The 111,314-nt window shown below is 42.0% G+C and overlaps 4 protein-coding genes across 8 annotated transcripts; 3 read left to right on the top strand and 1 right to left on the bottom strand.

The window, feature by feature from the left end:
* Positions 1-12,446: 12,446 nt before the first annotated feature.
* On the top strand, positions 12,447-31,030 carry ttc21b (tetratricopeptide repeat domain 21B). The gene is made up of 29 exons (XM_021579091.3): positions 12,447-13,204; positions 13,786-13,915; positions 14,543-14,653; positions 14,740-14,909; positions 15,208-15,330; positions 15,764-15,921; positions 16,628-16,712; positions 16,998-17,096; positions 17,360-17,552; positions 20,310-20,407; positions 20,898-21,098; positions 21,385-21,514; positions 21,629-21,786; positions 21,884-22,108; positions 22,347-22,585; positions 23,091-23,163; positions 23,437-23,547; positions 27,106-27,244; positions 27,388-27,494; positions 27,676-27,864; positions 28,173-28,283; positions 28,378-28,459; positions 28,637-28,787; positions 28,870-29,031; positions 29,509-29,704; positions 30,066-30,290; positions 30,372-30,492; positions 30,591-30,658; positions 30,785-31,030. The coding sequence occupies exons 1-29, from the start codon at positions 13,172-13,174 to the stop codon at positions 30,860-30,862; spliced, it is 3,966 nt and encodes a 1,321-aa protein (XP_021434766.3). The 5' UTR covers positions 12,447-13,171; the 3' UTR covers positions 30,863-31,030.
* Positions 31,031-32,310: 1,280 nt separating this feature from the next.
* On the top strand, positions 32,311-45,542 carry galnt3 (UDP-N-acetyl-alpha-D-galactosamine:polypeptide N-acetylgalactosaminyltransferase 3 (GalNAc-T3)). 2 transcript variants are annotated; one of them, XM_036958861.2, is made up of 11 exons: positions 32,311-33,354; positions 34,747-35,325; positions 38,154-38,326; positions 38,931-39,080; positions 39,439-39,673; positions 39,847-39,964; positions 40,133-40,333; positions 41,713-41,844; positions 42,057-42,158; positions 42,274-42,426; positions 42,642-45,542. In XM_036958861.2, exons 2-11 carry the CDS (start codon positions 34,826-34,828, stop codon positions 42,753-42,755), a joined length of 1,878 nt encoding a protein of 625 aa, XP_036814756.2. In that variant the 5' UTR covers positions 32,311-33,354; positions 34,747-34,825; the 3' UTR covers positions 42,756-45,542. The 2 variants fall into 2 exon arrangements, with proteins under 2 accessions (XP_036814756.2, XP_036814755.2); XM_036958860.2 differs by lacking the exon at positions 32,311-33,354 and adding an exon at positions 34,245-34,414.
* On the bottom strand, positions 45,540-109,764 carry LOC110502054 (cysteine and serine rich nuclear protein 3). Of its 4 annotated transcripts, XM_036958857.2 has the most exons (7): positions 109,679-109,764; positions 109,486-109,555; positions 108,934-108,975; positions 52,438-52,611; positions 49,466-49,725; positions 48,920-49,216; positions 45,540-48,700 (listed from the first exon to the last, which is right to left on the bottom strand). In XM_036958857.2, the coding sequence occupies exons 4-7, from the start codon at positions 52,580-52,582 to the stop codon at positions 47,552-47,554; spliced, it is 1,851 nt and encodes a 616-aa protein (XP_036814752.1). In that variant the 5' UTR covers positions 52,583-52,611; positions 108,934-108,975; positions 109,486-109,555; positions 109,679-109,764; the 3' UTR covers positions 45,540-47,551. The 4 variants fall into 4 exon arrangements, with proteins under 4 accessions (XP_036814752.1, XP_090071748.1, XP_036814753.1 ...); XM_090215622.1 differs by having other exon boundaries at positions 109,486-109,752; XM_036958858.2 differs by lacking the exons at positions 108,934-108,975; positions 109,486-109,555; positions 109,679-109,764 and adding an exon at positions 56,983-57,147.
* LOC110501489 (UDP-glucuronosyltransferase) lies at positions 76,150-92,351 on the top strand. The gene is made up of 5 exons (XM_021579090.3): positions 76,150-77,157; positions 84,748-84,879; positions 85,586-85,673; positions 85,841-86,060; positions 86,350-92,351. The coding sequence occupies exons 1-5, from the start codon at positions 76,231-76,233 to the stop codon at positions 86,633-86,635; spliced, it is 1,653 nt and encodes a 550-aa protein (XP_021434765.3). The 5' UTR covers positions 76,150-76,230; the 3' UTR covers positions 86,636-92,351.
* Positions 109,765-111,314: the final 1,550 nt, after the last annotated feature.

The raw sequence follows: 111,314 nt of genomic DNA, 5'->3' as shown, positions 1-111,314 counted from the left end.
ATAAACCATGTGCCATGGAATCGGTACATTGCACAGCTGTCAATTGTTTGGTCCTTAAATGAAACGGGTATACTTTTTTTGTTTATCACAATTTTCTTTAACCAATTTTGGCCAACAGACAAGATTCTTACATTTCCCCCTTCCTTCTTCCATTTTTGCGGCAATGCTGCGGTTAGTTGGTTGTAATTTTGGGTGGAGTAGACATTTCCATATATTTCTGTTAGCTGCATGTGTGATGTAACTCCACCAGTCCAATTTATGAGATCATTTACAAAGATTATACCTTCTTCTATTATTGTTGAAAAAAAAATGTGTTTTTTTAATCATTTGGTATATTTGAGTTTAACCAGAATATTTGTTGTATTATTTGTTCTGTCTTTTCTGGTGGATTAAACTGAAATTGCAACCAACTTTCTATGGCTTGTTATAAAAATAGCGATATTTTGGAGATTATTTCATTTTCAAATACCTGAAAGTGAGCGATTGTAATCTGAATAAAGGGGAAAAGGCCATTCTTGAACATGGGGTGAGGCATTCTTACTGATCTTCTAGAGAACCAGTTCGTATGTAAGTATAACTTTTGAATGACTGACTTTAGTGAGACGTCTTGTGCTTTAATATTTTATAATTTCTGCCCTCCAAATTTATATTCATAAAATAAATAGGCCCGTATAATTTTATGTAGCTCACCGTTCCAAATCAAATTGAAAATGTTTTGCTAATACAATTTTAAAAAACAGGTCGCTTGGTGTAGGCAAGACCATAAGTAAATAGGTCAACTGGGATATGACTAAAGAGTTAATCAGGGTGATTTTTCCAGAAATAGACAGATGTTTAACTTTCCATCGTAGAAAAATCGTATCTATTTTTTGCTAACTTTCAATTACAATGTATTGTAGTGAGATCATTTCTTTCTTTCAGGATATGAATACAGAGTATGTCCACATCCCCTTCAGACCATTTTATTGGTTAACTACACGCTAATGTAGTACACTTATCATCATTTGGTTGTAATCAAGAGATCCTCTATTAGGCTGTGGAGGGATCCAAATTATGGATTTAAAAGAAAGCATGAATCATCAGCATACAATGACACCTTTGTTTTTCAGCCCTGGATCTCTAACCCCTTGATATTATTGTTGGATCTGATTTATTTTAATAGCTAACATTTCAATGGCCATAATAAATAGATATGCCGATAGTGGACAACCTTGTTTTACTCCTCTCAACAGTTTAATACTTTCAGAGAAGTACCATTATTTACTATTTTGCACCTGTGGTTACTGTACATAACTTTAATCCATTTTATAAGAGATTCTCCAAAATGTAAATATTCAAGGCATTTATATATAAATTCCAGTCGTACTTTATCAAAAGCCTTTTCAAAGTCAGCTATGCATACAAGGCCTAGTTTCCCAGATTTTTCTTAGTGTTCTATTGTTTCCAGTACTTGTCATAAATGATCTCCAATGTATCGTACATGTAAAAAACCTGTCTGATTAGGATGAATAATATCCGACAATACCTTTTTAAGTCTATGCACTATGCATTTTTCTAGAATTTTTGCATCACAACACGGAAGTGTAAGGGGCCTCCAATTTTTTTAATGGATCGGATCTTTATACTGTATATTCCACTTGGATCCTGTTTAAGTAATAATTAAATCAAACCTTCTTGTTGAGTGTCTGATAATCTACCATTTTTGTAGGCGTGGTTAAAACATGCTTGCATCAAGAAGTTCTTCCTCTGTATTTTGGAATTCACATGTCTTTCTGTACAGCTATTAATTTGACATTATTCATAGAAAAAAATCCATACAGTTATCTTCGGTTAGTGGAGATGGAGGAGACTGAAACAAAAACATGTGCTTAAAGTACTTTGCTTCCTCTTTCAAAATATTGTTTGGTGAATCATGGTTGACTCCATCATTTGTCATAAATTTCATTTAACAATTTTTGGTAGCATTTCTATGTTGAAGATTAAAAAATAATCTAATCAAATCAAATCAAATGTTATTTGTCACAGACACATGGTTAGCAGATGTTAATGTGAGTGTAGCGAAATGCTTGTGCTTCTAGTTCCGACAATGCAGTAATAAACAACGAGTAATCTAGCTAACAATTCCAAAACTACTACTTTATACACACAAGTGTAAAGGGATAAAGAATATGTACATAAAGATATATGAATGAGTGATGGTACAGAGCGGCATAGGCAAGATGCAGTAGATGGCATCGAGTACAGTATATATATATATGAGATGAGTATGTAAACAAAGTGGCATAGTTTAAAGTGGCTAGTGATACATGTATTACATAAAGATGCAGTAGATGATATAGAGTACAGTATATACGTATACATATGAGATAAATAATGTAGGGTATGTAAACATTATATTAAGTAGCATTGTCTAAAGTGGCTAGTGATATATTTTACATAAATTCCCATCAATTCCCATTATTAAAGTGGCTGGAGTTGAGTCAGTGTGTTGGCAGCAGCCACTCAATGTTAGTGGTGGCTGTTTAACAGTCTGATGGCCTTGAGATAGAAGCTGTTTTTCAGTCTCTCTGTCCCAGCTTTGATGCACCTGTACTGACCTCGCCTTCTGGATGATAGCGGGGTGAACAGGCAGTGGCTCGGGTGGTTGTTGTCCTTGATGATTTTTATAGCCTTGCTGTGACATCGGGTGGTGTAGGTGTCCTGGAGGGCAGGTAGTTTGCCCCCGGTGATGCGTTGTGCAGACCTCACTACCCTCTGGAGAGCCTTACGGTTGTGGGCGGAGCAGTTGCCGTACCAGGCGGTGATACAGCCCGACAGGATGCTCTCGATTGTGCATCTGTAGAAGTTTGTGAGTGCTTTTGGTGACAAGCCAAATTTCTTCAGCCTCCTGAGGTTGAAGAGGCGCTGCTGCGCCTTCTTCACAATGCTGTCTGTGTGGGTGGACCAATTCAGTTTGTCTGTGATGTGTACGCCAAGGAACTTAAAACTTACTACCCTCTCCACTACTGTTCCATCGATGTGGATAGGGGGGTGTTCCCTCTGCTGTTTCCTGAAGTCCACAATCATCTCCTTAGTTTTGTTGACGTTGAGTGTGAGGTTGTTTTCCTGACACCACACTCCGAGGGCCCTCACCTCCTCCCTGTTGGCCATCTCGTCATTGTTGGTAATCAAGCCTACCACTGTAGTGTCGTCCGCAAACTTGATGATTGAGTTGGAGGCGTGCGTGGCCACGCAGTCGTGGGTGAACAGGGAGTACAGGAGAGGGCTCAGAACGCACCCTTGTGGGGCCCCAGTGTTGAGGATCAGCGGGGTGGAGATGTTGTTACCTACCCTCACCACCTGGGGGCGGCCCGTCAGGAAGTCCAGTACCCAGTTGCACAGGGCGGGGTCGAGACCCAGGGTCTCGAGCTTGATGACGAGTTTGGAGGGTACTATGGTGTTAAATGCTGAGCTGTAGTCAATGAACAGCATTCTCACATAGGTATTCCTCTTGTCCAGATGGGTTAGGGCAGTTGAAATTGCATCGTCTGTGGACCTATTTGGGCGGTAAGCAAATTGGAGTGGGTCTAGGGTGTCAGGTATGGTGGAGTTGATATGGTCCTTGACTAGTCTCTCAAAGCACTTCATGATGACGGAAGTGAGTGCTACGGGGCGGTAGTCGTTTAGCTCAGTTACCTTAGCTTTCTTGGGAACAGGAACAATGGTGGCCATCTTGAAGCATGTGGGAACAGCAGACTGGGATAGTGATTGATTGAATATGTCCGTAAACACACCAGCCAGCTGGTCTGCGCATGCTCTGAGGGTGCGGCTGGGGATGCCGTCTGGGCCTGCAGCCTTGCGAGGGTTAACATGTTTAAATGTTTTACTCACCTCGGCTGCAGTGAAGGAGAGTCTGCATGTGTCAGTGGCACTGTATTGTCCTCAAAGCGGGCAAAAAAGTTATTTAGTCTGCCTGGGAGCAAGGCATCCTGGTCCGTGACTGGGCTGGTTTTCTTTTTGTAATCCGTGATTGACTGTAGACCCTGCCACATACCTCTTGTGTCTGAGCCGTTGAATTGCGATTCTACTTTGTCTCTATACTGACGCTTAGCTTGTTTGATTGCCTTGCGGAGGGAATAGCTACACTGTTTGTATTCGGTCATGTTTCCAGTCACCTTGCCCTGATTAGAAGCAGTGGTTCGGGCTTTCAGTTTCACGTGAATGCTGCCATCAATCCACGGTTTCTGGTTTGGGAATGTTTTAATCGTTGCTATGGGAACGACATCTTCAACGCACGTTCTAATGAACTCGCTCACCGAATCAGCGTATTCGTCAATGTTGTTGTTTGACGCAATACGAAACATATCCCAGTCCACGTGATGGAAGCAGTCTTGGAGCGTGGAATCAGATTGGTCAGACCAGCGTTGAACAGACCTCAGCGTGGGAGCTTCTTGTTTTAGCTTCTGTCTGTAGGCAGTGTGATGGATTCCTACCCAACTTCCATTCAGTTCACTTTATTTTTTATAATATATTACACTTGATCTTTGTTGAACAAATTCCTCCATTTCATTTAGTTTTTCCTTTAACTTATTCTGTGCCACTATGTGATCAAAGACTTTGCATATTGGATTATTTGAGAGGTTTGGCCATTATGAATTGAAACTCAATTATAACGTCTAAGTTTAAGAAGGTTATCGAGGAGGTCTAAGGGAACAAAAGAAAGAAACAAATATGAGGGAAGTATTGTGTACATTACAATTGGATACACAAACTGCTGTTTGTCAGGATGAAATAATCTGGTTTCTGAGTGGTTCAGCAATGGCTGCTGTTGGAGGCCATTAACATCTTGAGTGGGTGGAACATTTGATGAATAATTAATCATAGCCCAAACACTGCATGGCATTTACCTGGGGCTACTCTTGTGCTGCTCTCTATAGAGCACATTGAACAGAAGGAGGACAATGGCACTGTGCTGATTATTACTATCAATCCTTTTCACATTGAAGTGGTGATTATAACCATACACCACGCCCAATCCAAGTGATTGTGCTGTGTTGTATTTCTCTGTCCGGCCTTATCATGAAAGCAAAATTACACTTACAGTTGAAGTCGGAAGTTTACATACACCTTAGCCAAATACATTTAAACTCTGTTTTTCACAATTCCTGACATTTAATCATTGTAAAAAGTCCCTGTCTTAGGTCAGTTAGGATCACCACTTTATTTTAAGAATGTGAAAGGTCAGAAAAAAAGTAGAGAGAATGACTTATTTCAGCTTTTATTTATTTTAGCACATTCACAGTGTGTCAGAAGTGTACATACACTCAATTAGTATTTGGTAGCATTGCCTTTAAATTGTTTAACTGTTTAACTGTTCCGCCTGCGGCTATGGAACCCTGACCTGTTCACCGGACATGCTACCTGTCCCAGACTAGCTGTTTTCAACTCTCTAGAGACAGCAGGAGCGGTAGAGATACTCTCAATGATCGGCTATGAAAAGCCAACTGACATTTTCTCCTGAGGTGCTGACCTGTTGCACCCTCGACAACTACTGTGATTATTATTATTTGACCATGCTGGTCATTTATGAACATTTGAACATCTTGGCCATGTTCTGTTATAATCTCCACCCGGCAAAGCCAGAAGAGGACTGGCCACCCCTCATAGCCTGGTTCCTCTCTAGGTTTCTTCCTAGGTTTTGGCCTTTCTAGGGAGTTTTTCCTAGCCACTGTGCTTCTACACCTGCATTGCTTGCTGTTTGGGATTTTAGGTTGGGTTTCTGTATAGCACTTTGAGATATCAGCTGATGTACAAAGGGCTATATAAATAAAATTGATATGATTTGATTTAACTTGGGTCAAACGTTTTGGGTAGCCTTCCACAATCTTCCCACAATAAGTTGGGTGAATTTTGGTCCATTCCTCCTGGCAGAGCTGGTGTAACCGAGTCAGGTTTATAGGCCTCCTTGCTCGCACACGCTTTTTCAGTTCTGTCCACAAATGTTCTATAGGATTGAGGTCAGGGCTTTGGCCACTCCAATACCTTGACTTTGTTGTCCTTAAGCCATTTTGCCACAACTTTGGAAGTTTGCTTGGGGTCATTGTCCATTTGGAAGACCCATTTGCGACCAAGCTTTAACTTCCTCACTGATGTCTTGAGATGTTGCTTCAATATATCCACATAATTTTACTTCATCATGATGCCATCTATTTTGTGAAGTGCACCAGTCCCTCCTGCAAAAAGTACAATATTTGTCCCCATGTGCAGTTGCAAACCGTAGTCTGGCATTTTTATGGAGGTTTTGGAGCAGTGGCTTCTTCCTTGCTGAGCGGCCTTTCCGGTTATGTCGATATAGGTCTCGTTTTACTGTGGATATAGATAATTTTGTACCTATTTCCTCCAGCATCTTCACAAGGTCCTTTGCTGTTGTTCTGGGATTGATTTGCACTTTTCGCACTTAAGTACGTTCATCATTAGGAGACAGAAAGCGTCTCCTTCCTGAGCGTGTGACGGCTGCGTGGTCCCATGGTGTTTATACTAGCATACTATTGTTTGTACAGATGAACGTGGTACCTTCAGGTGTTTGGAAATTGCTCCCAAGGATGAACCAGACTTGTGGAGGTTCACAAAAAAAAATTCTGAGGTTGTGGCTGAATTCTTTTGATTTTCCTTATGATGTCAAGCAAAGAGGCACTGAGTTTGAAGGTAGGCCTTGAAAACATCCACAGGTACACCTCCAATTGACTCAAATGATGTCAATTAGCCCATCAGAAGCTTCTAAAGCCATGACATCATTTTCTGGAATTTTCCAAGCTGTTTAAAGGCACAGTCAACTTAGTGCATGTAAACATCTGACCCACTGGAATTGTGATACAGTGAATTATAAGTGAAATAATCTGTCTGAAAACAATTGTTGGAAAAATGACTTGTGTTATGCACAAAGTAGATGTCCTAATCGACTTGCCAAAACTATATTGTTAACAACAAATTTGGTGGTTGAAAAACGATTTTTAATAACTCCAACCTAAGTGTATGTAAACTTCCGACTTCAACTGTATATTTCAACTGTATATATCCGGTGGCATTCTGTTGTTTAATGTTATTGATGACCTCCAGCTGACCCCTAGGTCAACACAAAATCTACTGTAGCTACACTATATATACAAAATATATGTTAACACCCCTTCAAATTAGTGGATTCGGCTATTTCCTGCCACACCTGTTACCGACAGGTGAATAAAATCCAGCACACAGCCATGCAATCTCCATAGACAACCATTGGCAGTAGTATGGCATTACTGAAGAGCTCAGTACATTTCAACGCAGCACCGTCATAGTACAACAAGACAGCTCGTCAAATGTCTGCCCTGCTAGTGCTGCCCCCATCAACTATAAGTGCTGATATAGTGGAAATTTCAAGGAGAAACAACGGCTCAGCCACGAAGTGGTAGTGTAGGCCACACAAGCTCACAGAAAGGGACCTCCGAGTGCTGAAGCGCTTAGCTAGTAAACATCATCAGTCCTCCGAACTCACTACCGAGTTCCAAACTGCCTTTGGAAGCAATGTCAGCACAATAACTGTACATCGGGAGCTTCATGAAATGGGTTTCCATGGCCGAGCAGGCCACACACACAAGCCTAAGATCACAATGCGCAATGCCAAGCGTCGGCTGGAGTGGTGTAAAGCTCACTGCCATTGGACACAAAGCGAGGTCCATACACAAATGGTTTGTCAAGATCGGTGTGGAAGAACTTGACTGGCCTGCACAGAGCCCTGACCTCAACCCCATCGGACACCTTTGTGATGAATTGGAATGCCGACTGCGAGCCAAGCCTAATCGCCCCATATCTGTGCCCGCCCTCACTAACGCTCTTGTGGCTGCAGCAACATTCCAACATCTAGTGGAAAGCCTTCCCAGAAGAGTGGAGGATGTTATAGCAGCAAATGAGGGACCAACTCCATATTAATGCCCATGATTTTGGAATGAGATGTTCGACGAGCCGGTGTCCACATACTTTTGGTCATGTAGTATATGTCGTCACTGTAGTGGACAGGACGATGAATTTATGAATTATTGAAATTAAAATGCATTGCTGTGACCTATACGGTATGTCCTTAATTAAAACCGCATTATCCACCATCAATGGAAGAGTTAGTGTGTTACTAAATCTGTTCCGGGATTAAAAATGGCAGATGGATACAGTGCCATGTCTGTAGGAACTCTTATTGGAGAGTCATTTAAATTAGGAGTGATGCTGCTGATTCTCCTCACCTGTTGTCTAGCAACTTGACATCACAGCTCCTCTGTGTCTCACTGTTCCTTATTGCTCAACCTTTACTGCCTGCCTCCCAGAATTCTGGGAATTCTCTGTACAAACAGGAGTCCGCCTGCACTGGCTGTCCTCCCTTCCCCCACTCTTTCCCTTCCGTAACATGGCCACGTGAAAATGTCTATTTATCTGGAGGGCAAACACACCTACGGAGTTTGCTCTGATCCTGACCATATGATGGGAAAATACAACTGTGGAAAGGAGAAACAGATGTCCCAAATGGGGCCCGCTCTATAAGAACAGATTTTTGCTTTTTAGATGGACTAGTGTTCTTGACAGGAAAGGGATTCCCATTAGCGATAGATAGTAAGGGCCCCACCTCCCCCAGTACACACACACACACATTGACACATTGACAGGCATTGACACTTGAGCTCATTGCAATTATTTCAGCCAGGTTAGCTGGGATACCCAGAGTAATGAGCCAGGAGGGATGATGCCTAATGTATTTACTCTCAATAAACATGGTTAGTAATTTGATATTTTGCGTTCAGGAAAATGCCAGTCCAGTTTATGCTGCTAAAGATTACCATCATTCATTAATTCCCCCCCCCCCATAACTCAATCACTAACAATCCAAATCGACTCACTGTAAAGTCATGTTAATGAATAGGATCGTACAGTAAACTATACTGTACATGCATTTGAAGTATTCAATTATTTATGAAATGGACAAAATTCAAGTGTAAATCAGCCAAAAGAGCTGTGTGTGTTATTGGCTGGGACATTAAGTAGCCTATTAAAGAGAGAAACCAAAATGGAAGTGGCCAGTAACATACTGCATGTAGCAGGATATCCCACAGGCACACATTGATCAGTCTCTCCTAACAGGCTCTCTGATGTGTTCTTGTTAAATGCTATTCCTCCTTATCCTTGCAGTGCTATTCCTTCAACCTGCAACACTACAGTTCCACAATAACATCTACACAAACTGCGTTGATGTGTGTTTATAAGGGTGTTTCTATCACTACGTGAAAAAAAGTAATACCTCACTTCACATGCACTGGTTCATTAATGTAGCCTTTCTGATCAATGATTGTTTCGCAGCAGTCTTGTTAGATCACAACACGGCGCGTGGTACACCCGTTAAAGGGAACCAGCTATACAGCTCATAACCAGTTATCACAGTTGCCCATGCTCAGAGCTCGATAGCAACCTGATTTACTCTTCCATTGATGTGTGCTGCAGAGAGTAATGATTATGTGCCAGTGCTTGTGTTAGATAGTATCTGACATGGCATGGAAAGGTTTCCCTTGGGACAGCTGTTCTGTGCCCATGAACACTGGGCATTGGATGCTCCTACTATTGAGTCAGTGCCCAGACATCAAAGGGTTATGATTTCACAATCAATCTTTCTGTTGTGTAACATGGAACCTCCAATTAAAGCTGACTGGATGTGAACATATTTCCATCGTACATGAGACGGACTGGTATGTGGGAGTTTGGCATCACTGATAAGTAGGCAATACAGTAACTGAACTTGCATTTAACCTAGCCCACTTTATGCTTATAATTGGTATCTGACCTGAAGGTTCCCAAGACAGGAACCTCATAGCGCTCCTCTTTGACATTATGCAATATCATCCGGTTTTCTTTCTATGTATCTGGATATTTGATTGGGCTACCCCCTGGTGACGCTTTGCTGCTGGAAATGTGCAGATGATCAATACACACACACAGATTCGACCTCTGTGCATAGGAGCCATTGCCAAATCAGAGCTATCTGGACTCATTTCTATATATTCAAAGGAACATAACCTTGTTTTTCTTACATGCCTTTGCATTTCCCCAATGAAGCTACTTGTATTTAACCCTCTGTTTCCCATCATGTTTTGTGTGTAATTGTTTTCATGTTAGGTGGTGTTAGTTTACGCGCTCTACTTTTATGTTTTTGAGCGAGTTTGATTCATGTAGTGCTCTCGTTTTTTGGATCTATAATTAAAGTGTGCCTGTTTATTATAATCTGCTCTCCTACACTTGACTTCACCTCCAATACACCATCCTGACAATCTATTTAAATTGCAGGTTGTAATACAACAAAATAGGAAAAATGCCAAGGGGGATGAATACTTTTGCAAGGCACTGTAACTCATTGAGTAAAAGGAGTTTCATAAGGAGGCTCATAAGAATGTTGGCAGATAAACAACCAAAATGGTTTTACAGACGCTGGATGAGAAAGCTTTTGTTGCCTCTGACTCAGAATCTGAGGTATCCAATTCAGATTACACAGACTATGTGCCTGTGGGTCAAGTTGGAGTTGTGGATGCACCTGGTAGTCCAGCTGTCCTAGATGATTCTACAGACGGGAAAGAGTCCTCCTCTGAGGAGAGTGAAAACCAGTCAAAAGGGGGTCTTACTGCAGCGTTCCTCCAGATGTAACGCTTGTCATTCCATCCAAAGAGTTCAATATTGGTTTCATCAGACCAGAGACTCTTGTTTCTCATGGTCTGAGAGTCCTTTAGGTGCCTTTTGGCAAACTCCAAGCGGGCTGTCATGTGCATTTTAGTGAGGAGTAGCTTCCGCCTGGCCACTCTACCATAAAGGCCTTTGTTGGAGTGCTGCAGAGATGGTTGTCCTTCTGGAAGGTTCTTCCATCTCCACAGTAGAACTGAGGCAATGGAAAAATGTGGGGTGATGAAAGAGAGCCATGCCACCACCACTCAGAGCAGCCGGAAGAGGAAGAGGTGCCAGCTCTGCCCACACACAAAGGATAGAAAAGTTAGCTGCTGGTGTTCTCAGTGCAACACACCCGTCTGCAAAGAGCACAAAAACATACATGCTTGTGGTTTGTAACAAATGCATGGACCGAGACAGCATGAGTAAGCATCACACACCCGCACACTTTTTTCCTTTTAGTGTTCATGTTTTCTAAATTCACAATTGTTAGTGTTGTCGTTTATATTGATGATGAATGTTTTGAAATATTACAAAAGAGATGAATGGGATTCTACTGTTTTTATTTGTCGGCTTTAGACTTTAGACTTGATGGAAGTTATAGGCCTACTGCTGCATTGGCCTATACACTATCTGAGTTCTATGCTCTCATTAGCCACCAATGGATCACAGTTTATACAGCAGAGACAAGTGCACTCGCCATAGTTGAATTTGAACTTTTAGAGTTTGCATTTTACTTCAGATTTTTTTTTAATTAAACATGTGACAATGATTTGAGAAACGAAAACGTAATTATTCACATGAAACTGTTCTACGAAAATGTGCATATATAAATATCCATAATTGGCACGCAGATCGGGCGTGTGCACACATAGGAGGTCCAGTGAAAAAACAGGCCCGCCTACAAAAATCAAATGCACGTCCAACTGATTAGTTCTGGCGCCGGGTCTGACCTCCACATCCGGCTTCTTCGCCTGTGGGATCGTCTGGGGAGGTGGGGTTGCTGAGGAGTATTTCTGTCTGTAATAAAACCCTTTTGTGGGGGAAAACTCATTCTGATTGGCTGGGCCTGACTCTCCAGTGGGTGGGCCTATGCCCTCCCAGGCTCACCCATGGTTGCACCCCTGCCCAGTCATGTGAAATCCATAGATTAGGGCCTTATTAATTTATTTAATTGACCGATTTCCCTATATGAACTGTAACTCAGTCAAATATTTGAGATTGTTGCATGTTGCGTTTATATTTTCTCTTGCCTACTTTTGAAAAAGGTCCAAAGTAATCGAGGAAAGGCAGCAAGGAGAGAGAATGTGTACGAAAATGTATGAATTGAGACCCTCATTCGCCTCTCACGTGTCATCGGGCAAATTACATTTACAGAGGGGATCACCAAAAACATGTTTAAAGGGTTAAAAACAAGTGAAGTTAGTTGTGCAAGACATTCTATAAATAAAACATATAAGTAGCATGTTGTTTTTAAACGTGTGCATGGTTTTCAAAACGCTTTCAAGACCAGGCTGGGGTCTGGGGTTTGAGAAGTCAATGAGAGAAAGGACAATTCTTCCTTAGTTGTTAATTTTCTCTAAATCTATAGGCACAACCTAGATTTGAGGCAATGTCTTTACTAGTAGAACATGTTATTACCCCAACCTCACGTTTTTCATTTTCGTCAAAAACAACTTTATATCGAAGAAGTGCCTTTGAGTTGACGAACTGCACATGCGCATTCGGTTCGAGAGACCGTCATACCGGATGACGTATTTCTACGTACCAGTTTAGCTAATCAACGTCGCCATGACATCACCTACGAGTGTGATCGGGGATTTATTTTGGACAAGCAGCTTTAGTCTATCTTCATACTGTACTGTCTTTAATGAAACTGTGGAAGGACCGTCTTCCGTTTGCCAACGAACGAAATTACACTACTCGACCACTGGTCGTCACTAGTTACCACAGCCACAAAGTCAAAGACCCCGCCTATTTCTACAATTTATCTTCTTCAAATTGTTGTTTTCATGAATTGTTATAGACATTTTTACTTTGTGGTAACTAGTGTAAACCTCGACCATTTAGAATCGGTTTAAGGGTCACAGATTGAAGATGGGAACCTAGGTCACTTTTATCCAAACGAGAAAACACCACAAAGTAGCTACAAGCCTCTTCTCACAGCCTTTGTGCCAAAGAGCCACAAGCGCGGCATGCGGGTGGGGTCAGTATTTTACGTTCAGCGTGCTTGGTGCGCCACCTTGTGAAACATTATTGTTAAACCAATGATTTTCAACTTCATCTACAATTTAAAAATGGCGGCGGTGGTTGTCAAGTAAACGAAAGACGCTTACTGGTGTTTGTAAGATGGCAAAAAATGTAGCTATAATCGGTTTCTATCTTGCCTTTTAAGAGTACATGTGACCGCAGTATTCAGTTAAACATTTAAGGTCTATCTCATTGCTGCAGTTTGAGGTGAAACATTATGGCAGAAGTGGAGGACGAAGAGTCGATGCTGGTAAGTGTTGTCGTGTTGCACTGTAGCCAATTTCTATTTGTACTGAGACATGTTCACCTCAATGTATACAATAAAGCAACACATCACCGTGTAGCCTGTTTAGCTTGTTTAGAATGTCAAGCTGCAGTGGTTCTTTCAAAGTTCTGAAATGAAAAACGCACAGTTAACCTTATCCGCCAGGCAGGATGTTTATGATGACATGCAAGTGACATTTATCATAAAAACGTGTAAGGTATTTATTTATCCTCGCAGAATAAGGGGCAAAACATTCAGGATTAAGCTCCTAGGTTATTCAGGTTATGAATGGTCTTCATCAGCATATTGGTTACATTGTTGAGTAAACACACGACTTCATATCAGTAACACAGGCCAACTTGGACATGGAGGATATTACGGACAAGTATTGTCATGCTGACCGTTTGCATTCCATAAGAGTTTTTATTTTTTTATCAGCACAATGTTGGTTTACAGCCTACTTTGATTTACTCAGGTATTTTCTGAAATGTTTTTGTGGTTTTGATCTCTGCCATAAATTAAGCTATTTTCTATCACAGCTCTACATTTCATGTTTTTGTTCCCAGGCCTTGATCAACTACTATTGCCACGAGAAGTATTTCAATCATGTATTAAATGCTGCAGCTGTGGCACAGAGGAAATTCAGCAATGATCCAATCTTCAGCTTTTTCCATGCCTACGGCACCCTGATGCAAGGTCAATGAGTACTCCATTGCTTAGTTTGAAACAATGAAACAAAGCAGCTACAGGGAGGTCCACAATTATTTGTTGTTTTGGCTGTATGTTCCAGCACTCTGGATTTGAAATGATACAACTATGAGGTTAAATTGCAGACTGTCAGCTTTAGTTATAGGGTATTTTCATCCATATCAGGTTCACTTTTTAGAAATTGCAGCATTTTTTGTACATAGACCCCCCGTGTCATTTTGGAGTATTGTTATTGTAAATAACAATATTGACTTCCAGTCATTGTGCTAACGCTAGTTAGCATTGTCTCACAAAACTACCTCAAACTTGCTTCATACAGGACACAGAGACATAAACATGGTATCCATGAATTCATCTGACATCATTGCCAAAATACCGAAGTATCCCTTTAACCTCATAGTCATTGTATCATTTAAAATCCAAAGTGCTGGAGTACAGAGCCAAATCAACAAAAAGTCTGTCACTGTCCAAATACTTTTGGACCTGTATATCTGTTTCATGTAATATCAATCACAGTGTGTTTTTACATATTTTTTTTTTTATAACTGCCTTAATTTTGTCAGCAGCTAATATGGATCCATAATAAATACAAATGATTTTCATGTTTCGTTTTAGATCAAATTCAGGAAGCCATCCATGAGTTTGAGACAATAAAAGACAGAAGAGATATGTCCCTCTGTACATTCATGGCTCTTGTTTTTGCTGAAAAGAAAAGGCCAAACCCAGGTAAACTCATATTTGTCTTGATCCATGGTTACTTCTCTGTGTATTTTTCTGTAGCTGAATCTATACACTTTTTATGTTGACTTCAGATCGAGATGTCATTCAGGAACTGGATGCCAAGGTGAAAGAGGACCGTAAAAGTGCAACACCTAAGGGTCTCTACTACGCTGGGATGTTCCTCTGGCTTCTGGGACGAAATGACAAAGCAAGGGAATACATAGAGAGGATGATCAAAGTCTCTAATAATGGTTCCCGAGAAGTGAGTTTGGTTATATGTGTTTCTCTCAAATATATATATTTTTTTGAAAATGCATTTGCAAAAACTTACAAAGTCTGCAAGTGTCACTGTATACATACCTCAAACAGTTAAATGGATGAAATTATGCCCACTCTAGGGCACTATAGGGTTGCCTAGGGACGGCCTTTGTCAGCGCTAGGCTATTTGAGAATTTGTTTTAGGAGCATTTTGAGTGGAATTACTTGAAAACCAGGTAGAGGTCTACTCTGATTTATATTTGTCTACCCTTCTAACATTTGGATTAATGTCTGTTGTTCAGGGGATTATCCTAAAAGGCTGGATAGATCTGACCTCTGGTAAGGATGCATATGCCAAGAAGGCTGGGAAATACTTTGACGAAGGCCTGAAAGAGAAAGCAGATGTTTTTGCTCTGATGGGAAAGGTAAGAAGGCACACAACCCTTGCCATGAATAGATTACTTCACTTGCAATGAGAAGAGATGTTAAGATATTGGAGACATTGTTGAGGTCTTTGTCACGTCTCATATTTCATGTGGCACCTAGTTATTGTGCCTGAATGATAATCCCCCATTGTGCTGGATTCTCTATATCCCACAACCTCACTAGGATGTCAGTCTATTATTCACTAACACAATCTGTTCCTCAATTTGTACCATATCTTGAATATTGAATGGACTGTTTTGAAATACCAAAGCTCTATGTTGCCTTATCTGTGGTAATACAGTGAGACCAATTGTTAGCTTGCTATCTTTTGCTCTTTGTGTAGAGTAATTAGCTTTTGAAACCGATGTACAACAATGCATTTTACTTTCCCTCAACATGTCCATACATTGTGTGATATTTTATCGGTTTCAGGCACATTACTATGAGTATCGGCATAATTATTCTGGAGCATTGGAGACAGTCAACCAAGTGATTGTTAGTTTCCCTGGGTTCCTTCCTGCCTTTATCAAGAAGATGAAGCTTCTATTGACCCTGCAGGACTGGGAGCAAACTGTAGATGCAGCACAGAGGTATAGTATCTCATATTAGAGGTGATTTTGCTCTAGAATTTCAGTTTTCTTGTTACTTAAGCTAATGACACTGGAAATAACAGCTGGCTTTAATCTTAGTTTGTAAAGAATTGTTTGGATCAAATAAATACTTTCATTGATGGATTTGGTCAATCAATAGCAGCCATATAAAGAACGAGCCAGCCAGCCTTTGCAAGTGGCCCGTATTGAAGTGCAAATTAAAATGGAGCGTGATGCCTGGAACCAGTGGCATAATGACTGAGCCATTGTTCCTGACTGCTCGCCCGCTGGACCCTAGCCAGAGCCAGGGAATATGAAAAGGCTTTTGAGCTGAAGCGCTAGAGCCACACGTTTCCCAGGATGCACTTCTCCAGGTTCTATGAACTGCAGGAAGGAGGATCACTCAGGTGGAGCCTGTTTCTAAGGGGACTAAGCCCAAGGCCAGAGCCACTGGTTTAGCCCTGCTGAGTCATAGCTCTTTGAACAGGAATGGACACATGCAGTGCACAGTCCGGCTCTCTTTTTTTTTTCTCATTGTCTAAGTGGGTGTTCTTCCTTAGATTGTATTTTCTCTCCCTTTCCTCCAGCCTTGTCAGGCATATAAGCCATCATGGGAAGAAACTAATACAATACTCTGACAACACCACATTTTCATTAGCATCAAACAGTGCTGATCATTAAAGAGATGTTTCATGTCCTATTCTAGGCTCTTGCAGAAGGATAAAAACAACCTAGAAGCCCTGAGAATGCTCGCTCTTCACTCCTTATGCAGAGAGGGGGACATCACAGAGGTAATTTCCAAACATTAATAGTTAAAAGGATGGTTCGGGATTTTGGCAATGAAGCCCTTTATATATTTCCCTAGAGTCAGATGAACTCGCGGATACCATTTTTTATATCTCTGCTTCCAGTATGAAGGAAGTTGGAGGTAGTTTTGCGAGCCACTGCTAACTAGAGTTGCCGCAAAGACATAGCATGCACTTCAACCTGTTGCCACACAACTACGTGTGAATGGTACATAATGATTTCCATGATGTGTACGTGGTCAAGTGGGATACCCTTTTTACTTTTGGCAGTCATTAAACATGCTCTCAAGTCTCGTCAGCAACTTGGACGTCCAAGAGCCTCACAGCCCAGACCTTTTCTACAGGATGTCCTTGGCTTTCACACGGGTGGTAAGACTAATTTGATTTATTAGTCGAGCATATTGCATCTTCAGGATGCCCAGCCCACATGGGCTTATAAGACACTGTATTCAGTGTTTAATGCTTTTCGATAAGAAATGTTTTTACATGGAAACTAGTGTGACTAGGTTTCACCTCTGAAGAGATCGAGAACCCTTTCACTTCACCTTGTGACATTACAGTCCCTGAACCAGGACAATTGCATGTCTGACATGAGGTATACACAAAGACTTAACTCTGTTGTCATTTGCTAGTGTGGAAGAAATGAGAAAGTGATTCAGCAGACTCACATCATGGTGGACAGAGCCTTCTCCCAAGCCCAAGGGGATTCTGATCTGGCCACAGAGCTGGGCTATCAGTTGGTTCTGCAGGGAAGAATCAAAGAGGCTATGAAGTGGTACAAGACTGCCATGACTCTGGATGAAACAAGTGTCTCAGCTTTGACAGGTGAGACGGGTTTCCCTGATTGTTTAGACATATGCCGTAGATCTCAAACTTTTTAGCTGTAATGTAGCTATGCATGTAATTCTGTACCTACAGTTGAAGTCTGAAGTTTACGTACACTTATGTTGGAGTCATTACTACTCGTTTTTCAACCACTCCACAAATGTCTTGTTAACAAACTATAGTTTTGGCAAGTCGGTTAGGACATCTACTTTGTGCATGACACAAGTAATTTTTTACAACTGTTTACAGACAGATTATTTCACTTATAATTCACTGTATCACAATTCCAGTGGGTCAGAAGTCAGAAGTTTACATACACTAAGTTGACTGTGCCTTTAAACAGCATGGAAAATTCCAGAAAATGGTGTCATGGCTTTAGAAGCTTCTGATAGGCTAATTTACAAGTCTGGTTCATCCTTGGGAGCAATTTCCAGACGCCTGAAGGTACCACGTTCATCTGTACAAACAATAGTACGCAAGTATAAACAGCATGGGACCACACAGGGGCGGCAGGGTAGCCTAGCGGTTAGTGTTGGACTAGTAACCGGAAGGTTGCAAGTTCAAATCCCCGAGCTGACAAGGTACAAATCTGTCGTTCTGCCCCTGAACAGGCAGTTAACCCACTGTTCCTAGGCCGTCATTGAAAATAAGAATTTGTTCTTAACTGACTTGCCTAGTTAAATAAAGGTAACATTAAATTAAAATTAAAACACAGCCGTCATACCGCTCAGGTACGCGTTCTGTCTACTAGAGATAAACTTACTTTGGTGTGAAAAATGCAAATGTATTTTATTTTATTTGACCTTTTTTTAACCTCGTAGTGATCCCTTAACGCGCCAATCCCTTTAGCGGGATCGATTTGACAACATCCAGTGAATTTGCAGAGCGCCAAATTCAAACTTCAGAAATATCAATATTAAACATTCACGAAAATATAAGTGTAATACATCAAAATAAAGCTTACCTTCTTGTTAATCCAGCCGATGTGTCAGATTTCAAAAAGCTTTTACGGCGAAAGCAGACCATGCGATTATCTGAGGACACAAAAGTCAGAAATAACGATATAATAAATGCCTTACCTTTTGAAGATCTTCTTTTTGCAATCCCAAATCTCTCAGTGACACAATGAATGGCCGTTTTGTTTGATAAATTCCTTCTTTATATCCCCAAAATGTCAATTTATTTGGCGCGTTTGATTCAGAAATATACCAGTTACAACTCGCCCAATATGACTACAAAGTATCTAATAAGTTACCTGTAAACTTGGTCCAAACATTTCAAACAACGTTCCTAATCCAACCTTGGGTATGCTAAAATGTAAATAATCGATCAAATTTAAGACGGGATAATCTGTTTCCAATACCAAAGAAAAATAACACGGAGCGCGCTCCTGTTCACGTGCACAGAAATAGTAGGGGCCATCAGTGACACATGGAATGAATAGCACTACTTCTTCATTTCTCAAAAGAAAAACATCGACCAATTTCTAAAGAAGCCATAGGAACTGCAACCAGGTTCCTAATAATAAGGGTATCTATTTACCTTTATTTAACTAGGCAAGTCAGTTAAGAAAAAAATCTTATTTTCAATGACAGCCTAGGAACAGCGGGTAAACTGCCTTGTTCAGGTGCAGAATGACAGATTTTCACCTTGTCAGCTCAGGGACTCGATCTTTGGTTACTAGAACAACAGCAAAGCACCTTGTGAAGATGCTGGAGGAAACGGGTACAAAAGTATCAATATCCACAGTAAAACGAGTCCTATATCGACCTAACCTGAAAGACCGCTATAAAATGCCAGACTACGGTTTGCAACTGCACATGGGGACAAAGATTGTACTTTTTGGAAAACTATCCTCTGGTCTGATGAAACAAAAATGGAACTTAATGACCATCATTATGTTTGAAGGAAAAATGGGGAGGCTTGCAAGCCGAAAAAACACCATCCCAACCGTGAAGCACAGGTTGTGGGGGTGCTTTGCTGCAGGAGGGACTGGTGCACTTCACAAAATAGATGGTGTCATGAGGTAGGAAAATTCTGTGGATATTTTGAAGTAACATCTCAAGACATCAGTCAGGAAGTTAAAGTTTGGTAGCAAATGGGTCTTCCAAATGGACAATGATCCCAAGCATACTTCCAAAGTTGTGGCAAAATGGCTTAAGGACAACAAAGTCAAGGTATTGGAGTGGCCATCACAAAGCCCTGACCTCAATCCTATAGAACATTTGTGGACAGAACTGAAAAAGTATGTGTGAGCAAGGAGGCCTATAAACCTGACCCAGTTACACCAGCTCTGTCAGGAGGAATGGGCCAAAATTCACCCAACTTATTGTGGGAAGCTTGTGGAAGGCTACCCAAAACGTTTGACCCAAGTTAAACAATTTCAAGGCAATGAAATTGCAATGCTACCAAATACTAATTGAGTGTATGTGAACTTCTGACCCACTGGGAATGTGATGAAAGAAATAAAAGCTTAAATAAATCAACTATTATTCTGACATTTCACATTCTTAAAATAAAGTGGTGATCCTAACTGACCTAAGACAGGGAATTTTTACTAGGTTTAAATGTCAGGAATTGTGAAAAACTAGTTTAAATGTATTTGTCTAAGGTGTATGTAAACTTCCGACATCAACTCTATGTAGAATTTGGTAACGTTTATTCTTCGTTATAATATTATAAACCAGCTATAAACAAATAATTAAGTTGTAAATCCTTTAGATGTAGATTGTAAAAACATCTGATCTGTATTTTCAGGTATTATCAGGTGCCAGCTGATCGAGGGAAACTTGGAGGATGCAGAGCAACAGCTGGAGTTTCTCACAGAGATCCAACAGTCTATTGGGAAATCAGGGGTAAGGCTGATAGAGAGATATTGCTCTGTTCAATCCAGTTCGATGGCCTTGCCAAAGTAATTCTATTTCTAATTCTACTTTTGACATTAATATCTAGTGTTTGGTCATCTAGTGAAGCTTTGTAGCCTTTTGGACAGCTTTTTGTTTAGGTAATGGTAGTTATTTTGAAATGTGTGGGCTTTCCTGTGTTTGCTAAGCCCTTAACAGTGACATCAGCTTGGATAAGTAACCACTGTCCTGTGTGTCTTAAGTATTATAGGGGGGACTCTGGGTACATTCCAAATGGCACCTTATTCCCTTTCTAGTGCACTATAAAGGCCCATAGCGCTCTGGTCAAAAGTAGTGCACTATATAGGTAATAGGGTGCCATTTGGCACGCTCTGCTGTACCTTGGTCCTATAAACCATGTTGTGTTAGAGCTGCCCTACTGAGCTGAATACTGTTGTGTGAACCTGTTGACACCCTTGGCTTGCTCTTTCCTCTCTGTCAGGAGCTGCTGTACCTGCGCGCCATGCTGGCTGTGAAGAAACGCAGGTCACAGGATGAGGTCACCAACCTGCTGAATGATGCTGTGGACACTCACTTCTCCACACTGCAGGGCCTGCCGCTGGGGGTGGACTACTTTGAGAAGCTCAACCCTGACTTCCTGCTGGAGATCGTCAAGGAGTACATAGCACTCTGTCCTGCTAAGGTAAGTCTGGAGAGAGATGTCTATGGATACATTTGTTCAATACATATTTTAAGGTTTTATTATAGGGGACTATAAGATAAGGAGAGGAGAGAAGAGGAGAGGGCTTTGCATATCTACAGACGCATTTATAGAGATTACTGTCAGTAATTTTTGACACCACATTTACTGGGTTTAACAAACGATACAAAGACGTTGTCACAGGTTGTAAATAGATTTGTAGCCCCCATCGTGTCATTCATTGTGGTCTTGATCATAGAGATAACCATCGGTATCACGTGTGTGTTAGCCTCCAGCCCAGGGCCAGCCTCCTGCCCCTCAGCTCCAACACTGTGCCTCTGTGTTGGACACTGTGGTCAAGATAGTACCTGGACTCCTACAAGGTGTCTTCCTATTGGCCAAAGTTAGGTTTCAGTCTGGTGAGTTTCAACTGAATTGCATGTGACACAATTCTGCTCTGTTTTCATGCCAAGTTGTTCTCAACATGGATGACAACAATTAATGGGTTTGATGGCAATGCTGATGTCCTTTAGGTGACATTGACTCTGCTCAGAGCAGCCTCCAACACTGCCTGGACCAGTGTCCCTCCCATGCTGAGGCCCACCTGCTCATGGCACAGATCCACCTCTTACAAGGCAACTACAAGCTCTCCTCCCAGTCTCTGGAGCTTTGCCTCAGTCACAACTTTGCGGTAAGAACAGCATTACAGATGAACGTGGTATTAGATCAAACAGAACTGTTATGGGAACATCCATCCTCTAATAGCTCTGTGTGCTGCTCCCTGCCAGGTCCGAGAGCACCCTGTGTATCACCTTATAAAGGCCCAGGCCCAGAAGAAGATGGGAGAGCTCCAAGAGGCCATCCAGACTCTGCAGATGGCCATGATCCTGCCGGGGGTCCGCAGGGCTGGTGCCTCAGCCAAATCCAAGAACAAGAAGGTGGAGCTGAGCTCTGCTGACTGTGTGTCCGTGTTCCTTGAACTCGCCGAGGCCCTCTGGCTCAACGGAGAACAGGTAAGGGACCATGGAGAGAACAAGCTTAGCAACAGAGAGTATTATTCAATATATCTTGAGTTATGCCCACCTTTCTAGGAACTGTGTACTTTCCAGGTACTCATGAAATGCAGATCCTCCATATTTTATTGTACTTACATTCCCGGTAGTGTTTGTCCATTCTCTTCTGTCTCAGTCATGTCGTTGCCCAGTGTTGAACAGTAAAGTCTGATTCATGAACGTGGGTTTGACGTTTCAGCACGAAGCCGCCAAAGTGATGCAAGACGCCATCAACGAGTTCTCGGGTACTCCTGAGGAGCTGCGTGTCACCATCGCCAATGCTGACCTGGCTCTGCTGCGTGGCGACACCGAGCTTGCCCTGAGCATGCTCAGAAACATCACCCCTGAGCAGCCCTACTATATCCAGGCCAAGGAGAAGATGGCCGACATATATCTGACTCACAGGAAAGAGAAGCGCCTTTATGCCAGTTGTTACAGGTGAGGAACAACACGGCATTATAAAAAAGGCTATAGTCTGACAGTTAGGCACACAAACTGTTCACTAATGGTGTTTGACATGTAGCTTAGGGTAACAAATAGTTTGTTATTTCTTGAAACCACGTCTCTTATTCAGTGTACTAACCACATCCCCCATTGCTGTGTCAGCCCACCCACCCATGCCATAGCAGCAGTCAGTCCATAACAGTATGCAGGCCACAAGTTCACAGCAAATCAAGTGTAAATGTTAAACTTTATCCACTCATGCAGCAAGGCTGTAATATGCAAAGCTGCCTGCAGTGTCTAAAAGTGAGCCGAAGGCCCATCATCTCATCTCTGATACTATACTTGTGTTGACAGAATTTTCCACACAGAGACACCGCTGGGAAGCCATTAAGGATGAGTGAACCTCAGAGCAGAGCAGACCCATGTCTGTATAATGTGATTGAATCTTATTCTAGACATTTTTGATATTCTATCTGATATTTTTCCTGTCTTTCCTCAGAGAATTAGTAGAGAAGCTGCCGAGTCCTCATACATATCTTTTACTTGGGGATGCTTATGTGAATATCCAAGAGGTGGGTATGAAATTGAATATCGATTAATCTCGTTGTTGCCCAAAACGAGGCAATGCAAGGCTTGCAGGGTTTTGGGGTCTTTTACAGTAGTGTGTTCATAGGAAGTAGTATTATGCAGTGTTTTATTAATTCATGCATATATTTATAAAGAGTAAACATCTGTGCATTGTGCTTATATCTTCCTTCATGACTCCCTCACTGTGGAATGTTGAATCATCACAGTTAATGTTCGGTACAGCTAAATGTCACTAAGTCAAGTCCGTTTATCCGCAGCCAGAGAAGGCCATTGAGATCTACGAACAGGCTCTGAAGAAAAACCCCAAAGATGGAGCTCTGGCCAGCAAGATTGGGAAAGCTCTTGTCAAGACTCACAATTACGTCAAGGTCTGTATACTAACTGGGGAGCTACACTGAGGCGTTGGGAAAACAGTAGCTACTACACTGGATGTGTACATTTTTGCCGCGCAAGCACGTCAAATTATTACAAATAAAACCAGAGCGTAATTTTACGCAATCGTCTCACAGCTGCGCTCCTTATGACCAGGTTTCTTGGAAATAAATTGGAGTGTCTTACATGCTGACCACACTGCCCGTATTGTGTGCGTTGCAAAATAAATGTACACATACATGTTCTTCAATCATTGGACTCACACTGCTCGCATGTATCTGCGTAGCCAGGCGCTAAAATAGAACTTGGTTCTATTTGTGATGCTTGATCAATGCAAGTCCCGCCTCTCCCATCTCCTCATTTGTTTTTAGGAGCATATTCCCACGTTAGTGATTGAAAGATGAACTGAGATCCACACTCCAGTCCAGTTGGTGGTGGTAATGCATCTCAAAGTTGGTTGCCAAACGCCATATAAAGTCCAAAGAAGAAGAAGAAGCCTGAAGGAGGAGAGATTACTAGAAACGTTCTTCTTACTAGAATCATTCCTCCGGCGCCGACAGAGATGGCCGCTTCGCGTTCCTAGGAAACTATGCAGTGTTTAGTTTTTTTTACGGGGTATTTCTTACATTGGTAACCCAGGTAATCTTAGGTTTCATTACATACCGTCGGGAGGAACTACTGAAATATACGAGCAATGCCAACTGACCATCATTACGACCAGGAATACGACTTTCCCGAAGCGGATCCTGTGTTTTGCCCACCACCCAGGACAATGGATCGGAACCCAGCCGGCGAACCAAAACAACGTCGCCGTAAAAGGGGCAAACGAAGCGGTCTTCTGGTCAGGCTCCGGAGACGGGCATATCGCGCACCACTCCCGAGCATACTACTCGCCAATGTCCAGTCTCTTGACAACAAGGTTGATGAAATCCGAGCAAGGGTTGCCTTCCAGAGAGACATCAGAGACTGTAATGTTCTTTGCTTCACGGAAACATGGCTCACTCGAGACACGCTATCGGAGTCGGTACAGCCAGCTGCTTTCTTCACACATAGCGCCGACAGAAACCAGCATCTTTCTGGTAAGAAGAGGGGCGGGGGGGTATGCCTTATGATTAACGAGACATGGTGTGATCATAACAACATACAGGAACTCAAGTCCTTCTGTTCACCTGACTTAGAATTCCTCACAATCAAATGTCGACCACATTATCTACCAAGAGAATTCTCTTCGATTATAATCACAGCCGTATATATTCCCCCCCAAGCAGACACATCGATGGCCCTGAACGAACTTTATTTGACTCTATGTAAACTGGAAACCACATATCCTGAGGCTGCATTCATTGTAGCTGGGGATTTTAACAAGGCTAATCTAAAAACAAGAAATTCTATCAGCATATCGATTGTGCAACCAGGGCTGGTAAAAACATTGGATCATTGTTATTCTAACTTCCGCGATGCATATAAGGCCCTCCCCCGCCCTCTTTTCAGAAAAGCTGACCACGACTCCATTTTGTTGCTCCCAGCCTATAGACAGAGACTAAAACAGGAAGCTCCCGCGCTCAGGTCTGTTCAACGCTGGTCCGACCAATCTGATTCCACGCTTCAACACTGCTTCAATCACGTGGATTAGGATATGTTCCGCATTACGTCCAACAACAACATTGACAAATACGCTGATTCGGTGAGCGAGTTTATTAGCAAGTGCATTGGCGATGTCGTACCCACAACAACTATTAAAACATTCCCAAACCAGAAACCGTGGATTGATGGCTGAAACTGAAAGCGCGAAACTGAAAGCGCGAACCACTGCTTTTAACCAGGGCAAGGTGACTGGAAACATGGCCGAAAACAAACAGTGTAGCTATTCCTGGGTCTCGACCCCGCCCTGTGCAACTGGGTACTGGACTTCCTGACGGGCCGCCCCCAGGTGGTGAGGGTAGGTAACAACATCTCCACCCCACTGATCCTCAACACTGGGGCCCCACAAGGGTGCGTTCTGAGCCCACTCCTGTACTCCTTGTTCACCCATGACTGCGTGGCCATGCACGCCTCCAACTCAATCATCAAGTTTGCGGACGACACTACAGTGGTAGGCTTGATTACCAACAATGACGAGATGGCCAACAGGGAGGAGGTGAGGGCCCTCGGAGTGTGTTGTCAGGAAAATAACCTCACACTCAACGTCAACAAAACAAAGGAGATGATCGTGGACTTCAGGAAACAGCAGAGGGCTCCCTCCCCTATCCACATCGACGGGACAGTAGTGGAGAGGGTAGAAAGTTAAGTTCCTCGGCGTACACATCACGGACAAACTCAATTGGTCCACCCACACAGACCGCGTGGTAAAGAAGGCGCAGCAGCACCTCTTCAACCTCAGGAGGCTGAAGAAATTTGGCTTGTCACCAAAAGCACTCACAAACTTTTACAGATGCACAATCGAGAGCATCCTGTCGGGCTGTATCACCGCCTGGTATGGCAACTGCTCAACCGTAAGGCTCCAGAAGGTAGTGAGGTCTGCACAACGCATCACCGGGGGCAAACTGCTTGCCCTCCAGGACACCTACACCACCCGATGTCACAGGAAGGCCATAAAGGTCATCAAGGACAACAACCACCCGAGCCACTGCCTGTTCACCCCGTTATCATCCAGAAGGCGAGGTCAGTACAGGTGCATCAAAGCAGGGACCGAGAGACTGAAAAACAGCTTCTATCTCAAGGCCATCAGACTGTTAAACAGCCACCACTAACATTGAGTGGCTGCTGCCAACATACTGACTCAACTCCAGCCACTTTAATAATGGACAATTTATGTAAAAAATGTATCACTAGCCACTTTAAACAATGCCACTTAATATAATGTTGACATACCCTACATTACTCATCTCATATGTATATACTGTACTCGATACCATCTACTGCATCTTGCCTATGCCGTTCTGTACCATCACTCATTCATATATCTTTATGTACATATTCTTTATCCCTTTACACTTGTGTGTGTATAAGGTAGTTGTTGTGGAATTGTTAGGTTAGATTACTCGTTGGTTATTACTGCATTGTCGGAACTAGAAGCACAAGCATTTCGCTACACTCGCATTAACATATGCTAACCATGTGTATGTGAGAAATAAAATTTGATTTGATTTGAGTTTACCATTTTTTTTCAGTGGATTAATTGTCAGAGTAGAGGATCTTGTGCATTTCAGGTAAAATAACAACGCAATGTTTATATCCCAGGACAAATTGGCTAGCAACAGCAAGCTAGATAGCTAAATTTCCATAAATGTTTAATGCATTTCGACCTGTCCCCAAATTAATATACTTGGTTCCGAGTTCATTTCTATATTTCAACCTACGTGTTCTGATCACGTCTGGTGTGGTTGGAACAAAATCTACATGAGCGCGATGGCGCACGCACTCGAGCGGTTTGGTCATCATGTTAGGCTTTGCAAAAGTTACGTGTCCAGTGTAGCAGGCCTGTAAGAAAAAAACCATTCAAATATCAATCTATAGTCGTCAATAGCTGTATGATTCACCGCTGTTATTCACAGGCAATCAATTACTATGAAGCTGCTCTGAAGACTGAGCAGCAGAACTTCCTGCGATATGACCTGGCTGAACTGCTAATGAAGATGAGACAGTACGAGAGGTGCGAGAAAGTTTTACAAGAGGCTCTCGCCCATGACCCAGGTAAGCTGGACATCATTGCTACAATTTTGAACATTTTGTATGTTAAAGTTTTGTTGCTGGTCATAAATAACAATGATAATACATAGTTGCTTATGTAGCGCTTTTCCGACTTCTCACTTGTTGCCTTGTGTTGTTTTGTCTAGTAAATGAGCTGCCGTTGCTAACCGATGATTGTCGCTATCTGGTCCTGTTGGCCAAGATCCAAGGCAAGGTTGACAAAAACGAGGATGCTTTACTTTCCTTGCAGCGAGTAAGTATTCTGATATTGTAAAAGCCATTATGCTAAGCAATGAGAGAAACTAAAATAACTGAAATATATTATTATGATAATTTCTAAGATTGAAAATCTGTCTCCTCTAAAATACATGCATAATTCACAACATTGCTATTTCTTAGCTATGCTCTGAACTCAGACTTGTGTTTTCTTTTAGGCCCGGGATGTGCAGGCCAAGGTGTTGAAGCGTGTGCAGTTGGAGCAGCCAGACGCTGTCTCCATGCAGAAGCAGCTCGCTGCAGAGATCTGTGGCGAGATCGCTAAACACTACACGAGTCTTAGAGGCTATGAGAGAGCAGTGAAATTCTACAAAGAAGCTCTTGTCTATTGTGAGAGTGATGGCAAGGTCGGTGCAGCTGAATCAAGCCTTCAGTGTGTGCTCCCTGCAGCTGTATTTGTGAATCCCCAGCATCCCTTTCTTTCTATGCAGTTTTTGTATTTGCTAATTTGCATATTACAGTAGTTTATCATGTTTATAATCACTAAATGTTTATAATTGCATTCAAATATATTTTTATGAATGTGTAAATGTATGTTTAATGCCAGCAAGGCATACTGCAACATTTGCGCATAGGAAATGGTATTATAATTATGATGTTAGAAGGTAATTGGTTAACAAAGTTGAATTCAATTGAATGCTTTCATTGTTACCAGGTGATGCTGGAGCTGGCGCGGTTGTACCTCACTTTAGATGATGTGGATGGCTGCCAACAGCAATGCAGTGTCCTTCTGAAGAGTGACCAGGTCAATGAAGATGCAACACTGGTTAGTTCTATTTATATGCCATTTCTGTCAAGTCCCAAAGGAAAATCCTATTGTAAAACTTGATTGTTTTCCGAACTTCTCTGTTTCCTCGTAGATGATGGCTGACCTGATGTTCAGGAAGCAGGACTATGAGCAAGCCGTTTTCCACTTTCAGCAGCTACTGGAGCGCAAACCAGGTGTGACAGGGCTCTGTTTCTCTTAGGTCTGAATACACAACTTCCCCCCTGAAATAGAATTTCAATGGAGATTTGTAAAGCTTGAAAAGGAAGCGTAAGAACCTCAATGTAAATATACACTGCTGATTTGACCTCCCCTGGAAGGGAAGTAATGTCTTTCCCATATGTTCCTGCCAGACAACTACCCAACGCTGTCACGTCTAATCGACCTGCTGAGGAGAGCTGGGAAGTTAGAGGAAGTTCCCAGGTTTCTGGAGATGGCTGAAAAACATTCCTCCAGGGCAAAGTTTGACCCTGGGTTTAACTACTGCAAAGGACTTTATCTGTGGTAAGTGCATTAGTCAAAAGTATCTTTAGCTAGATTTATTATGGTGTCTTTTTTAAATAATTAAGTTGTATTTCGTGCCCAGGTACACAGGTGAACCCAATGATGGGTTGCGACACTTCAACAAGGCACGGAAAGACAACGACTGGGGTCAGAATGCTGTGTACAACATGATTGAGATCTGTCTTAACCCAGACAATGACACCATGGGAGGAGAAGTCTTTGAGAACCTAGATGGTGACATGGGGTGTGTTACATGTGCAGTAATTTGTCATTTTTATTATGATCCCCATTAGCTAACGCCGTAACGCTAGCTAGTCTTCCTGGGGTCCAACACCAATTAACAAGACATTACAAATAACCATAAAATCAAAACTTCACAAACATTCAACAAGTAGACAATACAGACAAAATATATGACAGGAAACACATTTAACATTCAGTTGACGCATTCTATTTCCTGTCCAGTCATATGGTCTATCGCATTTCACCTTTCTTGGAGGTGGATTTACTTTTTGCCTGAGAAACATGGAGTTCCATTCAGCTATGTATTTCAATGAGGGGGGGTGCGCAACTCAATATTAGGAAGGTGTTCTTAATGTGTTGTACACTCAGTGTATATCTCAGCTAAAACACAAATCCTTATGTCCATGTTATACTTGCTCATTTATCTGGCTGTCATTGATGTAAATGCACTCCCTTTTCCATTTTCATCTATGCTCAGGAACTCTACTGAGAAGCAGGAGTCAGAGCAGCTCGCCGTGAGAACAGCAGAGAAGCTCCTGAAGGAGTTAAAGCCCCAGACAGCCGGTGGACACGTCCAACTACGGATCCTAGAGAACTACTGCTTTCTGGCCACCAAGCAGAAAGCCAACGTCGAGAAAGCCCTGAATGTTTTCACAGAGATTGCAAATAATGAGGTAAGTCAACTCCAGATGGTGTACATAAGTGTGCACACACACCCACACCCTTAGCAAATCTAACATCACTACGCGGGTGCATTATCTTAAGCTTTCTCTTTGCTTTACACTTTCTTGATGCTGACTTTGGAGGTTTCCTTAACAGCTTGTTTATTGAGTAACTTACTATGTCTTTAACATAGTAAGATAACTTGTGTAAGATAATATCCTGTTACGCAAATTGAATCCTCCTTGCTGACAAGGAAACCTTTGTTTGCATTTTTGGATACTCTTGTCTACTTCACAGTAATAGAGGGAAATGTTAGACCTGATTCGCTGTAAAACGACACCTAACTAACCAAGGCTCTCTGTTTTAACTTAGAAGGACCATGTGCCTGCACTGCTAGCCATGGCGACAGCCTACATGATTCTCAAACAAACCCCTCGAGCCAGGAACCAGCTCAAACGCGTAGCTAAGATGAACTGGAGCATTGTTGACGCTGACGAGTTTGAGAAGAGCTGGCTGCTCCTGGCCGACATCTACATCCAGTCAGGGAAATATGACATGGCCGGGGACCTCTTGAAGAGGTGCCTTCGTCATAATAAGGTCAATGCATACCCTTGATCAAAAATGTATCCGGAATGAGTTTGAGTCACTCACGGTAACAGTCATTGTTAATTTTCACAGTCATGTTGTAAAGCTTATGAATACATGGGCTACATTATGGAGAAGGAGCAGGCATTCCGAGATGCAGCGCTGAACTATGAAATGGCTTGGAAATATGGCAATCAAACGAACCCCACTATAGGTATGTTTAAGGACATCTTGTACATGCTGCCATTCGTTTTTTTTTTTTATCATGTAAATATACAACAGTCTATGAATAGTAGTATGTTTTTGTCCCAGGATACAAGCTTGCATTCAACTACCTGAAAGCAAAGAGGCATGTTGATGCCATAGATGTCTGTCATAAGGTAAGTTGAAATCATAGCTTCACATGTTATCTATGTTGAAATAAGTGTGTAAAAATTAGATTTTTGTTTACGTGTTGTCATTGAATAACATCATATGCATAAACTAAATATTCATGTTTTGTTTAGGTTTTGGATGCTCACCCCAATTATCCAAAGATGAGGAAGGACATCTTGGACAAAGCTCGGGCAGCTTTGCGGTCTTAACATAAATGTTTTAGCGAGAGAGTGCAGTGTGGGTGTATTATTGCTCAATCTTTTTTGATGTGTTTTGTTAACAAGCATTATTACTTGGGTAAGTATTTGGATGTAATTATAAATGGAATTTTGGAGGGATGAGAGAGTGCTTTTTATAAACGTGATTACAATACAAAACACATTGTTGTAGAGTTATTGTGTTTTTCTTACAATATAATGAAAACAGTGACTCTGTTTCAACACTCTAAAGAAAGACGTATTGCTTTGCAATAAATGTCAGAGTTCAATTTTAATCTTAAATAAATCTTAATTGTACACCTTATTAACATGTCATTATATAGGAGAGCAGACATGGTGGTGTCCCAAATGTTCCTGGTCTATAGTAGTTCACTACATAGGGAATAGGGTGCCATTTGGGACACACAGGGTCAATGATTTCCAGGTGAAGAATGAATATGAACATCCAACTCAGTGCCACATAGACTCTATCTAGATATGATATCATCCACACCGTTTTTATTTATATATACATAAATGGTTGTTACTTTTTAATGAAGGGAAATGCCACTGGGAGTTGCCAACTTGACAGCACCCTCCCATAAGGAGGTTGAAGCTACTATTAAATGTTGACATCAAGTCACACACCCAAAAGTCTTGTACTAGTCCACAATTTGCCATTCAAATGTATTTCTTCCCAAAAGTATTTGCACTGTTGTATATTAAGTTTAGGTTATAAAGACGGCAAGTAGCCTACATTATGCATACATAGGTTTTTAGAAATGTTTGCAAATGTATTGAAAATAAAAACAGATATCTTATTTACATATATATATATTCAGCCCCTTTGCTATGAGACTCGAAATTGAGCTTGGCTGCATCTTGTTTCCATTGGTCATCCTTGAGATGTTTCTATAACTTGATTGGAGTCCACCTGTGGTAAATTAAATTGATGGGACATGATTTGGAAAGTCACACCTGTCTATATAAGGTCCCACAGTTGACAGTGCATGTCAGAGCAAAAACCAATCCATGAGGTCGAAGGAATTGTCCATAGAGCTCAGAGACAGGATTGTGTCGAGGCACAGATCTGGGGAAGGGTACAAAAACATTTCTGCAGCATTGAAGGTCCCCAAGAAAACAGTGGCCTCCATCATTCTTAAATGTAAGAAGTTTGGAATCACCAAGACTCTTCCTAGAGCTGGCTGCCCGGCCAAACTGAGCAATCGGGGGAGAAGAACCTTCGTCGGGAATTGACCAAGAACCTGATAGTCACTCTGACAAAGCTCCAGAGTTCCTCTGTGGAGATGGGAGAACCTTCCAGAAGGACAACCATCTCTGGAGCGCTCCAACAATCAGGCCTTTATGGTAGAGTGGCCAGACAGAAGCCACTCCCCAGTAAAAGGCACATGACAGCCAGCTTGGAGTTTGCCAAAAGGCACCTAAAGCACTCTCAGACCATGAGAAACAAGATTCTCTGGTCTGATGAAACCAAGATTGAACACTTTGGCCTAACTGCCAAGCGTCCCGTCTGGAGAAAAACTAGCACAATCCCTACGGTGAAGCATGGTGGTGGCAGCATCATGCTGTGTGGATGTATTTCAACAGCAGGGACTGGGAGACTAGTCAGGATCAAGGGTAAGATGAATGGAGCAAAGTACAGAGAGATCCTTGATGAAAACCTGCTCAGGATCTCAGACTGGGACAACGGTTCACCTTCCAACAGACAACGACCCTAAGCACACAGCCAAGACAACGCAGGAGTGGCTTAGGGACAAGACTCTGAATGTCCTTGAGTGGCCCAGCCAGAGCCCGGACTTGAACTGGATTGAATGTCTCTGGAAGGACCTGAAAATAGCTGTGCAGCGACGCTCCACATCCAACCTGACAGAGCTTGAGAGGATTTGTAGAGAAGAATGGGAGAAGTGTCATACCCAAGATGACTGGTCTGAATACATATTGAAATTTGATATTTCCGTTTTTTATTTTTAATACAATTGCAAAAACAATCTAAACCTGTTTTTGCTTTGACATCGGGCACTGTGTGTAGATTGATGAGGGGGAAAACATATATTTGATCAATTTTAGAATATGGCTGTAACATAAAAAATGTGGAAAATATCAAAGGGTATGAATAATTTCCGAATGCACTGAGACTCGCCTATTATTCGCATAAGCTATTCGCCTATATCAAATATAATATATAATAGAGACGGACTACTACTGCATATGAAAAAGTCACTTCCACAACTCGGGGAGCTTGTGATCTGTAGGCTAAGTACCAAGAAGGACAGGAGAACAGTCACTGTGAATTGTGTCCCTCGTTGAACCTACTTGACAAGACTCCTACTGCGCACCGGAGTATTCCTCCTCCGAATGTCTACGGTGTCCACGTCTTATCTTTACCACCTTAAGCATCGAACACTTTACGGATACCATCTGCCAGGGGTGACTTGGCAAACAGGAATATGTTGGGATATGTCTCAGAGGGTCCAACATGTTCGGTGAGTGGCAGATGTTCAGTCATTCCTTTCCTTAAGCTTTGAGATAAAAAATAAAATAAAAAAATAAATGCAAGGTTGGACTTTGATTCTAGTGTAAACCGTAACATTAAACGGATTTGCCTGTCGTGTAATGCTCTTTACCATCTGTGGAGTTCTATAGCTTCCTTGGGCTAGCCTACTGTATGATACTTTGTAACAGATGCGCTTGAGCGCCTTTGCTTGAATATTTGGCAATTCTGATAAACAGTTCGAGTTTGAATTGTATTATGCTTACTATAATGCAACACTTGTACACAATCTAACATAGCTCATGCTATCTGTTAAACAAACCAAAAAAATGTCCTAACTTATTTCTGCAGTGTAGGCTACAGGCTAACCCGTATTCTGTAAGCGACCCATTATTCTTCTAGCCTGATTGGATGCAGAGAGGTATAGGACACGTTCATCCGATATGTGTAACCCAGCAACAGTCTCAATGAATGACTTGCTGAACAAATCCATGATTTTAAGAATTGATACCATTATAAGTTCAGACATGTCCCGCGGTGTAGACTATTTCCAATAGTGCATGAGACAAAGTTACTCTGCAAGATGACACTTTTTTTTAAATGGATTTAACCAAACTGGGCACAGCGAGTTATAGCTTTGTAGCTGAAGTAAATCAAAGTGACGTTTGCAACTGACACAAATAGACTCATACTTCATGCGCCAAATGACAAAATCATCATTTTTAAGCCACTGTTTTGCAGTGTTTCACTAATGTAACAAATGGTATGACTTTATGGCTTTGACAAAGAGGGATCCGCTCTACGCACGCGTGCCAAATATAAGGGTTCCACCCTCTACCTGAAAGGAGCGCACCTGGATCCAACGAGACGGAAGTAGTTTGCAAAGATTGAGAAACGCTGCACAACTGTATTTTTTTTTGGGCAACAATTACTCTGGAATTCCACGTTATTTCGAAGATGATTTTTATTTAGCTATATGCTCGACAAAACTTGATGGACTTTTAAATCAATCATTTGGAGTCCATTTCCCATCCTTTTTATGTAACGTCCCGGTAAGTCATATCCTTTTCCCGAAAAGAGTGGGAAAATGCAGGACTATGACGAGATCATTTTTATAGTAGCCTGGCCATTCCTGTCGTTTAGTAGACTGCTGTATAGTAGCACGTTTTCCAACTATTTTGTTGGACAGTAGGTTGTGGAGAAAAACAATCGCAAGTCTTGTTACATTCCTGCTTGTGTATGGTCATACTCCAAAGTGGCATAGCACTTCAGCTTCTCAGCTTTGAAGAAATACGTGTTTTCTGTTCATGTGAGACTGAGTTTTGTGATCCTGCTTTTTACCTCTGTTAATTTGACACATTTGTCACCTTTCTTTCTTTTTAAGGTTACCTCCTCTGGTGGCGCAACTGACTGGTAGGTGAAGTACTGTCTCAAAGCTATCTACCCCACACATCTCCAGAAGAATGAGTGGTCTCCGCAGAGTTCTCAGAAGGCGATTACACCCTTTAAAACTGGTGATAGTGGCCCTTATTTTTGTCACATTTCTCTTCCTAATACAACGTGAGGTAGTAAGCCAAAGTCCCTCCCTAGAAGAGCCCTGGCTGAAGGAGATGGCTGTCAAACGGGATGCCATGCTGGGCATGGTGATGGGTGCTGTCAATAACTTTAGGGACACCATGCCAAAAATGCAGATCAAAGCCCCAGTGCGTCAGCATGACAATGCAGGGGACTTCTCCTGTTTGCCAGGGACCTACACGGCTGCTGAGTTGAGGCCAGCCCTGGAGCGTCCACCTCAGGACCCCAACAGCCCCGGGGCCTCTGGGAAGCCCTTTCACACAGATAAACTGAGCCCTGCTGAACAGAAGGAGAAGGACCGGGGAGAGGAGAAACACTGTTTTAACCTCTACGCCAGTGACCGCATTTCTCTCAGCCGTGACCTGGGTCCTGATACCAGACCACCAGAGTATGTTGTCTCTCCATAATTGACTGGCTGTATTTGTGCTCTTATCACAGTTGTTTCCATATCCATGCTCTAAATTCTGTGGTGGAAAAAGTACCCAATTGTCATACTTGAGTTCAAGTAAAGATATCTTAATAGAAAATGACTCAAGTCACCAAGTAAAATACTATTTGACTAAAAGTATCTGGATATATGTATGCATGTACAGTTGAAGTCGGAAGTTTACATACACCTTAGCCAAATACATTTAAACTGTTTTTCACAATTCCAGAGATTTTAATTTAGTAAAAATGCCCTGTTTTAGGTCAGTTAGGATCACCACTTTATTTTAAGAATGTGAGATGTCAGAATAATAGGAGAGAGAATGATTTATTTATTTCATCACATTCCCAGTGGATCAGAAGTTTACATACACTCGATTAGTATTTGGTAACATTGCCTTGAAATTGTTTTACTTGGGTCAAATGTTTTGGATAGCCTTCCACAAGCTTCCCACAATAAGTTGGGTGAATTTTGGCCCATTCCTCCTGACAGAGCTGGTGTAACTGAGTCAGGTTTGTAGGCCCCCTTGCTTGTACATGCTTTTTCATTTCTGTCCACAAATGTTCTATAGGATTAAGGTCAGGGCTTTGTGATGGCCACTCCAATACCTTGACTTTGTTGTCCTTAAGCCATTTTGCCACAACTTTGGCAGTATGCTTGGGATCATTGTCCATTTGGAAGACCCATTTGTGACCAAGCTTTAACTTCCTGACTGATGTCTTGATGTTGCTTCAATATATCCACATCATTTTCCTACCTCATGATACAATCGATTTTGTGAAGCGCACCAGTCCCCCCTGCAGCAGGGACAGTCCCTCCCACAACATGATGCTGCCACTCTCATGCTTCACGGTTGGAATGGTGTTCTTCGGCTTGCAAGCATCCCCCTTTTTCCTCCAAACATAACGATGGTCATTATGGCCAAACAGTTCTATTTTTGTTTCATCAGACCAGAGGACATTTCTCCAAAAAGTACGATCTTTGTCCCAATGTGCAGTTGCAAACCGTAGTCTCTTTTTTTGGAGCAGTGGCTTATTCCTTGGTGAGCGGCCTTTCTGGTTATGTCGATATAGGACTCATTTTACTTTGGATATAGATAATTTTGTACCTGTTTCCTCCAGCATCTTCACAAGGTGCTTTGCTGCTGTTCTGGGGTTGATTTGCACTTTTCACACCAAAGTACGTTCATCTCTAGGAGACAGAACGTGTCTCCTTCCTGAGCGGTATGATTGCTGCGTGGTCCCATGGTGTTTATACTGGCGTACTATTGTTTGTACAGATGAAAGTGGTACCTTCAGGCGTTTGGAAATTACTCCCAAGGATGAACCAGACATGTGGAGGTCTACAAAATTTTTTTCCGAGGACTTAGCTGATTTCTTTTGATTTTCCCATGTCAAGCAAAGAGGCACTGATTTTGAAGGTAGGCCTTAATACATCCACAGGTACACCTCCATTTGACTCAAATTATGTCAATTAGCCTATCAGAAGCTTCTAAAGCCATGACATAATTTTCTGGAATTTTCCAAGCTGGTTAAAGGCACAGTCAACTTAGTGTATGTGAACTTCTGACCCACAGGAATTGTGATACAGTGAATTATATATTATAAGAATTACAGTTGTCTGTAAACAATTATTGGAAAATGACTTGTCATGCACAAAGTGGTTGAAAAACGATTTTTAATTACTCCAACTTCAGCTGTATGTATGTGAGAGAATCCATCAAATCACTTATATTAAGCAAACCAGATGACACAATTAAAATATATATATAATAATTATAGACAGATTTGCACACTGGCAATTTACAAACACAGCATTTATGTTTAGTGAGTCCACCAGATCAGAGGCAGTAGGGCGGACAAAGCGTTATATTTATAGGTGGGTGAATTGGACCATAATTCTGTCCTGCCTGAGCATTAGAAATGTAAGTACTTTTTGGTGTCAGGGAAAAACGTATAGGAGTGAAAAGTGCATAGTTCTGTCAGGAATGCTGTCAAAAATATAAATGAATATAAATAGTGAAGTACAGATCAAAGTATTTTTACTTAAGTACTTTACACCACTGTCTAAAATGTATTGTCTCAGTGCCATATGCTTCGGCTACGTAGCCATGTAAAAATGTAGAGTCAATCTTGGGGTTGGCGGCCCTGTTTTATGATGGAATTCTGTCATTATAGGGTATATCTTGTAAAACATCCAATGCAAACATCTAAAGTGGGGTTTCTCCTCATCACAAAACAGCACCATCTGGTGGTGTTCAATAGAACAGCTTCTCTATTGAGGAATTCAGTATGCTTTTATGTCTTGTCTCAGTGGCTCAATATGAAACCAAAGTCACATACTGAATGACCACAGAAGGAAGGAGATGACCATAATGTGTCTACAACAGAAATTACAATTTTTACTCCAAGTCTTTGATATTTTCTTTGAGTTATTGAGGAAAATTTCACTTTAACCACAGGCTGAGTTTCTCTGTCTGAAACATTGTTTCAGCATGTGTGCCCAGTAAATGTGTCTGGGTCAAGAAACAGCTTCGTTTTGTTTGGCTAATTAAACAAGTCTGTCCATGTTCCTATTTTTAATGGGGTAATTTACACAGATTCAGACTGTCTGATGCGGTTGGCATTTCAAAGGGAGTCTCACATCCCAATGAAACAACTGAAACAGACACCCCTTTAGGGGAAGACTTCAGATGTTTCAACCACAGTCCTGCACTGAAAGGCCTCTCAGAGACCCAAAAATACCTTTTAATAAAAAATGTAAAAAAATGTTTTAATGCTCTTTTGCAGATGTATCGAGCAAACGTTCAAGCGCTGTCCCCCTTTGCTGACCACCAGCGTGATCATTGTGTTTCACAATGAAGGCTGGACTACTCTGCTGAGGACGGTGTACAGCGTCCTCCACACCTCCCCTGCCATCTTCCTCAAGGAGATCATCCTGGTGGACGATGCCAGTGTGGACGGTAAGGAACTAACTGGCCAGCCAGGCAGACGGCAGGACCACCTTGTTTTCACTTGGAATTGATTTCAGTCGGCCTGCTGGGCGGCCCGCTGGTGTGCCATGAAATGTGCAGGCTGGAGCCCCAGCTTCTTGTGAAGGGGGTTATAGCAGGAAGCAGCACTGCTAGTGAATACTTTCCTAAGAGAGGCTAGCTAGTCCGTGGCGGTATGGAGAAATGTCTGTTTTCTCTTGTAAACAGGCCCTAGGCTGAGGGGGAAACGAGTCTGTGGGTAAAAAGACGAGGGAGCAGGGAATGCACCCCAACTGAGTGACACTCAAAGCCCTCTGTCGTTTGTTGGGAATAGCCTGCTATTAGACATCTGTACTAAAGCTATTTCCCTGGCCCAATAGGATAAGGCTAGGAACTGATCAGGCAAACTTGGAAGCTAGCCATGGTGTGTTTCTCTCTCCCTCTGTATGTAGTGCAAGCTTCCATATTGGGGGGGGGGGCAAGTTCAGGTACAGGCCAATTCTCCCAGAAAGTGTTACAAGGTCAATTACTGTATCTTGACTAACCGTTCTAGATCTGCATGGTCCAATGCTGTGGGCTCATTTCCTTTTCACAGACGCCTTGAAAGAGGAGTTGGATGAATATTTGAAGCGGCTGCACATCGTGCATGTGGTGCGGCAGCGGGAGAGAAAGGGCCTGATCACCGCTCGGCTACTGGGAGCCTCGGTGGCCACCGGAGACATCCTCACCTTCCTCGACGCTCACTGTTAGTACATGCACACCCACACCCCAGCACAGACATCAAACAACTGAGTCATCAGGCTGGAACAACCAGAACAGCTCTGCCTTTTTAGACACCTACACCCCAGAATACTAGCACTATGCAGATGCTGTTTTGGGCACGGCAGGAAAACCACACAACATTATGAGTATTCGAATGTACATTTTTTGGGGCAGCCTGCTTTGGGTTGGACAGGGAAAAGTATCAAATCGGTGTTAATTAAATTGAGCTGTTTATACAACAGTCTTCTATGTTCTGTGCCGATGTAGTATTTAAGCATTTTAAAATGCTATGTTATTTAGTGGTTCTATTTTAATGCTGGTGGTGAATGCGTATCCAACAGGTGAATGCTTCAGTGGCTGGCTTGAGCCTCTACTGGCCAGGATAGCAGAGAACTACACTGCAGTAGTGAGTCCTGACATCACTACCATTGACCTCAACACTTTTGAGTTTATGAAGCCCTCGCCGTACGGGCAGAACCACAACCGTGGTAACTTCGACTGGGGCCTGTCCTTCGGCTGGGAGAGTCTACCGGACCACGAGAAACAACGGAGGAAGGATGAGACCTATCCTATTAAGTGAGAAGAACTATGTGAATGATTGAATGCCTATTTTTCAGGAGGAAATACTGACATGACAAACACCTCCTGTCTATCTACCTTGATAACTGGTTGTGAATGGTCTATTTTTCAACTGTGTGTATACAAACTTATCCGGACCTTCTATTCAGTGGATATCTTTTACCCCACAGGACACCGACTTTTGCTGGGGGACTCTTCTCTATCTCCAAGGACTACTTCTATCTCATCGGAAGCTATGATGAACAAATGGAAATCTGGGGCGGCGAGAATATTGAAATGTCTTTCAGAGTATGAGCTGATTCACTTGGCTTTCTAGTTAGAAAACACCTTGTGTTAGTGTCATCGCTGCTACATTTTTTTCATTCTCTATATCTTTGTATTGTGCAGTAGAACCGAACCAACCGGTTACCAAGTATGACTAACAGTGTTGGGTGTGTTGCCTCTGTCTGTCTGTAGGTGTGGCAGTGTGGCGGTCAGCTAGAAATCATCCCTTGCTCCATCGTGGGTCACGTGTTCCGCACCAAGAGCCCCCACACCTTCCCCAAGGGCACCCAGGTGATTGCACGCAACCAGGTGCGGCTGGCCGAGGTCTGGATGGATGACTACAAGGAAATCTTCTACCGGCGCAACCAGCAAGCCGCCCAGTTGGCCAAAGACGTATGTGGTATTTCTGAGTGACATTGTCATATTGTTGTACGTTTTAAACCCAGCTAGGCAGGTTGATATCCTGAGAAATGGGACATGAGTTCAAAAACAGTTAATCTATTCCCTAAAGTTATGTTTCAGCAGTTTGCTCTGGGATGTTTGCCCTGCACTATGTCCCACATGGACATATGAATGTTCTCATTCTGACTGCAGACCTCTTGTTATCCCCCTCGTAGGATAAGTTTGGGCAGCCACAGGCTGATGTGATTAAAAATTAAAAATAAAACGTATGCGATTAGTGTTTTGGAAATAAAGTCTTCATAAATTCTTAAAGAAAATGTTAATCTCGTAGCTTTGGTGTCATGTTCCCCAGAGAGACTCGTTATAGAGGCAGGGACTCCCTCTCTCTCTCTCTCCCCAGAGTGACTCATTTTAGAGCACTGACCCCTAAACAAAGATAATCTTTTGGTTATGTATCGTCTGAACACAGTTGAATGTACAAACCCATTCCCCTGAGGTCCCTGGTGTGCACCGTAGAACTGTGTCACTATGTGACGTGAAATAAATAGAAATGAATAGTATCCTTCTAAAAAAAAACTTCTGCTGGCCTCCAGGCTATTAGGTGTTTTAGAGTTAACAGGCAGGAAGGGGAGCCTTTGGAGGCAACAGAGTCTGTTAATGACGGGGATTCGTAGTGCTGCTGTATCAGGTTTTCTCATCTCCACGCCATAAACAGTCCCCCCTCAGGCCATGTGTAGTTGCGTACCTCGGAGTGAAGCAGGCCAAGAGGCCCTCTCCTGCTGCCTTCAAACACCCCCCCCCCCCTGTGTCTCTAACCGCTTCAAGGAGCACAGCTACAGTCGTTATCGTCGCACACGGTGGCTTACAGCATCCGAGTCATTATCTCTCTTGAATGCTCTGAAGATACTAAAGATCTGCCCGGAGAAGCTCTCTGTTCCTTGGAATACTCTGCGTTTGTGCTGGCAATAGGCAAATCAATGGCTGAGCAATGTCTGCATGCGTTCGTTTGAACCGTTGATGGCATGAATGAATTTAAATGAAGCAAAGAGAGGGAAAAGTCTGTCATTTCTCGACTAGAGGGTTCATCATTTGCTATGGTATTTCTGTATGTGTACCGGATAATTTTTGTGCGTGCCAATTACTTGAAACGAGATCGGGCAGCCTGAAACTCTGCCATACCTGGTGCTGTCTTCAAGCAGTCACCCATCAACCATGGAGCTCCAGCACTAGACCGACTGTGGGGAAGTGGAAATTGACTTTTTTCCTCCCAGTCCAAAGCCTGGGCAGTGTGAGTAATGAGGAAAGTCTCCCCCCCCCCCCACCACCCCCCATCCCTCTTTAATGGCTGCTGCCTGGAATTGTTTCCACAGAGGGCCTTCGGAGACGTCGGGCGTCGTGTGGACCTCCGGGAGCGGCTGCAGTGCAAGAGCTTCTCCTGGTATTTGAAAAATGTGTATCCAGAGGTCTTCATGCCTGATCTCAACCCGCTCCACTTTGGCTCGGTAAGTCCCCCCTCTCCCAGACTCTTTCCAGACCACAGAGAGCTTTCTGGCAATAGTGGGTTTCCACTTAGCATCTCCAGAGGGCTCCGAGGAGAGCTCCAGGGTAGGCCAGGGGAGAGAGAGTAGCTCCACACTACCTAAGGTTGGGAGGTGGCTGGGCTTGTTTGAACAGCTTGTGTGTCTGACTGAAATCCCTTTCCTTGTGCTTCCAGGTGAAAAATGTAGGTAAAGACTCATGTCTGGATGCAGGGGAGAACAACGAGGGAGGGAAACCGCTGATCTTGTATCCATGCCACGGCCTCGGAGGAAACCAGGTCAGAGGGAAGGGAATGAAGGGACTGGGTTCAGTCATGAAGGAAATGCTAAGTACTTTCTCGGTCACTTTCAAAATCATAATGATTACTTCTGGTGTTTTTTGTGATCCCTCAGTATTTTGAGTACTCGACCCATCATGAGATCCGGCACAACATTCAGAAGGAGTTGTGTTTGCATGGGACGGATGGAGCCGTGAAGCTGGAAGACTGCCAGTATAAAGGCCGCAATACGTTTGTAGGAGCAGAACAGAAGTGGGAGTTAAGGGAGGTGAGACCAAATACCCACATTTCTATCCTAATGGGCTCAGTCAACATTTCTACTTGAAAGCCTTTTTTTTAAACTTTTTTTATTTTTTAACTGTCAATTATTATGAAATTGTTGGGCATTTGCCTTGTTCTCTTGCATCATCTTCACCATAGAAGTGGATGTCGGTGATTTCCTACTGAGTTTGTTGGTGACTAATCTGTTTCTCCTCTCTGTAGAACCAGTTATTCTACATCCCAGGATGGAACCTGTGTCTGAGTGCTCGTCATGAGCACCCCTCGTTGGTGGCCTGTAACCCCTCAGACAGATACCAGCTGTGGCTCTACGTCTGACTACAGGACACACATGGTGGACGATGTGTGCCTTGGTATCCTAGGACCATTAGAACAAGTAGCAATTGGCGTACATTTTTGTTACGTTTTATTATCGAAGTTGAATTTGTATTTATTTTTATACGTAGAAGAACTGCTGCTGGAAAGTTTGCGATTTTTGAGGAGAACGTGACCTCGGGAAGGAAGCGTTCAAACTGATACTAAAGACTGTTTGTTTTACTCCTTTAAAAAAAAAAAAAACATGATTTGGGTAAAGGAATTGTTTTTCTTGTCTTACACGCCAAATGCTCTCTGTAGATTGACGGAGGTAGCTAGGACTGTGGAAAGACTTTGGATGGATACTGAATGAAGAGAGATTTCTTTGAAGAATACGTCTTTTTTTTTATATAGTGTGTACTTCGGCGGGAAATCAACATTACATTTTATGTAATTACCAAGGTTTGTTCTTTATTGCCCACACTGAATAATTTATTAATATAAATGTGAAAACCAACAACAATGGACTGTCAAATAATGCAGTAGTGCACTTGCCTCTTGCACAAACTGAATAACTTCGATGTTATACACCAAAGACTAATCAAGTTTTTTTTTTTTTTTTTTCTATTAAAGACATGCTCCAGAACAATCTAATGAGGAGAATTACTGTCTTACCTCAATTAGCCACAAATCCATTTACTGAAAGCGGTGCAGTGCCATTTTCCTTACATTTTCCCTCACGTGGGCCAGCCCCCTAGCAATTCGAGTTCCAGCCAATGCGTGGGAAATTACGTGGGGAAGGGCCTCCCGGGTGGCGCAGTGGTTAAGGGCGCTGTACTGCAGCGCCAGCTGTGCCATCAGAGTCCCTGGGTTCGCGCCCAGGCTCTGTCGTAACCGGCCGCGACCGGGAGGTCCGTGGGGCGACGCACAATTGGCCTAGCGTCGCCCGGGTTAGGGAGGGCTTGGTCGGTAGGGGTGTCCTTGTCTCATCGCGCACCAGCGGCTCCTGTGGCGGGCTGGGCGCAGTGTGCGCTAGCCAAGGTGGCACAGTGCACGGTGTTTCCTCCGGCGTTGGTGCGGCTGGCTTCCGGGTTGGATGCGTGCTGTGTTAAGAAGCAGTGCGGCTTGGTTTGGGTTGTGTTGGGTCGCATGACTTTCAACCTTCGTCTCTCCCGAGCCCGTACGGGAGTTGTAGCGATGAGACAAGATAGTAGCTACTACAACAATTGGATACCACGAAATTGGGGAGAAAAAGGTGTAACATTTTTTAAATATATATATATATATATATATATATATATATATATAATTTAAAAAAAAGAAATTACGTGATGTATGCAATTTTCGGGGATCATTTTTGGCTTGTAAGCTCTACTTTCAGAACTACTGGCTAAGAAGTATACGGGGAAAATCTATTTTAAGTGTATTATAGGTTAGTCATCATCTACCACTACTGCCTATTTTTATTATGCCTATTTTTATTATGCGAACTAGTCTATCAGATGTGACAGGAAAGCACTAGATATGCATCCTCCATTACCACTACTAGAGGGTCTGATTCCCCTCTCCTCCAGCTGGTTTTCCTCACAAGCAGATTGAGAATGATGTCTATAAGTTGCCCATACAGTGCCTCTCACTTTATGAACAGCTAATTCTGATAAAATATGAAGTCTCCAAAGTGGCATTTTAACCAAGGGTTTGAGTCATGTAGTTTTATTTGGCACCTCTAATTCATAATCGTCCGCTATTTGCAAGATAAATCATTTTCTTTTGCTTTTCCATATTGCTTGGCTGGGGAGTTCAAAGGTGTTTTAATCATGTATACGGTTATCCTTTTTCTGAGACTTTATCACCATAAATCTGGTTGATTTTCAAGTTTAACTGCAATGAAATAGTATTTTTTTTCCTTTATTTTCTTTGAAATCTCTCTTTACAGGAATCGCTAGATTGATTGGGCCCTGCCTACTTTTTATCAAAAATGTAATAAAGTTTTAGATGTCAGGGTTTTAGGGAATAATTTAAGGTTGACACATCTTAACATGCATAGTTCTTTGGAATGTATTTTTCTATATTTGACAACACATTTTGTAAAATAATTTTCTTGAATTAAATGAATGTACATGTTTTTGTATCATGGGGATTGGAAAATGTATGTAGTCTTAAATGGGATCTGTAGAAAGGGGGAAAATGCTAACTTGGTTTACAACATGGAATGTATGATTGTATTTTTTTGAGTCAAGTCTCAGAGCTCCCAGTATCACACAAACGTCAGTGTTTCGATGCAAGGGTGTGGGCTAGTTTATACGAATCGATGGGAGAATGCTGACTGACAATGGAATGTTAGAATTTAGTTGACTATTGAATATGTCTGGGACTGAGAAACAGATGGGTCTATTGCAGTCTGTCAATAAATTAGAACCGTGTGCCTTTTATGTTTGGATCCTTGAGGTTTTCCATTTTAGTAAAAGGAACTCTGTGTGAGTACAATGACTGAATACGGCAGGGGTGTTGAACTCGTTCCATGGAGGGCCTAGTGTCTGTTTTCTTTTCAATTAAGCCCGTGATGGTGAGGTGAGATCATTAGTAATTAGTGACCTTCATTCATCAATCAAGTACAAGGGTGTGAAACCTGTGGATGCCAGGCCCTTTCACACCTATGCTGTATGGCATGAGTACCATTCTTCGCCATTTCTTATGTTCAACGGGAGAGGGCGCTGTGCACAAAGGAATTCATCCTTGACCCATCCTTACTGGGTTGTTGGTGTACCCTTTTTCTAAATAAAAGTTGTTCAAGCTAAACACAAAGAAAAACAACACATGGTTTCATTTTATTTAAAGGTCATGTATTGTTAAAGCAAAAACGCAACAAAAAAATTGCATAACATTTTGGCTTTATCTAACGTTAAGAAACCAAAACACATTGAAACATTTATACCATTCCATACAAAAAGTATTCTGTTTCACATTATAGTAAGCGATATAAGGAAATCAGGCACATGGAGCTGTACGACTCACAACCGTCATGAAACGAGCAACATTTTAGACAGAAACATGTTTTTATCCAATACAGACAGTTCAGTAAAGCACAATAAATACACATTTCAATATATCATTCATAATAAATACTGAAAATCATAAACACAGCAGAATTACTCAATTGGATGCAATGTTGCTGTATCTTGCCTTCCCTTAAATGCTTTGGCACTGATACTGTACAGTCCATACAGTAGCACTGATTGGATGACAGCTGGATACACTTTGTTTGCCAATGAGGTGAGGTAACATTATATTGTGTTTCAGTCAGGTGCAGAATCACAAATCAAGTAGTGTTGGTTGAATAGAGACACGGTGCAGACTTAGACAGGGATACATGCAGGGCTGCCCACTCCTTTTATGGAGAGGGAATGTTGGTATTTCATTGTAAAGGCTGTCCCTAACGTTTCAATACAGTTGTAGCAATACAAATCTGGAGCATTCCGTTCAATGGCCTTTTCTCCCAGGCTGATCAGTCATTCTCTAACTTGGCGCTGATATGAATCATAGGCTTGCTTGATTGTCCGACCTCAAATGCCTGAATGTGGCTCTCAAGAGTATGACATGGCTTTCATTCAAACTTTCATTAAAACCTTCGAAATGCACTCTTATTATTGCTCTTCACACTTCAATAATTGTGTCACACGATAACGTTCTCGTCTGTACAACCAATCTCTTCAGGTATTTACTGTCAATTGTCAAAAGAGAATGGAACTTTTGTGTAAATATGTACTTGAAATCATTTCCCTGTCCAACTCCGCAATACCTATGTTGTCCCCAGTTTGTGTTTTTTATTATGACATATTTCTTTTTAAATTAAGCCCCATAAAATATGATTTACTGATCATATTATTGTCCTGTTGTTCCTATATATTTGATAGCTGTATGTGGTCTTTGAGAGCTGTCAAAGTACTACATTCGTAGTCTAAACACTTGAATGTTTCCAATGAAATGATGCTCTTGGCATTATAATTCAAAATAAATACATACAAGTGGTAGTCTGTTTCAAGCTTTTCCAGACCATATAAAAGCGTGGATTTACAAGTGACAACACAATAATAAGGTTTGTACAGTACATTGAGACATATTTTATCAACCCAAATTGACCATGGTCAATTTCTCATAAATTCCATTGAAAGACCCAAAAGAACATGCATTTATAGTTATCAAAACATAAGTATACACATACTTCAGAACCAATAAATAAACTGTGACAATATTTTTTTTGCACATTTGACACAGACATAGAAAAGTCCCACTCACAATATAATGCTTAAAACTTTACCTTTAAAATTACGAGATACAATGCACAGGCTTATAGCGTTCAGTTTTTGTTGACGGATTCCATCTTGCACTTTAGAATACTAGAAATCAGCGGGTTCATTAGAAATGTTTCTCATCATGGAACCTGTAGCTAAGTAATGTCTCGCGAATTACTTGGAAAGTTTAGTTCCCATTAAAGGCCATAAAGATCTTCAACACTTGGTCAGCCTTCCCACGGGCCAAAAACTGGTTGAATCAATGTTGTTTCCATGTCATTTCAACCCAAAAATCTATGCGATGACATTGAATCAATGTCGAAAACTGATTGGATTTGCAAAAAATAATCAATGTAAGGGCATTTAGTCTTTTCTTTCACCTAGCTTTTAACCTAAATCCAGTGACACGGTAACATTTGTTGTTGATTTCACGTTGAATTCACGTTAGTTGACATTGAACTGTGCCCAGTGGGTCGTTCATTAAGAAAAGACACAACATGAAGTCTACAGACAGGTAAGCTAGGCCAACTAAACTGGTGCGCCCTGGGGGAGATTCTCTGCTAATGCAGGTGTCTTTGTACTGTCTGCTAGAGAAGGCCCTTCAGACAAATCATTAGCACTAGACACTTCCTTTGGCTGCTCTGCTACAAAACACTTCCCAGTACTACCGTAGCCTTCCTGGGAGCTCTTATTGTTCAGGTAGTTGTTGTGGAACTCCATCTGGCTAATGCCCCCAGGCTGCTCAGGGAATGTTCCTTTAGATTGGACCATGTTGTTTTCCAGGTCAGTTGTGCAGCAGCCCATGGCAGTTGTTGCTGCTCTGCCGTTGGTCAGGGTAAAGTGTTGATTGGTGTACTGTTCCTCAGCCTGGTGGGGGTAGTCTGTGTACTGCTCTGCCTTGTCGGCGGCCATGTTGAATGGTCCTTGTGGCATGGCCCCGTTGCTAGTGCTAACTGGGTGTGGGAATGATAAGGCCTCTCCGTAAGTTTCACTGGGTTGGCTGGCCGTCCCGTTGGCAGAGGCAACAGCACTGGGGTTCTCCTGCTGATAATACTCGGCTTGGGAGCTGAGTAAATAAGAGTTTCCATTAATGTGCTTTTCAATGTGGTTGTCCTGTGGCAAGGTACCATCAGAGTAACACAACACAGAGGACAGGGGAACTACCTCTGTGTGGGACACAGGCGGCGTGCTCACACCATCCTCAAAGTCCTCCAACTTCTCCTCCTCATCCTCCTCCTCTTCCTCAGAGTCACTGTTAGCCAAGCTCTGAGTGCTGGAGTCAGACAGTCCGCTGCATAAACTGCTGTTGTCCTCTTCGTCCTCCTCATCCTCCTCATTCTCCTCATCGTCCTCATCCTCATCATCTAGAGGCTCTTCCATGTTGTCAGCTGTCTGGAGGTGCATGATGGCAGACTGTTGAAGTGTTGGGTCTGTCAGAGAGTACTCCAGACTATGTTGGGTCTGGACCAGCGGGTTGCCGTGGCTGTGGCCGTTGCTTTCGCCATGGTAACCATTGGCAGGGGAGGCCTGCTGCTGCTCGCGGCTTTTCTCCAGCTCTAGCTTCATGATGGTGTGCAGGAAGTGGGTCCGTACACGGATGGGGTTAAATTCCACCCGGCCGGCCGCGTTGCTACACCCCTCCTTGGTACAGCCACAGGGAAAAGACATGCGGTCCACCTGTAGATTGGACCACATTGGGTTATATGACCATATATTCTGCAGTTTGCACGTAATAGACAAATTAGTGTAATCCTTTTGGCAATATCAGATAAGCAACTGTAATTATATAATGCTTTTTCAATAATGCAGTGCTTTCATCTACAGCGTCGAAAATATTTGATCACTTAACGATTCATCAGTGTCAGTATGTCTGGGTCAGACTACCCAGAGATTTACCTGACATTTGATTCCTGCTACGCTGCACGCACATGTCTCTGGGTCACAGAACACTCTGCAGTCGCAGCCACAGTCCTCCCTGGACAGCCGGATGGCCCGCAGCTCGTGCTTCTCCTCCACGTCAATCTTCTTCACCCCCGAGGTCCGCAGCAGAGCCCGGCGCTTCTTCGTGGTGAGGGGCTGGAGGAAGAAGTACTCGTCCACCTCCGTGTTTTCCAGATCAATGTCATCGTCAGAGATGTCCTCAGCCGTGAGCGTGTTGGCCTCCTCCGACTCCACTGTACCGTTCTTAGTCAGCTGAAAACCAATGAGAGGGATTCAAATTCAGTCCGGTTTGAAGAGTAAGCAACCAGCCCGAAACAAATGCCATGCTGCAGCTCAAAAGAGGATACAGAGTTAGCCGTTGAAAACACGTTCTGGATTTCTACGAGGATATGCTATGTCACAACTGTGCATGGAGTACCGTCTGTTTATCACGATGCATTATGTCATCTCCCTGTGTGCAGTACATTTCATTAGCTCAGTAGCTTCCTTTTCCTTCAATACCTTGAGTTTAATGGAGTTGATCTTCTCCTCCTTCAGATGATCTCGGAGCATGTCTCTGTGGATCCTCTCCTGCTCCAGGGCAAACTCTCCCAGGGAGAACTGCCTGACACAGCTGTGTCTGTTGGACATGCCCAGCGTACTGCCTCCCTGACTGGGCACACTGGTGAAACCCTGGCGCCGGCTGAAGTAGTACACCGTCACGTTCTCAAAGTGCACCCTCCTCGTCCTCACACGCTTCTCTCGCTTCAGTATGGAGTCAGCTAGAGGACCAAATGACAACAGAAGAAGTGGATGGTGAAAGGAACGTTAAAAAGCAGCGATAGCTGGCCTACTCATACATGAATAACAGGGGGAAGCAGGGTTATTTGTTCATACATGAATGAAAGATGAACCAGTTCCACGTGGTGGAACCACCAGTATGACAAAAAGCTAAATTTAACCATCATTACAGCATACAAGAACAAGGACACTGTTTCAAGGAAATGCACCTATTTAAAACTGCATAATGTACATAGGAAAGTGTTGTATGTTTTTGCTGTCTGTGATGCGCTCTCAATGGTGTAGATGTGTAGCCAAACCTTTCTATTCTGTGCTTACTTACTATTTGCATGATTTGAAAACCTACTTTTATTTGACTTTTCATGACCCTAGAACCTCAGGAGTCATTTTGCTAGCTCTCAGAAAACAATAAAAAGCCTTAACTCAACCCAGTTTAGTAAAGCAGTGTTTCATCATCCCAACGCTGCCATTTGGCATGTCGATCCTACTTGTGGCTTTTTAAGGGCAGTTCTATGAGAGGGAGGGAGGGAGGGAGGGAGGGAGGGAGGGAGGGAGGGAGGGAGGGAGGGAGGGAGGGAGGGAGGGGGAAAAAAAGGAAAGCAAAGACTGAGAGCATAAATAATCCCCCTTCCAGGCCTGGATGTAGAGTCACTTTCCCAGCGGTCACTTGAGGTCAGACAAACAGGACAAATGGGGACCATCTGGTTGGTATAGCTCTCCACTCTGTGCCATAAGGACAATGTCTTCATTAACAGCATGACAATACCAGTCTGGGCTTCACGATTGGAATTTTTATTTGTTGTCTTGAAAAAAGGTTTATAAGTTGTTGTTTCGGGTCTCCACATGGTTTTCAAGCTTGCACCCTGAAGAAGGCACAGTGATGTCGAAACGTTGGTGTTTTTTTTACCCAATAAATTACTGGGAGGTTATACATACGGAGTGTGTGGCTGTCTTTGTTTCTAAAGCTTGCAATACCTAACATAGTTGTATATTTCTCTGTATTTCTTCCGTTTTCTTGTCCATTTCCGATTAGGGTTGCCTCAACCATTTCTAAAAATGTATCTTTGAGAATACATAGTAGCCCTTTTCAAAGACCTCACAATTCCAAGGCTGCTTCACTAAAAGCAATCACACCAGGAGAGGAGCTGGGTTATTTCTTCAACACTAACGTGACCCAAGACAGGTTTGTTCTGTATTCCCCAGGAGACAATGCTACTGTACATCTCAGGAGCAAGCCTGATAAATTGTGGCACCTCTTTAGTGGGGAGGAGCTGGGGGAGCCATGTGTTGTGCTGCATAGTGCAGACTAGAGCTGAGAGTAGCGTCCTCCTGGTCCTCCTATGCATCTGTCACCAAACACAACATAGATCTGTCCCCTGAGGAATCATCCACCAAATTTTCCAAATTTTCCTACGAATAACATCGTATCTGCTCATAGAAAGATACAGGTAATCTAATACACAGTTATTTTTATCAGTGGCGCCATCAGTGGTGCCTGCCAAACTGGCTGTAGCCTTTCCAATAAGTAGCTGTGGAGCGGAGAACAGGTTCACTCGACTGAGAGCTTCTTAGAGAGGCTGACACACCAACAGCCACACCAATAGCTGCAATTACTGAGATCTTCAGTAAGGCCATTCTACTGCCAATTCCTGTCTATGGAGATTGCATGGATATGTGATTGATTTTATACACATGTCAGCAACGGGTGTGGCTGAAATAGCCAAATCCACTAACTTTAAGGGGTGTCCACATACTTTTGTATATATAGTGCACGGTGTGTACCCTGAAAATATATAGATATGGAGCCACCCCAGATTTGGCCCATGGGGGGCATGGCAGCCACTATAAAAAAAATCAATAGGCCCATATATTGCCCATATTGGTGGCCATCTTAGGTCCTACCGTTATGTCAGATTAGCTCAGTCACCAATTTCTCAGCCTCTGAGCATCACAGAAGCACACACTTTGAATTAATAAATGACAAACGTTCATAAGAAGTGGCTATGAAAGAAATTGATCAAAATCTGTTCATAGCATGGTAAACATACAAAAACGTATGTTTTCAAACATCAAATTTGACTACACATGTGAGATTTTTTTAACCTAAATTATTTTTGACAAATTAAACCATTTACTTGTATTACAAAAACCTAATAAAATCTAAATTGTTACTGCTTGACAGAGAGTGTCTCTTTGCAATCATTACCAGTTTGGGGTCAAAATGCCCCCCCCCCCCCCCCCCCACGTAAAAATACGTGGCCGATTTCAGGGTTAAAGCACACAGATTGATCCAGCTTTTTTTCTTTCCTCTTCAACTGTGTTATCGGAATTATATTCCTACTGGCCATGGGTTGGTTTAGGCTTCAGAACTCAGAATATCAGTCATCACAAGTTATTATTGACAGTAGGTTTCCTAACACACTCAACATCCATTACAAAAGCAACATTATGCTGGATTAGTAACATCTGAATGACAAATGCTTAATTAAAAAACGAACGTCTCTTTCACTAATGTACAATATGAACAATGAATGTAGCTATTTGTTTGTTCTTTCGACACTGTGTCAGTGTTGAGCATATCAATGAGTGTTTTGTAGTGTTTTGACTGTTTCGTTGACTGTAGTGGGAGAGAGCAGTGTTTGTGTATGTGCATGTGTGTGTGTGCTTGTGTGTGTGGGAGCCAGGTGACTCACGGGTGAAGGTACCCGAGGCCGAGGGGTTGACACTGTCGCTGCTGTCCCCGCTCTCGCTGCAGGAGACCTCGTAATCAGACTCCCGCAACGAGGAGCACGGCGAGGAGGACACCTCCTCAAACCTTCTCTTAAGTATTCCGCTCATGGCCTTCCTCTCCGTCTCCGCCACTGCACCTGCAACAATCAACAGGGATAAAAGGTAACACAGGATTTAATGCCCAGCTTAGGCCCCGCCAGTCTGGGCAGTACTCCTCAACACAGTCAATGAGCAATGAGTCACAGAACACAACACCCCCAGCTGCTGCAACACCCCCAGCTGCTGCCCAGCTCCCCCCCCCCCCCCGGAGCAAAGGCTGCAGATTGCATGATACGTCTACCTCAGGAAGTTCATTCTGCTGTCTTTGATTGAGTGACCACAGAAAAAGGACATCGGACTGAGATTGTTTCTTCTGCCCTGTCCTCGTGATGGTATTCATAAAAACACTGCCTGACTGTTGTTCAACTCAATAAAAAATGTATCACAAAAGAACAACATGGGGTGAAAATGAAATGAGACGTTAATGCCCAAAGCAGGCTTTTAGTATCCGGCCACAGCACCATATGAAAAATTAAAAACATTATGTGACTGTACTTAATTGCTGTTGCACCTCAGAAACACAATGAATGCGTCCAACCGGCTACTGATGGAAATTACTGATCTACTACTGATCAAAATGTATTAATTACATTTTAGGGGAAATTTAAAAAGCCTGACTACAGCTTTACTTATTCTGGGATATGCAGTGAATTTAAATATGCCTGTAAAAACTGTCTGAATGTGTGTGGGCGTGTGCGTGCGCACGTGAATGTGTGTGGGTGTGTGCGCATAAGATGCATGCATGTAAAAATCAAACAGGGATTTGTGAAATGGTTAACGTTGTACATTCAGTGCTCCTCCTTAGAGAGGTTCCAATCTGAGGCATGATTTGTAGTATTTAGGGGGACATTTTGAGTGACATGGTTATACTTTCTATAAAAGAAAGTGGACATTTTCCAGTGGACCGGGAGGAGCACCCAGAGGGCTGTAAAGTGCCATTGGCTGAATAAAGGAACCTGAGTGTTTAGCTAGCTTTCAGTGTCACAGAGACCGAAGAAGGACCCTGGTTGCGTCCGAAATGGCCCCCTATTCCCTATATAGTAGGGATCTTCTTAAAAGTAGTGCACTAGATAGGGAATAGGGTGCCATTAGGAATAGGGCGCCATTCGGGATACAGCCCCTTTCTGAGTCCCTCATCTTCCCCGATGCCACTGCACAGCAGACGACTACAAGAGAGGCCAGCGGAGAGCAGCCAACAGTGACAGCCATTAAACTCTGACTGATGGTGCAATTAAACCAATCAAAACAAGAGCAGGCTCATCAGTCAACTACACAGATACTGAGTGCCAAATTAGGCTACTGACTTTAAGAAGTCTTACTTTTGTAACTGTCAAACACTGTTTTTCTGGAACTTGCTATACCTTCCCCCCACAAATCATGTTACATCACTTGGTCTTCAACCAGTCATTGTCTGCATCAGTAATCTAGTAGCAATTATTTTGATATGAATAATGTCATTTTAGACATCAATAAATCTATGCGTTATTACACAAACGATAGTAATTGCATTTTGTAGAGACCGTTATCATGCAGATAGATAGCAGAGCTAGGGAAGAATGACTGGCATCTTCTCTCTCCGACTCCTCTTTGTTTTCAACACGGAAATAAGGAAACAAGACTTCAGAAGGACAAGACATTGAGGTAATGTGTGAACGTTTGTTCACTCAAAAAACTTTGCTCAATTTGAGCTGAATGTATAAAAACTTGTTGAGTCGAATTACAAATTCATGTTTGCCTTTGGAAGGCAACACTGCTGTTGGTTCAGTTATATGACCAAATGTTGACCAAATACGCAATCATATTGCAGCTGGTTGCCTTACAATTGTAGTTGAATCAACAAACTCAGATCGAAGTGAGCTTGGTTGACAAGTCAAATTACAAATGTATGTTTGCTCAAAACCACTGAAAGCCATACCCATCATTATCATATTTCCCAGCATGCTCTATTGCAGGTTGATTTTCAGAATTGTTTGTTTCAATATCTGTGTTTAGTTGATTAATATCTTATGCTACACTAACATAAATTAAATACATTTTTCTAAACTAATCCAATCTGTTAGTAGTTGGACGTTTTGCACCCGTTACTGAGATGGCCTTACCAGTTTATGTGACTTAGGTCGTCTCAATAATCAACCTTCCCTACCCTGGCAGTCATACTCAAGTTCAAATTGCTAGATATCCTCACTCTGTCAGGATTCCAATAGGAATTACGCATCACTTTGCAAGCCAGCATAATGGCACTTGCAGTCTTGATATGGCCTGTTAACCAGGAGTTTCAACTAGGCCCTCAAAGAAAGGCCTTATGATGTATGTAATACTGAAAGGTAGAATAAATTCTCAAGTTAAATTGTCTGTTCATTGCTCACTCAACCTATAATTCAAAGTTGAGTGAACATGCAATTTTACTTAAGAATGTATGTTTGTTCATCTATATGCCAAAATGTTAAGCAAACTCACAATCCTATTGCAGATGGCTGCCGTAAAATTGTACGTTAAATCAACTTTTACATTTTATTTTTACCATGTGTGGTAGTTACTATGACATAGGTCTGCTTGCACCTGGAGGAGATCCAACATCGACCACAGTACCTTGCACTGTGGAATGTCCAATGTGAGGCGCCCGCTGCATGTACAGTAGGCAACTCATACTGTTGACGCCAATCATTCTGTTCCATTGTCACTTTAATGGATCACAACAAACTCTACATACTTTGATCCAAAACCTATCAGCATTTCCATTCATGAAATATTGAATCAGTCCAGAATGGCCACTTGACCTTATCATTTAGCATCAAAGGGTGCACAGATACTGCAACTTATCAAAGACTGCCTGAATGCCAAGATAATTGAAAAACTTGAAAGACTTTCATTCACCTTTTTGGGTCATTCGGTGTGAAAATGAAACACCATAAATGTCAAGGACATTGAGCAGTTTCCTGTAACCTACTGAGCCTTTCTATGTAGACTATAATCAATGGAGGAAACGTAAAAAGGTATAAGAGGGTTAATACCTCTTTTTCTACCGGTGTCCAACTGGGAAGTTGGACAATGCTCTATGTAATTCAGGAGAAATACAAAATAGTATGGACATTTGAGTTCCATTTCACAAATGGTAGGGCCCGGCCCATACAATGTAAGTACATTTTGTCATTATTTTCAGTAGTTCCCCATTGTTGAAAAACCATTCGTATTCTTAGCCCTCAGCGGATGCTGCACTATTCTTTGATAGCCAAAGTGGTTTCCATGGAAATGCTGATATACTGGCACAAATAGTGATTTCACAGTGATACTCCTCCAGCCCTATGTCTGTGAAACATAAATGTCACTGCAACTCTACATCTGAAAACGAATGAATACAATATAGACTAAGGAGGATAATCATTTTTGAGGAAACCACACAAATTAAGAATATTACAAGACAAATATCCTATTACCAACTTCACACAGAACCACAAGCACACAAATAGAATGTTCTGTATGAACAAGGATCACGATGTCTTATCTCACACTGTAGCTATCCCAAAATAGATCCACCCGGACAGGGTATTGTAACACAGTGGCTAATGTAAGCAGACTCCACTTCTAACAGCACAAGCCATAGAACAGAGCTCGTTCCTCCTCTACATCATGCAGATCTTTCTTTGTCTCCTCCAATGTTGTGTTCTACCTAATCAAGGCTGGGAATACACCACGGTGCATGAGAAAATGCTGGGAGCAATAATGCAGCAAAAGCCTGCTTGCAAAGCCCCTCCCTGTGCTGGCTTCACTGAGCGCACACACATGCACTGTACAAACCAACTGTGTTCCTTTAGGAACTGTGTCCACAGCCCGCGGTGGCACGCTCACATTCTGAATCCAACGGACAATTTCCCCATTCATAAGGTTCGCAAATCACCATCAACAGAGGTGACACACAAGACTCACACTGCAGGTCTGCTATATGGAGTCCCAGTGAAAGCTCTCGTCCCCAAGTTATACTAACAAGCCCACAGCATCTGTAGCAAGTCATGGCACATCAGGTCCTGCAAACGAATACATAAGGGTGCACTTTGTGCCAACTCGGGTAGAAACGACTGACCTGTGTCCACTGGCGTGTTTTCCAACTCCTTTGACCCCCTTCTCACAGTGAGACTTGGGAGCAAAATGAAGCACTCAAAAAGAGGTGACACAGGATAAATGAAGGGCTCCCATTTTGCTTCAGTCCACTGACTTGCTGCGACCCTGCCACTCTGAGGGCTTGAGTGCCGGCTGAGAGGGAGAGATAGGGAGAGGCACAGAGAGACCTGTACATTTCCCAGCCCTGACTGCCACTGCCGGTACCATATGTTTATTGTTAAATGAAGACAGGCACTCTCTCTTTAACTCTCCCTATCCCTTCCTCTCTACCTCCCCCTCTCTGTCTTACTCACCCTAGCCACACAAAGACTCATTAGCTTCTGCCGGCTGAAAGGCTGGATCCTGACTGGAGTGGAGGGAGGGCGCCTGTGAGATCACATGGGTGGGATGTCTGCGAGAGAGTCAGGCGTGCCTGTGCTCCTGCTGTCTGCAGATATTTTTTTTTTACCAGCATGAGCCTGGGAGGGAGGGAAAGACACGGGGGAGAGGAGGGGGGGGTAAGAGAGATGCAGAGGGGGAGGGTATGGTGAAGGGGAGGGGAAGAGAGGTAGAGCGAGAGAGTGAGCGAGAGAATAAAGAGAGAGAGAGGGGCAGGGAGCGGAAGAAAAACATTTGATTCCAGGCTCAATAACCCAGTAAGATTAATGGGCACAATGCTTAATAAAACCACAGGAGGAACCATTGCAGGGCTCACAACACTGAGATTGTAAGTAAAATCTCCAGAAAGTGACAAATCCAGCAAAAGAGCCTTATTTGTGCTAATTCCAAAGGTCTTTGAATCATTGAAAATGTATGTATACCTCAGACAAATGGGAATTAGCCTACCCAATACAAGCTAATTATGCCACAAGTTTACTGGCCCCAAAACCAACTAAATATCCAAACCATCACAGTAATAATATAAGGATCTCACATCACAGTGAATACTACAGTATATCACACAGAGAGAGGAGCCCATCTACCTGTGTAATAGTTGTCCCCAGTGAAGTGATTATAGTAGAAGCACCTCCTATCCAAGGAAGTCCTATTTAGTGTGGCTGCGGCTTGTGGAGTCAGAGGGATGATACCATTCTTACACGCAATTGGTGAATGATTCAACATTAGAAGCACTGCACTTCCTCCTACAGCTTTGGCTTAATCTACTGCTTTATAGTCAGACAGGAAGTAAAATCAACACTGGAGCAGTGCTGTTAGGAGCTACAAGCACTATGGCTGATTACAGACAAAAAGGCAAACATACAGAGACAGAGTTACACCAAATGTCAATAAATGTACTTCAATACACACACAAACATTCTATTTACTCCTCTGCCCACAAAATGTGTATTCCAAGATGAAGACATGTAACACTTTGTGCGAGGGCCTAATACACAGTGCACAATGTAAATCCCCAGTGCCTCTGGCGAATGCCTATGTTTAGTGGGTGGTTACAGTGTGAGAAGCATGTTTTTTTACAGTGACATGTTATGTGTTACGGGATTACATTGTTTTATTGATAAACCATTAAAACAAAGCTGTCATCCCTCTCAGGCAGGGGCAATCTGCTGCGTGTGAGTGTCCTCACTGAACATACTGAACTTTCCCTTGACAGCAGCCTGGTCTCATAGACTAGAAAATGTAAATCCGGGACACTCAAATTGGTATGACATGTTTACTACAATTGTTGTGGTTACATAAGACGGAAGGTTAGCTAAAAAAAACTCTAAAATTCTAAGCCGTTGAGGTATATACATTTTTTTCAAGTAAAAAATATACAACATTTGGCCTTTTCTACTATAGCGCATAGAAACACATTGAATAACACATTCATTCAAAATAGGTAAACGTTGTGAAGTGTCTGTCCTATATCTAGGAGATATTAGAAAGCTTTAGAAAGTTTTTCTGGAGACATATTGAAACAACGTATTTTTGTTGGCACAAAACTAACACCATACCTCCATTTTTTTGTATGGATTACCTTCCGATGAGTGCTGTGACACTCGTAGAGCAAAACAGAGAACACCATCGTGAGTCTCCCCTTTCCACAGTTGGGTAATATTCGTTTGTAGGCCAAACCATTCACTTTCGGGATGTCTCAAGGGTCTGACAAATATCGCTGTAGCTCGGCCACCTTCCACTGCAGATGCGGAAGGCCGCCATAGGTGGATGCAGTGGATTGAGACTCGGCCCATGCAAAACAGATCTAGCTTAAACAGATTGATTTTGATGGCAATTTTTTCATTATATTACTTAGATTGTCGCACGTGTGTGGCCCAGCACTGGGTTGTGTATCGGAGGACGCATGACTTTCAACCTTCGTCTCTCCCGAGCCCGTACGGGAGTTGTAGCGATGAGACAAGATAGTAGCTACTAAACAATTGGATACCATGAAATTGGGGAGAAAAAGGGGTAAAATTCAACAAACATAAATAAATATATATACATATATATATATATATATATATATATACAGTGCCTTGCGAAAGTATTCGGCCCCCTTGAACTTTGCAACCTTTTGCCACATTTCAGGCTTCAAACATAAAGATATAAAACTGTATTTTTTTGTGAAGAATCAACAACAAGTGGGACACAATCATGAAGTGGAACGACATTTATTGGATATTTCAAACTTTTTTAACAAATCAAAAACTGAAAAATTGGGCGTGCAAAATTATTCAGCCCCTTTACTTTCAGTGCAGCAAACTCTCTCCAGAAGTTCAGTGAGGATCTCTGAATGATCCAATGTTGACCTAAATGACTAATGATGATAAATACAATCCACCTGTGTGTAATCAAGTCTCCGCATAAATGCACCTGCACTGTGATAGTCTCAGAGGTCCGTCAAAAGCGCAGAGAGCATCATGAAGAACAAGGAACACACCAGGCAGGACCGAGATACTGTTGTGAAGAAGTTTAAAGCTGGATTTGGATACAAAAAGATTTTCCAAGCTTTAAACATCCCAAGGAGCACTGTGCAAACGATAATATTGAAATGGAAGGAGTATCAGACCACTGCAAATCTACCAAGACCTGGCCGTCCCTCTAAACTTTCAGCTCATACAAGGAGAAGACTGATCAGAGATGCAGCCAAGAGGCCCATGATCACTCTGGATGAACTGCAGAGATCTACAGCTGAGGTGGGAGACTCTGTCCATAGGACAACAATCAGTCTTATATTGCACAAATCTGGCCTTTATGGAAGAGTGGCAAGAAGAAAGCCATTTCTTAAAGATATCCATAAAAAGTGTCGTTTAAAGTTTGCCACAAGCCACCTGGGAGACACACCAAACATGTGGAAGAAGGTGCTCTGGTCAGATGAAACCAAAATTGAACTTTTTGGCAACAATGCAAAACGTTATGTTTGGCGTAAAAGCAACACAGCTGAACACACCATCCCCACTGTCAAACATGGTGGTGGCAGCATCATGGTTTGGGCCTGCTTTTCTTCAGCAGGGACAGGGAAGATGGTTAAAATTGATGGGAAGATGGATGGAGCCAAATACAGGACCATTCTGGAAGAAAACCTGATGGAGTCTGCAAAAGACCTGAGACTGGGACGGAGATTTGTCTTCCAACAAGACAATGATCCAAAACATAAAGCAAAATCTACAATGGAATGGTTCAAAAATAAACATATCCAGGTGTTAGAATGGCCAAGTCAAAGTCCAGACCTGAATCCAATCGAGAATCTGTGGAAAGAACTGAAAACTGCTGTTCACAAATGCTCTCCATCCAACCTCACTGAGCTCAAGCTGTTTTGCAAGGAGGAATGGGAAAAAATTGATGTGCAAAACTGATAGAGACATACCCCAAGCGACTTACAGTTGTAATCGCAGCAAAAGGTGGCGCTACAAAGTATGAACTTAAGGGGGCTGAATAATTTTGCACGCCCAATTTTTCAGTTTTTGATTTGTTAAAAAAGTTTGAAATATCCAATAAATTTTGTTCCACTTCATGATTGTGTCCCACTTGTTGTTGATTCTTCACAAAAAATACAGTTTTATATCTTTATGTTTGAAGCCTGAAATGTGGCAAAAGGTCGCAAAGTTCAAGGGGGCCGAATACTTTCGCAAGGCACTGTATATTTAACCTCTTTATTATGGCAAGCCTAAATAAGTTCAGGAGTAAGAAGGTACTTAACAAGTCACATAATAGATTGCATGGACTCACTCTGTGTGCAATAATAGTCTTTAACATGATTTTTGAATGACTTCCTCATCTCTGTACCCCACACATACAATGATCTGTTAGGTCCGTCAGTCAAGCAGTGACTTTAAAATAGGGATTCAACCACAATGACCAGATAGGTATTCTAAAGACGCGCAAAAAAAGACACCTATTGGTAGATATAAAAAGCAGGCATTGAATATCCATTTGATCATGGGGAAGTTATTAATTACACTTTGGATGGTGGATCAATACACCCAGTCACTACAAAGATACAGGTGTCTTTCCTAACTCAGTTGCCGGAGAGGAAGGAAACCGCTCAGGGATTTCACCATGAGGCCAATGGTGACTTTAAAATAGTTACAGAGTTGAATGGCTGTGATAGGAGAAAACTGATGACGGATCAACAACATTGTAGTTATTCCACAATACTAACCTAACTGACAGAGTGAAAAGAAGGAAGATGGTACAGAATAAAAATATTACAAAACATGCAACAAGGCAATAAATTACTGCAAAAGATGTGGCAAAGCAATTCGCGTTTTTTCCTGAATACAATGTGTTATGTTTGGGGTTATCCAATACAACACATTAGAGTACCAATCTCCATATTTTCTAGCATTGTGGTGGCTGCATCATGTTATGGGTATGCTTGTAATTGTTAAGAACTGGGAAGTTTTTCAGGATAAAAAGGAAGCGGAATGGAGCTAAGCACAGGCAGAATCTTAGAGGAAAACTTGGTTCAGTGTGCTTTTCACCAGACACTGGGATATTAAATAATCTTTCAGCAGGACGATAACCTAAAACCCAAGGCCAAATCTACACTGGAGTTGCTTACCAAGAAGATAGTGAATGTTCCTGAGTGGCCGAGTTACAGTTTTGACTTAAATCTACTTGAAAATCTATGGCAAGACCTGGAAATGGTTGTCTAGCAAAAATCAGCAACCAATTTGACAGAGCTTGAAGATTTTTTTTAAAGAATAATGGGCAACTTTTGCACAATCCAGGTGAGAAAAGCTCTAAGAGACTTAACCAGAAAGACTCACAGCTAAAATCCCTGTCAAAAGTGCTTCTGCAAAATATTGAGGGGTGTGAATAATTATGGAAATGAGATGTTTCTGTCATTTATTTTCAATATGTTTTCACTATGTCATTACGGGGTATTGTGTGTTGATGGGTGAGAAAACGTTTTTGTAATCAATTTTGAATTCAGGCTGTAACACAACAAAATGTGGATTAAGTCAAGGGGTATGGATACTTTCTGAAGGCACTGTAAATGTGCATAAAATAACTCACCAACAATAATTATTGAAGCATTGAAGTTAAAGACACCAAACCAACATTCAAATGTTCAGGCTATCCTACGTTCAAGTTTTTTTTCAGACTAAAACGATAGACATTTGCATAATATAAAACTCACTAAAAGTAACCTTTGAATTGTTCAAGCTAGATACACCAGCACCAACTTTGATATGTTCAGGCTGTCCTAACTTTTCATCTACCTACTTTTTCAACTATAAACAGTCACCACCAATACCACAGCAAAAACTACCACTGCTATAACGTATTTCAAAACCATACATTCTTTAAAACATGCTAGCCAACACACCACATTTTCTTCAGGAAATGTACTTTCCAGTGATCACTGTTAGCCTGAAGAGTGAATTTATTAGATACAACAACAGCTAGCTATCAATAGGTCAACATTCAATAGCCTAAAACTTTTGAATCATTACATCATCATTCAACTAAAATCAAACTTCATTTACACCGAACGTTTTACAAAAGTAGGTTGCGCATCGATCTGAAACCCACAGCTTGAATGAGAGTTGCTTTGCTTTCCTAAAGGTGTTGTCCACATGATCCTCGCTTTTATTCCTATTTTATGACAGAAGATCACTTTGGTCTTGTCATTCTTGTTTTCATTTTCACACACAACAACTGTAGTTTAGACATTTTTGTGATCTAACTGACTCACAATCCAAAGTAATATGGTTGATATAGTAGGCTATCAAAGTAATCGGACGAATTATTTTACTACATTTAAACTTTGACCACTAACACAGAAATACTTTTAAAGAGTTAAAGGAAGTCCCACCAATTGCACATCTAGTTGTTATTATTCTTCACAACGCTACTCCTCTTACAACATTTAAGATAGAGATGCCATTCAAACTTTTAAAGAGGTGACTGGTCTGGAAGAGTGTGCTTTTATACATTTTAAACTATTTAACTTGCTGTCCTTTTATTTGTCCTCCATCCACGTTCATGGCCTGGCCTGCTAGCTGTATGAATCGCCGTGCCTCCAGCTCGCCTAGCTACTCACTGGACTCTATGATCCCTCGGCTACACATGCCTCTCCCTAATGTCAACATGCCTTGTCTATTGCTGTTTTGGTTAGTAATTTTTGCCTTATTGCACTGTAGAGCCTCCAGCCCTGCTCAATATGCCTTAGCTAGCCCTTATGTTCCACCCCCCACACATGCGGTGACCTCACCTGGCTTAAATGGTGCCTCTAGAGACAACACATCTCATCGTCACTCAATGCCTAGGCTTACCTACACTGTACTCACATCCTACCATACCCTTGTCTGTACATTATGCCTTGAATCTATTCTTCCTCGCCCAGAAACCTGCTCCTTTTACACTCTGTTCCGAACGCACTAGACGACCAGTTCTTTTAGCCTTTAACCAAACTCTTATCCTACTCCTCATTTGTTCCTCTGGTGATGTAGAGGTTAACAAGGCCCTGCAGCCCCAGCATCACCCCCATTCCCCAGGCGCTCTCATTTGTTGACTTCTGTAACTGGAAAAGCATTGGTTTCATGCATGTTAACATTAGAAGCCTCCTGCCTAAGTTTGTTTTATTCACTGCTTTACCACACTCCGCCAACCCGGATGTCCTAGCCGTGTCTGAATCCTGGCTTAGGAAGGCCATCAAAAATCCAGAAATGTCCATCCCTAACTATAACATTTTCCAAAAGGATAGAACTGCCAAATGTGGCGGAGTTGCAATCTACTGCAGAGATAGCCTGCAGAGTTCTGTCATACTATCTAGGTCTGTGCCCAAACAATTCGAGCTTCTACTTTTAAATATCCACCTTTCCAGAAACAAGTTTCTCAACGTTGCCACTTGCTATAGACCACCCTCTGCCCCCAGCTGTGCCCTGGACACCATATGTGAATTGATTGCCCCCCATCTATCTTCAGAGCTTGTGCTGCTAGGTGACCTAAACTGGGACATGCTTAACACCCCAGCTGTCCTACAATCTAAGCTTGATGCCCTCAATCTCACGCAAATTATCAATGAACCCACCAGGTACAACCCCAAATCCGTAAACACGGGAACCCTCATAGATATCATCCTAACCAACCTGCCCTCCAAATACACCTCTGCTGTTTTCAACCAGAATCTCAGCGATCACTGCCTGATTTCCTGCATCCATAATGGGTCAAACAACCACCCCTCATCACTGTCAAACGCTTCCTAAAATACTTCAGCGAGCAGGCCTTTCTAATCGACCTGGCACGGGTATCCTGGAAGGATATTGAACTCATCCCATCAGTAGAGGATGCCTGGTTATTCTTTAAATGTGCCTTCCTCACCATTTTAAATAAGCATGTCCCTATCAAAAATTTTTAAAACCAGGAACAGATATAGCCCGTAGTTCTCTCCAGACCTGACTGCCCTTGACCAGCACAAAAACATACTGTGGCGTTCTGCATTGGCATCGAATAGCCCCCGTGATATGCAACTTTTCAGGGAAGTTAGGAACCAATATACACAGGCAGTTAGGAAAGCTAAGGCTAGCCTTTTCAAGCAGAAATTTGCATCCTGTAGCACAAACTCCAAACAGTTCTGGGACACTGTAAAGTCCATGGAGAATAAGAGCACCTCCTCCCAGCTGCACTCTGCACTGAGGCTAGGAAACACTGTCACCACTGATAAATTCACAATAATTGAGAATTTCAATAAGCATTTTTCTACTGCTGGCCATGCTTTCCACCTGGCTACCCCTACCCCAGTCAACAGCCCTGCACCCCCCACAGCAACTCAAACAAATTCAACTCAAACACAAATTCAGATAGCTGATGTTCTGAAAGAGCTGCAAAATCTGGACCCCTACAAATCAGCCGGGCTAGACAATCTGGACCCTCTTTCTAAAATTATCTGCCAAAATTGTTGTAACCCCCCCGATTCCCAAAGATTGGCTAGCTGCCACGGTCATCCCCCTCTTCAAAGGGGGAGACACTCTAGACCAAAACTGTTACACATCTATATCTATCCTACCCTGCCTTTCTATGGTCTTCGAAAGCCAAATTAACAAACAGATTACCGACCATGTCGAATCCCACAGTACCTTCTCTGCTATGCAATCTGGTTTCAGAGCTGGTCATGGGTGCACCTCAGCCACGCTCAAGGTGCTAAACGATATCATAACCGCCATCGATAAGAGACATTACCGTGCAGCTGTATTCATCGACCTGGCCAAGGCTTTCGACTCTGTCAATCATTACATTCTTATTGGCAGACTCAGCCTTGGCTTCTCAAATGATTGCCTCGCCTGGTTCACCAACTACTTCTCAGACAGAGTTCAGTGTGTCAAATCGGAGGGCCTGTTGTCCAGACCTCTAGCAGTCTCTATGGGGGTTCCACAGGGTTGAATTCTCGGGCCAACTCTCTTCTCTGTATACATCAATGATGTCGCTCTTGCTGCTGGTGATTCTCTGATCCACTTTTAAGCAGACACCATTCTGTATACTTCTGCCCCTTCTTTGGACACTGTGTTAACTAACCTCCAGACGAGCTTCAATGCCACACAACTCTCCTTCCCTGGCCTCCATCTGCTCTTAAATGCAAGTAAAACTAAATGCATGCTCTTCAAACAGTCGCTGGACGGTTCTGACCTAGAATATGTGGATGTATCTACAAATACCTAGGTGTCTGATTAGACTGTAAACTCTCCTTCCAGACTCACATTAAGCATAATTTCGCAACAAAGCCTCCTTCACTCATGCCGCCAAACTTACCCTCGTAAACCTGACTATTCTACCAATCCTTGACTTCGGCAATGTCATTTACAAAATAGCCCCCAAATCTCTACTCATCAAACTGGATGTAGTCTATCACCAAAGCCCCATATACTACCCACCACTGCAACCTGTATGCCCTTGTTAGCTGGCCCTCACTACATATCCGTTGCCAAACCCACTGGCTCCAGGTCATCTATAAGTCTTACCTAGGTAAAGCCCCGCATTACCTCAGCTCACTGGTCACCATAGCAACACTCACCCGTAGCACGGGCTCCAGCAGGTATATTGCACGGGTCATTGCCAAAGCCAACACTTATTTGGCCGCCTTTCCTTCCAGTTCTCTGCTGCCAATGACTGGAACGAATTGCAACAATCTCTGTAACTGGAGACTCATATCTCCCTCTCTAACTTTAAGCATCAGTTGTCTGAGCAGCTTACCGATCACTGTACCTGTACACAGCCAATCAGTAAATAGCACACCCTCATCCCCATATTATTACTACCCTCTTGCTCTTTTGCACCCCAGTATCTCTACTTGCACATCATCATCTGCACATCTATCTCTCCAGTATTAATGCTAAATTGTAATTATTTTCACCTCTAGGACCTATTTATTGCCTACCTCCCTACTCTTCTACATTTGCACACACTGTATATAGATTTTTCTATTTTTATTTTCTTTTGTGTTATTGACTGTACGTTTGTTTATGTGTAACTCTGTGTTGTTGTTTGTGTTGCACTGCTTTGCTTTATCTTGGACAGGTCGCAATTGTAAATGAGAACTTGTTCTCAACTGGCCTACCTGGTTAAATAAAGGTGAATAAAAAATAAAAAAAATCTTAAAAAGGGATTTCTTCAGCATTCATCACACCCAACATTTTATTCTATTAACTGTAAACAATGTAACTTTTTACACAAATCAGTTACTTTGACCACTTTCCCAACTTCAAATACTATAACTATAACTATACACATTTGCGTAAATTAGCATAAAACATCACACCAACAGTAAGTCTTGAACCGTTTAACCTTTTACTGCAGTGGGCTAAATCAGGGTCACACAGTGTTTCTTGGTAGTCTTAAACAAATCTACTTGGAAACAAAAGTATACACCTCACACATGGTCATGAGTTTTTAAAAATAAGACATCCGTACCATGTTAAATATAGAGTTGAAATGTATTCAATTTTGAGTTTGCATCCCAATATTACATTTTATAAACATCACAGAAGACTGAAATATAACAAAAACGTTTGACATTAAAACACTGGATTTTCTGCATTTGAAAAAAAGTATATGTTTATTAATTATGAAAAATATTACTAACGTTCCACCCATGAGGCCACTAGAGGAGGCCACTAGAGGACGCTTCGGGCATTCGACTGAATGAAATCGGATTTCTTCCACATTCTAAAGCTTCCATTGTTGAAAACTCCCATGACTACCAACATTCTACTCACTGTAAACATTCTAACTTTAGACACAAATCAGCCACTTTGACCACTTTCCCAACAACTTAAACAAACACTTAGAGGGTATGACATCTTGGTCTACTTCCATGGAGTGATTTAAATCTTTTTTATTAAGATGTTGCATTGAATTCAATATTTTTGCATTTGTAATGCACAAATTGAATAACTGAATTCTGAAATTGAATTTCTATCTAAATAATGAAATGAATGTTGAATTTAGTTGTAAAATGTCATTTCTATTTAATTAAATATTCAAATGAAATATTTCCGCATTAAGTTTCAATATGGTAGATATTGCATTCTTGGTCTGTGTATGAAGTTTGATCATCATTTCAAGTTGAGAAAAGTTTTAAATATTAAATTTCTCTAAGGTTCTCTCAGGTTCCGTTTTCAAATTCAGTTCTCTAAATTCTGATTCAAACCAACATCCTGGTACTTTGCTAGCTATTATGACCCCATGCCTGAAAGGTGAGACTATGGAGCATTTACATGCCTTGTGTTTCCCTTTACGATACTCACAAGCCGCACAGGACATATTACAAGGGAGTGTGACAAACAGACACAATTTGACCCCCATAATAATATTGTTGAATATCTCTGTGTAGCAGAGCCTGGGGAGAGGCCACTACCACTAGACCAGAGCTAGGAGGGGTTTCAGGGTACATAGGCTCAGTGAGGCAGAGTTCAAACGTAGGTTTTTATTATTTGTACTAATTTGTACTAACTAGGCTGAGTGAGTTTGCTGAACTCTGGACGTTGTATACGTTTATTAATTACAGATGTCACAGCCTTCATAACCCTAGAAGCGCAAAACAGGGCCAAAGTTTGCTGTACTTTGAGATTGTATATGGTAATGTATTACAGATGTTACAGCATTAAAGATCACAGTGCAGTTGACACATGTGCGCGGTTGTATAAGCGGGTTAACAGACTTATACAACCGCACCAGGCCCATCCCTCAGTTTTTTTTTTTTTTACCAAAACAGAGGTGGGGTGTTGCTTTGTTATCGTTTCAATTAGGGACAACGTTTTTTGTTACTGAGGTTATAGTCTAAGTTCCTTTTTCTTGAGCATTTCTGGTTTTAAGTTACGTAATAAAGAATCTATGTTTGAACGGTTTACTCTGCCTCACTGAGCCTTTGTACCCTGAAACCCCTCCTAGCTCAGGTCCATGGCAGTGGCCTCTCCCCAGGCTCTCCTACACAGGGATATTTAACTACAGTGAGCTCCAAAAGTATTGTTTAAGCTCTGTACTCCAGCACTTTGGATTTGAAATGATACAATGACTATGAGGTTATCGTGCAAACTGTCAGATTTAATTTGAGGTTATTTTCATCCATTCATTTTGAACCGTTTCGAAACTACAACACTTTTTGTACATAGTCCACCCAATGTTAAGGGTGAGACACAGAGTAGGTGAACGGATGATCTCCTCATGTGTAGTTCCTACCATGAACCATGGAGGAGGAGGTGTGAGGGTGCTTTGATGGTGACACTGTCTGTGATTTATTTAGAATTCAAGGCACACTTAACCAGCATGGCTACCACAGCATTCTGCAGCGTACGCCATCCCATCTGGTTTGCATTTAGTGGGACTGTCAATTGTTTTTCAACAGGACAATGACCCAACACACCTCCAGGCTGTGTAAGGGCTATTTGACCAAGAAGGAGAGTGATGGAGTGCTGCATCAGATGACCTGGCCTCCACAATCACCCCAGTCCTCAACCCAATTGAGATGGTTTTAGGATGAGTTGGACCACAGAGTGAAGGAAAAGCAGCCAACAAGTGCTCAGAATATGTGGGAACTCCTTCAAGACTGTTGGAAAAGCATTCCATGTGAAGCTGGTTGAGAGAATCCCAAGAGTGTGCAAAGCTGTCATCAGGGAAAAGGGTGGCTACTTGGAAGAATCTCAAATAGAAAATATATTTTGATTTGTTTAACACTTTTTTGGTTACTACATGTTCCATATGTGTTATTAACTTCATTTTGAGGTCTTCACTATTATTCTACAAGGTAGAAAATAGTACAAATAAAGAAAAACCCTGGAATGAGTAGGTGTGTACAAACTTTTTACTGGCACTGTATATTGAATTTAAATATAATTTTAAAACAGAATGCAATATTCATTCAATTCCGTTTCAAATCATTAAATATAAGTTAAATTTATGAAAGTAATTATTCAATTTGTGCATTACAATTTCCAAAACATTGAATTCAAATATAGTTTCTGTGGACACTTAAATCACTTCATATTCTTCTATGCCATTTAAATATGAAATTTGAACAGAAACTGAGTGTACAAAACATTATGAACACCTGCTCTTTCCATGACATAGACTGACGAGGTGAATCCAGGTGAAAGACATTATCCCTTATTGATGTTACTCGTTAAATCCACTTCAAATCAGTGTAAATGAAGGGGAGAAGACAGGTTTAAAGCCTTGAGACAATTGAGACATGGATTGTGTATGTGCACCATTCAGAGGTTTAAAGGGCAAGACAACATACCTTTGAACAAGGTATGGTAGTAGGTGCCTGGTGCACCTGTTTGAGTGTGTCAAGAACTGAAACGCTGCTGGGTTTTTCACACTCAACAGTTTCCTCTTTGTATCAAGAATGGTCCACCACCCAAAGGACATCCAGACAAGTTGTTCCTAATGTTTTGTACACTCAGTGTATATTATCTCAGAAAGAAAACATCACGTGTAAGTTTAACCATTTATTAGAAAAGATGCATGGTTTGATGTTAGGGCAGCTGCTCGTTCAGGATAGTTCAGGGCCCAGGCGAAGCCTCACTTTAACTACATCCAGCTGATTAACTAGGTGTGCGACAGAATGCACCGTTGAAGAGCTCTCAATAGACCAGCGAAGGTCATTCTACCATACATGACTGAGTACTAGGCCGATGTGTACGTATTAAATATGTGTAGCATGAGCTAACGCAGCCGTATGACTATTTCACATATGACGCACCACCGGGTACCCTCGATGAGGCAAGATGAGCTGTCATCTTGGATCATGAGGATATTCTACATGTGAACACAGCCAACCACCTGCAATATAGATGCACCGCCAGGTGGCCTTGCTGAGCAATATGAGCTGTGCGTGAGAGTTTTCTAAGTACGAGCCCAAACAACCACCTGCAAAATAGGCGCAGTGCTGGGTGCCAGCCACCCACCTGAGCTAACAGTGTTATATACTGTATCAGATGCGATGCAGAACAAAAGCAACCTAGTTACTGGACCATATGGATGACGCAATCATGATCATAATAGTAATTAGTGCCGGAACTCATGTAGGCTCCACGCTCTCAGAGTGAAACATCGTAGGCAGTAGAAGATTATGGCCCATAATCTTGAGGGTCAAGCCGTGATCGATGAGAAGCAACACCGATGCAGGAGTGTGCAGCCCATAGCTCAGAGCTGACACATAGCGCTGACGAAGGAACCAGAGCAGTGAGGAGTTCCAGGATCTTGTCATTGGTTGCCAGCATCGGTGTTGAACAAGGTAGCATAACATGAAAGAGAGGACAAAGCAACGTTAGTTATTTTTATGACCACCTTGTGTTCCATCGTCAATTCTTCATTGCTGAGTATAAAATTACTTTCAATATGTAAGTGTCCATAAAACAATACAATTTGATATAGCATGCAAGATTAAAGGGATGGAACATTTAGTGCAATTCAGACTGAAGATCCCATATAAGCCATCAAACAGACCGCTTCTAGCAAAGGTTAATGTAAACCCAACACCAATGAACTCAAACTTATGCTACTGAGAGAGGAGAGATACTCCTTATATGCATGCCGGTTGCTTTCCGTAGGAAACAGATGGATTCCTGAGCGAACTACTCGGCTAAGGTTCCTGACAAGGGCGTTTGCAGTAGCCGTGTTACTGTCACACCGGCAGTCATGAGTCAAGACCGCAGTAAAAATCCTTGTGACCGTTGAGTCGCGGTAATCTCCTTTTATGCACACTGGACATGCTTTAGTAGTACCCAACTTACTAACGACCATCAGGTTCTAATGGCCTGGTACTCAGGGCCCTATTGTTTCTTTAACCACTCTGACATCAATGCAAATGCAATCAAAAATCACATTTAAAAAAGTGTCATCAAAATAAACTCACCTGTTGTATTCGCCGCATGTGACAAATAAACTTTGATTTGATTTATTTGTATGAACATAAGATTCAACAACTGAGACATAAACTGAACAAGTTCCACAGACATGTGACTAACATAAATGGAATAATGTGTCCCTGAACAAAGGGGGGTTCAAAAGTAACAGTCAGTATCTGGTGTGGCCACCAGCTGCATTAAGTACTCCTCATGGACTGCACCAGCTTTGCCAGTTCTTGCTGTGAGATGTTACCCCACTCTTCCACCAAGGCACCTGCGAGTTCTCGGACATTTCTGGGGGGAATGGGCCTAGCCCTCACTCTCAGATCCAACAGGTCCCAGACGTGCTCAACGGGATTAAGATCTGGGCTGTTCGCTGGCCATGGCTGACTTTCCCGTCTTGCAGGAAATCAGGCACAGAACGAGCAGTATGGCTGGTGGCATTGTCATGCTGGAGGGTCATGTCAGGATGAGCCTGCAGGAAGGGAGGAGGATGTAACACACAGCGTTGAGATTGCCTGCATTGACAACAAGCTCAGTCCAATGATGCTGTGACACACAGCCCCAGACCATGACGGACCCTCCACCTCCAAATCAATCTCGCTCTAGAGTACAGGCCTCAGTGTAACACTTATTCCTTCGACGATAAACGCAAATCCGACCATCACCTCTGGTGAGACAAAACTTTGACTCATCAGTGAAGAGCACTTTTTGCCAGTACTGTCTGGTCCAGCGACGGTGGATTTGTGCCCATAGGCAACGTTGTTGCTGGTGATGTCTGGTGAGGACCTGCCTTACAACAGGCCTACAAGCCCTTTCTGATGTAACTCGGGCAGTTGTTGTTGCCATCCTGTACCTGTCCCGCAGGTGTGATGTTCGGATGTACCGATCCTGTGCAGGTGTTGTTACATGTGGTCTGCCACTGTGAGGACGATCAGCTGTCCGTCCTGTCTCCCTGTAGCGCTGTCTTAGGCGTCTCACAGTACAGACATTGCAATTTATTGCCCTGGCCACATCTGCAGTCCTCAGGCCTCCTTGCAGCATGCCTAAGGCACATTCACGCAAATAAGCAGAGACCCTGGGCATCTTTCTTTTTGTGTGTTTCAGAGTCAGTAGAAAGGCCTCTTTAGTGTGCTACGTTTTAATAACTGTGACCTTATTTTAAAAATAAAATATTTAACCTTTATTTAACCAGGTAGGCCAGTTGAGAACAAGTTCTCACTTACAACTCCGACCTGGCCAAGATAAAACAAAGCAGGGAACACATGGGATAAACAAAAGTACAGTCAATAACACAATAGAAAAATCTATATACAGTGTGTGCAAATCGAGTAAGGAGGTAAGGCAATAAATAGGCCATAGTAGCGAAGTAATGACAATTTAGCAAATTAACACTGGAGTGATAGATGTGCAGATGATGATGTACAAGAAGAAATGTGTGCAAAAAAGTAAATAAAAACAATACGGGGATGAGGAAGGTAGTAGGATGGGCTATTTAAAGATGGGCTATGTACAGCTGCAGCGATTGGTAAGCTGCTCAGAGAGCTGATGCTTAAAGTTAGTGAGGGAGATAAGTCTCCAACTTCAGCAATTTTTACAATTCGTTCCAGTCATTGGCAGCAGAGAACTGGAAGGATAGGCGGCCAAAGTAGGTGTTGGCTCTGGGGATGACCAGTGAGATATACTTGCTGGAGCGCGTGCTACGGGTGGGCGTTGTTATAATTGCCTATCGTCTGTAAGCTGTTAGTGTCTTAACGACTGTTCCACAGGTGCCTGTTAATTAATTGTTTTTGGTTGAACAAGCATGGGAAACCGTGTTTAAACCCTTTACAATGAAGATCTGTAAGGCCACACAGAGGGCTAGAGATAATTACAGACACCTGTGATATGTCTTGTGATAGATCCTTGAACGATACCAAAATTCTGGTAGTTTACTGGTAAACTTCTAAAGTTTTCAGTAATATACCCTCCCTTTGCAACCCTAGTTACGCCTAATATGGCAATTCATATTTTTGTTAACTTACATCTCAAAGCCATGCATTCAAGAAGCCTTTACCTGGTGTACACATATTTCTCTGTCCTTGATTGAAGCCCTCAATCTGTATTTTTTTTTTACCTTGTAACTGATTAGCTACAAGTATAACGCAATGAAATATCTCATTCTTACAAAAAATGTATGTATAGGCTAAAAAAACTTTTTCGTCCCTTCCTCTGACACGCCTGGTAGAGAGATCCTGGATGGCAGGGAGCTCAACCCTAGTGGTGTACTGGGCTGTACGCACTACCCTCTGTAGCGCCTTGCGATCGGATGCCAAACAGTTGCCTTACCTACGCCTCCTGAAGGGGAAGGAGGCATTGTCGTGCCGTCTTCACGACTGTGTTGATGTGTGTGCACCATGATAGTTCCATAGTGATGTGGACAATGAGGAACTTGAATCTCTCAACCTGTTCGATAACAGTCCCGTCGATATGGATGGGGCATGTTCGGCACTCCGTTTCCTGTAGTCCACGATCAGCTCCTTTTCCTTGCTGACGTTGAGGGAAAGGTTGTTGTCCTGGCACCACACTGTCAGGTCTCTGAACTCCTCCCTATAGGGTGTCTTATTGTCATCAGTGGTCAGGCCTACCACCGTTGTGTCGTCTGCAAACTTAATGATGGTGTTGGAGTTGTGCACGGTGACGCAGTCCTGGGTGAATGGGGAGTACAGGAGGGGCCTTCGTGTTGAGAGTCAGCATGGCAGGTGTGTTGTTGCCTCACCACCTGGAGACAACCCATTATGAAGTACAAGATCCAGTTGCAGAGGGAGGTGTTTAATCCCAGGGTCCTTAGTTTAGTGATTAGTTTGGAGGGCACAATGATGTTCAATGATGAGCTTAAGTCAATGAACAGCATTCTCACGTAGGTGTAACTTTTGTCCAGGTGGTAAAGGGCAATGTGGAGGGCAATAGAAATTGTCATCTGTGGATCTGTTGAGAAGGTATGCGAATTGGAGTGTGTACAGGGTGTCTAGGATGATGGTGTTGATGTGAGCTATGGCCAGCCTTTGAAAGCATTTCATAGCTACATGTGTGATTGCTACGGGGAAATAATAATTTAAACAGGTTACCTTGGCATTTATGGGCACAGGGACTGTTTCTGCTTGAAACTTATTACAGACTGGGTCAGAAAGAGGTTGAAAATGTCAGTGAAGACACTTGCCAGCTGGTCAGCGCATGGTCTGAGTACCCGTCCTGGAAATCCAGGCCCTGCGGCCTTGTGAATGTTAACCTGTTTAAAGGTCTTACTCACATCAGCTACAGCCATCAGAAACAGTTGGTGCCCTCATGCATAGTTCAGTGTTGCTAGCCTCGAAGCGGACAAAGACGATATTTAGCTCTGACGAGGTCCAGCGTGTGTGGAGATTTGCGCACGACTGAGAGCCTAAGTTTGCCTGTCAGTGTTTTTTGGTGGGAGAAGAAAGGGGAGGAGCTGAAGGTAATGGTCAAGATTCCTCACAAAATATGAGAATACTTTGAGCTTTAGTGTATAACTCAAAGGTTAGAAAACCACCATGACTCCTCCCAGAGCAGGGTTAATAGTGTAACTATGACTTGCATGTTGCATGCTCTGTATCAAATCAAATTTTATTGGTCACATACACATGGTTAGCAGATGTTAATGCGAGTGTAGCGACATGCTTCTGCTTCTAGTTCTGACAGATTACTTGTTAGATATTACTGCACTAACAAATTTACAATGACTACCTTATACACACAAATGTAAAAGGGACGAATAAGAATATGTACATATAAATATATGGATGAGCGATGGCCGTGCGGCATAGGCAAGATGCAGTAGATGGTATAGAATACAGTATATACATATGAGATGAGTAATGTAGGATATGTAAACATTATTAAAGTGGCATTATTTAATGTGACTAGTGATAACTTTATTAAATCCATTTATTAAAGTGGCCAGAGATTTGAGTCTGTATGTTGGCAGCAGCCTCTATGTTAGTGATGGCTGTTAAACAGTCTGATGGCCTTGCGATAGAAGCTGTTTTTCAGTCTCCCGGGCCCAGCTTTGTTGCACCTGTACTGACATCCTTCTGGATGATAGCAGGGTGAACAGGCAGTGGCTCGGGTGATTGTTGTCCTTGATGATCTTTTTAGCCTTCCTGTGATATCGGGTTACCTTTCGTGTTACTTTTTTTTTTCCAATGTCATGCTGATCAATGGGAAGTTAATAAATAACTGACAACATTTTTGTAGAACTAAGAAAACCAACAATTCAACGTAGAACAACATGAGTACTATTGGAAAGAAGCTTTTTTTTCTCTTCCTTTTAAATTAGCAATGCTTAGTTGTTAGTAGTAAATCCAACTATTCATCAATATCACTGTAATACTTTTGCATTATAATTCACTAGCCAGTAGCCAGCTAATCTCAGCACCCAGAACCAACTCAGCTACTCTATACTGTATGTTAAGGCTGTCACATTGAGATTACTAGCGAGCTAATCCTCTCCATCTCTCAATTGCCCTAAGGAATCATTAACCTGAACCATTCAGCCTGCAGTTAGACTTTAGTCCACAGGAAGGACTGACTAGGGTTATATAACAGCCTGCTTGCACATGCAGACCCAGACCTAGCAGGGAGACACATACTCCCCACAGTTTAGTCTGAGGTCTAGCCACCTCTCAGTAGCACTCAGTGCCAGACCTCGGGGAGGTAGTGTCCTTCTCACAACACAGCTTGTGTAACTGAAAAGAGAGGCAGAGAGGCATGGGCTGGGGGAAAAGTGTTCCTGTGGTTAAGCAGGGGCAGGGGCTGAGGCTGGGGCCAGGGCTGGGGCTGACGCCGGGGCATAGGCTGGGACTGCTGGTTCTGCTGTGCAGCCTAGCCTTGTGTCCAGGGCCCATCCAGGGGGAAAAGGTCCTGGTGATGCCTGTAGAAGGGAGCCACTGGCTGAGTATGAAGCTTCTGGTGAAGGAGCTTGCGGCCAGGGGCCATGAGATGGTGGTGCTGGTCCCTGAGACATCCATCCTCATCAAGAGCTCTGACTACCACAGGACTGAGATCTTTAGGGTCCCCTTCAACAAGGCACAGCTGGACAAGAACATCGACAAATTGAAGGACGACATGTTCCGCAAGACCCCGAAGGTAACAGACATATTTATGAACGTGCAGGGCCTGATTGACTTCACCGACATGCAGGTGAAAGGCTGTGAGGGTCTTCTGTATGACAAGCCCCTGATGCAGCGACTGAGAGGAGAAGGGTTCAAGATGATGCTGACCGACCCCTTCCTACCCTGTGGATCCATCATCGCTGAGTCCTTCAACATTCCAGCGGTGTACTTCTTGAAGGGGATCCCCTGTGGGATGGAGGATAGGGCTGCCCAGTGCCCCAATCCCCCATCCTACGTACCACGCTTCTTCTCCGGCAACACTGACCACATGGACTTCCTAGGGAGAGTTAAGAACATGCTCATGTACGGTGTGGAGAGCTACCTGTGTACGGTAATGTTTGCTAGCTTTGACGAGCTGACCAGTAGGTACCTGGAGAAGGACATGACGTACAGGGAACTGTTGGGTCATGGGGCGATCTGGCTGCTGAGGTATGACTACTCCTTTGAGTATCCCAAACCCACGATGCCCAACATGGTCCACATTGGAGGCATCAACTGTGGTAAAAGAGACCCACTTCCAGAGGTAAATCTCTTATAAATACTTCAACTGTGCAAAAAATTCAACTGTGCAGAGCTGTGCACCCTATATCTTATATGGATCCAGGTCCAGAAACATTTACGGTACATGTGTCAAACTAATTCCACAGATGGCCAAGTGTCTGCGGGTTTTCGCTCCACCCTTGTACTTGATTGATGAATTGAGGTCACAAATTAGTAAGGAACTCCCCTCACCTGGTTGTCTTGGTCTTACTTGAAAGGAAAAACCAAGAGCCCGCAGACACTCGGCCCTCCGTGGAATTAGTTTGACACCCCTGCCTTAATGGATAGATTCACTGCAGCGGCAGTTGTACCACACCAGACATTCCTCTAGGAAAAATGTTTAAATTTAATTTCAAGTTATCAAATTCTTCTCTTACTTTCTAATTTGGGACCACATCTCTTTTCAAGATCGTTATGTTTTGACAGACTGAGATTACTTTCTCCTCTGAAGCCCAAATGTTGTAAAACAGTCAGAAATATTCTGTTGGGTGTTTAAAAGGGACAGTCAATCAGACTGTTGGGTGTTGTCCCACAACCCAGATGTTGTGTTTACCTGCCTGTCAGACACTCAGCTAGCGGCCAGCTGTAACCTGATCTCTGTTTCCTCCATAGGGACTGACTGGACACAGCTCTCTGTTTATCTACCGACTAGCTTCTCCTCACGTTTATACAGCCCACATTCCACTAGCTGGGACTCGCGAAGCAAACATCCCCATTCAAAATCTTGTCATACTTCTTCTTATTTTGAACGTTACTCCTCCTACACCGTTTAAGCTAGAAATATAATTAAAACTTGAAAACATGCAGATCGGTCTTTTACACTATCAAAATATATTCTACGGATCTAACGATACAGCTGTTTTAGTAACTGCATTAACACATTTTACCCCATTTTCCTCCCAAAACAACTGACCCCTTCCCCAACAAGCCGGACAAAATATCTACTACCAATTCAAAGTTACAGCTGTTTATCGGAGTTTAGAGGGACAAAAAAGTATCTAGCTAACAGCTTCCTCATGTCTCATCATTGAGCAGCCTAAACAGACCCGTTGCTATGGACACTCACATATGCAGAGGAGCACATGGGGAAGCTTCGGCAAAAATTATGACAACCACAACTACTGACCACAACCACACAACTAGTCAACACACAACTACTGACCACAACAGCACAACTACAGACCATACTCACAATCACACAACTACTCACCACAACTAATGGCCACAACCTCTGACCACAATTACTGACCACAACCACACCACTGACACAACTAATGAACCACAACCACAAAACTACTGACCACTACTACTGAACACAACTATTGACCACAACTAATGAACCACACAACTACTTACCTAAACTGCTGACCAAAACTACTGACCACTACTTACCACAACCACACAACTACTGACCATTTCCATAGTGTAGGGTCTAAAGAATCTGCAACACAACCACTGACCACACAACTACTGACCACAACTACTGCTCTGGTCTCCACTAACTCTGGTCCAGCTCTGTTCCTGGGCATTGCTACCTAGCTCTGGTTCGCATATAATACCTACCAGTAATAATTGTAACTCTTGAACCGTTCAAGCTAGAGACACCAAACCGACTTTCACATGTCCAGGCTAGCCTATCCTATCAACCAATCAATCAATCAATACAGATTTTCATCTACCTACATCTTAAACTATAACCAATCACCATCATTACAACTGCAGAAACGACCACTACTATAATGTATTTCAAAAGCATACATGCTAGCAAATACACCACATTTTCTTCAGGAAATGTACTTTTCAGTAATCATTGTTAGCCTAAAGAGGTCATCTTTTAGTTAGAACAACAGCTAGCTATCAGTAGGTCTGCATACAAACCTATTCTGCGTAGTTCTTCAACAACCATAAAATACTTTTAAAGAGCTGTCATCACTAGATCCACCATCCTCTCTCTCTTCCCAAATTGTAGCCTAAAACGTTCTAATCATCACATCATCTTTCAACTAAAATCAAACTTAATTTACACTGAATGTTTTACAAAAGAAAATTGTGCACCTATTTATCTGAAATCCAGAGCTTGAATGAGAGTTGCTATGCTATGCTATGCGAAGAGTGTTGTCCACATGATCCTCCCTTTTATTCCCATTTTATGACAGAAGATCACTTTGTCTTGTCTTTCTTCTTTTAGTTTTCACACGCAATAACTGTAGTTTAGACATTTTTTGCGATCTAAGTGCCCCACAATCCAAAGTAATATGGTTGATATAGTAGGCTATCAAAGTAAATCAGACCAATTATTTTACTACATTCAACCGTGACTATATGTAAGTGCTTTGCTTTAAATAGTAAAGTTACACTTTTCAAAGTTCTACCACTATCACAAAAATAATTTTAAAGAGTTAAAGCAAGTCCCATCAATTGCACTTCATGTACAATTACCATCAAGTTTGCCTTGCAATCTGTCAAACCTGGTGTAACCTAGAGTTCAAGTTACTTTCCTGTCAATTGTAAGTATTGTGGGTACTGATAAAAGACGCCAGAGTGCTATGGAAGTCATGCCAAACACAAGTAATCCTGACAATGTTTTAAGGAATATAAAAAGCAATGCACCAATAGAAATTCTCCATAATCGCACCCATTACTTTTCAAAAGTTTCCTAACCACGACCTTCAGCTTGGGTAAGGAAAAAGGACAAGGCAGATAGATGTGCAGGGAAAGTTAAGGTGTGGTTTATCATATTTTGTAGAAAGAGAAGTATTGCTCAAAATTAACATTGGGGGAATGTCCCGCTCTGTACTACCCTCCATTCTAAAGCTTCTCTAAAGACGGTGTTCAGTCAGCCCTCTGAGCCCTGGTCAAAAATAAGGCACTATATAGGTAATAGGGTGCTTATTTACTCCTGGGCTGTGGCCACTATAATCTAACAGAAGAACTGAGGGGCCCTATTGTGTTCTAGTTCCAACCCTACAAACCTCAGGAAGGGAAACTACTCTGCAGGGTTTGTTTTGTGGGGTTAGGGTTGTAGTTAGGGTTAGCTGTGATTGTTATAGGATTTATTATGCCTTTGTCTTCTATGAATACAGGGTGTGTTATCAGAGAATGGGCTCCTTTCACAACTTCACCTTCCCTCCTTCAGTCAATATTTTGCTAACCAGACCAAAGACTGTTCTAACACTCAAGTATTGATCAACATTAATGTTGGGGGAACGTCCCTCTCTGAACTACCCTCCAATCTGTTTCTTCTCTAAAGACTGTGTTCAGCTAGTGAAACCTGAGCCAGGAACAGCATTGATGTGCCTCAAATGGTACCATACTTCCCATACAGTGAACTACGTTTGACCAGAGCCCTCTGGGCCCTGGTCAAAAATAATGCACTACATAGGTAATAGGGTGCCATTTGGGACATAGCACAGTTCTTTCCCCCTGGACTGTGGCCACTATAATCTAACAGAAGAACTGAGTAGCCCTATTGTGTTCTAGTTCCAACTAGTTGGACAAGTGTCCAAAAAGTTGGACACATTCTGAAATGGACCAGAGGCTTTCCCAACCTGGACCCGATGTACATAAATAAAATAAAAAAATATAGAGACCCGTTCCCAACAGACCCGAGGACAGCTAGACCCATTCCATATAGACAGATCCAGACACGTTCCAATCCCGGTGAGGGAAGCAGCAGAAATGTCATTTTTTATTATAAGGACCTGCTAAAGCGCGATAGGCTCAGTGTTGCCAACTTAGCGATTTTGTCGATATTTAGCGAGGTTTTAGACCCCTCCAGTGACTTTTATTGGTAAAAGATTCTGGCGACAAATTCAACTACTTACAGGCTGCCTTTGGGGAGTTTGACACCGAGGGTTTCTATGGTTTTGATAGCGTTTAGCTACTTTTTCCATTCAATTCATCCGTAAAAACGGAGTGGGAGGAGCTGAGAAGTTCAAGAGGCGGTGGTGTGCAGCGGGAGAGGGGACCAAAACACTGTCGGGGACCGCAGATGTGTTGTCGCGACAATGGCAAAACATCATCTAGCGACTTCTAGCGACAAAATCAAGGAGCCAATAGCATATCTCACTGAAAAATAGTTGGCAACACTGGAGGGATGGAGAGAGAGGTACCGCTTGAGCAGGCAGGAGAGGGGCAGTTCTGTGAATGAGTGACACATGAAGAAAAGAGGGAGAGACAGCACCAACCACCAACTAAGCCGACTCGCACTATAGTAGACTAAGAGACCCTTTGTGCTTGAACCAAAAATATGGTCGGAGGCTCCATATGGATGGTGTGATGCAATGCGGAGCCTTCGGAGGCACGCAGAGGGCAAATTGAGCTCCGTACTGCATTGCCTTACGCCTCTCAAATGTTGTAATAATGCGGAGGGCTCCGTGTAGCTCCGCATTGACATGATTGGTTGACGGTAGGTGAGGGCGGGAGATCCTGTATAAACAAAAACTCACTTCCTTGACAACTTCCTTGACAACAGCTCTGCCCTGCTCTGCAAAGTGCAAGAAATATAAATACCATATCACCTCGATCACACCTATAGCACGTCGTTGCACAAAATGGTACGCAGCATCATCTGGATACGTGTGCAACAAAAGTTCAACATGCAGACGTCAGTTTGACCACGCAGTGCCTTTAACATGCTGACCAAACTGGATCCGCGCATGCGTCTGCATGCAACATCGTGCGCATGTTGATTTTATGTATCCCCACCAGAAATGTTCATGTCACGCAGGTTACAATACCAACACCAATTGTGAACCAACTATATTAATTTTTGGAAAAGATCGAAACACACATGAAACATTCATGGACATTTGTAACCCGTTTCAGGAAACTAGACGTATGTCGTAGGTCACTACCTCACAGGAGAGCCGTTTGAACTTAAACTTTTTTTAATCAAAAAGTTTTTGGGGGCAGAAATGACTTCTTGAATACGTTTTTGGGGGGCAGAAATGCCTTCTCCAACTTTCATGTGCCTTAATAACAAACTTGTATGCCATCTGTAAATACAAATAAAATTGTTAATTAACAAGCCTAGTTGGTTAAGCCACAGAAAAAGGCAGCAACCGTCCCACTACCCATGATTGTCTGAGATAATAAGTGGGCTGGACATGCCGAGAGATGAGTTTGGATTGGTCAGCCATATAGCACGCTTCTGTCTATTTGAGCTGGTCAGCTTGTGTAGAGAATCCTGTCTAACGATGCATTTTTTTATGTATCGCGTAGTAAAATTTAACAAAAGACTTGACTATGCAAGTATCCATTTCAATAGAATGTCACTGCAACAACTGTTTCATAGCACTCTCGTCTGAGTGTGCCAGAGCGCAGAATAATTGATGAATTTACAAACGCTCAACACTGGTTGAATATGGCCGGTGTTGGCAAAAAAGCGCAATTAAATTGTTGCCAGGGGCACACTTATAGTCAGTCACCAACTCTTTGGATAACATGAAAACAGCCTAACCAGCTCTGCTACGGCGAGTAAAATGGAGTTTGGGTGGGGGTTAAAGCTTAAGATGATTCTTAAAGTTATGGCATTGCACACAGTCAGTGTAACCCAGAGTGACTAGACAGAACAACAGGACAAGCAAGCTGTACAAACAAAACAGAAATGACACAGGACATCTTATTTGATGAAAGGGGTTGCAGTCTGCCGTGAAGCGTTCATCCATGTATACGGACGGGTAAGAGTCTAGCTACAGTTTCAGATATTATACGTTTCTAATTTGGTCAGAAAGTTGTTTTCATTGAAAGTTAAAGCTTACAGTTAGCAAGCTAGCTGACATTAGATGGACAGCTCTCTAGCTAGCATTAAGTTTATGATCTGTGTGTAGTAATGTTATCTCAGAATGCCATTTCGCATTGCTAGTTAGAGCCTAATGTTAGCTAGCTAACTAGCTAACATTGAACCTGTTTGGTTAACTTTAGCTAGCTATGACAATTGGTTTGTATTGTTAGTACTCTATGGATTGGGATATGTTGGTATATTTTTTTAGCTAGCTTTGGGTTGTTGGGTTGTTGACATGTCTGAACAAAATACCAAGTTAAAGTTTACTGTTAGCTAGATAGCTGACATTAGATTGCTGGATTGATAGCTAACATTATGTTTATGATCTATGTGTAGTAATGTTATCTGGGAATGTCATCTTCATAAGATGATTACATGACCAATCAAGTTAGCCAGGTGTGTCTGGCAGTGATTACGGCTATCTATTGTATAATAATGCCAAAATATTTGTATCTGGAATTTGTCTTTCAGCATCAGTAGAACAAGCCTGACTCTCCTTCACCAAATAATGTACTTTTTACTCCATACATTTTCCCTTACACCCAAAAGTTGTCTTTACATTTTGACAGGAAAATTGTCCAATTCACACACTTATCAAGAGAACATCCCTGGTCATCCCTACTGCATCTGATCTGGCAGACTCACTAAACACAAATGCTTCATTTGAAAATTATGTCTGGGTTGTTGAAGTGTGGCCCTGGCTATCCGTCAATAAAAATAAAAAATAATAATAATTGTGCCGTCTGGTTTACTTAATATGAGGAATTTGAAATTATTTATACTTTTACTTTTGATACTTAAGTACATTTTAGCAATTTTATTTACTTTTGATACTTAAGTATTTTTTTAAACAAACACCTTTAGATGTTTACTCAAGTAGTATTTTATTGGGTGAGTAGTAGTACTTTTACTTGAGTCATTTTCTATTAAGGTATCTTTACTTTTACTCAAGTATGACAATGTAGTACTTTTTACACCACTTTATGTGACTGTAGGTTATAGCATTTATTTCACATGACCTATCAATTTAGACAAATGTGTCTGCGTAAGCGACATCTAATATTTATTAAATATTTTTATCTGGACACTTTCTGTTTATCTGGAATTTTTCCTTATTGTAGGCTATTACTTTTACCACTTTTAGTCTTAATCTTTACTACACTACTCACTGTTAGGCACATGACCTCACATGTGAATCCTTAAAGAGATGGGTGGGGCTGGCTTAAGCGGGTGTGAACAATGATAAATGGGTGAAGACAAAGGAGAGCTCTCCAGTAGATAGCAAAACATTCAAAACGCCATTTTCTCAAAAGTGAGTTCACAAGTTGATCAACTTTCAAAGCAGAATTACTTTCCCATTGTTCCTCAAAAACGGAGTGCATGATATACCATTTTTAAGCTATGAGTCTCTACTTTTATCCAATGTAAAAAAAAATTATACACAATTTCAAATTTTGCTACATAAGACCGATTTTGAGCCGGTCAGTCACATTTAGCTAGCTTGTTGCGAACTCATTTGGAAATAAACATTGGGTTGTTTACCTGAAATGCATATGGTTCTTTTGACTTATGACCAACAGCAACAAACTACACGTACCACACTCCACTCCCGTGAAAAGCAAGAGCAGCAGCATAAATTATCAAATTTCTCTCTCTTTACTTGCAATACTTGATATGTGGTTGAATGCATTGACTGTAAGTCACTCTGGATAAGAGCGTCTGCTAGATGACGAAAATGTAAATGAACAATTTTCTTGTTAACTAACCCTTCCCACCGTGCCTCAACAGGATCTGCAGGAGTTTGTGGATGAGTCAGGAGAGGATGGCTTCGTGGTCTTCAGCCTAGGCTCTATGGTCTCTCAGATGCCGGAGGAGAAAGCCAAGCAGTTTTTTGATGCCTTCAGCAGGATCCCTCAGAGGGTAAGGACACCTCGAATATGTCCAAAATGGCAAAAAGTAACCCTTTCTGACCAACACAATCTTTACAGTCTCTGTAAATATCAATATATTTTCTAAATCTTAAAGATATAATTTCTCACTCACAGTGGCGATATCAGTGTTTGAAGAAGCACAGTACTATGCATGTTAAGCATGTAGGCCTAATCTCCAATCCACTATTACATGCTGACCAAATCGCTCGCGCCTGTGCCATTACACGCATGTTGATTTTGTACATCCACACCAGACATGATCAAGACACGCAGGTTGAAATATCAAAACTCTGAACCAACTATATTAATTTGGGGACACGTCGAAAAGCATTAAACATTTATGGCAATTTAGCTACCTAGCTTGCTGTTGCTAGCTAATTTGTCCTGGAATATAAACATTGGGTTGTTATTTTACCTGTTAGTCTAAACTAAAAACAAGTCCTTTAATTACATGGAGTTTCAATGGCATTTGCATATTCTCCATTCTTCATATACTATGTCAAGTATCATGGCAAGCTGCAGTTCTATGTTGTTCAGTTTGTGTGGAAATATACACTGGAGCTATGCCTTAAAACAATCCAGACACATTTATATCCCACTACAAACTGGTGTGCCTTTACCACTATATCCAGAACTGGCAGATGATTCTATATGACTTGATTAGGAAGGTAAGCTGTTGTCCTCTGTGTTTTCAGGTGGTGTGGAGGTACACAGGAGTAGTGCCTAAAAACGCTACAGCCAACGTCAGATTGATGAAGTGGCTTCCTCAGAATGAGCTGCTGGGTTAGTTTAATCTCTCAGTTATAATGAAAACCACCTGGGTTACAGAAGTTACAGATGGGTACTCTTCTGAGTAAACACAACATGTTACTTTGTTAACATTGTGAAAGAGAAGCAATAGCTTATTCTTCTTCATGGTTTCATACTCTGTTATATGTTCCATGTTCTAGGCCACCCCAGGGTCAAGGCCTTTATAACCCACGGAGGAACCCACGGTACCTATGAGGGGATCTGTAATGGCGTTCCCATGGTGATGCTGCCGTTGTTCGCTGAACAGGGTGACAACGTACACCGCATGGCAGTGAGGGGCGTCGGGGAGGTGCTCAACTTGTTTGATATCACCTCAGAAAAACTGGTGGAGGCTCTCAACAAGGTCATCAACGACAAGAGGTCAGACATCATGTCATATAATACTAGGAGATACTATGAACTCAAGTAGCAGTGCAAACAGTACAGAGACCAAATCCTAACTTGAGATCTACACGCACGTATTGAGTTTCAGTGCAAATATAATTTTGTCAGCTATGCATGATTTACATGAAAGTCTGAGTTCCTCATTATAATTCAGCCCAAGGTGAATATTGCACTGTGTAGTGTGACACAGTGGTTCCTATATTAGCAGTCATGCGTTGTCTATGAGGAGATTGTAAATCCTGTTGTATTTGTCCTTTCTCCCCAGTTACAAGGAGAAGATGATGAAGCTGTCAGCGGTGCATAAGGACCGTCCCATCGAGCCCCTGGACCTGGCCGTGTTCTGGTCAGAGTTTGTGATGCGTCACGGCGGAGCGGAACACCTGAGACCCGCCGCTCACGACCTCAACTGGATCCAGTACCACAGTCTGGACGTGTTCATCCTGCTACTCACTATAGTTCTCATTGTTGTCATCGTCACCGTTAAATGCTGCATAGTCTGCTTCCGCAAGTGCTGTGGAACGAAGAGGTCTATGAAGAAGAAGAATGCATAGCCGTGGGAAGTAGGGGTGCTGAAGGTGCTGCAGCACCCCCTGGTGGTGGGATGGTAAAATTGTAAGAATAAGATAAAACAATTGTATAAAAAAAAAAATCTGTTGCCTTATTGATATAAATGATCATGGGATTGGGGTAGGGGAGAGAGAAAAAAAACATGGGATATTTATATATGGGCCCCATTCTGCATGGAGAGCTCTCAGCTCCGTTTTGTAAACGGTAAGCTCATGATATGCTCTTATCTACTCAATTGTGGAGGTTTGGAGTTGGACACACGCTCTGCTGTACGATAGACAGTTTAGTTTGAGTTGAGTCGGGTCTCTCCTTCTCCCCTATCCCACAGTAGGCGCGTGAGTTTCTAGTTTGGGGAAGCATATTTTCACCATGAAAATGCACCTTTTGGTAAAGCATTCCATGGAACTATCTATCATCGCATTTGTGGACTTATGTAAGATATTCCTAATGTGATGAGTAGATTGGATAGTCAATTTAGGTTAATAATATAACTCAAATCGCTATAAAAAAAAGACTGCAGTATTCAATGCATGAGTGTGTAGTGGCAAAGAGAAGGTCTAGGCTATATCAGATACATTTCTTCTCCTTTCTTTCCGTGTTTATAGACACGTCATGCTATTCTAATACACCTTATATGACTGGAGACATTAGCAGAATATTTTTTTTAATACGACAAAAATCATAGGGTAGTATAGGCCTATAGGCTACTACTGACAGTTATAACAGATCAATACCAACGACCTTGTCTACAACCATCCCATCTAGGCCTATGAAAAGGGGAGACACACATTTTACAATATGATGTCCATCTAACCTGGAGGAGGAAATTATTGTCCAAGAACAACATTTCAAGTGGCACAGCCCAATGATAAAGAGTGGATAGGCAACACTACAGTCCCTGGTTCAAATCCAGGCTGAATCAGATCCGCCCGTGATTGGGAGTCCCATAGGGAGGTGCACAATTGGCCCAGTGTCTTCTGGGTTTGGCCATCATTGTAAAGGAGAATTTGTTCTTAACGGACTTGCCTAGTTAAATAAATATGGACGATACTCTACGCTGGTGCCAATAAGATGGCTACAGATGCACAGACCTTTGACTCCCTTCATCTCCCCACACATCTTCATCTTGTGTTTAGCTGATAATAGTGGAACCCAGTAGGCTCGTCTGCTGCAATTCGTGGCAAGGATCAACAAGTTGTGTGTTCCGAGATGGTGTTCTGCACACCACTGTTGAACTGCACCGTTATTTGTCTGTTTGTGGCTCTGCCCCCCTATTAGCTTGCATGATTCCATTCTCCTTCGACCTATCAACTGGATGTTTTCTGTTTGTCGCACCATTCTAGGTAAACTCTAGACACTGTCGAGCGTGAAAAGCCCCGGAGATCAGCAATTTCTGAGATACTAGATCTGGCACACCTGGCACCGACAATCATACCACGCTCAAAGTCCATTAAGTCACTGGTTTTGCCCATTCTAACATTCAATCGATTAGTAACAGTATGCCCTGATGCCTGTCTGCCTGCTTTATGTAGCAAGCCATGGCCACATGACTCACTGTCTGTAGGAGCGATCCATTTCCGTGAATGGTGTACCTAACAAACTGGCCAGTGACTGTATATTCCTCATAATCAAATCAAATCCAATTTTATTTGTCACATTCCCTGAATACAACAACCTTACCATGAAATGCACACTTACAAGTCCTTAACCAACAATGCAGTTCAAGAAAGAGAAAATATTTACTCAATAAACTAAAGTAAAAATAGTCAAATAAAAATAAAAAGTAACACAATAAAAATAACAATAAAGAGGGTATATACAGGGGGTACCGGTAGCAAGTCAATGTGCAGGGGTACAGGTTAGTTATTTTGTACATGTAGGTAGGGGTAAAGTGACTATGCATAGATAATAAACAGCGAGGAGCAGCAGTGTAAAAAAAAGGGAGGGGGACATGTCAATGTAAATAGTCCGGGTGGCCATTTAATTAATTGTTCAGCAGTCTTATGGCTTGGAGGTAGAAGCTGTTAAGGACTTGGCACTCAGGTACCACTTGCCGTGCGGTGGCAGAGAGAACAGTCTATGATTTGGGTGACTGGAGACCTTGACAATTTTTGGGCTTTCCTCTGACACCGCCTAGTATATAGGTTCTGGACGGCAGGAAGCCTGGCCCCAGTGATGTACTGGGCCGTACGCACTACCCTCTGTAGTACCTTACGGTCAGCTGCCGAGCAGTTGCCATACTAGGCGGTGATGCAACCGGTCAGGATGTTCTCAATGGTGCAGCTGTGGAACGTTTTGAGGATCTGGGGACCCATGCCAAATCTTTTCAGTCTCCAGAGGGGGAAGATTAGTTGTGGTGCCATCTTCACGACCGTCTTGGTGTGTTTGGACCATGATAGTTTGTCGGTGATGTGGACACCACGAAACTTGAAACTCTCGACCCGCTTCACTACAGCCCGTCAATGTTAATGGGGGCCTGTTCGGCAAATTTAGCTCTATTAAATAAAAATGCAAATCAGAAGCTGGAGAGAAGGCATTTTGTTACACACAATTCCATTGCACCACTGCTATTGACCTATATTTTGTCTGACTTGCAAAGTGGCTTTATGATTTCTGTGAAGCAATTTTGTGACAGCAGGCATGAACATAAACATACAAAATGTTGTGAATCAATCAATCTTAAAACAGTATGTGTGGCCAAGCTGGGCAGTTGTATTGAGGTCATGTGATAATGAAGTGTCCAACCCAGAATGCTCAGTGAAGACATGACACTAGGAAATAGGGAAGAAACATTTTGAAATAGATATCCCAAAGCTAACATATTTACTGTATCTTCTGCATTGGTGAAGAACTAGTTCTGCCTGCCAAGAGTCCTATTGTTTATCATAAACATTATAAACACAGGTTCAAATAGGCATCTTAATCTGAGAGAAGAAGACATTGTGTGGATTGTCTGAGCTGTGACTGAGACAACATCTGAACGAAGACTGAGAGAAGCATCATTGGCAGAAGTCCTTATTTCAGACGGTACCCCAACACTTAATCTATTGATATGCACAGTCTCGGTAGATCCCTTGACAGGGGCAGCAGTGACGCTGGTGCATAAGAGACATTGGGGCAGGGTATTCCTGATTATTGTGAAGCTAGAAAGGGGGGAAAGCTGGGTAGACTTCAGACACCACGGCCTGCGTCCCAAATGTCACCCTATTTCCTACATAGTGCACTACTTTTTACAGGGCCCATAGGGAATAGGGTGCCATTTGGGATATAGCCCTGTCTCTCTCTCTCTCTCTCTGAAGCCTGAGGACCTCACCAGCCTTAGCCAACATTCAATACACCTAGATTGTTACAACATTAGCACATTATTATTTTTTTAATTCTTCAAGCTCTGTCACGTTGGTTGTTGATCATTGCTAGACAGCCATGTTCAAGTCTTGCCATAGATTTTCAAGGTGAATTAAGTCAAAACTGTAACCCGGACCCATACAAATCAGTAGGGCTAGACAATCTGGACCCTCTCTTTCTAAAATGATCTGCCGCCATTATTGCAACCCCTATTACTAGTCAGTTCAACCTTTCTTTTGTATCGTCCGAGATTCCTAAAGATTGGAAAGCTGACGCGGTCATCCCCCTCTTCAAAGGGGGTGACACTCTAGACCCAAACTGTTACAGACCTATATCCATCCTGTCCTGCCTTTCTAAAGTCTTTGAAAGCCAAGTTAACAAACAGATCACTGACCATTTTGAATCCCACAGCACCTCAGCCACGCTCAAGGTACTAAACGATATCATAACCGCCATCGATAAGAAACAGCACTGTGCAGCCGTCTTCATCAACCTGGCCAAGGCTTTCGACTCTGTCAATCATCGCATTCTTATCGGCAGACTCAATTGCCTTGGTTTCTCAAATGACGGCCTCGCCTGGTTCACCAACTACTTCTCAGATAGAGTTCAGTGTGTCAAATCGGAGGGCTTGCTGTCCGGACCTCTGGCAGTCTCTATGGGGGTGCCACAGGGTTCAATTCTTGGGCCGACTCTTTTCTCTGTATATATCAATGATGTCGTTCTTGCTGCGGCTGATTCCTTGTTCCACCTCTACGCAGACGACACCATTCTGTATACATCTGGCCCTTCTTTGGAGACTGTGTTAACTAACCTCCAAATGAGCTTCAATGCCATACAACACTCCTTCCATGGCCTTCAACCGATCGCTGCCAGCACCCACCCACCATTACTACTCTGGACGATTCTGACCTAGAATATGTGGACAACTACAAATACCTAGGTGGCTAGACTGTAAAGTCTCCTTCCAGACGCATCTCCAATCCAAAATTAAATCTAGAATCGGCTTCCTATTTCACAACAAAGCCTCCTTCACTCACGCTGCCAAACATACCCTCGTAAAACTGACTATCCTACCAGTCCTCGACTTCGGCGATGTCATCTACAAAATATCCTCCAACACTCTACTCAGCAAACTGGATGCAGTCTATCACAGTGCCATCCATTTTTGTCACCAAAGCCCCATATACCACCCACCACTGCGACCTGTATGCTCTAGTCGGCTGGCCCTCTCTACATATCCGTCGCCAGACCCGCTGACTCCAGGTCATCTATATGTCTTTGCTAGGTAAAGCTCCGCCTTATCTCAGCTCACTGGTAACAACACCTACCCGTAGCACTCACTCCAGCAGGTATATCTCACTGGTCATCCGCAAAGCTAACACCTCCTTTGGCCGCCTGTCCTTCCAGTTCTCTGCTGCCAATGACTGGAACGAATTGCAAAAATCGCTGAATTTGGAGACTTATATCTCCCTCATTTAAGCATCAACTATCTGAGCAGCTCACCGATTGCTGCAGCACCCATCTGCACCCATCTGTAAATAGCCCATCCAACTACCTACCTAATCCCCATATTGTTTTTATTGACTTTTTTTTGCTCTTTTGCACACCAGTATTTTTTTTTTTTTTTTTTTTACCCCTTTTTCTCCCCAATTTCGTGGTATCCAATTGTTGTAGTAGCTACTATCTTGGAAACACCGTGCACCTGGCCACCTTGGTTAGCGTACACTGCGCCCAGCCCGCCACAGGAGTCGCTGGTGCGCGATGAGACAAGGACACCCCTACCGACCAAGCCCTCCCTAACCCGGGCGACGCTAAGCCAATTGTGCGTCGCCCCACGGACCTCCCGGTTGCGGCCGGTTACGACAGAGCCTGGGCGCGAACCCAGGTACTCTGATGGCACAGCTGGCGCTGCAGTACAGGGCCCTTAACGACTGCGCCACCCGGCAGGCCGCACACCAGTATTTCTACTTGCAGATCATCAAATGCACATCTATCACTCCAGTGTTAATTAGCTAAATTGTAATTACTTTGCTACTATGGCCTATTCATTGCCTTAACTCTGTTATCTTACCTCATTTGCACTCACTGTATATACACTTTTTGTTTTATTTCTTTCTACTGTATTAATGACTGTATGTTTTGTTTATTCCATGTGTAACTAGGGGCGGCAGGGTAGCCTAGTGGTTAGAGCGTTGGACTAGTAACCGGAAGGTTCAAAACCCCGAGCTGACAAGGAACAAATCTTTCGTTCTGCCCCTGAACAGGCAGTTAACCCACTGTTCCTAGGCCATCATTGAAAATAAGATTTTGTTCTTGACTGACATGCCTAGTTGAATAAAGGTAAAATAAAATAAACTCTGTGTTGTACGTGTCTAATTGCTATGCTTTATCTTGGCCAGGTCGCAGTTGCAAATGAGAACTTGTTCTCAACTAGCCTACCGGTTTAAATAAAGGTGAAATAAAATACATTTAAAAAAATTGTATTGTGGTTGAGTAACTACAATGTTGTTGATCCATCCTCAGTTTTCTCCAATCACAGCCAATAAACTCTGTAACGGTTTTAAAATCCCCATTGGCCTCATGGTGAAATCCCTGAGTGCTTTCCTTCCTCTCCGGCAACTGAGTTAGGAACGACGCCTGTATATTTGTAGTGACTGGGTGTATTGATATAATTAATAACTGCACCATGCTCAAGAGGACTAGGTCTGCTTTTTTGAATCTTTACCCATTTACCAATAGGTGCCCTTCTTTGCGAAGCATTGGAAAACCTCCTTGGTCTTTGTGGTTGAATCTGTGTTTGAAATTCACTGCTTGACTGAGGGACCTTACAGATAATTGTATTTGTGGGGTCCAGAGATGAGGTCGTCATTCAAATATCATTTTAAACACTATTATTGCACACAGAGTAAGTTCATGCAACTTATTATGTGACTTGTTAAGCAAATGTTTATTCCTGAACGTATGTAGGCTTGCCATTACAAAGGAGTTGAATAGTTCTTGACTCAAGACATTTCAGCTTTAAATTTTGTATTCATTTGTAAACATTTCTAAAAACATAATTCCACTTTGACATTATGGGGTATTGTATATACAGTTGAAGTCGGAAGTTTCCACACACTTAGCTTGGAGTCGTTAAAACTCATTTTTTAACCACTTCACAAATGTCTTGTTAACAAACTATATTTTTGGCAAGTCGGTTAAAACATCTACTTTGTGCATGACAAGTACTTTTTCCAACAATTTACAGACAGATTATTTCACTTATAATTCACTCTATCACAATTCCAGTGGGTCAGAAGTTTACATTACACTAAGTTGAATGTGCCTTTAAACAGCTTGGAAAATTCCAGAAAATGATGTCATGGCTTTAGAAGCTAATGTTAGACTAATTGACATAATTTGAGTCAATTAGAGGTGTACCTGTGGATGTATTTCAAGGCCTACCTTCAAACTCAGTGCCTCTTTGCTTGATATCATGGGAATACCATAAGAAATCAGCCAAGACCTCAGAAAAACAATTGTAGACCTCCACAGGTCTGGTTCCACCATGGGACCACGCAGCCGTCATACCGCTCAGGAAGCAGATGCGTTCTGTCTTTTAGAGATGAACGCACTTTGGTGCGAAAAGTGCAAGTCAATCCGAGAACAACAGCAAAGGACCCTGTGAAGATGCTGGAGGAAACAGGTACAAAAGTATCTATATCCACAGTAAAACGAGTCCTATATCGACATAACTTGAAAGGCCGCCCAGCAAGTAAGAAGCCACTGCTCCAATACTGCCATAAAAAAGCCAGACTACGGTTTGCAACTGCACATAGGGACAAAGATAATACTTTTTGGAGAAATGTCCTCTGGTCTGATGAAACAAAAATATTACTTTTTGGCCATAATGACCATCGTTATGTTTGGAGGAAAAAGGGGGAAGCTTGCAAACTCAAGAACACCATCACAACCGTGAAGCACAGGGGTGGCAGCATCATGTTGTGGGGGTGCTTTGCTGCAGGAGGGACTGGTGCACTTCACAAAACAGATGGCATCATGAGGAATAAAAATTATGTGGATATATTGAAGAAACATATCAAGACATCAGTCAAGAAGTTAAAGCTTGGTTGCAAATGGGTCTTCCAAATGGACAGTGACCCCAAGCATACTTCCAAAGTTGGGACAACAAAGTCAAGGTATTGGAGTGGCCATCACAAAACCCTGACCTCAATCCTATAGAACATTTGTGAGCAGAACTGAAAATGTGTGTGTGAGCAAGGAGGCCTACCAACCTGACTCAGTTACACCAGCTCAGTCAGGAGGAATGGGCCATAATTCACCAAACCTATTGTGGGAAGCTTGTGGAGGGCCACCCGAAACATTTGACCTAAGTTAAACAATTTAAAGGCAATGCTACCAAATACTAATTGAGTGTTTGTAAACTTCTGACCCACTGGGAATGTGATGAAATAAATAAAAGCTAAAAAAATAATTCTCTATTATTATTATTCTTACATTTCACATTCTTAAAATAAAGTGGTGATCCTAACTGACCTAAGACAATTTTTATTTGGATTAAATGTCAGGAATTGTGAAAAACTGAGTTTAAATGTATTTGGCTAAGGTGTATGTAAACTTCCGACTTCAAATGTATACAAGTAACACATCATCTCAATCCATTTTAAATGCAGGCTGTAACACAACAAAATGTGGGAAAAAGTTTATACTGTTTTCTAGTCAAGGCTCATCTTATATAACTACTGCTGTACACACCTTTTCTATACATATACTGTCCATAATGTCTATACACACCATCATATACATATATATTTATATTCCTGGACTCTGACATTGCTCGTTCTAATATTTCAAAATGTATATTGTTTTATTTGGGGATTTGCATGTATTGTTTGTGTTGTTAGGTATCACTGCACTGCTGGAGCTAGGAACATAAGCATTATTTATTTCTTTTTGATTTCATTTAAAGATCCTCTGCCATATTAGAAGTCTGAGGTTAGGCTTAACCTCATAAATCACTGGTGTCAGACGCAGCCATAACCAGCAACCTTGAGAGGCAGGCCGGGTCTCAGCTGGGCTCCCTGAGGAGGAGCTGAGGCCTGGATGATTATATATCTACAGATGATGTTGACGGAGGATTCCTGCAACAGAGCATGTGGCGGAGAGAACATAAACACAACGCTGATGTATTCCACATTCGATGGTACTGTTTAGAGGGTGGCGAGCCTCCTAAATTATACATGAAAAGGCCGCAGAGGAATTTGTTTGGTGAATGTCTCTCTCTCCTTCTCTCTCCAATTCTCCATCTCTTCTATTCTCTCTCTCTCTCGCTGTCAGTTAATCACGTGTTCAGGAATAACAGAATGCTCAATGTAATTTGCATCCCTGTGTCCCAAGGGGAAACTTGGTCAAGCCCACATCCCCCACAAAATAATTCAATGTAGGCTACAGGATGGTTTCAATCAAAGTGGTATGAATAGAAAAAAAACTTTCCCCACATCTGAAAATAAATCAGTGATTATATGGAGAACCATCAAAATGTGCAGCAGAATGATGTTTTCAGACCTAGCGAACAATACTATGAGACATTAGCACAATACATTGCCGATATATCAAATCTACACATAAAACCAGACTCTGTGCATTAATAAAATACAACTATGACCGCTCTGTCTAAATCACATTAAATAAACTGTGGTGGAGCGGGCACAGTCATATTCAAACACTCAGTGTTTCTCAAATATCAATAACACAATAACATAATCTATCTACACATTACTTATCTATAAGCTCATGGTCAAATTAAATAAAAAAAAGGAGAACAACACAGTCCAAGAGGATATTGATGTTCAGGCAGCTCAGTGACAATTGGAAAGTCACATGCATAAGGAACAACGCACCAATTAAACACAAAGGAATCCATTCAAGAAAATGTGGTACATTTACAGATTTATGCAAATCAAGCTTTGGCACGGACTCCGTACATTTGTTAACTTGATGTTGCCCGAGGCTGTAGACAGCTCCACACACGAAAGGAAAGGAGGGAGTCGGACCAGCCCACTGCTCAGCACTCTGCACACGAAGGATGGGAGCCTGCCTGCCTGCTGCAGCTAGCACAGGGACCATTGATCTATCTGCTCCTCCTCACAGAACAATAGAGGAAACGCCGGTGCATGTCTATTATCAATGCAGGTCCAGGGATGACTGAGATAAGAGTCTTATACCAACCATTAGGTTGTTTGTAGTACCATTATTTCAAACTGGGCTGCTCTGTTCCATTTCATAACATCGGCCATTGACATAAATCTGCCAATAATATTTGTTTCTAAGGGGGGGGGGGGTTCTTAGGGGGATGTCATTACTTTTCAAAGACAGGGATATAGAATAACATTATATTGGGTTCACCCAATAAGGGTCGTTTTTTTTGTCTGATTCTTTTTCAAAGGCAGCTGGTGTATAATCTAAAAAAAAAAGCTATTTCATGGTTTTACATATGGTCTTTCATAACATGGATTCATAAAACCATTACACTCTCACGAAAAGACCAACGCTGAAATAATGATGCTCTTGGTTTGACGCTCGCAAGGAGCAGCAAAGGATATCATCTGACAGCCTGACAACATAATCGATCCATTGTCTGCCGAAATTAGTCAACATACAGCTTAACCTTTTAAAAACACATTCAAACTTGGGCATGTTTTGGTGTAATTCAAGTCATGCACTGTGGAGGCATAATCAGGTTATTTCACACTAGTTGTCAATCACAATGCTAAGCTGAATTATTGATAAAAGCATATTTTATTTATGACTGTGTTTTCCCATGCCACCTAAAAGTTCACAGAAGCCCTAGCTCTGGCAGAGACAGAGCTGCCAAGGCACCTCACAGAGACAAAGATGCTTTCATCTCTGTTACATGCTGAGGGAGCCGAGGGGTTGTGGGTCCATGTTAGCAGACATCATTATTAATATATAGTATCTGCTGAGATCTTCAAGCATTTTCATATGTAAAACATTAGCTCTGTTATCTGGTCAAATTCATGAAGCGGGTCATGCAGTGCTTGTACTTAGACAGTGGAATAATAACTATGTTCATCTGTAAATAATCTCAGTACACCAAACGAAAACATGGTTTGAAGGTGCCTTTGGAGGCTAAAAGCTATATGCAGCTCTCACATTTCAAAGGATACATTTAGCCTAATTAACTCAATTCATCCTAATGGATACGGACTCCTGCAAGCTAGAAATAGGATCACCATCAGACAAACTTAGAAATGTACAGAATATCTACAGTAAATGAACATCTAATACAGTGTGTTGTTTAATGTAGCGGAATGCAAAAACGTAAAGAAATATGTAACATGATAGTTTCTCATGTAGTTATTCAAATAGATAAAACGACTCTCATTCTAGTTCTGTGGTTATACTAAATCAACACTTAGCGATTCATAATGATTCATACTGTATCTGAGGAATATTTTGTTTACAGTATTGCAACTTCTCTGACTAATGGTCTGACAAAATAAAAACATATACCACAATGGTAGTCATTTCATCAAAGAGTCCCCCCCCCAGATTAAAACTGGTTGCCATAGTGATGGCAGGCATAGAGCAGCATGATGGAAATCATTTGAGAATTTATTCAGAAAAATATGACATGCTCAGACTCGTAGGAATGGGAAAAGAGGTGCTCTTGATTTTCCTCTGAATCAAAATAATAGTTGATCAAAATTCACATCCAATTGAAAAAATGCCTTAAAAAGGTGTGCAGGCCCATTATCAATGAGAGTGCATTCAAATAGATAGGTTGTGTAACTATGCTACTGTGTTTATGACATTCAGACACACTATCAGAGTTATACATACAGTAATAAATTGTTGTTATTTATGTGGACCTACAGTAATTAACAGTGCAGGTTAAAGTACCCAATTGTCATACTTGAGTAAAGGTCTAGATTACTTAGAGTTGAAAATAAAAGTCCCCCAGTAAAATACTACTTGAGTAAAATCAAAACATATTTGGTTTTAAAAGTAAAAAGTATAAATTATTTTAATTTCCATATATTAAGCAAACCAGAGGGCACCATTTTCTTTTTTTCCTATTTTTTGTTTGTTTACGGATAGCCAGGGGCACACCCCAACACTCAGACATCACTTACAAACGACGCTGTGTGTTTAGTGAATCTGACAGATCCGAGGCATTAGGGATGACTAGGGATGTTCTCTTGAAGTATGTGAATTTGACAATTTTACTGTCCTGTTACTGTACTTTTGGGTGTCAGGGAAAATGTATGGAGTAAAAAGTACATATTTTTTTAGGAATGTAGTGAAGTAAAAGTTGTCAAAGATAAATTTGCATCCCGCAAAGGCGGAGGTGTTGCTAACATTTACGATAGCAAATTTAAATTTACAACAACAAAAAAAAAATGCAGTTTTCGTCTTTTGAGCTTCTCGTCATGAAATCTACGCAGCCTACTCAATCACTTTTTATAACTACTGTTTACAGGCCTCCTGGGCCATATACAGCGTTCCTCATTGAGTTCCCTGAATTCCTATCGGACCTTGTAGTCATAGCAGATAATATTCATATTTTTGGTGACTTTAATATTCACATGGAAAAGTCCACAGACCCACTCCAAAAGGCTTTTGGAGCCATCATCGACTCAGTGGGTTTTGTCCAACATGTCTCTGGACCTACTCACTGTCACAGTCATTACTGTCACAGCAAATTACGGACTCCTCTTTAAATCTGCGTATTCCTTCAAAGCTCAGTTGTCCTGAGTCTGCACAATTCTGCCAGGACCTAGGATCAAGAGAGACACTCAAGTGTTTTAGTACTATATCTCTTGACACAATGATGAAAATAATCATGGCCTCTAAACCTTCAAGCTGCATACTGGACCCTATTTCAACTAAACTACTGAAAGAGCTGCTTCCTGTGCTTGGCCCTCCTATGTTGAATTTAATAAACAGCTCTCTATCCACCGGATGTGTACCAAACTCATTAAAAGTGGCAGTAATAAAGCCTCTCTTGAAAAAGCCAAACCTTGACGCAGAAAATATTTTTTTTAAACTATCGGCCGTTATCGAATCTTCCATTCCTCTCAACATTTTTTGAAAAGGATGTTGCACAGCAACTCGCTGCCTTCCTGAAGACAAACAATGTATACGAAATGCTTCAGTCTGGTTTTAGACCCCATCATAGACTGCACTTGTAAAGGTGGTAAATTACCTATTAATGGCATCAGACTGAGGCTTTGCATCTGTCCTCGTGCTCTTAGACCTTAGTGCTGCTTTTGATACCATCGATCACCACATTCTTTTGGAGAGATTGGAAACCCAAATTGGTCTACACGGACAAGTTCTGGCCTGGTTTAGATCTTATCTGTCGGAAAGATATCAGTTTGTCTCTGTGAATGGTTTGTCCTCTGACAAATCAACTGTAAATGTAGGTGTTCCTCAAGGTTCCGTTTTAGGACCACTATTGTTTTCACTATATATTTTACCTCTTGGGGATGTCATTCGAAAACATAATGTTAACTTTCACTGCTATGCGGGTGACACACAGCTGTATATTTCAATGAAACATGGTGAAGCCCCAAAATTGCCCCCGTTAGAAGCCTGTGTTTCAGACATAAGGAAGTGGATGGCTGCAAACGTTCTACTTTTAAACTCGGACAAAACAGAGAAGCTTGTTTTAGGTTCCAAGAAACAAAGAGATCTATTGAATCTGACAATTAATCTTAATGGTTGTACAGTCGTCTCAAATAAAACTGTGAAGGACCTGGACCCTGCTCTCTCTTTTGACGAACATATCAAGAATGTTTAAAGGACAGCTTTTTTCCATCTAGGTAACATTGCAAAAATCAGAAACTTTCTGTCCAAAAATGATGCAGAAAAATTAATCCATGCTTTTGTTACTTCTAGGTTAGTCTAGTACAATGCTCTACTTTCCGGCTACCCGGATAAAGCACTAAATAAACTTAAGTTAGTACTAAATATGGCTGCTAGAATCCTGACTAGAACCAAAAAATTTGATCATATTACTCCAGTGCTAGCCTCCTGACACGGGCTTCCTGTCAAGGCAAGGGCTGATTTCAAGGTTTTACTGCTAACCTACAAAGCATTACATGGGCTTGCTCCTACCTATCTCTCTGATTTGGTCCTGCCGTACATACCTACACGTACGCTACGGTCACAAGACGCAGGCCTCCAAATTGTCCCTAGAATTTCTAAGCAAATAGCTGGAGGCAGGGCTTTCTCCTATAGAGCTCCATTTTTATGGAATGGTCTGCCTACCCATGTGAGAGACGCAAACTCGGTCTCAACCTTTAAGTCTTTACTGAAGACTCATATGCTGCAGTAGTTCATGTGTCGGGGGGCTAGGGTCAGTTTGTTATATCTGGAGTACTTCTGTCTTATCCGGTGTCCTGTGTGAATTTAAGTATGCTCTCTCTAATTATTTATTTCTCTCTCTCTGAGGACCTGAGCCCTAGGACCATGCCTCAGCACTACCTGGCATGATGACTCCCAGTCCACCTGGCCGTGCTGCTGCTCCAGTGTCAACTGTTCTGACTGTGATTATTATTATTTGACCATGCTGGTCATTTATGAACGTTTGAACATCTTGGCCATGTTCTGTTATAATCTCCACCCGGTACAGCCAGAAGAGGACTGGTCACCCCTCATAGCCTGGTTCCTCTAGGTTTATTCCTGGGTTTTGGCCTTTCTAGGGAGTTTTTCCTAGCCACCGTGCTTCTACACCTGCATTGCTTGCTGTTTGGGGTTTTAGGCTGGGTTTCTGTACAGCACTTTGAGATATCAGCTGATGTACGAAGGGCTATATAAATACATTTGATTTGATATAAATGGTACAGATACTCCCCAAAAAACTACTTAAGTAGTACTTTCAAGTATTTTTACTTACATATTTTACACCGCTGGTAAATAACGGTTCATGTCAGGTCCAAATCGTTTGTTTTGTTTCCAAATAGAACCATCACTTCGAGATCATCAAGATGAAAGGAAAACACATTTCAAGTTAACTCATAATAAGCTGGAGAGAGAAAGCACATTCCACATGGATGTCATGGCAACATCTCATGGGAGCCTGATCCCAAACCCTGAAAGACCCAGCAAAGCTTGTACATAGCCAGACCAAATACACTCAAGGACTAGTCATTTCAAAGATGAAATTGTGAAAATGATGATAATGCATTTTAGTGTTAGAGCTGCAGTGGAGCAAAGAAGTATTTAGTCAGCCACCAATTGTGCAATTTCTCCCACTTAAAAAGATGAGAGGCCTGTAATTTATCATAGGTACACTTCAACTAAAAAAACATCCAGAAAATCACATTGTAGGATTTTTATGAATTTATTTGCAAATTATGGTGGAAAATAAGTATTTGGTCACCTACAAACAAGCAAGATTTCTGGCTCTCACAGACCTGTAACTTCTTCTTTAAGAGGCTCCTCTGTCCTCCACTCGTTACCTGTATTAATGGCACCTGTTTGAACTTGTTATCAGTATAAAATACACCTGTCCACAACCTCAAACAGTCACACTCCAAACTCCACTATGGCCAAGACCAAAGAGCTGTCAAAGGACACCAGAAACAAAATTGTAGACCGGCACCAGGCTGGGAAGACTGAATCTGCAATAGGTAAGCAGCTTGGTTTGAAGAAATCAACTGTGGGAGCAATTATTAGAAAATGGAAGACATACAAGACCACTGATAATCTTCCTCGATCTGGGGCTCCATGCAAGATCTCACCCCGTGGGGTCAAAATGATCACAAGAACGGTGAGCAAAAATCCCAGAACCACACGGGGGGACCTAGTGAATGACCTGCAGAGAGCTGGGACCAAAGTAACAAAGCCTACCATCAGTAACACACTACGCCACTAGGGACTCAAATCCTGCAGTGCCAGACGTGTCCCCCTGCTTAAGCCAGTACATGTCCAGGCCCGCCTGAAGTTTGCTAGAGAGCATTTGGATGATCCAGAAGAAGACTGGGAGAATTTCATCTGACCATATGACACCAAAATATAACTTTTTGGTAAAAACTCAACTCGACGTGTTTGGAGGACAAAGAATGCTGAGTTGCATCCAAAGAACATCATACCTACTGTGAAGTATGGGGGTGGAAACATCATGCTTTGGGGCTGTTTTTCTGCAAAGGGACCAGGACGACTGATCCGTGTAAAGGAAAGAATGAATGGGGCCATGTATTGTGAGATTTGGAATGAAAACCTCCTTCCATCAGCTAGGGCATTGAAGATGAAACGTGGCTGGGTCTTTCAGCATGACAATGATCCCAAACACACCACCCGGGCAACGAAGGAGTGCCTTCATAAGAAGCATTTCAAGGTCCTGGAGTGGCTTAGCCAGTCTCCAGATCTCAACCCGATAGAAAATCTTTGGAGGGAGTTGAAAGTCAGTGTTGCCCAGCAACAGCCCCAAAACATCACTGCTCTAGAGGAGATCTGCATGGAGGAATGGGCCAAAATACCAGCAACAGTGTGTGAAAACCTTGTCAAACATTTTCTGTAAGTCTTCACCTCTGTCATTGCCAACAAAAAGGTATATAACAAAGTATTGAGATAAACTTTTGTTATTGACCAAATACTTATTTTCCACCATAATTTGCAAATAAATTCATTAAAAATCCTACAATGTGATTTTCTGGATTTTTGTTCTCATTTTGTCTGTCATAGTTGAAGTGTACCTATGATGAAAATGACAGGCCTCTCTCATCTTTTTAAGTGGGAGAACTTGCACAATCGGTGGCTGACTAAATACTTTTTTCCCCCACTGTATTTGAAAAGACCGGCTGAAAACTTCTGCCTGCTTTGTTGGGATTGAGTTTTGCCCTGCCTGGTGACATCAACGGTCGGTAAATTAGTTAATAGACCAATAAGAAAGTGTTCCAAACCTCTCTTCCAATAACAGCAAGTTTTCCCCTCCCCACTCAGACCACTCCCAGACAGTCCTAGATAAATTATTGCTTGAGAAATTGCTCTTTGCTAAGAAGCTATTTGTTTATTTTTGACCATTTTAATTGGAAACAATCACACTAAGGTACATAATTGTTACTCAGAAATGATTTGATATTGAGATAAAAAAAAATGGTTGCATTTGGCCATTAATTTAATACTGGCATATACAGTTTTGTAAGTCTATAGAATGGATTGACGTGGTCTTCCAATTTCAAGAGGGGTGAACATAGGTTGAGACATTAAAAGGTGAGAAAATATAAAAATATTGATCTGATGATATTCCTAAGACTGATTTTAAATCGTTTAATTGTGGTGTTGTGATCTTGTGCCCTGAATAATCAACATGCTTAAGCCTAAGGACATGCTTCCTAAACAGAACATTCCAACTGATCAACAAGATGTGAACCACTGATCTAAAGCACCAGCTACTCCCTCCCAAAAACAATCTTCTAGCCTGACCTGTTGGCTTGTTTTTACAAGTCAGTATGAATGGAACTGCAGGCCAAGTTTAAAGGAAAGCATGAATCCCCACAAATGTTGGCTCTGAATGTGAAACTGTGAGAAGACTACTCACCCGCGCCGGAGTCATGCAGGGACATTCTACTCTGTACTATTATCTTTAAAAAGTCGCACTACCTTCTCTCTAAATCTTTAATGAACCACATTCAATGCGCCCAAGACAACTATGCTACAGTTTTTAATAGCAACGCAAGGCAGATTCAGTTATTCAAAAAGGTACCAAAATTCAAAGGCTCAGTTATTCACAAGGTAAACACATTTAAATCAAATTTTATTGGTCACATTCACGTGTTTAGCAGATGTTATTTCGGGTGTAGCGAAATGCTTGTGCTTCTAGCTCCGACAGTGAAGTAATATCTAACAGTTTCACAACATATACCCAAAATACACAACTCTAAGTAAGGAATGGATTAAGAATACACATACATACAGTGCCTTGCGAAAGTATTTGGCCCCCTTGAACTTTGCGACCTTTTGCCACATTTCAGGCTTCAAACATAAAGATATAAAACTGTATTTTTTTTGTGAAGAATCAACAACAAGTGGGACACAATCATGAAGTAGAACAACATTTATTGGATATTTAAAACTTTCTTAACAAATCAAAAACTGAAAAATTGGGCGTGCAAAATTATTCAGCCCCCTTAAGTTAATACTTTGTTACGCCGCCTTTTGCTGCGATTACAGCTGTAAGTCGCTTGGGGTATGTCTCTATCAGTTTTGCACATCGAGAGACTGACATTTTTTCCCATTCCTCCTTGCAAAACAGCTCGAGCTCAGTGAGGTTGGATGGAGAGCATTTGTGAACAGCAGTTTTCAGTTCTTTCCACAGATTCTCGATTGGATTCAGGTCTGGACTTTGACTTGGCCATTCTAACACCTGGATATGTTTATTTTTGAACCATTCCATTGTAGATTTTGCTTTATGTTTTGGATCATTGTCTTGTTGGAAGACAAATCTCCGTCCCAGTCTCAGGTCTTCTGCAGACTCCATCAGGTTCTCTTCCAGAATGGTCCTGTATTTGGCTCCATCCATCTTCCCATCAATTTTAACAATCTTCCCTGTCCCTGCTGAAGAAAAGCAGGCCCAAACCATGATGCTGCCACCACCATGTTTGACAGTGGACATGGTGTGTTCAGGGTGATGAGCTGTGTTGCTTTTATGCCAAAAAGTTCAATTTTGGTTTCATCTGACCAGAGCACCTTCTTCCACGTTTGGTGTCTCCTAGGTGGCTTGTGGCAAACTTTAAACGACACTTTTTATGGATATCTTTAAGAAATGGCTTTCTTGCCACTCTTCCATAAAGGCCAGATTTGTGCAATATACGACTGATTGTTGTCCTATGGACAGAGTCTCCCACCTCAGCTGTAGATCTCTGCAGTTCATCCAGAGTGATCATGGGTCTCTTGGCTGCATCTCTGATCAGTCTTCTCCTTGTATGAGCTGAAAGTTTAGAGGGACGGCCAGGTCTTGGTAGATTTGCAGTGGTCTGATACTCCTTCCATTTCAATATTATCGCTTGCACAGTGCTCCTTGGGATGTTTAAAGCTTGGGAAATCTTTTTGTATCCAAATCCGGCTTTAAACTTCTTCACAACAGTATCTCGGACCTGCCTGGTGTGTTCCTTGTTCTTCATGATGCTCTCTGCGCTTTTAACGGACCTCTGAGACTATCACAGTGCAGGTGCATTTATACGGAGACTTGATTACACACAGGTGGATTGTATTTATCATCATTAGTCATTTAGGTCAACATTGGATCATTCAGAGATCCTCACTGAACTTCTGGAGAGAGTTTGCTGCACTGAAAGTAAAGGGGCTGAATAATTTTGCACACCCATATTTTCAGTTTTTGATTTGTTAAAAAAGTTTGAAATATCCAATAAATGTCGTTCCACTTCATGATTGTGTCCCACTTGTTGTTGATTCTTCACAAAAAAATACAGTTTTATATCTTTATGTTTGAAGCCTGAAATGTGGCAAAAGGTCGCAAAGTTCAAGGGGGCCGAATACTTTCGCAAGGCACTGTATATACATACATGTCAGAGCAGCATTAGACTAAGATACAGTGGCATAGTATAGAATACAGTATATACATATGAGATGCATGATGCAATATTTACAAACAATTAAAGTGACTAAGATAACATAGAATAGTATAGAGTACAGTTTACACATGAGATGAGTATTGCAAGATACAGAGACATTATGTGTGATGTGCTGTAGATGGCGGTTTAACAGTCAGTGGTGTAGTATAGAATACAGTATATATAGATATGAAATGGGTGATGCAATATGTAAACCATTTCAAAGTGACTAAGATACCGTAGAATAGTGTGTGCAAGCAGCCGCCTCTGATGTGCTAGTGATGGCTGTTTAGCAGTCCGATGGCCTTGAGATTGAAAAACAGCTTCTGTCTCTCTGTCCCAGCTTTGTTGCACCTGTACTGACCTCGCCTTCTGGATGATAGCGGGGTGAACAGGCAGTGGCTCGGGTGGTTGATGTCAAGGACATTTATCTTTTTGGCCTGCCTATGGAATCTGGTGCTGTAGGTGTCCAGGGGGAGGGAAGTTTGCCCCCGGTAATATAATTTAGTGTATGTTTCAATGTTGTTTAATGTTCTCTTAAGCACAACAAATTAGTAACATATGTATGAATTGGATTTGTAATATATCATACAAATATTTTTTGGGAATAAACACAGTATATTTTTTTATACAGTGCCTTAAGAAAGTATTCAGACCCCTTGACATTTTGTTACAGCCTCATTCGAAAATGTATATAAAAACGAATCAAGTTACAAACAATACCCCATAATGACCTTTTACTCAGAACTTTGTTGAAGGACATTTTTTTTGCGATTAAAGCATCAAATCTTATTGGGTATGACGCTACAAGCGTGGCACACCTAGTGTCCTGTTGGAAGGTGAACATTCGCCACAGGCTGAGGTCCTGAGCGCTCTGGAGCAGGTTTGTCAAGAATCTCGCTGTACATTGCTCATCTTTGCCTTGATTCTGACTACTCCCTGCCGCTGAAAAACATCCCCACAGCATGATGCAGCCACCACCATGCTTCACCGTAGGGATGGTGCCAGGTTTCCTCCAGACGTGACGCTTGACATTCAGGCCAAATAGTTCAATCTTGGTTTCATCAGACCAGAGAATCTGGTTTCTCATGGTCTGAGAGTCTTTAGGTGGAGTGCTGCAGAGATGGTTGTCCTTCTGGAAGGTTCTTCCATCACCGCAGAGGAACTCGAGAGCTCTGTCAGAGTGAGAATCAGGTACTTGGTCACCCTGACCAAGGCCCTTCTCCCCCAATTGCTCAGTTTGGCCGGGCAGCCAGCTATAGGAAGAATCTTGATTCCAAACATCTTCCATTTAAGAATGATGGAGGCCACTGTGTTCTTGGGCACCTTCATTGCTGCAGACATTTTTCGGTACCCTTCCCCAGACCTGTGCCTCAACACAATCCTGTCTCGGAACTCTACGGACAATTCCTTAGACCTCATTGCTTGGTTTTTGTCTGACATGCACTGTCAACTGTGGGACCTTATATAGACAGGTGTGTGCCTTTCCCAATCATTTCCAACCAATTGAATTTACCACAGGTGGACTCCAATCAAGTTCTAGAAACATCTCAAGGATGACCAGTGGAAACAGGATGCACCTGAGATCAATTTTGAGTCTCATCGCAAACGGGCTGAATAGTTAGGTAAATAAGATATGCATGTATGTCAGTTGAAGTCGGAAGTTTACATACACTTAGGTTGGAGTCATTAAAACTCATTTTTAACCACTCCACAAATGTAATGTTAACAAACAATAGTTTTGGAAAGTCGGTTAGGACATCTACTTTGTGCATGACACAAGTAATTTTTCCAACAACTGTTTACAGACAGATTATTTCACTTAATCACAATTCCAGTGGGTCAGAAGTTTAGATACACTAAGTTGACTGTGCCTTTAAACAGCTTGGAAAATTCCAGAAAATTATGTCATGGCTTTAGAAGCTTCTGATACGGAGTTAAAATATATTTGGCTAAGGTGTATGTAAACCTCCGACTTCAACTGTAAAATAAATAATAATTATATATGTAGATAGCACCAGTCAAAGGTTTGGACACATTATTATTTCATAGTTTTGTTGACTTCAATATTATTCTACAATGTAGAAAATAGTCATTTTGAGTAGGAATGAGTAGGTGTGTCCAAACTTTTGACGGGTACTTTATTTCTAATATTTGCAGGACGTAACATATCATACAAAACGGATGACATAGTACACAATTTGCCCATGTTTGGCCCATGAGCACCACTTTCAAAACTACAGGCTGGAATTATACATAAGTTTGAGAGTGCATATTTAACTATGTAACAAGACATGTACTAATTAAGTCACATTCCTGTGAGGACAGGTTGCTGACGGATTGCATAGACTAACAGATGGATTAGGGAGGAACAAAATCATTGCCAAGATAAGAGGTGGAGCCCCACTCTTGCCCCACAGATCTCAATCACTTTGCCGGATTGAGTTTGTGTGTGTGTGTTGCACAAAGCTGTCTCAGTGGCTCCTTCCTGTTTGGCAAAAGAGAATGGTTGAGCCACAACAAAGAGAGTATAGCTGGGTAACGAGACACGCTGCCATATTCCAACCCACCACTTCATTGGCACAGCATGTCTCCCCAGCTGCTGCCAACACTGACATCCAATTACATGACCTTTGCTATCTAACCCATTTTGATAAGGCATTGAATAATCAGCCTGGCAATTATACCTAAAATCACAATCCACTAAGACTATGTTTGCTCTCTAAAATGGCACTCAGTATACTACTGCTCGGTAAAGCCTGTATTGTGTCTGTTGAAGAAAATAAATGCACATCCACCAGAGGACTTTTCAGCCATTATCTACAAGGCCCAATAATGTAAGCCTTTGGGTGTTTCACAGCGTCAAAAGCCATTGGAAAACTCCATGTATCTAATATGCTGTAAATTTTGAAACATTGAAGCATGTATTGAGTACCTTATATCGTCTTATTGCCATCTCATAATGATCCTGACTAAATAACAGCCAAAATGCACATCACAGATGCTACAATGTGTTTGCATCAATTTCATATTTACACCAGAAGCTGTATCTGGTCTAACCCTTCCATCCTGACTCAAGTTTTTCCTATTTAATAACCAGTCTATATTGGAGTAGACCAGATGTCAGTCTGAATATCAAGATCAAATCTTACCTTCAGATGTTATAATAAGAGCTTTTGTAGCAAAACTGCAACAGCTGAGCAAGCTTTTAATGGAATATCACAGGCCATAAATCCAACACATCAACCCAAACCGAAGGCAGGTGCCATCACATTTCTGTATTCCACGGCAAAACATGTTAGACAGTACAAAAGAGACAATAGACTTAGTCTTACCTTAAATAAAAGATGTAGGTATGCTGTAGCGAATTCTCTATTCTGTGAAAAAAAATACATGTACCGTAAATGAGCCTGGAGTGAACGATTATTTCCAGAAGCAGTGTAGCAACCAGGGTGTCACATAAAATCAAGCTGAAAGTGACTGTAAAATGTAACCACCAATGAACTCGAGGTGATATAGGTAATAGAATACAGTGCATTAGATTACTTTTCACTGGGAAGGTCAGTAAAGATTGACCTGTTGGAAATTATACGTTTTCATTAATCCTTTCGATAATAGTCACAGAAACATGCAAAACAACTGCTGTAAATTGTTCTGTTAAAAGCCAGACCTGCATTTCACGCACACGATATTCAATATGTCACAAAATATACACAGATAATTTCCGCCGGGTCCTGGACAAGATCGAAAAGCATGCAATCTGAAGGGAGTAATTATTTAGTTCCAACACGAAGACGTCAATACGTCAATGAAAACTGTGATTAAACACATGATTTAACTCTATGACAGATTGCTAAGGATAATGATCCTCAAGTTGCGGCACTTACCATTAATTTCGTTTTTCAGCCTTTATAAGCAATCACTGATTGTTCAATGATGTCCTTCTCTCTGAGTAACCTAATTAAGCGAGCAAATTATACGCTTTTTCTTAAAGAATGTAATTCACTCCATTCATTTAAAAAAATGTCCAGTATTGCAGTAATACACAATTGATGTGCACCGTAATTAAGATTTGCCTACCCGGCATAGTTGTGTCGCATCCAAAGTGCGCGTTCATAGGCAGTTCTTCCGGATGATCGTGGAACATTGAGGGTGTTCGATTAATCTCACCCGGGCGCCCTTGTAGCTGTGTTTTGCATCGGTTGAAAGTTGATTGCATTCTATTCAAAACCCACTGCGATTACGGCTTAAAACCAAAGTAACGTAATTAATCACGTGTGTAATTAATAGGATTCTGTGTTTCCCATGCAAAAGTGATTGCTCTATCTGTCTTCCCAATGAAAAATAGTTAGAAAATTGAAATATTTATTTTATGGAAAATAGATGGTGTACGTTTCTGGACGATGCACCATGGTGCTGCCTTGACAAAATTACCAGGTGGCACAGATTACTGTTCAATTTGAGAAGGGCGCACCTCCCTCCACGCTTTCGCCTGTTGGGCCATTGCCTGGTGCCCGGCATTTCAGCATAATCGAATCTGCCCAATGGTGCGCGTCAGTCTGACAGCTACATCAGCAACGTGACTTCCCTCAACCAATCATTTCACATGGTTCAAGGAATCAGGAATAGAGTACCACACAGTTTGTCATAATAAAATCCTAGTGGTCCAACAAGGAAATGGTTCCAATCGTTTTTCCCATAGAGGATTTTAGAAGCACTTAAAATAAGGGCTGTGTTTTGTGTAGACTTACCTTGGTGTGACATTTTGATAACAGTGTAAATCTCTCTAGGACAAGATTACTTTTATCAATATATTTGCCTGTATTTATCCCCCCAAAAATACTGCTAATGTGGCTGTCATAAAGAACTACAAATGCAATATTTTATTTATTTAACTAGGCAAGTTAGTTAAGAACAAATTCTCATTTACAATGACGGCCTACACCAGCCAAACCCGGACGACGCTGGACCAATTATGCACCGTCCTAATGGACTCTCACAGCCAGTTGAAATACAGCCTGGTTTTTGCAGTTGCCCTTCACCAACTTCATCCTGCGGCCATGGCCTGCATAGTGGGAGGCTCTATTGTCAATCAATCATTAGGGTGTTTTTGTTTGACCCACGCGAACATGACGAAGACAAGATTGAAACAGGAACCGTAATTGCCTTAATTTATGTGGATATGTACAAATTAATGTGATATTTGAGGCTCTCTCTGTCACCACTTGATTGTACACACATATATTTTGGAGATGTTTTTTTGACATAATAAAAAAAAAAAATGTAAACAATGGCAACTGCCATGTTGCACTGAGCCTGGCTGTTGGAAAACCACATCAGTTTCTGACTTTCGGAGTGTTGCAGATGCACCTCCCCGGACTTCACTCTTCAACTTTCGCCTACAGTCGGTTGCTTTCGCCTTACCACTCAAAGGAGCCCACTGTGTTCAAGTGCTTTTAAAGTTGGAACAATTCTTTAACCAATAAGATGTTAGTTAGCTTGATAACCTTGCTAACATTGCTAATAATAAAGTTAGCTAGCTTGCTTAACAATGACAATATGGTCAGACTAGCTATTATCCATATTGATAAGGTTGTAACTGTCAAAAACGTATTTGTTGTAATCTTTTGGTTGAAAAGGTAACAGGTCAGTGGTGAAACATCACAACTCAGCAACTCTGGTAACAATTATTGGGCTTGTTCGACATTGCAGCCAA

Source organism: Oncorhynchus mykiss, chromosome 22 (assembly GCF_057628025.1).
Source record: "Oncorhynchus mykiss isolate SJ-2025 chromosome 22, ASM5762802v1, whole genome shotgun sequence".
NCBI lineage: Eukaryota > Metazoa > Chordata > Actinopteri > Salmoniformes > Salmonidae > Oncorhynchus > Oncorhynchus mykiss.
This window is presented reverse-complemented; position numbering and strand designations above follow the sequence as displayed.

Coding starts and splice junctions, on each gene's coding strand:
- galnt3 (XM_036958861.2), top strand. CDS start 34,826: ATGAGTGGTCTCCGCAGAGTTCTCAGAAGGCGATTACACCCTTTAAAA. Junction 39,674..39,846: donor GATGAGACCTATCCTATTAA/GTGAGAAGAACT, acceptor TTTACCCCACAG/GACACCGACTTTTGCTGGGG. Junction 39,965..40,132: donor ATATTGAAATGTCTTTCAGA/GTATGAGCTGAT, acceptor GTCTGTCTGTAG/GTGTGGCAGTGTGGCGGTCA.
- LOC110502054 (XM_036958857.2), bottom strand. CDS start 52,582: ATGAGCGGAATACTTAAGAGAAGGTTTGAGGAGGTGTCCTCCTCGCCG. Junction 49,726..52,437: donor GGCCTCGGGTACCTTCACCC/GTGAGTCACCTG, acceptor TTGGTCCTCTAG/CTGACTCCATACTGAAGCGA. Junction 48,701..48,919: donor TAGCAGGAATCAAATGTCAG/GTAAATCTCTGG, acceptor TCCAATCTACAG/GTGGACCGCATGTCTTTTCC.
- ttc21b (XM_021579091.3), top strand. CDS start 13,172: ATGGCAGAAGTGGAGGACGAAGAGTCGATGCTG. Junction 17,097..17,359: donor CCTTGGCTTTCACACGGGTG/GTAAGACTAATT, acceptor GTCATTTGCTAG/TGTGGAAGAAATGAGAAAGT. Junction 27,865..28,172: donor ATTGTGAGAGTGATGGCAAG/GTCGGTGCAGCT, acceptor CATTGTTACCAG/GTGATGCTGGAGCTGGCGCG.
- LOC110501489 (XM_021579090.3), top strand. CDS start 76,231: ATGGGCTGGGGGAAAAGTGTTCCTGTGGTTAAGCAGGGGCAGGGGCTG. Junction 77,158..84,747: donor AAAGAGACCCACTTCCAGAG/GTAAATCTCTTA, acceptor GTGCCTCAACAG/GATCTGCAGGAGTTTGTGGA. Junction 84,880..85,585: donor TCAGCAGGATCCCTCAGAGG/GTAAGGACACCT, acceptor CTGTGTTTTCAG/GTGGTGTGGAGGTACACAGG.